We start from the raw sequence: 144,179 nt of genomic DNA on the forward strand, positions 1-144,179 counted from the left end.
CAGATGACATCTGCTATTGAAACCCATGTTAAATTTCCCAAATTCAAATGATGATTGCCAATAGAACATGTTTTCATTGCGAACATACATTATAAGAGCATTTATTTTCAATCCAAAATTGAGAACACTTCCGTCTCAGTTTTTTGCTATATGACCGCATTTGGCTGTAGTACCGGTCTGAAGAGGTGGTTCATTAACCGATTCACTCCGGCTGTCTCTTGTGCTATACGCCCATGTCCCAAAAGGTCAATGCACAATATTACAAAATAACATGGGCAAAATACAGTCAGGAGGCTTACCATTAAACATACATGTTGTTTTAATTCTTCACCATTTCCTAGAAGTGAATATGTGAACCATAACTGTCAAAATTAGGAACTATAGTGGACCGTGATGACTGAACTCTATAACCATGACAAGCCATAGAAGAAATACACTGATGCCCGGTCGGTGGGACCATTGGCCTATTTCTCGTTCCAGCCAGTGCACCACGACTGGTATACCAAAAGGCAGTGCTATGTGCTATCCTGTCTATGGGATGGTGCATATAAAAGATCCCATGCTATTAATAGAAAAATGTAGCGGGTTTTCTCGCTAAGACTATATGTCAAAATTACCAAATGTTCGACATCCGATGATTAATAAATATATGTGCTCTTGTGATGTCGTTAAACAAAACGAACTTTAAATGTTATGACAACTTCTGAAAGACCGGTGTAGTGGTTAAATAATGGGACATAAGGCTGGTAGGTATATGGTTCGCACCCCGTTACCGGCTCCCACGCAGGAGGAGGTTGACGACTCGATGGGTAATAGGACCATTACACCTACTTCTCTTTAAGTAGCAACTGTACAGCTGAAACAGCCCAGATAGCGGAGGTGTGTAACAGCCGTTAGTTAACCCGGCTCATATAGGAAAGGTCGTGCTATATGCTGCCCTGTCTGGAATGGCGCATATAAAAAAAATATCTTGCTACTAATAGGAAAATGTATCGGGTTTTCTCGCTAAGACTATATGTAAAATGTAAAACATTACCAGATGTTTGACATCCAACAGCCGATGATTAACAAATCAATGTGCTCTAGTGGTGTCGTTAAACGAAATAAACTTTTAACTATTGGTGAACACATTCTCTGATTAGTTTTCCCAGTCCGCATCATTGATATATCAAAGGTCGTGGTATGTGTTGTCCTGTCTGTGGGGAAATACCTTTATAAGATCCATTGTTGATGTTTAAAAGACTAGCGGTCTTCCTTATGTAAAAATGACCAAATGTTTGACATCTAATAGTCAATGTGCTCTAGTGGTGACGTTAAACACAACAAACATTACATTTATTCAGCCGATATTTTTGTTTGTGTGTTCGTATACGAAAGAACAAGAGTAAAATAAGACTAAAACATGAAGTGTATTTTTTACAATTTAATGTACACGTGCATTTAACAAGATCTGCAACAATTGTCTTTTAACTTGATACTGTCGAGCAATTTTCAGTTTACCATATTTATTATATTATATGAATACACACGCCACATGAACATCGGCGACCTATAAGGGCAAGTTGTATTATTTCCCAATACTATATATGAAGAACAAAACAAGGACTGAGGTCTGTTTCCGCTATGTCCATTCAGTGACATTTGAACATTTGTTTTAAAACGTTAACTTTACCTGACCTGAAGCTATGATATTATTACGTCAGTTTTTGTATGCCAGTTTGATCACATAAACACGAACACATATTACATAGTCAAAACCACTATAAACCTCGCCAATACGACAAATTCTATAAAGAACATTCCATAAGTCAAACCTACTATAACCTCGCCAATAAGACCAACTCTCTATAAAGAACATTCCATATGACCGCCCCGCTTATAACGACATAGAAGAGAACCCTGATATAAAAGCGACTGTTACAATCACCTGTGGTTAACGGACACTTGTAAAATATGCTTCAATATACACGTGTTTATTCTACTTGTACACAAGTCCATACGCCCTACACGTCCCCACCGAGTCCACACTTTGTGCCGGTGCCGGAATGCCTTAGGGCACAGAGGCGAGCAGGTTTCATTTCTTTAATGGATTCTGTTGGTGTATGTCAACAGCAAACAACTGTCTAAAGCGCTACCCACGGAACGGATAAACGACGTATAATACGAACAGTGGTTTTTATCGTAATAATTTACATCAAATCAAACAAATAAATACATAAATAAATAAATTAATAAAACATACAAATTAATAAAAGATAAATATAAAACAAATTGATACATAAAACAAAATTGATCTTACGACTACGTTCATAAATTTAAGATCAAGGTATATCCTTAATGATCAGAAGATAGCTGTAAATTGATCTATTTACTGTTATGTTATTACAGGGCAATTCATATATTTCAAAATCAGTGTCCCTCTTCACCCGATATAATACTATGATGAATAAGGGATATTTAAATAGGAAACTAAAATATCCTTTGTTGAAAATGGGGTACATTATTTTACACGATCGTAAATCCGTGGACTGTAAACAAGTCAGATTATGACAGGATCATAAACTGATGATCGTTGTAAAGAATTGCGTGATTAGATCAAACCAACTGATACATTATTGTGAGGAATCTGAAACTACTAGTCTTCCACTATCTTTAGACAATACACTTGCACGCCATTTTTAAAGGAACTATATCCTGGTTTGTAACCATTTTAAGATGTTTTCAGCAATTAAAATAATGTTACATTATTAAACTGACATTGTTTTTGCTTAGAATGTGAATATCTCTATACCAATGCATTTCTGGATATCGTAATATTTCGTTATGTCTCAGTATCAATATTTGTCAAAAATGCTTTCATACTTTAGAATTTATTACGTTTTTCCAGCGACCAAATGGAGTTTGAAATAATTCGTCCAAAGGTAATTCCAATTGTATTTATCTATATATTGCTTTATATTTAATAGCTTTAATGACACACACGTGAAGCCATCTTCCAGAAACCAGTATGCCGGAAAGCAGTATGCCAGAAACCAATATGCCGGAAATCAGTATGCCAGAAACCAATATGCCGGAAATCAGTATGCCAGAAACCAGTATGTCGGAAACCAGTATGTCAGAAACCAGTGTGTCAGAAACCAGTATGCCGGAAACCAGTATGTTGGAAATTAATTGCGACAATAGCACGTTACTTTAGATTCCAGATCTTGTGACACGATTTCAACTCACTGTCTTTTTCCTAAATGAAGCTAAAGTTGCGAAGATCATGTAAAACAAATGAAACTTACAGAACACAAACAAACAAAACAATAACCGAGTATATAATAGTATACGTAACATTACTGCCTCAATAATTCCACTTCTAAAAGCAAACTTTCATTGTGTGTGTGTGTGTGTGTGTGTGTGTGTAATTACGCACCTCACTGACTCCGTGTCTGTGGAGCCGCCCTGTCACTCACATGTTCAGCGTTCACTGATCGATTGCACTCCACGACTTCAGCATTGTCTCCAACTCTGTCACCATCCAAGCCAGATACCGTGCACGACTTTAACACACATTTACTTGTCTCCAACTCTGTCACCAACCAAGCCAGATACCGTGCACGACTTTCAAATACATTTACTTGTCTCCAAGCCAGATACCGTGCACGACTTTAACATACATTTACTTGTCTCCAACTCTGTCACCAACCAAGCCAGATACCGTGCACGACTTTAACATACATTTACTTGTCTCCAACTCTGTCACCAACCAAGCCAGATACCGTGCACGACTTTAACATACATTTACTTGTGTCCAACTCTGTCACCAACCAAGCCAGATACCGTGCAGAACTCTGTCACCAACCAAGCCAGATACCGTGCCCGACTTTAACATACATTTACTTTGTGTCCATCTCTGTCACCAACCAAGCCAGATACCGTGCACGACTTTAACATGAATCTCACTTTCAAAGGCAAACAACAAAACATCATGTGGCTATGTTAGTTACAATGTTAGAGGTAAAAGCGGACGTGAAATCTATTTTCTGTCACTGAACGTACACATTATTTGACACTTCATCCAACCCACCCCAAACACGAAAACGAAAAGAAACCACCGCCAGTTACTTGTAATTGCTATATCCTGTTTACAGACCGTAACAATAATGGATGTTTTCTTGTTAGCAATTCCAAACACACGAGGATGGGGTGGGGGAATGGTGGTGGGTGATGAGGTTGGAGTGTGGGAGTGGTGATGGGTGATGAGGTTGGGATGGGGGAGTGGTGATGGATGGTGAGGTTGGGGTGAGGGAGTGGTCATGTGTAACGAGGTTGGGGTGTGGGTGTGGTGGTGGGTGATGAGGTTGGGGTGAGGGAGTGGTGATGTGTAACGAGGTTGGGGTGTGGGTGTGGTGATGTGTAACGAGGTTGGGGTGGGGGAGTGGTGATAGGTGGCGAGGTTGGAGTGAGGGAGTGGTGATGTGTAACGAGGTTGGGGTGTGGGTGTGGTGGTGGATGACGAGGTTGGAGTGAGGGAATGGTGATGTGTAGCGAGGTTGGGGTGTGGGGGTGGGTGACGAGGTTGGGGTGGGGGAGTGGTGATGGGTGGTGAACGTGTAACATTAAAACATGTATACATTATCACTGCTGGTGAATTATACATATACAGATCAACACGTCGTCATCTGAAGTTTGTCTTCACAATACTGCTATGATATTTACACCAATATCAACCCACCCCACCCCATTTACACCCTTCCCTACAACGATGTATTGTTTCTTTTTATGCATTTACATCCTCGATACGAATATTTTATTTAAATCATAAATACTAATACAGCATTTTTATCACAAAATGCCGTTATAAACAACAACAATAGAAACCAAAGTATTGTATCTATAACTATAACATTACTGAAATACATCGTATTGTATGTATAACTACAAAACTATTGAAATATTTCATCAAAATGTCCTTTCTTTTAAATGTCTGGCTATTTATCTGTGTCTGCCTGTCCGTGTGTCTGTCTGATTGTGTTTACTATTCCCAGTGAATCTCGTCTGCGTTTTGTTGTAGATCTTGATGTAACACTTCAACTGACGGACATAAATAGTCCGTATTCATGCGCGGCGCCGCGCACATCTAGTGATCTTTCAAATAGGCCCAACCAAAATGGCGCCGCAAGATTTTGATTGCGTTCCTTTTCCTCCTTCGTTTACCTGCAAGTATAAAAGTTATATAATGAGCACGAAGAAAAATATATAATGCAGGGTTGAAAATTAGCAGTCGCCCGGTTACCCGTGGCGACCTTTATTGGTTAATAAATTAATATGTTTTTTTATGAATTTTATCTTTACATGATAATTAACTGACTTTTGGAATAATCCCTGTAGTAATGGAACATTTCAATGTTAGTGTGAGGTAAAACTACAAGATAAATTTTAATTTTGTCCCAGAATAATATAAGCTAATTAAATAAGATTAATTTGTACCATAACATTAAATAATGTCAAAAAGTAGTTCTACTAGATAATTATGGCGTATCCAGTCCATTCCAATAAGACGAACTTTAAAATTAAAAAAACAACAACACATGAAGTGTCTGCAATACGAGAGATATTTTTTTGACAGCCCCGAACGAAAATCGCAGACACTGAGGCTAAGTCTGGTCAGTCCGGCGCTGTCAAAATATAGAACATGTTCTATAATATCGTCTGATGCCAGATCTGTAGTTCACACCAGCACAGACGCGGTGTGTTTTGTCATATTCGATAACATGTTCTATAATATCGTCTGATGCCAGATCTGTAGTTCACACCAGGACAGACGCGGTGTGTTTTGTCATATTCGATAACATGTTCTATAATATCGTCTGATGCCAGATCTGTAGTTCACACCAGGACAGACGCGGTGTGTTTTGTCATATTCGATAACATGTTCTATAATATCGTCTGATGCCAGATCTGTAGTTCACACCAGGACAGACGTGGTGTGTTTTGTCATATTCGATTCAGGTTCAGTGCGTTTCATTTTCAAATGGTATCATATTCGCCAGACTCTAAAATCGACGGACTATCTTTGTAAAATTCATAGTCGCCCATAACCAATAAAGGTCGCTATTTTCAACCCTGTTAACGACATCACTAGAGCACATTGATTTATTAATCATCGGCTATTAGATGTTCAACATTTGGTAATTTTTTGACATATGGTCTTAGACAGGAAACCCGCTACATGTTTCCAATAGTAGTGTAACAGATAAACCAACCTCCACTGAGGGGATTCGAACCACGGACTCTCAATACGAGAGTCCAACACTCTACCAACTGAGCTAATAGGGAAATTCCCCAAAGAAACTCTTGCCTATCAAAGTATTGCGGTGGTGTGTTAGTGTATGTGAATGTTGCACAGACGTTACATGAACATCACGTGATTCAATAAGACACTATAATTGGCTATCGTCCCACTAAAAAGCTAAGGCGTTGTCTCCACGAAATACGATATCCCAAACATAATATCGTTTTTAGAAAACTTAAATAAAATACCAAAATCCATACAGTATTATTAAAATGCACTAATTACTGCTGCAGGGGATAATTTTTATTCACCATCCCACCGACAGGATAACACATATCACCGCCTTTGATATACCAGTCGTTGTGCATTGGCTACAACAAGAAATAGCCCAATGGTCCCACCGACGGGGATAGAACTTATATCGACCGCACATCAAGCGAGCGCTATACCACTGGGCTACGTCCCGCTCACATTTACATACAGTTTATATACTAAAATAATACATTTATTATATTGCTTTTATATTCTCTTCAAATTTACATACAGTTGATATACTAAAATAATACATTTATTATATTGCTTTTATATTCTCTTCAAATTTACATACAGTTGATATACTAAAATAATACATTTATTATATTGCTTTTATATTCTCTTCAAATTTACATACAGTTGATATACTAAAATAATACATTTATTATATTGCTTTTATATTCTCTTCAAATTTACATACAGTTTATATACTAAAATAATACATTTATTATATTGCTTTTATATTCTGTTCAAATTCGTAACGAGATGGTATATAAAACTATAAAGAAAATATAACCTAGATACAACGATATAAGATATTTTATATTAGTTGTTACTGAAATTGAAAAACACGAAAGCAGTGAAATGAAAACTACGACTTTTAAATCAAGAATGATCGTACAGTGAACGGAGGCAGTTTCCTTATTTGGTCAACTGAGCTTTCACATGGAAGCATTTCAAATAAACATGGCACCACAGTTATTGAGAGTAAGATTTGTTTGTGAAGGGAGTAGAAACATGGGCTACATTACTTGTGATTGTGTGCCGACTAAGAACTATACGATGCATTACTTAGTGTGCACCAGTGATTCTGCAGAACAATGAATCACCATTGATTAACAGAAAGAACCGCCATTGACTAACACAGGCTCAATCTGCACCAACACGTTTCCGCTTCCCAAGACGACAATAACAGATGCAGTGTGAGCAAATATGACCTCGATGAAAAAAACCCACTGTTAGACTAGGAAGAACATTTAACGATGTTCTTCACGAAAAAAATCCGTTTATTAAGTGCTCCACTTATGGTAAAACTGATTAAACCGGCTTCAAATCAATGGCAATAAATAAATGAATTATGATTTTCCATTGCGACGCTTCTTAGATGTAGTACTAAAATTGTGTAAACAGGTATGGCGACGGACGAGGTTAGAACGAGAGAAGAAACCGATAACAAACAGAGAATAGATGATAAAGACTCCGTTTTCTACAAACAGGATAATGTACATCTCGACTTTGATTTGCCTTTCGTGAGGTACTGAGAGAGAGAGAGTGAGAGAGAGAGAGAGAGAGAGAGAGAGAGAGAGAGAGAGAGAGAAGAGAGAGAGAGAGAGAGAGAGAGAGGAGAGGAGAGAGAGGAGGGAGAGAGAGGGAGAGAGGGACGAAAGAGAGGGGGGGGGAGATGGAGAGTGATAAAGAGAGATACACACATACACAGAGATAAAGATACACAACAAGAGAAATACGATAGAGCTAGGAAAGAGAGAGAAAGATACACCAAGAGAGAGAGATAGAGAGACTAGAGAAATGAGATAAAGAGAGAGGAGGAAGAGAGAGAGGGAATACGAGAGAGAGAGAAAATGAGATAAAGAGTGACCAAAGAGAGAAATACAGAGACACAGAGAGATGAGAAAATTGAAATACACACAGAGAAATACGAGAGAGACTAGGAGAGAGATAAAGATACAGAGAGAGAGAGATAGAGAGACTAGGAGAGAGATAGAGATACAGCATGGAGAGCGATAAAGAGAGAGATACACACATACACAGAGAGGAAAAAATAGATACACTAGAGAAATGAGATAAAGATAGACACACAAGAGAAATAGAGAGAATAGGAAATGAGATAAAGATACAGAGAGAGAGAGATAGAGAGACTAGAGAGATGAGATAGAGATACAGACAAGAGATGATACGAGGGACTATGGAGAATGATAAAGATAGAGATACAACACACACACGAGAGACTAGGAAAAATAGAAATACACCAACAAGAGAGAGCGAGAGAGAGAGAGAGAGAGAGACACAGAGAGAGAGAGAGAGAGAGAGAGAGAGAGAGAGAGAGAGAGAGAGAGAGAGAGAGAGAGAGAGAGAGAGAGAGAGAGAGAGCATGCGCTACTCCTGTTATCATAGACATCACATTGCATACCACGTCATTTGATATACCAGCCGTGAAGCACTGATTAGAACGAGTAAAAACGAGTCCATAGATAGCGATCGCTCTGACATAAAGTACACCATGCCCCAGCTTGTTAAATAATAACCGGAACTTTCTCAGTCACTGACGTTACCTTTTTAGATAGAACTGTTCGGTGACAATAGTCCTGACATGAAAATACACCTACAGGAAGCTAACGTCAAGAACTGTTCGGTCACAATAGTCCTGACATGAAAATACACCTACAGGAAGCTAACGTTAAGGACTGTTCGGTCACAATAGTCCTGACATCAAAATACACCCACAGGAAGCTAACTTCAAGAACTGTTCGGTCACAATAGTCCTGACATCAAAATACACCTACAGGAAGCTAACGTCAAGAAATGTTCGGTGACAATAGTCCTGACATCAAAATACACCCACAGGAAGCTAACATCAAGAACTGTTCGGTCACAATAGTCCTGACATGAAAATAGACCTATTTGAAATTTAATCTTGAGTGTAAATATACTGATAGTCGCCGCAGAATTACCCAATGACAAAACAATTATAATAGTCAGTGAGAACGGAATGTGACGCAGTGGAATCATAACACAGACAAATGTGCGTGATAGGCGCCATAGAATAATAGACAAAATGTAATATAGTGTCATCCGACGTGTGTGCGTGCATGTGCGTGTGTGTATGTGTGCGTGTTTAATTACAGTTTTATTATTATTACCTGGTTATTAAACACTGACCTTTGGTTTAACAATATATATTTGTCAAAACATACTGGGATTGGTCAACAGGATTAGCCTCTATTTAGACCTCTTCCTACATTTTATAAGCGGATATACACTGGTGGCACCTAAGTCTGCGCACCTAAGCATTTGTGTTATATTTTAAAGTTAAAATATTTCTTTAAAAATATTTGTTTCACCGCCACAGTACAATGGAACAATAAACGTGTTACAACTAAAGTTATTTTAATTTTAATGTTTTTTAAACTCAAGTAATGAGCACATTTTTAGTGGGAAACCCCCCTGCATTTACTGGCCTGCATGACGGCACATATGTCTGCACAGCAAACAGTAAAACAACCACTTCTGTCGCTAATGTTTACATAAAACAGCAACAAACAATGTATCCGACTTTTATAAGTTCTAAATAACAAACACTTCCTGTTATAGTCTATTTCAGAAACATTTAGATTGTGCAAATAAGATAAATATAAATGGTGTTCCATGCTCCTTAGTTTGGACAACACAAAATGACAATATAAAAAAAGCCAATGTAAAAATATTTGATCATTATTCAACAAAAATTCTGTTATTAACTGTGTAAATGAGCACAAATAGTGTTCGTTAGACATATAGGACAATCAAATGATAATTTTGAAACAGACTATAGCTAAAATAGGCCATGCTGTAAGTGCAATCTTCAAAGTCTGTGTGCAGCCATTTTGCATTGTGTCACTCGGAGGGAAATTCAAAGTATGCTTGGATGTTTACGTCAACAGATAAAATAAGACATTCATTTCATTTATGGATTCATAAATTACAATATTAGGTATGTATTGAAGCTTCTATGTAAATTTATGTAAGTTGATATGCAAGGTTGATCATTACAACGTTGACAGACACGTGTTGACAGGTGATAGAAAAACACGATGATCGAGGCTGGCAAAAGTATACTTTTAGTGCATTAATTCAGAGGTTTTTTTTCAATAAAAGTGTTATCGATCAGTTTTATACATATATTCACAATCAAGATGTGTTGTTTTAACAACGGTTTGTGAATTAAATTAACGTTGTTTGTTTGTTTACAAACATACCCCGACACTTGTTTCAAGACGTAATGTAACGTCATTAACGTGCGCAGACTTTGTGCCGCGCAGACTAAGGTGACATGAGTGTATATTAAATTACAACAGACCTACATAGAACAAAACGGGTGGAGAGAGAGGGGGGGGGGGGGGGGTGTCAGTAGAAAAATGCCGAACGTTTACATTGGATTGGGTGATGTGTACCATAAAATTTACATGTTAATTTTAGCAAAAACGTTTAGTAGCAGTAATGAATTTTAAAGTAGTTTGAATCATGTTTTTAATTTTCTTGTTCACTAAATTCTGGATTTCCCAATAAGATTATTTTATAATTTAGAACATAGTTTGACATGGAATAGTTTCTTTGTTCATTGTACAAGTGGCAGCAGACAATCAAATGATCTCTGTCTTCTATAGGATGCCCACAAGAACAAGATGAATCATCCGAGATACATCGAAGGAATTTCCGACCATTAAGATCACTGATGTCTAGGCGAAGTTTACAGTGGAGTATGTGTTCAAATCCAGAATCCAGCCGTGGTGATGCCGTCAGATCAGGTACACGTTCACTAGAGTGGTTTCTACCATTCATGTTAGCGCGACTGATCAAATAGCGAATAAATCAAATCGTTCGTGATTCGATGAGTACAGCCTCCCAGACAGTGGAAAAATAACCATATAGCATGCGTTACTAATTCTTCAGTTCTCCTGTAATGACATCAATAAAAGTTAATCAGCGGTAAATACCGCGGCATGTTCGGTAGTAAATCCAACATCCGGGGTATTATACAACTCGACATCAGCTCGCTCACTGTGGCGCTTTCATCAACAGCAGTATAGAAATGAGACTTCCGGTGAACGTGTTGCACGTTCGTTCCGTGCCGACAGACCGGCGGCCCCACCAGTTCTACGCACTGACAGTAGTTTGATAAGATTGTCAGTAACTAAACTCGCTGGCGTTGCTGTAGAGATACGGACTATTACCGTTTCATTTGGACTATATTTGAGTCTCTGCAAGTACTCACACAAGAACAACCAGAAACACGCTGAGTTGGCCACATTGATAATTTACAAAACGATTTAAGTGATGTATCAGTAATACACGTTTCCAGACACTGGATAAGTACCGGTGTAAAAGGAATGCAGGTCCGTAGGACCTTGGTTCCTAGGAACAATAGTTCTATCGTACCTCCATAGCTTAGGAACCATAGTCCTACCCGGACTTTTATTCCTGGTTTATTTTAAGTTGTTTTTATCTTAGGACTTGTATTCCTACCGGACTTAAATTCCTTCTACAGCAGTGACAGAAATACTAGTCCGGCAAATTAGATGTCCCTTTGTTATACTCTGCAATTTGCAGGAGCTGCCAGAAAGATACGACAAAAAAGAGAGCTTTTGGCAGCCTTTCCTCCTAGTGTAAGGGATAAGTGTACGAGTCTCTTAAGATTAACATGTCACTTCATCACCCATCGTGTAACATGTTACTTCATCACCCATCGTGTAACATGTTACTTCATCACATTTTACTTTACTATCCCACCGTGTAACATGTTACTTCATCACCCACCGTGTAACATGTTACTTCACCACCCATCGTGTAACATGTTACTTCATCACCCACTGTGTAACATGTTACTTCACCACCCACCGTGTAACATGTTACTTCATCACCCATCGTGTAACATGTTACTTCACCACCCACCGTGTAACATGTTACTTCATCACCCACCGTGTAACATGTTACTTCACCACCCACCGTGTAACATGTTACTTCATCACCCACCGTGTAACATGTTACTTCACCACCCATCGTGTAACATGTTACTTCACCACATTTTACTTTACTATCCCACCGTGTAACATGTTGACGTTAACTATAGAGAAACGAAGCTAGTTTTTTAACAGTTGACGTTAACTATAGGGGAACGAAGCTAGTGTTTTAAACAGTTGACGTTAACTATAGGGAACGAAGCTAATGTTTCAAACAGTTGACGTTAACTATAGGGGAACGAAGCTAGTGTTTTAAACAGTTGACGTTAACTATAGGGAACGAAGCTAATGTTTCAAACAGTTGACGTTACCTATAGGGAACGAAGCTAGTGTTTTAAACAGTTGGCGTTAACTATAGGGGAACGCAGCTAGTGTTTTAAACAGTTGGCGTTAACTATAGGGAACGAAGCTAGTGTTTTAAACAGTTGGCGTTAACTATAGGGGAACGAAGCTAGTGTTTTAAACAGTTGGCGTTAACTATAGGGGAACGAAGCTAGTGTTTTAAACAGTTGGCGTTAACTATAGGGAACGAAGCTAGTGTTTTAAACAGTTGGCGTTAACTATAGGGGGACGAAGCCAGTTTTTTAAACAGTTGACGTTAACTATAGGGGAACGAAGCAAACTTTTAAACAGTTGACGTTAACTATGGGGAACGAAGCTAGTTTTTTAAGCAGTTGGCGTTAACTATAGGGAACGAAGCTAGTGTTTCAAACAGTTGGCGTTAACTATAGGGGAACGAAGCTAGTGTTTTAAACAGTTGACGTTAACTATGGGGAACGAAGCTAGTTTTTTAAACAGTTGACGTTAACTATGGGGAACGAAGCTAGTGTTTTAAACAGTTGACGTTACCTATAGGGGAACGAAGCTAGTGTTTTAAACAGTTGGGGTTAACTATAGGGAACGAAGCTAGTGTTTTAAACAGTTGGCGTTAACTATAGGGGAACGAAGCTAGTTTTTTAAACAGCTGACGTTAACTATAGGGGGACGAAGCCAGTTTTTTAAACAGTTGACGTTAACTATAGGGGAACGAAGCTAGTGTTTTAAACAGTTGGCGTTAACTATAGCGGAACGAAGCTAGTGTTTTAAACAGTTGACGTTAACTATGGGGAACGAAGCTAGTTTTTTAAACAGTTGGCGTTAACTATAGGGAACGAAGCTAGTGTTTTAAACAGTTGGCGTTAACTATAGGGGAACGAAGCTAGTGTTTTAAACAGTTGACGTTAACTATGGGGAACGAAGCTAGTTTTTTAAACAGTTGACGTTAACTATGGGGAACGAAGCTAGTGTTTTAAACAGTTGACGTTAACTATAGGGGAACGAAGCTAGTGTTTTAAACAGTTGACGTTAACTATAGGGGAACGAAGCTAGTACCATGTGACATCACAACCCATCGTGTAGCATGTTACTTCATCACCCACCGTGTGTCATGTTACTTCATCACCCACCGTGTAACATGTCACTTCATCACCCATAGTGTAACATTTTACTTCATCACCCACTGTGTAACATGTTACATTACCATCCACCATGTAACATGATACTACATCACCATCGTGTAACATGTTACTTCACCATCCACCGTGTAAAATATTACTTCATCACCCATCGTGTAACATGTTACTTCATCACCCATCGTGTAACATGTTACTTCATCACCCACTGTGTATCATGTTACTTCACCACATGTTACTTTACTATCCCACCGTGTAACCTGTTACATCACAACCCACCGTGTAACATGTTACCTCACCACCCATCGTGTAAAATGTTACTTCACCACCCATCGTGTAACATGATACTTCACCACCCACCCTAGTAACATGTTACTTTACTATCCCACCGTGTTTAATGTACCTTCATCACCCATCGTGTAAAATGTTACTTCATCACCCACCGTGTAACATGTTACTTCACCACCCACCGTGTAACATGTTACTTCATCACCCATCGTGTCACATGTTACTTCACCACATTTTACTTTACTATCCCACCGTGTAACATGTTACTTCTCCACCCACCGTGTAACATGTTACTTCACCATCCACCGTGTAAAATATTACTTCATCACCCATCGTGTAACATGTTACTTCATCACCCATCGTGTAACATGTTACTTCATCACCCACTGTGTATCATGTTACTTCACCACATGTTACTTTACTATCCCACCGTGTAACCTGTTACTTCACAACCCACCGTGTAACATGTTACCTCACCACCCATCGTGTAACATGTTACTTCACCACCCATCGTGTAACATGATACTTCACCACCCACCCTAGTAACATGTTACTTTACTATCCCACCGTGTTTAATGTACCTTCATCACCCATCGTGTAAAATGTTACTTCATCACCCACCGTGTAACATGTTACTTCACCACCCACCGTGTAACATGTTACTTCATCACCCATCGTGTCACATGTTACTTCACCACATTTTACTTTACTATCCCACCGTGTAACATGTTACTTCTCCACCCACCGTGTAACATGTTACTTCACCACCCATCGTGTAACACGTTACTTCTTCACCCACCGTGTAACATGTTACTTCACCACCCATCGTGTAACATGTTACTTCACCACCCACCGTGTAACATGTTACTTCATCACCCATCGTGTAACATGTTACTTCATCACCCACCGTGTAACATGTTACTTCATCACCCATCGTGTAACATGTTACTTCACCACATTTTACTTTACTATCCCACCGTGTAACATGTTGACGTTAACTATAGGGAAACGAAGCTAGTTTTTTAACAGTTGACGTTAACTATAGGGGAACGAAGCTAGTGTTTTAAACAGTTGAAGTTAACTATAGGGGAACGAAGCTAATGTTTCAAACAGTAGACGTTAACTATAGGGGAACGAAGCTAGTGTTATAAACAGTTGATGGTAACTATAGGGGAACGAAGCTAGTGTTTTAAACAGTTGATGTTAACTATAGGGAACGAAGCTAGTGTTTTAAACAGTTGACGATAACTATAGAGGAACGAAGCTAGTGTTTTAAACAGTTGGCGTTAACTATAGGGGAACGAAGCTAGTGTTTTAAGCATCTGACGTTAACTATAGGGAACGAAGCTAGTGTTTTAAACAGTTGACGTTAACTATAGGGAACGAAGCTAGTGTTTTAAACAGTTGACGTTAACTATAGGGGAACGAAGCTAGTGTTTTAAACATTTGACGTTAACTATAGGGGAACGAAGCTAGTGTTTTAAACAGTTGACGATAACTATAGAGGAACGAAGCTAGTGTTTTAAACAGTTGACGTTAACTATGGGGAACGAAGCTAGTGTTTTAAACAGTTGACGTTAACTATAGGGGAACGAAGCTAGTTTTTTAAACAGATGACGTTAACTATAGGGGAACGAAGCTAGTGTTTTAAACAGTTGACGTTAACTATAGGGGAACGAAGGTAGTTTTTTAAACAGTTGACGTTAACTATAGGGGAACGAAGCTAGTGTTTTAAACAGTTGATGTTAACTATAGGGAACGAAGCTAGTGTTTTAAACAGTTGACGTTGACTATAAGGAACGAAGCTAGTGTTTTAAACAGTTGACGTTAACTATAGGGGAACGAAGCTAGTGTTTTAAACATTTGACGTTAAGTATAGGGAACGAAGCTAGTGTTTTAAACAGTTGGCGTTAACTATAGGGGAACGAAGCTAGTGTTTTAACCAGTTGACGTTAACTATAGGGTAACGAAGCTAGTGTTTTAAACAGTTGACGTTAACTATAGGGGAACGAAGCTAGTGTGTTAAACAGTTGACATTAACTATGGGGAACGAAGCTAGTGTTTTAAACAGTTGACGTTAACTATAGGGGAACGAAGCTAGTTTTTTAAACAGATGACGTCAACTATAGAGGAACGAAGCTAGTGTTTTAAACAGTTGACGTTAACTATAGGGGAACGAAGCTAGTTTTTTAAACAGTTGACGTTAACTATAGGGGAACGAAGCTAGTACCATGTGACATCACCACCCATCATGTAACATGTGACATCACCACCCATCGTGTAACATGTGACATCACCACCCACCGTGTAGCATGTTACTTCACCACCCATCGTGTAACATGTCACTTCATCACCCACTGTGTAACATGTTACTTCATCACCCATCGTGTAACATGTTACTTCACCACATTTTACTTTACTATCTCTCCGTGTAGCATGTTACTTCATCACCCACTGTGTAACATGTTACTTCATCACCCACCGTGTAACATGTCACTTCACCACCCACCGTATAACATGTTACTTCACCACCCACCGTGTAACATGATACTTCACCACCCACCGTGTAGCATGTTACTTCATCACCCATCGTGTAACATGTTACTTCACCACATTTTACTTTACTATCTCTCCGTGTAGCATGTTACTTCATCACCCACTGTGTAACATGTTACTTCATCACCCACCGTGTAACATGTTACTTCATCACCCATCGTATAACATGTTACTTCACCACCCACCGTGTAACATGTGACATGATACTTCATCACCCATCGTGTAACATGTTACTTCACCACCCACCGTGTAACATGTGACATGATACTTCATCACCCATCGTATAACATGTTACTTCACCACATTTTACTTACTATCCCACCGTGTACATGTTACTTCATCACCCACCATGTAATATGTTACTTCACCACACACCGTGTAACATGTTACTTCATCATCCACGGTGTAACATGTTACTTCATCACCCATCGTGTAACATGTTAATTCATCACCCACCGTGTAACATGTTACTTCACCACCCACCGTGTAACATGTTACTTCATCACCCATCGTGTAACATGTTACTTCATCACCCACCGTGTAACATGTTACTTCATCACCCATCGTGTATCATGTTACTTCACCACATTTTACTTTACTATCCCACCGTGTAACATGTTGACGTTAACTATAGGGAAACGAAGCTAGTTTTTTAACAGTTGACGTTAACTATATGGAACGAAGCTAGTGTTTTAAACAGTTGGCGTTAACTATAGGGTAACGAAGCTAATGTTTCAAACAGTTGACGTTAACTATAGGGGAACGAAGCTAGTGTTATAAACAGTTGATGGTAACTATAGGGGAACGAAGCTAGTGTTTTAAACAGTTGATGTTAACTATAGGGAACGAAGCTAGTGTTTTAAACAGTTGACGATAACTATAGAGGAACGAAGCTAGTGTTTTAAACAGTTGACGTTAACTATAGGGGAACGAAGCTAGTGTTTTAAACAGTTGACGTTAACTATCGGGGAACGAAGCTAGTTTTTTAAACAGTTGACGTTAACTATAGGGGAACGAAGCTAGTGTTTTAAACAGTTGACGTTAACTATAGGGGAACGAAGCTAGTTTTTTAAACAGTTGACGTTAACTATAGGGGAACGAAGCTAGTGTTTTAAACAGTTGATGGTAACTATAGGGGAACGAAGCTAGTGTTTTAAACAGTTGATGTTAACTATAGGGAACGAAGCTAGTGTTTTAAACAGTTGACGTTAACTATAAGGAACGAAGCTAGTGTTTTAAACAGTTGACGTTAACTATAGGGGAACGAAGCTAGTTTTTTAAACAGTTGACGTTAACTATAGGGGAACGAAGCTAGTTTTTTAAACAGTTGACGTTAACTATAGGGGAACGAAGCTAGTACCATGTGACATCACCACCCATCGTGTAACATGTGACATCACCACCCATCGTGTAACATGTGACATCACCACCCATCGTGTAACATGTTACTTCATCACCTACCGTGTAGCATGTTACTTCATCACCCATCGTGTAACATGTCACTTCATCACCCACCGTGTAACATGATACTTCACCACCCACCGTGTAACATGATACTTCATCACCCATGATGTAACATTTTGCTTTACTATCCCACCGTGTAACATGTTACTGCATCACTCATCGTGTAACATATTACTGCATCACCGATTCTATAACATGTTACTTCACCACCCATCGTGTAACATGTTACTTCATCACCCACCGTGTAACATGTTACTTCATCACCCATCATGTAACATTTTGCTTTACTATCCCACCGTGTAACATGTTACTAATAGAAATCTCAAACACAAGTACAGTTTTAATGATACTGTAACCCACTTATAACACCCAAAGCAAGCCCTCACCCACCAGTCCCGGAAGAAAACAAGAAGAAAGAAAATCATAAAAAAGATAACAAAATGACATCTTCATATATTTGAAACCAGTTGGTCATTAACACGGCGGCTGTAAAAAGTCATGATCGAGATCGTCTTAATAAGGTTTTGTAGTGAGACTGCTATTAAATGACACGTTTATACCTACACTCATCAAGTAAACAGTGTTATTAGTCGGCTTCGTGACATACAATCACGGAGTTAGTGTTAAATTTCTAATGACCGGTTTTAGAAGTGAAAACTATTAATATCACATTTGTAATGATCCGTTGTATCAGAGAAAACTATTAATGTCACATTTGTAATGACCCGTTGTAGCAGTGAAAACTATTAATGTCACATTTGTAATGATCCGTTGTATCAGAGAAAACTATTAATGTCACATTTGTAATGACCCGTTGCAGCAGTGAAACTATTAATGTCACATTTGTAATGACCCGTTGTATCAGAGAAAACTATTAATGTCACATTTGTAATGACCCATTGTATCAGAGAAAACTATTAATGTCACATTTGTAATGACCCGTTGTATCAGAGAAAACTATTAATGTCACATTTGTAATGACCCGTTGTAGCAGTGAAAACTATTAATGTCACATTTGTAATGACCCGTTGTAGCAGTGAAAACTATTAATGTCACATTTGTAATGACCCGTTGTAGCAGTGAAAACTATTAATGTCACATTTGTAATGACCCGTTGTAGCAGTGAAAACTATTAATGTCACATTTGTAATGACCCGTTGTAGCAGTGAAAACTATTAATGTCACATTTGTAATGACCCGTTGTAGCAGTGAAAACTATTAATGTCACATTTGTAATGACCCGTTGTAGCAGTGAAAACTATTAATGTCACATTTGTAATGACCCGTTGTAGCAGTGAAAACTATTAATGTCACATTTGTAATGACCCGTTGTAGCAGAGAAAACTATTAATGTCACATTTGTAATGACCCGTTGTATCAGAGAAAACTATTAATGTCACATTTGTAATGACCCGTTGTAGCAGTGAAAACTATTAATGTCACATTTGTAATGACCCGTTGTAGCAGTGAAAACTATTAATGTCACATTTGTAATGACCCGTTGTAGCAGTGAAAACTATTAATGTCACATTTGTAATGACCCGTTGTATCAGAGAAAACTATTAATGTCACATTTGTAATGACCCGTTGTAGCAGTGAAAACTATTAATGTCACATTTGTAATGACCCGTTGTAGCAGTGAAAACTATTAATGTCACATTTGTAATGACCCGTTGTAGCAGTGAAACTATTAATGTCACATTTGTAATGACCCGTTGTATCAGAGAAAACTATTAATGTCACATTTGTAATGACCCGTTGTATCAGAGAAAACTATTAATGTCACATTTGTAATGACCCGTTGTAGCAGTGAAAACTATTAATGTCACATTTGTAATGACCCGTTGTAGTAGTGAAACTATTAATGTCACATTTGTAATGACCCGTTGTAGCAGTGAAAACTATTAATGTCACATTTGTAATGACCCGTTGTAGGAGTAAAAACTATTAATGTCACATTTGTAATGACCCGTTGTAGCAGTGAAAACTATTACTGTCATATTTGTAATGACCCGTTGTAGCAGTGAAACTATTAATGTCACATTTGTAATGACCCGTTGTAGCAGTGAAACTATTAATGTCACATTTGTAATGACCCGTTGTAGCAGTGAAAACTATTAATGTCACATTTGTAATGACCCGTTGTAGGAGTAAAAACTATTAATGTCACATTTGTAATGATCCGTTGTAGCAGTGAAAACTATTACTGTCATATTTGTAATGACCCGTTGTAGCAGTGAAACTATTAATGTCACATTTGTAATGACCCGTTGTAGCAGTGAAAACTATTAGTGTCACATTTGTAATGACCGGTTGTAGCAGTGAAACTATTAATGTCACATTTGTAATGACCCGTTGTAGCAGTGAAAACTATTAATGTCACATTTGTAATGACCGGTTGTAGCAGTGAAACTATTAATGTCACATTTGTAATGACCCGTTGTAGTAGTGAAAACTATCAGTGTCACATTTGTAATGACCCGTTGTAGCAGTGAAAACTATTAATGTCACATTTGTAATGACCCGTTGTATCAGTGAAACTATTAATGTCACATTTGTAATGACCCGTTGTAGCAGTGAAACTATTAATGTCACATTTGTAATGACCCGTTGTAGCAGTGAAACTATTAATGTCACATTTGTAATGACCCGTTGTATCAGAGAAAACTATTAATGTCACATTTGTAATGAACCATTGTAGCAGTGAAAACTATTAATGTCACATTTGTAATGACCCGTTGTAGCAGTGAAAACTATTAATGTCACATTTGTAATGACCCGTTGTAGCAGTGAAAACTATTAATGTCACATTTGTAATGACCCGTTGTAGCAGTGAAAACTATTAATGTCACATTTGTAATGACCCGTTGTAGCAGAGAAAACTATTAATGTCACATTTGTAATGACCCGTTGTATCAGAGAAAACTATTAATGTCACATTTGTAATGACCCGTTGTAGCAGTGAAAACTATTAATGTCACATTTGTAATGACCCGTTGTAGCAGTGAAAACTATTAATGTCACATTTGTAATGACCCGTTGTAGCAGTGAAAACTATTAATGTCACATTTGTAATGACCCGTTGTATCAGAGAAAACTATTAATGTCACATTTGTAATGACCCGTTGTAGCAGTGAAAACTATTAATGTCACATTTGTAATGACCCGTTGTAGCAGTGAAAACTATTAATGTCACATTTGTAATGACCCGTTGTAGCAGTGAAACTATTAATGTCACATTTGTAATGACCCGTTGTATCAGAGAAAACTATTAATGTCACATTTGTAATGACCCGTTGTATCAGAGAAAACTATTAATGTCACATTTGTAATGACCCGTTGTAGCAGTGAAAACTATTAATGTCACATTTGTAATGACCCGTTGTAGTAGTGAAACTATTAATGTCACATTTGTAATGACCCGTTGTAGCAGTGAAAACTATTAATGTCACATTTGTAATGACCCGTTGTAGGAGTAAAAACTATTAATGTCACATTTGTAATGACCCGTTGTAGCAGTGAAAACTATTACTGTCGTATTTGTAATGACCCGTTGTAGCAGTGAAACTATTAATGTCACATTTGTAATGACCCGTTGTAGCAGTGAAACTATTAATGTCACATTTGTAATGACCCGTTGTAGCAGTGAAAACTATTAATGTCACATTTGTAATGACCCGTTGTAGGAGAAAACTATTAATGTCACATTTGTAATGACCCGTTGTAGCAGTGAAAACTATTACTGTCATATTTGTAATGACCCGTTGTAGCAGTGAAACTATTAATGTCACATTTGTAATGACCCGTTGTAGCAGTGAAAACTATTAGTGTCACATTTGTAATGACCCGTTGTAGCAGTGAAACTATTAATGTCACATTTGTAATGACCCGTTGTAGCAGTGAAAACTCACATTTGTAATGACCGGTTGTAGCAGTGAAACTATTAATGTCACATTTGTAATGACCCGTTGTAGCAGTGAAAACTATTAGTGTCACATTTGTAATGACCCGTTGTAGCAGTGAAAACTATTATTGTCACATTTGTAATGACCCGTTGTATCAGTGAAACTATTAATGTCACATTTGTAATGACCCGTTGTAGCAGTGAAACTATTAATGTCACATTTGTAATGACCCGTTGTAGCAGTGAAACTATTAATGTCACATTTGTAATGACCCGTTGTATCAGAGAAAACTATTAATGTCACATTTGTAATGAACCATTGTAGCAGTGAAAACTATTAATGTCACATTTGTAATGACCCGTTGTAGCAGTGAAAACTATTAATGTCAGGTTTGTAATGACCGGTTGTAGCAGTGAAACTATTAATGTCACATTTGTAATGACCCGTTGTAGCAGTGAAAACTATTAATGTCACATTTGTAATGACCCGTTGTAGCAGTGAAACTATTAATGTCACATTTGTAATGACCCGTTGTAGCAGTGAAAACTATTAATGTCACATTTGTAATGACCCGTTGTAGCAGTGAAACTATTAATGTCACATTTGTAATGACCCGTTGTAGCAGTGAAACTATTAATGTCACATTTGTAATGACCCGTTGTAGCAGTGAAAACTATTAATGTCACATTTGTAATGACCCGTTGTAGCAGTGAAAACTATTAATGTCAGGTTTGTAATGACCCGTTGTAGCAGTGAACACTATAGTTATGTACGTAGGTCTTGGTGTTTTCATTTGTCACCTAATGTCGTAAAGATCGCCATGATGGTCACCTTGCTATTCACTCGGTGCTTATGCAATGAGTTAAGTCGTGTGTAGTGTGAGTTAAGTTTGTTTTGTTTAACGACAGCACTAGAGAATATTCATTAATTAATCATCGGCTATTGGATGTCAAACATTTCGTAATTTTGACACATATTCTTTGAGATGAAACACCGCTACATTTTTTCTATTAGTAGCAAGGGATCTTTCACACGCACCATCCCATAGACAATATAGCACATACCACAACATTTAACCAGTTGTGGTGCACTGGTTGGAATGAGAAAAAACCAATTAGTTAAATAGATCCACCGAGGTGGTTCGATCCCGCGGCGCAAGCATCTCAGGCAAGCTAAATGGAGCTCCTTGTGTGAGTGACGTTGACGACTCAATCGAGCTTCTCAAAATGACAGCTTCTCTAAGCGGTAATATTCAGAGGCAGGGCGGCGATATTCAGAGGCAGGGCAGTAATATTCAGAGGCAGGGCGGGGATATTCAGTGACAGGGCGGCGATAGTCAGAGGCAGGCCGGCGATATTCAGAGGTAGGGCGGCGATATTCAATGGCAGGGCGGCGATATTCAGAGGCAGGGCGGCGATATTCAGTTGCAGGGCGGCGATACTCAGAGGCAGGGCGGCGATATTCAGCGGCAGGGCGGCGATATTCAATGGCAGGGCGGCGATATTCAGAGGCAGGGCGGCGATATTCAGTTGCAGGGCGGCGATATTCAGAGGCAGGGCGGCGATATTCAGAGGCAGGGCGGCGATATTCAGCGGCAGGGCAGCGATATTCAGAGGCAGGGCGGCGATATTCAATGGCAGGGCGGCGATATTCAGAGGCAGGGCGGCGATATTCAGTTGCAGGGCGGCGATATTCAGAGGCAGGGCGGCGATATTCAGCGGCAGGGCGGCGATATTCAGAGGCAGGGCGGCGATATTCAAAGGCAGGGCTGCGATATTCAATGACAGGGCGGTATTATTCAGTGGCAGGGCGGCGATATTCAGAGGCGGGGGGGGGGGCATATTCAGAGGCAGGACGGCGATATTCAGAGGCAGGGTGGCGATATGAGGCAGGACGGCGATATTCAGAGGCAGGACGGCGATATTCAGAGGCAGGACGTCAAGAAACGGGACAGGGTGGCACCAAACGGGACAGGGCGGCACTAAACGGAACAAGGCGCCTCTAAACGGGACTACACGGGTAGTCCTTTAGGTTAGCGTGAATCGCATTGACCAGTCTACCGAACGTTTTTCTGTTCTGACTGGATGAACTCTGCCTGGTTACTACAAGTGGAACTATTTCTTCAAAGACAGTAGGAAATAACCTCATGTTTGGAACTACGTAAATGTCAGCCATCTTAAAACATGGCAGCCCTCAGCAGTTCTTAAAGAAGGGGACTAGTGGCTTACATGGGAGTATTTTACTCAGCTGCCAGTGGTGAAGTGAAGTTGTTTATACAGACCTACAGACTGGCGCAGTTATTGGTCGGGAGAACGAAACAGATCGTCAGGCCTCGGGCTCGTCACAACACTTGATGACAGCCGGCTCGGAATTAGCGGCCACTTTACCGCGTAACGCGGGGAGGGAAGGAATAACCGGGGATAAAGTTGGTAATGAATCTGCCGCTCAGTACGTCATCGCTGAAATCCGGAAACATTGTTTTCATGATTCTGTGCTCACCAGCATCCTCCGGGCTTACACTTTACGTCAGTCAAGTAGTTTTATCACTTAAGCCAATTGGTGACCTCTTTAAATGACACGCTGCTGTAGAAAACCTTGCAAACATGCCTTTCTTTTCCTGCGTTTTCCTATATAGTTTGTAATTATATTATTATTTTTTTGTTGGAAAACATAATTCGTTATAATTGTGAAATGTCTGTGCGGCGATTCTAAATAATAGTGCCTCTCATATACATACAAAACGCAGGCACACACGCACGCACACACGCACACACGCACACATTAGAAATGTTGAACAAAGAACAATAATATTTAAAAACACAAAATATCAATTGGTGCACGTCGCACATCTTTCTATTGGTAATTCGGACAATAATACCTATATATCACCGAAATGAACGGAATACCAGTTTTTGTAACATACCAGTTCGAGAGGACACTGCTATTTCTGTGGTACCATACGGCGATATACCACGTGTGTGGGATAACGATTTAAACACACCTCGTTAGCTGCTGCACCCGGAGAGAGAGAGAGAGATTGTTTTACCATTTCGGATGAGTAAAGGCCCAGTTTTGGCGAGGGCAATTGCTGTACAACCGGGCTGTATATTCCATAAGAGGACTCTTTATTTGATATAAAATTACAAAATTACATTTGTTAATAATAAATTAAAACTAAATTATATGTCTATTTTGCAGCTACAAAGCTCATCTAAAGTTTACACTGTCCGAGTGTCACCCTTCCTCACTGGGTGCCGCATTTCAGTTACAAACACTCGCTCAGGTAATTTCTTAATAGGGTTCTCTGTAGGTGGCGTGTATGAGCGTAGTGTATGTGTACTTACGTGTGTGCGTGCACTCTTGCGGAATACACCAGTGACATGTTGAGAAGGGTCAGAGACTGGTTTGGATTTTGCGCAGTGATATGACTGACGGTGAAAATACAAGTCAAATTGTCGACGAACGCTCGTCTTCCTGAACACGTCCCAGGTGTGTCCTCTCGTTAACTCTGTACGATTGAGTCGTTCTTCCGAAGATAGCCGAGGGTTACAATAACTGCGTCGATAAAATCAATTTCACCGCTAGTTAAACATCATATTTTACATCAAAATGGCGCTCCAGGGAAAAAGTTCGGAACACATATATTGAGTGGAATGGATTTAATCAAAACATTGCTAAACAAATCACGTTTCCAGCACTGAATTGTAAAGCAAAACAAACAAGCAACTGCGGTCAGGAAGGCAGTGACGTCATAACTGACGGCCGCGAAACGGAGGCGATGTCTTCTAACCAAATACAATTAGGGTTGTGCTCCTTTAATTTAAAAGATGGAGATATTGGAACATGCCACGTGGAAGTAGTTCATTAGAAACTATGACGGAAAACGGTTGTCGTTAAATATGTTGGACAAATTGCTTGAATAATGAAACAAATATTGAGATAGGCCGAGTGATTTCCACACACAAACAGACCACGGTCACGGTCTCGGAGTGAATGTATGAATGATTAAAGTAATAAACATTTGAAAACAATTTCAGAAGAGGGTCAACAGAATAAAAATGAATGAATGAATGAATGTTTAACGACACCCCAACACGACAAATACATCGGCTATTGGGTGTCAAACTATGGTAAGTCAAAACAACAGAATAAATGAAAGGAGTATTTGTTTGATTTTACCTCAGCACATTTTGAAATTACAGGAAATTGGGCCAACCAGTCCACTGTCACAACATAGGCTATTAGTACCCAAAAGCAGCAAATGATCTTTTATGTATATATATATATATATATATATATCGACACACACACACACACACACACACACGCACGCACACACACACACACACATGCACATATACACATACACATGCACGCACACACACACATACGCACGCACACACACACACACACACACACACACCCCATAGCACAGGTAAAATAAATAACCAAACGCATACACATTTAAATTCTTTGTTTTAAACATGATATAATATATTGTAAAAATATGATTGGTATGTACATGCACAGAAAATTGCTAAGTGATTCAAATTTTGGATTGGGGTACCTTGGTAAACCACTTGCTTGTGGAATCGTACAGCCAAGGTATATATGCATTCGATCTATTAAAAGGCCTGTTGGTTAAACAGAGGAACTAGGCAAATCGTAAATCTATATATTCAGCCGGAAATTAAAGCTGCAATATCGCCTTCCAAATCTATAACATTGTTTCCTAATGTAAAACACTACCACAGCTTCTGTTTTAATCAACTCACTCTGTGTTTACTATCGACGTAATAGTCCAGGGCCAGTTGTAATTCCGTGGAAATTTAATGAAAAAATTTGGCAACATATATAATTCTAAAGTTTATTACAGTAGCATTCGGAAAAGCTTTGGTGTAATTTTCCCCCAATTATTTTCAAGGTCATATGTCAAGGTCACGATCATAGTCCCAAATCTGCAGTATTTTGCATATATTTCCATATATTTACACTGCTTTTTCGTATTTTGTGGAATGGTGGCTACGACTGGTGTGTATATTGTATTTTGAATAATAAGACTAACCATACTATTATAAAACAAACAGGTGATATTTAATTTTATTCAGTTTCAAGGTCATATATATATATGTTCACATCTATTCTTTGATAGTTAATAATCACAGGAGCAACATATTCAAATATTAGTAGTTTCATTAGATTATACATGTATAGCATTATATTTGTGATGACTTTACAATCCTGAATTCGAACGCTGTAAAATTGATATTAGGAATATCACGTCACAATACTGCTTATTGGAATTACATTGTATATGTGTAAACACGATAACGTTTTTGAGCAGAAACAAGATATAGCCTGTACTGTAAACTTATAAAATAGTAAAGGTGTGATAACCATATGTTAGATTCCTTTTCTACTACTACCATTTTCCCACGTGGCGGTAATAATACTAATTCAAGATGAGTTATATTAAAGACAGAGCTAGTTATCATGAGTAACAGTACGCGGTAATACAAAGCTGTATGCAGTCAAAACGTATCAAAGTGGAAGAAAAGTAATGCACGTAAGCGCCAAAATGCAAGTTTGTTGGAGAGTAAACATTATACATCCTTTCCATACAAGCCATGAACACATTGCATGTACCTAAACTAGGTATAAAGTGTATTATATTTTAAAGACACTTGGGTGTTGCTTTTGTCAAAATAATAATTTTAATAGTCTTCATGCTATTTCAAGTTAAATGAATGAATAAAGGAAGAAATGTTTTATTTATCTATGCACTCAACACATTTTATTGACGGTCGTGTGACGTTGCACATATGATTACGGACCACACAGATATCGAGAACGGAAAATCGTCTACCGCCACACAGTGGCTAGGGATCTTTTATATGCACCATCCTACGGAGAAGATAGCACATACCACGGCCTTTGTTATACTAATTGTGGAGCACTGATTGGCATTTAATGCATTTTTTTGGACAAGGGTTATGCTATTGTTAAGAGTCTCCATCACAATCTACACTAAAATTAACACTTTAGATACATATGCAAACAAAGGACTTGTGGGGGGATTCCAACACATTACATTTATTTTACAAAACTGTGACAACAACCTAATCTGTCTTTTCACAAAATCACCAGATAGGATGTTATAAAGAAACAACGAAAACAAGACTCTCTGTAAAAGACATGAAGTCTGTATTTAAAAGATGGTGCTTGATCAGGATACATTTTGTAAAATATAGGGAACTTTACAGAAATTTATAATCCAACTCATCCAGATCTGTATTAAACAAGATAGCTCTTTGGGAGAGGAAATACATGGTTTAATTCATTTTGGTTCATCAATATAAAAACAACAGTAAGCACCCTTCAACTAATCCGATTGCCGCAAAGAGTACAGATGAAAATGTTTTCAATTATATAAATTTCACGAGATATATGTCAAAAACTCCATTTCATCAGTACCGAAATAATGAGTGTGAGCTTTTAGTATAGCTTAATTATACTGAATAGCACAAACCACTTTTGCTAATCTATAGTGAATATATATGTGCTATATATGTGGGTGTAACCACCAAATCAAATCTAACAGCTGCTATCTACCACAGGCAACTTTTCAATCAACAGTAACAACCGAAATAGAAATAATACAACCCATCAATCTCAAATAAATCACAAAAGGGGTGGGTGTGAAAATGCTAATTTTGAATATAACAGGACGTGTCGTTGCCTATCCCAGTCCATAAGTCATGAGAAATGTTATCACCAATATCAGTCATGTCAGTATTTAACTTTGAAACGGTCAGATGTTATTTGAAATATATTGCCACAAACTACTTGTATCAGTGTAAATATTTTAGGATAGAAGTAAATATATTAGGAATTATTAAGTTCACTCAATATGTACAAGTGTTTCTTGGATTGATTCTGTTATCAAACCTCTAAAGCTGTACTTAACTATTCTTAACCTTTGACCTCGACATGTGACCTTTAACTTGTCAGAAAAAAAATAGATATATGTAAATATGTTCTGATAGACTTAAATACATTATGTATTTTTAAGTTCACTTAGTATGTCTTGGGTAGATTCCGTTATGAAACCTCTGAAGATGTATTTAACAATTATTGACCTTTGACATTGACAGGTGACCTTGAAATTGGTAGAATAAAATGGCACCAATTTTTTTTTTAAATCTCCAAGGTCTAAGCTTCAAAATGGTATATATTGCCTACTTTCTTCATTACATTTGCACGGGAGATTATATGTGGACAACTGGCCCCGGATTATAAACAACACGGGGTATTATATGTGGACACCTGGCCCCGGACTATAAACGGCACGGGATATTATATGTGGACAACTGGCCCCGGACTATAAACGGCACGGGATATTATATGTGGACAACTGGCCCCGGACTATAAACGGCACGGGATATTATATGTGGACAACTGGCCCCGGACTATAAACGGCACGGGATATTATATGTGGACAACTGGCCCTGGACTATAAACGGCACGAGATATTATATGTGGACAACTGGCCCTGGACTATAAACGGCACGGGATATTATATGTGGACACCTGGCCCCGGACTATAAACAACACGGGGTATTATATGTGGACACCTGGCCCCGGACTATAAACGGCACGGGAGATTATATGTGGAAAACTGGCCCCGGACTATAAACAACACGGGGTATTATATGTGGACACCTGGCCCCGGACTATAAACAACACGGGGTATTATATGTGGACACCTGGCCCCGGACTATAAACGGCACGAGATATTATATGTGGACAACTGGCCCTGGACTATAAACGGCACGGGATATTATATGTGGACAACTGGCCCCGGACTATAAACAGTACGGGGTATTATATGTGGACAACTGGCCCTGGACTATAAACGGCACGGGAGATTATATGTGGACAACTGGCCCTGGACTATAAACAGTACGGGGTATTATATGTGGACAACTGGCCCTGGACTATAAACGGCACGAGATATTATATGTGGATAACTGGCCCTGGACTATAAACGGCACGGGAGATTATATGTGACAACTGGCCCCGGACTATAAACAGCACGGGAGATTATATGTGGACAACTGGCCCTGGACTATAAACGGCACGGGAGATTATATGTGGACAACTGGCCCTGGACTATAAACGGCACGGGATATTATATGTGGACAACAGGCCCTGGACTATAAACGGTACGGGATATTATATGTGGACTATAAACGGTCAGCTCCATTGGTATGATAAACAGGCCTTGGTGTGATAAACAAGCCTGGGTGTGATAAACAGGCCTGGGTGTGATAAACAGGCCTTAGTATGATCATCAGGCCTTGGTATGATCAACAGGCCTCGGCATGATCAACAGGCCTCGGTATGCTAAACTGGTCTTGGTATGCTAAACGGGTCTTGGTATGATAAACAAGGCCTTGGTATGATAAACAAGGCCTTGGTATGATAAACAGGTCTTGGTATGATAAACAGGTCTTGGTATGCTAAACAGGTCTTGGTATGCGAAACAGCTCTTGGTATGCTAAACGGGCCTTGGTATGATAAACAAGGCCTTGGTATGATAAACAAGGCCTTGGTATGATAAACAGGTCTTGGTATGATAAACAGGCCTTGCTATGATAAACAGGCCTTGCTATGATAAACAGGTCTTGGTATGCTAACCCTGTCTTCTTCCATTGCCCTTTTTGTTTTTATGTCTTTATTATTTTATTTTTTTTGTTTCTTTTGGTTGTGTTTTGTACATTGTGATAGAACTTAGAAGAATAAAGAACGTGTCCAGCCAGCTGTGTATTGATGGCGGGTTTCTGCCCGTTACGTGAATAGATTAACGACTCGGTGGAAAGAACACGGAACATTGACATGCCGCAGGAAGAAGCATAAAGTGGGTGAGCTGTTGTAAATGGATAATTAAACCATACACATTATTATTCCATGGACTTCAGACTTAATGAGCCAGTTCTGCATTTCGTTTAAATAAAAATAGCTGTCCACTTCTTTAAAAGCTTTGTGGCTTTTTACTAATGCTACATTTAATTCCTAGTCAAAACTGGTTTTCACAGACGCATGAAAACAAACCCAGTGGTTTTCATATATAATTCATCTAAAAGGCACAACATTTAGTTATTTCAATTTATTTTAAACAAATCACTATAAGTTTTTATGGTACGTTCTTTCTCCTGTCAATACCTAATGCTATGTGCAGGACAACATATTGGCTCCGAGGCTGTGTGAAGGTCGTGGTAGCTTGTTACATTAAATTAAGGTCATCTATATTGTGGGTCATGTATTCCAGCTTTGTGTAAAACATGTAGGCAAATTACACATTAGAGCGCATTAGATCTACATTAGTATAAGGAATTGAGTTTAATTTAATTGTAAACATCATTTACGTCAATGTTTGTAGATAGGAAGATCAAAGCGAACATTATCTTAATACACAATATAGGGTTATGCTTTTGAAATAGTTTTAGGTTTGGACAACAGAAAGAAATTGTGTTAAAAACATAATATATTTGTTTAAGACTGAAAAAAACTCTATGATATGTAAAACCCCCAAGTACGGAACACTAATCGAATGAAACATTAGGAAATAATGCATGTGTATGAGTGTGTGTGTGTGTGTGTCTGTGTGTGCGTGTGTGTCTGTGTCTCTCCTCTGTCTCTCTCTCTCTCTCTCTCTCTCTCTCCCTCTGCGCGCGCGTGTGTGTGTGTGTGCGCGCGCGCGCGTGAGTGAGTGTGTGTCTGTGTACCTCTGTGTGTGTGTGTGTGTGTGTGTATGCGTGTCTGTATGTGTGTATGTGTGTTAGTCTCTCTCTCTCTCTCTCTCTCTCTCTCTCTCTCTCTCTCTCTCTCTCTCTCTCTCTCTCTCTCTCTCTCTGTGTGTGTGTATGTGTGTGTGTGGTTTTAGCAGTTTGTGATATGCTTTCATCAGAGAAATGTTGAGGCACACCTGTCGTGGGCTTCGCCTCTGACTTCGCCAGAGAGTTCTGTGGAACATCTTCCTTTAGCACACCTCCCCTTTGAGTTGTTAATCTCACTCCGGATGGGTGATAAAGCGCGGTCGATCTGGGATCAATCCCCGTCGGTGAGCCCATTGGGCTATTTCTCGTTTCAGCCAGTGCACCACGACTTGTATATCAAAGGCCGTGACATTATCTATGCTGTCAGTGGGATGATGCATATAAAATATCCCTTGCTAATAATGGATAAAATGTAGCGGGTTTTCTCTCTAAGACTATATATGTCATATTTATCAAATGTTTGACATCCAATAGCCGATGATTAATATATCAGTGTGCTGTAGTGGTGTCGTTAAACAAAACAAACTCTAACTTTTAGCACTCTGGGTGGGAGCAGATGCTGGACCGCGAACCCAGCACCCACCGGTCTTAAAGCCGGTGTATTATGTCCTCATCACGGTGTGCTGGACCGCGAACCCGGCACCCACCGGTCTTAAAGCCGGAGTATTATGTCCTCATCACGGTGTGCTGGACCGCGAACCCGGCACCCACCGGTCTTAAAGCCGGTGTATTATGTCCTCATCACGGTGTGCTGGACCGCGAACCCGGCACCCACCGGTCTTAAAGCTGGAGTATTATGTCCTCATCACGGTGTGGTGGACCGCGAACCCGGCACCCACCGGTCTTAAAGCCGGTGTATTATGTCATCATCACGGTGTGGTGGACCGCGAACCCGGCACCCACCGGTCTTAAAGCCGGTGTATTATGTCCTCATCACGGTGTGGTGGACCGCGAACCCGGCACCCACCGGTCTTAAAGCTGGAGTATTATGTCCTCATCACGGTGTGGTGGACCGCGAACCCGGCACCCACCGGTCTTAAAGCCGGTGTACTCATCACGGTGTCCCTGAAGGCGTACACAGATCAAGAAACGCTTCGCCTCGTCTAACACGCACGACATGTTCCGAGGATTGTTTTTCATTACACGCTGATTGGCCCGCCAGCAGGTAATATGTAACGAGCGCAATACCCGAGTCAATCGGATGGACGAGGCCATCACCAGCAGATGATTGCCGTGTCAAATCGAAACACGGCGACCAACCGCTACACATCTCAAGGTTATAATCAGGGGTTGATACCAGTGGAGGTTGGAGGGACGATCACACTGCAGTCGCACACAACAACGATTGGAGGTTGTTGGGACGATCGCACTGCAGTCGTACACAGCAACGATTGGAGGTTGTAGGGACGATCGCACCGAGGATGGGGTGGAAAGTTGATTGTTTTAGTATCCATCAGTAACATAATATAAATGAAATAGTTTGGTTTATTCCACAAAAACCATTGTTCTGATTGTACATCGAAGTAGACGTTGATTAATAACGCGCTGGGTGTCGCTAAAACACATTCCTGTCCTTGTCACCTGAAACAGATATTCTATTAAATACAGCTCGACCGGTTGACAGTCCGCTACACCAGGGCTTATTCTCTTCTTATAGTGTTCTTTAGTCAAAGTGTCAATTTTGAATCTCAAGGTCACTCCAGGTTACTATGACGGTGACTGTAAAGGTCAATTCATACTTTGCCGACTTCATGCGAAACTGAAAATTATTTTTTATTAGGTAAACCTAGAGCGTAGCCAGAGAGGAAAAAACGCCGAGTGAAAAACCCAGACCTGTAAAATAAATATCAGTATTATGGGAAAAATAAAATAAATCTGGGGAAATTCCAGACGAGGCAAGTGCCTCGTCTGCCTCATGCTGGCTATGCCATTGTAAACTAAAAAAGCGTTGAACGAACGCTCACCATAATTTAATATGAACTGTGTTAAAACCACACTGACGTGGCTGAAAAATGAGAATTAGGTTTGAACAGAAGCAGAACTGGGCGAGTCAACCACTCACCGACAAGAGTCGGCAATGAAGTATAAATCTAGCTTAATAAGAGTACTAACCAGTACAGTCTGTTGATGACGTCATTAGTTGTTTTTATTGTAATTGTCAGACACATCAATATTAGATTAACCTGCACAGTGTCGTGTCTCAGTCTGTTTGGCAGTTAAATATAAACCATCAAATTAAATTAATCTGATAAAGAAAATAAAATGAGTATTTTCCCTACATTTTGATAACCATTTCTGTGATAGATTGACTGTGGAATTTAATGAACTCGTTGTTTAGCGCCTCCCCATGACGAGGCACGTGCGCTCCACTATCGCCAGTTATACGGCAATCACATTAGAATACACGTGAAGTGTATGGCCCTGGGACCGTACGCTCGACTATCGCCAGTTTTACGGTAATCACATTGGAATAAACGTGAAACGTATGATCCTGGGCCCGTGCGCTCCACTATCGCCAGTTTTACGGTAATCACATTGGAATAAACGTGAAACTTATGGTCCTGGACCCGTGCGCTCCACTATCGCCAGTTTTACGGTAATCGCATTGGAATAAACGTGAAACTTGTGGTCCTGGGCCCGTGCGCTCCACTATCGCCAGTTTTATGGTAATCACATTGGAATAAACGTGAAACGTATGGTCCTGGGCCTGCACGTATAAAACTGCACGTGTCTACTTAGCGAAGTGTCCAGACGTGAATTACATGCTGTTTGACGAGCCATTCTTTACTAGAGCTAGTCTAAGTACGGAATTCTGAGTTTTTATTTATGAGACAAAGTCAAAGTTTGCTTTGTTTAACGACACTATTAGATAACATTAATTAATTAATCATCAGCTATTGGATGTCAAAATATATAGTCTTAAAGACATATAGTCTTAAAGAGAAAACCCACTACATTTATCCATTATTAGCATGGGATTTTGTTGCATATGCACCATCCCACAGACAGGATAACACATTCCACGGACTTTGATATACCAGTTGAGGTGCACTGACTGCAATGACAAATAGCACAATGGAGCCACCGACGGGGTTCGATCCTAAATCGACCTCGCGTCAGGCTAGCGCTTACCACTGGGCTACGTCCCGCTCTTTTGCTAGACAAAGAAAGAAAGAAAGACAGAAAGAAAGAAAGACAAAGAAAGAAAGACAGAACAAAGAGTGTATTTCTCGGTGTCCTTCACGCCGGTGTTCTACAATGGTGGTCGCTTACAGCAGGTCTTGCAGTATATTACTGTTATCTATCGTCCGATCTCTCCCGCAGTCCTCCACTGTGACGCAGTTTACGAAACATTCCCACAGCGGGTGATATTTGCCCACTACGAAAGAGCAATTGACAGAATGGCTTTTAAAAAAATATCATATTGTTAATGACTTCCTGTCTTGTAGGCTTGGCCCCAATGATCGGGTGAGCAGCGCAATTAAAATCCAATCTCCGATCAGCCAGCCTGAAAAGTGACCCCCTGGGACATCACGCGCCCCAAGGTAATTGAAAACACGTCGAGAGCATTTGGCGGAAAACCAAACAAAAACAAATTATGATGTTTGACAACACCACTGGCAAGTGTAGTTTCATATTATTCGGCAGGAGTTCGTTTGTACTGTATGTGTGTGTTAGTGTGTACTTTGTGTGTGTGTGTGTGTGTACGTGTGTGTGTGTGTATGTACGTGTGTGTATGTACGTACGTACGTGTGTGTGTGTATGTGTGTGTGTGTCTGTCCGTGTGTGTATGTGTCTGTGTGTGCCTCTGTGTATGTGTCTTTCTCTGTGTGTGTATGTATGTTTGTATGTTTGTATGTGTATTTGTGTGTATGTGTGTATGTGTGTGTATGTGTGTATGTGTATGTGTGTATGTGTATGTCTATGCATTTGACCAGAAATAAGCGGATTTACCAAATGAGATAACTTACTCAAAATGATGACCAATGTATGCAACAGTCTTACACTGTTTTACACTGAATAACGACTATATAGTCTTACACTGTTTTACACTGCATAACGGCTATATAGTCTTACACTGTTTTACACTGCATAACGACTATATAGTCTTACACTGTTTTACACTGAATAACGACTATATAGTCTTACACTGTTTTACACTGCATAACGACTATATAGTATTACACTGTTTTACACTGCATAACGACTATATAGTCTTACACTGTTTTACACTGAATAACGACTATATAGTCTTACACTGTTTTACACTGCATAACGGCTATATAGTCTTACACTGTTTTACACTGCATAACGGCTATATAGTCTTACACTGTTTAACACTGCATAACGGCTATATAGTCTTACACTGTTTTACACTGCATAACGACTATATAGTCTTACACTGTTTTACACTGCATAACGGCTATATAGTCTTACACTGTTTTACACTGCATAACGGCTATATAGTCTTACACTGTTTTACACTGCATAACGACTATATAGTCTTACACTGTTTTACACTGCATAACGGCTATATAGTCTTACACTGTTTTACACTGTATAACGACTATATAGTGTATTTTGCTTTATTCCAATCACTTCTGTGTTGTGCTAATTTTCGTTGTTTAATAAATAGTGGCAGTCCTCTTTATTACAGACAAAATGACGTATTGCCCAATAAAGGGTCTCCTCTGGAGTGGCTGTCCTCCTACAGACGAGGCACTAGGCAGAGATTCATGGAATCAGCCACCTTTTCGATACGCAGCCTGTGCCAAGATGTCAGCCTTTACAGGTGAAAATGGATTGGTCAGTCTTTAACGTGGACATTCGCTGAAGAAAGGTAACGACCTGTAAGAAAGGTCACGGCATGTAAGAAAGGTCATGACCTGTAAGAAAGGTAACGACATGTAAGAAAGGTCACGACCTGTAAGAAAGGTCACGACATGTAAGAAAGGTCACGACCTGTAATCTGGATTTCTTCACACCTTTGTGAGCGGGACGTAGCCCAATGGTAAAGCGCTCACTTGATGCGTGGTCGGTCTGCGATCGATCCCCGTCGGCGGGCCCATCGGGCTATTTCTCGTTCCAGCCAGAACACCACGACTGGTACATCAAAGGCCGTGGTATGTGCTATCCTCTCTGTGGGATGGTGCATATAAAAGATCCCTTACTACTAATCGAAAAAGAGTAGCCCATGAAGTGGCGACAGTGGGTTTCCTCTCTCAATATCTGTCTGGTCCTTAACCATATGTCTGACGCCATATATAAAATGTGTTGAGTGCGTCTTTAAATAAAACATTTTCTTTCTTCTTGAGACCTTTAGTAAAGGTGGTGAATTCTGACCTGCCATTTGAATCCCACTGCCATACCAACTCATGTAACCCTGTCGCTGAGTTGCTACTGGACGCAGAGTCGGGCTGTGATGAATACACTGATGAATACTAGTACATGCACATTGATCGCTATTCTCACACAAACAGTGTCACATGCTGATCGAATGATTCTTTTCAACAACTCCAACGTGAAATGAAATATTTCTTACACAAGTATATGCTAGCGTGTTTTCGATCGTGTGTGTGTGTGTGTGTGTGTGTGTGTGTGTGTGTGTGTGTGACAGACATAACTAGAACGGAGCGTGATCCGAGTTGTACTCACGTGACCTCTTTCATAGGCAGGAACCACTTGTGTTTTAGTTAGTATAAACATTTCAAATGATGGGCAGTATAGAAGACGATCAACTCTAGTTATAAAACAACTTTTAACAGCTGTTTGCTTGAAAAGACATCTTTTCTATTGAATCTAGCTTGAAAGGAAATGCTTTTTTTGTGCATTACGGTAGTAAATTTAATGTAATTTTTCAGCAATGGTTTTATATATATATATATATATATATATATATATATATATATATATATATATATATATATATATATATATATATATATATACATATATACATACATATATATATATATATATATAAAATTAATAATTATAAAAGAAAATAAGTGTACAGTATATGTATTTAACCAATGTTTTAGAAATAATTTCCTTTTACATGTTTCAGTTCATCATGAGAAAGGAACCACTGTTAGATAACCAGAGCTGCTCCTTTCTGATGATGAACCGAAACATGTAACAGGAAATTATTTCTGAAAATTGTGTATATTTATATTGTCATTATGACCATCATTTCTCCTACAAACATGTCAAGTTTTGCTAGTCTGCGTCAATAATGGGTAAGTGTTTAAAACCCAGTGACAGTGATGTCATGTTGCTGTGTAGCGTTGACCTATCATAAAGGGTAAGTGTTTAAAACCCAGTGACAGTGTTGTCATGTTGTTGTGTCGCTTTGACCTATCATAATGGGTAAGTGTTTAAAACCCAGTGACAGTGATGTCATGTTGCTGTGTAGCGTTGACCTATCATAAAGGGTAAGTGTTTAAAACCCAGTGACAGTGATGTCATGTTGCTGTGTAGCGTTGACCTATCATAATGGGTAAGTGTTTAAAACCCAGTGACAGTGATGTCATGTTGCTGTGTAGCGTTGACCTATCATAATGGGTAAGTGTTTAAAACCCAGTGACAGTGATGTCATGTTGCTGTGTAGCGTTGACCTATCATAAAGGGTAAGTGTTTAAAACCCAGTGACAGTGTTGTCATGTTGTTGTGTCGCTTTGACCTATCATAATGGGTAAGTGTTTAAAACCCAGTGACAGTGATGTCATGTTGCTGTGTCGCTTTGACCTATCATAATGGGTAAGTGTTTAAAACCCAGTGACAGTGATGTCATGTTGCTGTGTAGCGTTGACCTATCATAAAGGGTAAGTGTTTAAAACCCAGTGACAGTGATGTCATGTTGCTGTGTAGCGTTGACCTATCATAATGGGTAAGTGTTTAAAACCCAGTGACAGTGATGTCATGTTGCTGTGTAGCGTTGACCTATCATAATGGGTAAGTGTTTAAAACCCAGTGACAGTGATGTCATGTTGCTGTGTAGCGTTGACCTATCATAATGGGTAAGTGTTTAAAACCCAGTGACAGTGATGTCATGTTGCTGTGTAGCGTTGACCTATCATAAAGGGTAAGTGTTTAAAACCCAGTGACAGTGATGTCATGTTGCTGTGTAGCTTTGACCTATCATAATGGGTAAGTGTTTAAAACCCAGTGACAGTGATGTCATGTTGCTGTATAGCGTTGACCTATCATAATGGGTAAGTGTTTAAAACCCAGTGTATGTGTGTGTGTGCGTGTGTGTGTGTGTCTCTTTGTGTGTATGTGTGCGTTTGTGTATGTGTATGTATACATATGTGCGTGTGTGTGTGTGTGTATGTGTGTGTGTGTATGTGTGGGTGTGAGAGAGAGAGAGAGAGAGAGAGAGAGAGAGAGAGAGAGAGAGAGAGAGAGAGAGAGAGAGAGAGAGAGAGGGGGGGGGGGGGGGTAGACATGCCCCGCCATGAAATTGTTAGGGTTGGATGGTTTGAAATTCAGTTTGCGGTGGCCTTTATATGACAAACTACCCCCACCCACACAAAGACTTCCCGGAAAACGTGCCATCTACAGTTATTGACAATCATGATGTGGTGTATGGAAAACGTAATCTTGACTTTCCAACTAGTTATTATTAAGTTTGAACATGGTAGCTAGGCGAGGCAGAGTTGACGGGTTCAGTTCGCCGACACCGTCACCTACTGTGAAATTAAACACCACATTAATCCCGGTAATAAGCTCCGGGGAATTCCCTTCCATTGCATGCTGCACAGCTTGTCATTTCAGATGTTGAGCAGAAAACACGCTATAACCGTCCACAAATCAATGTTCATTGATGGCAAAGCTGAAATCTAAGATATGACATTTCTGTAGACGCGACTTTTTACTAGCTGTGTAGAAACACGTTGATGAACAATGTTTTAACGACAGCCCGACACGAAGACAACTATCTGCCATTGGCTACTTTAGCCTTGTTATCAGTGAAAATATTATGTGTGTCATGCAACCTATAGCATAAACAAGCGAGGAAATTAATGTTTATCAGACACCTCAGCACTTTTTAAACTACGGCTATTTGGTGTCTAACAGACTTACTTCAACACTTGGTCTAAATAGTGAGATAGTGGGGGAGCTTAACCCGATATTTGACCCGAATCGTTCACTTTATTGCAAATCTATGTGACTTTGACCAGAGATGGATATGACCTAGACATTTCATAATCTGCCGGCAGACAAGCTCAATAATGCCCCTGGCGGCCATTTTGGGCAAATCCAAGATGGCCGCCACTCGTAAGGCGGAATTCCATAACTGTTAAACTAAACATCATAGAATAATGTTTAAAACATCCACTTTGGGGTTTTCAAGGTCGAGGAACTCGATTATGACATTATTTTTACGATTCAAGGTTAATGTCAAGGTCAAATCACCATTTCAAGGTCAAACTTGGTAAAAACACGACATATTCTACACACTGTGGTAAAATTAATCACAGTGGTTTCATTATTAGCCCATATCATATTTAAATGAAAATGATGAAATCTGATAGGTTACTATGCTTGAATCTAAATTCTAGATTCACGAGATTTAACATATCAGTATTCAAAGCAGTCACTATGCAGTCTGTAACAGGCTGTCTAGTGACTGCTTGTATATAATAATGAATTTTGACAAATCTACCGACCCTGGTATAATTAAACATGTCATGCTCATTGTCAAGAAATCCATAGCATCCTCAACCCTGGCCAGACTCCTGTCCTTGGTACGGATCAGCCCCTGTATGCAATAGTCAAGCAGCTACAGTGGCAGTTCCCCACGATCCTTGGCGAAAACAAGTATGTCTTAGTGATGGGTGCACTGCACGTCGAAGACAAAGCACAACTTATGCTTGGGAAGTTCATCCGTGGGTCAGGATGGGAGTGGGCGATAACTACAGCAGAGGTGTTCACAGCGGGTAGAGCTGCATCAACTCTAGATGAACATCACATCAAACGTACCCGCTACGCTCACCAGATTTCGCTTGTAGGGTGTATACTACCAAATCAAATCCCATAGACGACAATAGTAACATATACGGCTAAAACTCCTACCTGCAACGTATCAACCGACATAAACGCCACGGATATAAATACTACCACCCCTTACACTTAAAGTGAATAAAAAAAAAATGGGGGTCAAGCTGCTCGTTTCTGAGATAACGGGTAGCGTCTATGACTACCCTAGTTTCGCACAAAATTTGAGTACTTTTTTTTACAGGTACCCCATACATGTTTCAAGCACAAGGCTACTTGACACATTGGTACTAGATGAAATAAAATTGCACATTTATTTTACCCAGATGAAACTATTATTTTTTACAACCAACACACTCACATTTATAACCAATCACAGGACTTGTGGTGTTCACTTCTCTATCAAAAGTTCGGTGCACCTCGAACTTTGACCCAGCCGGAAGTTATTTGGTATAGTACTACCTATACTGATAACATACATTTTTCAAAAAGTGTCCAGCTATGTGTCTTTATGACAACCAGGATCTGGTGTATTCTGACATAAACTGACAACCTCACTGAAACTGTTGTTTCTACAGTGCAACCTAATATAATGTACACCTCAAAAAGCATATATATTGCATATAGTTTTGTACAAATGCAATATGTCATATTAAACAACAAAATGTTTTAAAATAAAACTCCTGAAGATATTTACTTTCAGTTGGGTGTGTGTACTCAGGTATATATGTAGAGACAACAAAGATAGTCAGAGTACCTCTACCCCTTTAAAGAATTCCATTAAAACACATGCACTTGATTGACCCCTAGATTATGAAGACCTTAACAGGCACATCAAAGAAATATCAGTATTAAAAAAATACACTGTCTGAGGAAGGAAACACAAACATGACTGTACCTGTATGAAGTAATGACTTAATGTCCTGAACATTAGTGTTGGGAGGAAATCCTGTATGCTGGGTGTGGGTGTCTTCAAGTTACCAGGTGTGGGAATTTCAAATCCATCGGCCATGCTGATTTTCATAATGAACCATCAAAACCATTGGCAGCCACCAATATTCCTGACTATATTTTATTTATAGCCTACTGTAGTTGGAGGTTTTAATAGTTGTGATATCTGGAATAATCATGCAGCTTTAACACATTTATTTTTGATTAATTACTGAAAAATAACTATTTTTAAATGACAAAATTACCCGAACATCTATTTTCTTGCATTATTTTCTAATCCGGATGAATACAATATGTACATTAGATGTATTCCTACAATCTGTAATCCAGCATTTTATTTAGCTAGTAACATTAGGTAATACAGCTTTAACAATAAAACAAATTATCAACTTAATCCAAGGCAGATAATCAAATCTGAAAAAATTGGTTCTGAATCTAGTATAAACTTAAAGGAAACATGACACGAGACCATATTATAGCTCATTTTAAAAGAAAAATGATATAAAAATAATATACAAATAACTTTATAACAATAAAATACGTGTAGTTAACTTAAAATGAAGAAATTACGCTAATCAGTATCAAAGTACGATTTATGCATATTTCTTCGTGAGCGTTCGGAAAAAAAAGGAAGTGACGTCAGAGCCGCTGTACTCTTCCATTGTTGTTAACTGTTTATATATGGAGTAAGGGGCTTACGATCTTTTCAGTCCAACAGTGCCGTACTGCGCGGCCTTTGGGTGTAAAAATAAACAGTTTAAACGATCGGGATTGTCTTTTTATGGTTTTCCAAAGGATTGTATCCGAAGAAAGACGCGTGTATTTTATCGCAAAAGAAAAGATTGGACACCAACACCGCATAGTACTTTGGTGTCAGCCTATTTACAGCCCGGAGCCCGAACGTTACCCGGAGACAAAAACAGTACTCGGTTGCGAATGCCGAGGTGTACATTGTACATATTTGGCACAAAGATACACCTCAGCATGATGTATTTATATATGTTAAAACAAAAATGTAGAATGTTTTATTTATTTATTTTTTTGGAGAAAAAAAGAAGATTTTTCATGTTAGGGCTGTAGGCCTACATAACAAAATCTGTATTCACCGTCCGAAGAAGGAAACGTCAACAAGTAATTAAATATGGCATACACAAACATGGGATTTGGCATGAGGATACATCTCAGTACGATGTATTTAAATATGTTTTTAAAAAACGTGTAGAAAACAATAATAATTTTAAATAATGTTTTTAATCTTCGGGCGGAATACGTCACAAAAACGTTCCTCATCGCCCGAAGCCCCAAAGCAACACGAAGTTCAATACAAAATAAACCACTACTGTCGGTGTCGAAATAACTATTATGTTTCATCCACGGGCTGACTTGAGAATCGGAGTGTTGTTTTAGTTAATTGGTCCTTTCTTTCCGTGGCCTGCACATGTGATTCCTGATTGGCAGGTGTATATTGCAGGGTATCGACCAGGTAAGTGATTACCACGGTCTAGACATACGTACAAAATACGTGCCAGTTTTTTAAAGATCACAGGGTATTGTGGCGTAACCTGTCGCGACTATAGTACAAAATTTAATGGACATTATCAGCCGCCCTGCTTCATTACTGTAAATAATGCTGTAAAACCCTTGATTAAGTAGACTTTCCCATCTAAAATTACAAAACTGACCAATTACGTAGTACCAAAGAAAAGAAAATTATCACTTGGGTATCGTGAGTGGTCGTTTTTACTCTAACGCACCCTACCAATAGGCCTAATAATATGCTACTTTTTTATGAGAGAAAAATACTATAACCCCATTTCGTTCTATTGATGCAAATAGAAATATATTTAGTTTAAAAGTTGATTATACTCTCAAGTCATTTATGTTGTTTTACAAGCCAGGTTAATGAAAGTGAAGCGCCTTGTCGTAAATTAGAGCGTTTGTTTACACTGTGCATACAGATTTCATTATGTACAGCCCGAACATAAAAAATGCGATATTTTCTAAAAAAAAAACCCACCAAATTTTTTTTGTCCTACATTTATATTTTTTACATATTTAAATACATCATATCGAGGTGTATCTTTATGCTAAATATGAACAGTATACACCTCGGCATTAGCATCCGAGTTTTGGTTTTGTCTCCGGGTTACTTTCGGGCTCCGGGCTGTAAATTGGTCGACCGGTCTGGTCTGGCACCATCAGTTTCTCCACCCTCCGACTCGCTATCCGTTTTTTCATCAGTATCACTGTTGTAAGTAAATGTGTGTCTTTCTTCATTTACTAACAGCTCATATTGATACGGCAAAACGTTTTGCGAACGAACACTCATTGTTTTGGTAAGCTGTGCAAGTCTTAGATTCTTTATGAGTGGTACGGACTAATGCTTTTAAGTGTAAGGCTTCAGATCAAGCGACGCGTCTCTGACGTCACGGACCTCGTGATTGCCCTGCTCATTAAAGATCGGCAATTTCCGCTAAGAGCTCGTATCTGGGGTTCTTTTATGGAGATATTTTAAGTAATTAATTTTTTATATATTTTTTTTTTAGGTGATTCAATTTATAATTAATTGTACATGGTTGGTGCCAAATATGGTTTACGTGACATGTTTCCTTTAAAATGCTTTTCATGAGAGCTAACTAAGTGATTATTAAGGAAAAAAAATGATCTGGAGATCTAAGTATATGTTTAACAACCTTATTGTTATGTACAAATAAGAACAGAAGGCACAATAGTGACAACAAATTTAATTATGTTTTTGGTAAAGTTTTTCTTCACATTTACTTTAAATTTTGCATAAAACTACAAATTTGTCTAAAATATAACTTAGCACCCTATAAATATGTCAAAATTACAATAAAAATCAACTTCTTTACAAATTTGAGTTTTCAGAATTTCATACATACAAAATTAACAATGTTAATGGAAACTAAAGACATTAACCCACTATTGGCACATGCTATTTTTAATATAAAAATAAATTGCTATTAAAATCTTAGTTCAGGTTGCCTATATATAATACCATATTTAAGAGCAGTTGTATATGGCAAGTCAAATACCATGTAAAAAGAAATTATTGAAATCTTTACAGTATGAATTATAGGCCAAAACCAACTTTTCTTCAGTGCTAACTTTGATTCAAACTCCATTCAGAGCCATGTACAGAGATTATTGTCAAGGTCAAGGTCATTGTGAACTTGCATGATCGAGTGATGGCTAATTAATCAACCAGTATAGTTTAATTAAATAAAATGACAAAATCATAATATTTTTTATTATGCACTGAATATGTGCTATAGGGTGTATACTACCAAATCAAATCCCATAGACGACAACAGTAACATACACGGCTAAAACTCCTACCTGCAACGTATCAACCGACATAAACGCCACGGATATAAATACTACCACCCCTTACACTTAAAGTGAATCAGAAAAAAATGGGGGTCAAGCTGCTCGTTTCTGAGATAACGGGTAGCGTCTATGACTACCCTAGTTTCGCACAAAATTTGAGTACTTTTTTTTACAGGTACCCCATACATGTTTCAAGCACAAGGCTACTTGACACATTGGTACTAGATGAAATAAAATTGCACATTTATTTTACCCAGATGAAACTATTATTTTTTACAACCAACACACTCACATTTATAACCAATCACAGGACTTGTGGTGTTCACTTCTCTACCAAAAGTTCGGTGCACCTCGAACTTTGACCCAGCCGGAAGTTATTTGGTATAGTACTACCTGTAGACATGTTCAAGTACTGGTCTCAGATCATCGAACTGGAGCTCTTCGTGTGTCGATTTGTGCACTCGTTGCCGGAAGGAGATTTTGATCTATATGTCCAAGTTCTGGATGAACTCTGCCCCTGGTTCTTTGCTTTAGATCATACAAATAATGCTCGGTGGGTCCCCATCCACGTGAAAGATTTGGTCAAACTGCCTGTCAAGCATCCTGCCGTGTACAAAGAGTTCAAGAAGGGACATTTCGTCGTCCAGCGTTCCCGTCACAAATTCTCGCTAATAGCCAACGACCAGTCTCATGAACAAAGCAATAAAAAGCTGTAAGTAGGTGGTGGTGGCTTGTCAGATATGTATGATGATGCAGATGCCATTACGCTCTACATGTTGGCAGGTCCTGACTCTGTGCGGCTCATTGACCAGTTTGAGAGTGTACTTACCGTGTGTGATTCATCCATCGCTCATCATGAGAAGTCGCCCGCTCTCCAACGACGCTTCATCACCGACATGAAGAATTTCATGGGTGTGCTTAGAGAACGTGGCAACCCATTCCTGGAAACTGGTCATGAACTTGTTGCAATCGACACGCATGATGTCATGGAACCGGATGTAGCAAAATCACTGAGTAAGATAGATGAGGTTGGCAAAGCTCTACATGAAACATATGTGGAAAACAGAGTAAGAAAGGCATCAGTCGCCATCTCAGACAACATAAAACGCAATGGTTTGTATGCCTTTGTCAATCGCCCAGATACTCGCTCAAAGCATGCTGGGAAAATAGGTGTTCTAAAAAAGGATGCAGCCCTTGTTACTCAGTTATTCCTTTCTCTCCAATCTCGACCTGACGCAAACATGTCAGATTTCTTCAGATTTGAGAATCAATGGGAGCCACCCTCTCTTGCTGATTGTGGGAGGCTCAGGTCAGGGACTAAATCAGACATCCTAAAATATCTAGGTGTCCCAACGACAGCGTGCCCTGCTGTTCATGATGTCACAGTCCTGGTCCTGGACATGCCCGCTGTGATTCACATGGTGCGCCCAATTCATGCAGTTACGTTCAATGATTATGTTCCAATGCATCTGGTCCCGTTCCTGAAGAGCAATCTGACTCCTTCTGTTGAGCGTGTTGATGCGGTATGGGATGTATACCCAGAGAAAAACCTGAAGATGCAAACCCAATTGCGACGTGGAGCTGGACCACGAACCCGGATTGGTCAAAATGGCAGCACACCCATCCCAAAAAGAGACTGGCAGATATATCTCACCAACACCGAGAACAAGAAAGAGCTCTTCTCGTTCTGCAGTCAGAAACTCCCAGAAACCAACTTAGACGACGTTCTCCTTCTTACAACAAAGTTGGAAACTGTTTTGTCCAACAAACCATCGACTGAAGCCGACTCGCGCATCATTCTCCATCTGGCACATGCCTCGAGCCAGGGACATGAGCGAGCATATGTCCGCACTGTGGACAGTGATGTGGTAGTTCTTGCCATTGCTTTTTTCGATCAGCTACATCTCTCCAAACTCTGGATTTGATTTGGAACTACCGAGATATACCAGTTCATGACATACACGCAAGGCTGGATCATCCAAGTCTCGAGCTCTTCCACTATGTCATGCCCTTGGTGGATATGACACCTTGTCTCAGCTCCTCGGGTGTGGAAAAAAGACAGCTTGGTCTGCATGGGAGAGCATGCCTGAGATGACGCAGACGTTCCTGGAACTTACTGACGACCCGAACTCGTTCACAAATGGACTCCATCCATATGCAGCGGCTTGAGCGATTCCACGTAGTCATGTACAGCAAGAGTTGCAGTGCCACAACAGTGAACCAAGCAAGACAACAACTATAATCTACGCTCCCTTGAAGCTATACCTCCATCCCAGGCTGCGTTGTTTGAACATTTGAAGAGGTCAATTCTACAGGCATGTTTCATTTGGAGACAGGCTGCAAAGTGTCACCAGGAGATCCCTAACTTCAGCACGTGGGGATGGGAGCTCGACGAGAAATCAAAGCAGTGGGTGCCGTTCTGGACAGCATTACCTGATGCCAGTAAAGCGTGTGCTCTTCTTCTCCATTGTGGTTGTCAGAAGGCATGCCGTGGACACTGCAAGTGCAGCAAAGCCGGCGTGCGATGCACGTCTCTGTGCAAGTGTGAAGGAGGCTGTGTCAATAATGACAATGAAGATTAATGATTAATTGCAAGTGACTGTTCTGAGTTCTAAGTTGACCAGTTTGTTAAACATGTCATAGATTGAATTTTATTTTTGTTCTCGTAATATCTACCAGTTTGCTAAACATGGCATAGATTTTTTCCCTGTTGCTATATGTACTACTTTGTTATACATGGCAAAGATTGCATTTTATTTTTGTTTTTCTTGTTATATCTGCCAGTTTGTTATACATTCCATAGATTGCATTTTAGTTTTGTTCAAATAAATGTTTTCCACTTTAAAGCAATGTATATTAGGCAACATTTTGTTTTCTTTTTTGACAGATCCTCCGACCTGTTTTTCGAGTTTTGGAAAAAAATTAAAAGTATAAATTTGACTGTTTTATTTTTTTTATATTTATATTGCCACTCTGACTTCAGTAATTCATAAACAATTTTAACAAATTCAATAAAACTACATTTTTACGATGTTTTGTGGACAATATTGCTGATTAAGCAAAAACTTGATGCTATTGGTGATTTGACCTTGACATTAACCTTGAATCGTAAAAATAATTGCATAATCGAGTTCCTCGTCCTTGAGAACCCCAAAGTGGATGTATTACTCATTAATCTATGACGTTTAGTTTAACAGTTAAGGAATTCAGTCTTCCGGGTGGCGGCCATCTTGGATTTCCCCAAAATGGCCGCCAGGGGCATTATTGAACTTGTCTACCGGCAGATTATGAAATGTCTAGGTCATATCCAGCTATGATCAAAAGCTCAAAGATTTGCAATAAAGTGAACGATTTTTCAGCTAAGCCCCCCTACTAAGAGAAAGCAAACGGATTTTGTTTAACGACACCTCGCTACATTTTGAACTACGGCTATTTGTGTGTCTAATGCTAGGTTCAGACTACCAATTACGTGCACACACACATAGCGAAACATACACATATACACAGATATATAAACAAACACACACACACACACACACACACGCACACATACACACACACACGTGCACACACACATAGCGAAACATACACACACACACACACACACGTGCACACTCATAGCAAAACATACACAGATATATAAACAAACACAGCGGCACAGTTAAAGTTTGATTTGTTTAACGACAACACTAGAGCACATTAATTAATTATCGGCTATTGGATGTCAAACATTTGGTAATTCTGATACATCACCCGTCACATTGTTTTCCATTAGCAGCAAGGGATATTTTATATGCACTTTCTCACAGACAGGAAAGCACATACCACTCTTGGGACGAGAAAAAACCCAATCAGTTGAATCGATCCACCGAGATGGTTCGATCCTGCGATGAAAGCACCTCGAGCGAGCACTCAACCGACTGAGCTAAATCCCGCCGAGACACATAGACTCAGACACACAGTGATCAACAATACTTTCAGGGAAAATGTCGAGACAGATCTTCTTTTGACTGCGAAAGACAATTAAATGAGTAAAATTTACCAACTTAATCCAAGCAATAACTTCGCTGCACTTATAGAAAATGTTAGGGACTTATATAGGTAATTCTTAAATCACTTGGAAACGGTGAGCGAGACTTATATAGGTAATTCTTAAATCACGTGGAAACGGTGAGCGAGACTCAGACAGGATCTTTTTCACACTACGCCGAAGACGATCAATCGTTTACGGTGCAACCTTTTTGCCGGTCTACTTTTAGTAAGCTCTGTAGTGGTAAATAAATCAACTGTATGAGGACGAAAATGAAATGTGATACATAATACATAACAACAATAGACTAGAATAGATGTTTAACAACACCCCACATAACAACAATAGACTAGAATAGATGTTTAACGACACCCCACATAACAACAATAGACTAGAATAGATGTTTAACGACACCCCACATAACAACAATACAATAGAATAGATGTTTAACGAAATCCCACATAACAATAATAGAATAGAATAGATGTTTAACCAAACCCCACATAACAACAATAGACTAGAATAGATGTTTAACCAAACACCCCACAAAATAACAGTAGAATAGAATAGATGTTTAACGACACCCCACAAAATAACAATAGACTAGAATAGATGTTTAACAAAACCCCACATAACAACAATAGACTAGAATAGATGTTTAACGACGTCCCCATAAAAACAATAAAATAGAACAGATATTTAACGACACCCCACATAACAACAGCAGAATAGAATATGTGTTTAACGACACCCCACAAAACAACTATAGAATAGAATAGAATAGATGTTTAACGACACCCCACAATACAACAATAGAATATAATATAATAGATGTTTAACGACACCCCACACAATAACAATAGAATAGAATAGATGTTTAACGACACCCCACATAATAACAATAGAATAGAATAGATGTTTAAAGACACCCCACATAACAATAGAATAGAATAGATGTTTAACGACACCCCACATAATAACAATAGAATAGAATATATGTTTAACGACACCCCACAAAACAACAATAGAATAGAATAGAATATATGTTTAAAGACACCCCACATAACAACAATAGAATAGAATAGATGTTTAACGACACACCACATAACAATAGAATAGAAGAATAGAATAGATGTTTAACGACACACAACATAATAACATTAGAATAGAATAGAATAGATATTTAACGACACCCCACATAACATTAGAATAGAATAGAATAGATGTTTAACGACACACCACATAACAACAGAATAGAAGAATAGAATAGATATTTAACGACACCCCACATAACAACAATAGAATAGAATAGATGTTTAACGACACACCACATAATAACATTAGAATAGAATAGAATAGATGTTTAACGACACCCCACATAACAACAATAGACTAGAATAGGTGTTTAACGACACCCCACATAACAACAATAGAATAGAATAGATATTTAACGACACCCCACATAATAACATTAGAATAGAATAGAATAGATATTTAACGACACCCCACATAACAACAATAGACTAGGATAGATGTTTAACGACACCCCACCTAATAACAGTAAAACAGAATAGATGTTTAACGACACACCACATAACAACAACAGACTAGAATAGGTGTTTAACGACACCGCACATAACAGCACTAGAATATAATAGAATAGATGTTTAAAGACACCCCACAAAGTAACAATAGAATAGAATCGATGGTTAACGACACCCCACACAATAACAATAGACTAGAATAGATGTTTAAAGACACCCCACATAACAACAATAGACTAGAATAGATGTTTAACGACACCCCACATAATAACAGTAGAATAGAATAGATGTTTAACGACACCCCACATAATAGCAATATACTAGAATATGTGTTTAACGACACCCCACATAACAACACTAAAATATAATAGAATAAATGTTTAAAGACACCTCACAAAGTAACAATAGAATAGAATAGATGTTTAACGACACCCCACAAAATAACAGTAGAATAGAATAGATGTTTAACGACACCCACAAAATAACAATAGAATAGAATAGAATAGATGTTTAACGACACACCACATAATAACAGTAGAATAGAATAGATGTTTAACGACACACCACATAACAAGAATAGACTAGAATGGGTGTTTAACGACAGCCCACAAAACAACACTAGAATATAATAGAACAGATGTTTAAAGACACCCCACAAAATAACAATAGAATAGAATAGATGTTTAACGACACCCCACAAAATAACAATATAATAGGATAGATGTTTAACGACACCCACAAAATAACAATAGAATAGAATAGATGTTTAACGACACACCACATAATAACAGCAGAATAGAATAGATGTTTAACGACACACCACATAACAACAATAGACTAGAATAGGTGTTTAACGACACACCATATAACAACAATAGAATAGAATAGAATAAATGTTTAACGACACCCCACATAACAATAATAGACTAGAATATGTGTTTAACGACACACCACATAACAACAATAGAATAGAATAGAATAGAATAGAATAGACTAGAATAGGTGTTTAACGACACACCACATAACAACAATAGACTAGAATAGGTGTTTAACGACACACCACATAACAACAATAGAATAGAATAGAATAGAATAGAATAGACTAGAATAGGTGTTTAACGACACACCACATAACAACAATAGACTAGAATATGTGTTTAACGACACCCTACAGAATAATATTAGAATAGATGTTTAATGACACCCCACAGAATAATATTAGAATATAATAGAATAGAGTAGAATAGAATAGATGTTTAACGACACCCTACAGAATAATATTAGAATAGATGTTTAATGACACCCCACAAAACAACAATAGAATAGAATAGAATAGAATAGAATAGATGTTTAACGACACCCCACATAACAACAATAGAATAGAATATATGTTTAACGACATCCTCATAACAACAATAAAATAGAATAGATATTTAACGGCACCCCACTAAACAACAATAGACTAGAATAGATGTTTAACAAGACACCACGCAATGACATTAGAATAGAATAGATGTTTAACGTCACCCCACATAACAATAGAAAAGACATATAATAACAATACAGTAGAATAGATGTTTAACGACACCCCACAGAATAACAATAGAATAGAATGGAATAGATGTTTAACGACACCCCACAGAATAACAATAGAATAGAATGGAATAGATGTTTAACGACACCCCACATAACAACAATAGAATAGAATATATGTTTAACGACATCCCCATAAAAACAATAAAATGGAATAGATATTTAACGGCACCCCACTAAACAACAATAGACTAGAATAGATGTTTAACGAGACACCACACAATGACATTAGAATAGAATAGAATAGATGTTTAACGTCACCCCACATAACAACAATAGAAAAGACATATAATAACAATAGAGTAGAATAGATGTTTAACGACACCCACGGAATAACAATAGAATAGAATGGAATAGATGTTTAACGACACCCGACTAAACAACAATAGACTAGAATGGAATAGATGTTTAACGACACCCCACAGAATAACAATAGAATATAATGGAATAGATGTTTAACGACACCCCACATAACAATACTAGAATAGAATGGAATAGATGTTTAACGACACCCCACAGAATAACAATAGAATATAATGGAATAGATGTTTAACGACACCCCACATAACAATACTAGAATAGAATGGAATAGATGTTTAACGACACCCCACATAATAACAATAGAATAGAATGGAATAGATGTTTAACGACACCCCACAGAATAACAATAGAATAGAATGGAATAGATGTTTAACGACACCCCAACATGAAACATACACCGGCTATTGGGTGTCAAACTATGGTAAATGCAAAAATAAAGTGATGATCAACATCAATATAAAAACTGTCAAAACAAAATAACAATGTTATGTATTAACATTACGGTTATTTAATATTGCCACATCCTGCACATTCAACAATTAAATAACGTATACCAATAATAAACATTATGCTGGCGGAGTGAGTTAGTAACAACGTGTAATATTATTGCACACAAATTAACAAATCAATAATTAACAAATCAATAATTAACTATTTGTACAAAATTGGTTCCATAATATGTTGAATTTTTCGAACGTAATCATTTAAGTTTTACCGACTTGAATTATGACTAAAATTCTAAAACTTTGATCACTATTTTTTTTATCGGATCGGTTATACAGGCTAGTACTACAAAATACACACCAACACTTTCTTTCCAATTCACACATTAATAGTGGTGAATTTATCTTTTACATTAGGGCTAATATGGTAGACGAATGAAAATCGGCATCTGTCGAAAATGGACAAATAAAAAACATGCTTCTGCGAACAAGTGCCGGTAAAAGTGACGCCATTCATTAATCCGGCGTCTGCGATGTTAGTGAAATCGGTCCACAGACATTTACTCATTGGAGAAGACATAACAGTAATCCCTGTCTCGTTTCGCTCCCCGTCTCGTGTAGGTATTATAATTTCACTGGTTTTAGTCCTCCGCCCAACCTAAATGACCTCCAACTAATGATAAACACACAACCAAAAAAAACCTAAATGAGCCAATCAAACAAACTGCTTTTCATAAATTAGACCAGCTGAAGCTAAAACTAGCCTGAACTGGACAAAACTCTCTGACGAAGTCGTAAAAACTTCACATCTGACAGAATAAAACGTACAACCAGTCACAAATGAGCTTCAATGTAACACATACCCAGCATAAATAGGGTATACCTGAAAGGCATTGCCTCATTACCCACCCCACTTCCAAGTTGAATGTATTTGGATCCGCTCGCAATTCTTTAAAACGTTATTACTTAGTTGCCTTTCAGTCTCTAGCCCCCCACTCCCCCGAGATTCTAGTAACATTTGCAATGAATCTAGGTTGGTACATCAAAGGTACACGCTGTCCTATTTACGAGAAAATACATACAAACGGTCCCTTGCTGCTAAAGGAAACATGTAGCAGGTTTCCTCAGAATGACCAAATGTGTTCAACGTCCAATAGCCGATGGTCTAGTGGTTCCGGTAACCAAACACATTTTAACTAACGTTTTCATCTGGGTTGAGCTGGGATATCAGACTTCGGTGAGACAGAGGTTCAGAAATAGGTCTTAAGACCGACCGGTTGTTGCTGGGTTCGTATCTCGGTACCGGCTTTCACCCAGAGCGAGTTTGAACGGCTCAACGTATATATGTAAGAACACTATACTGACTGTCCTAGACAGCCGAGGTTGCTTGAACACCCAGTGGATATAGCCACGAACATCAGGTTAAAATAAAAGAATGACTGAATGAGGAGTCCGGGACATATGACTGAAATAGGAGTCCGGGACATATGACTGAACGAGGAGTCCGGGACATATGACTGAATTAGGAGTCCGGGACATATGACTGAACGAGGAGTCCGGGACATATGACTGAATGAGGAGTCCGAGAGATATGACTGAAAGAGGGTCCGGGACATATGACTGAATGAGGAGTCCGGGACATATGACTGAATGAGGAGTCCGGGACATATGACTGAACGAGGAGTCCGGGACATATGACTGAATGAGAAGTCCGAGACATATGACTGAATGAGGGTCCGGGACATATGACAGAATGAGGAGTCCGGGACATATGTCTGAATGAGGAGTCCGGGACATATGTCTGAATGAGGGTCCAGGACATATGACTGAATGAGGAATCCGGGACGTATGACTGAATGAGGAGTCCGGGACTTATGTCTGAATGAGGGTCCGGGACATATGTCTGAATGCGAGTCCGGGACATATGACTGAATGAGAGTCCGGGACATATGTCTGAATGAGAGTCCGGGACATATGTCTGAATGACGGTCCGGGACATATGACTGAATGAGGAGTCCGGGACATATGACTGAATGAGGAGTCCTGGACATATGACTGAGTGAGGGTCCGGGACATATGACTGAATGAGGAGTCCGTGTCGATCCTCGGGTGATCCACAGTTTACGGTTATTTCTTTAAATGAATACACGTTTAGAATTATCGTTAAATTGTTACTGACACTAAAAATATCACGCCAGATGAGAGGAAATTTATATAAATTAACAGGTAACACAGGTAGAGTGATTGTGTATTCTCCTACGCCATCTGTTGTATTATCGCTGTTGAAAGGAACTATACTTCGTTCAAATCGAATTTCTTGCCATGCTCTAGTGGCGGTGTTAAAATCTGGTTAATTCATTTGGTTAATTAGAGAAAACACCCAGCGATCAGATAATAAAATATTAAGCCGCATTCCCACAGTTTAACTCAACAGATTCCATTATCCAACTCGAGTTAATTAGGATCGTACGCACCAGACGTTCTAGTATTTCCTTGTGAGTAGTGATTGCGAAACACTAAAATCTGACCTCATCACACACCTGACGTCAGCCCGTAAACACCTTCCGCCAGAACTTCAAAAGAAAGTGCGTGAGAAGGACCAATAGAATTGCTGTGACCATGTGCAATAAAACTAATTTTTTTACAATCTGTTATTTATATCAGAGTATTGCCAGCAAGATACGGCTTTATTGAAACTATATCACCATGCAACTCGTGCACGAGGGAAAACGTACACACAAACATCGACCGATCTCCTGAGTTACGATGTAGTAATAAACATGTTAACTCGACACCATGTGAAGAAACAAATAACTATAGACATTGCCCGCTGACTAACATCCTAACGTTGCTAAACATCATAAACTAGTTTTAATAAAACGCCACCCACGAAATCACAGCTAGCTAGTACAGCTTAATTGAACCACCATCACCACCACGGGACGAAAACTAACTAAACTAAAGACGCCTCGCTTTGACCAGAATCCCAACGCAGCTAAACGCTATGCCCAGTTTAATCCCCCCAAGAGACACCTCAATCTTCATGTGAAGAAAACTGCAAAAACTACAGCTTAACTTATGAAGGAACCCCCCCTCCCAAAAAAAAAAAAAAAAAAAAAAAAAAATATATATATACAAAACAAAACAAAATAAAACAAACAACAACAACCCCCCCACCCCAAACAAACCCCAAACAACCCCCCAAACCCCCCCCAAACAACAACCCCCTCCCCCGTTACTGAAGACATTGCGTGTTGACCAGTTCTCAGCGTTGTTAGACATCATAGATTGAAACGCCGCCACCCACGCGTGATTAAAATTCTATTCAACGTATTGTTTGTTAACTAGTCCCCAACTCCGCTAAAGAACAATAAATATGATTTCTTACATACATAACACATACTTGTTAACACTAACGTGTGTTAACATTTTAAAGACATACGACTGGCTGCACCTAGGTGATGACCAGGTCACAAATACCATACCATTCAATGAAAAAAAAACCCCCAAAACTGGTGGAATCGATCACTCCGTGACGTACAAGATAACCTGAAATTTACAAGTTAATTATAAACGCAAGGGCCGTGAATAAGTTTTCTTTGGAAAAGGCATTTAAATTTATTTTAAAACTGTATTTTTTAGGATATGTAAGAAATAGAATACAACATTCGTTGCCGTTAGATGTCATTTATCTTACAACTCGTTGTTTAAAAACGTATCCAACTCGCTTTCGCTCGTTAGATACATTTTAAAATAACTTGTGAGATAAATGGTATCCAACTGATGTATTATTCTCTATTTAACGCAACCTCAAATTAATCAACAACCAGCTTCGCTTTAACGGTCACGTGGTAATGTGGGAGGGGTATCCCCCCCACGGGCGATTAATTAATGGTAGCTATTTTAATCTCCTTAACGTGCGAAGCCCGGCAAGTGGTGGTGTGGTTATCTGACATAAGGCTGGAAGATACTGTCAATACCGGCTCCCACCCAGAGCGATGTCTAACGACTCAGTGGGTAGGTGTAAGCCCACCACGCCCACTTCTCTCTCACTAACAACTAACAACTAATCATTAACCTGTGACGCATCTACACAGGATGAGACAAACTGAAATGTGTGGGCACATGAAATCAGCTAGTCTAGAACGATCTGCGGCGTGTTTCAGAGTTTATGGAACCAACTTAAAAGTGATCAACACTTAAAAGTGACCAACACTTAAAAATTACCAACCGATGGCACTCTCAGACATGCCCTAACCCTCTCAGCCCCTCCACCCCACCTGTGACGACCCTAACCCTCTTAAGACTTCTCCCCCACCTATGACGACCTTAACCCTCTCAGTCCCTCCCCCCCACCTGTGACGATCCTAACCCTCTTATGACTTCTCCCCCACCTGTGACGATCCTAACCCTCTTAAGACTTCTCCCCCACCTGTGACGACCTTAACCCTCTTAAGACTTCTCCCCCACCTGTGACGATCCTAACCCTCTTAAGACTTCTCCCCCACATGTGACGACCTTAACCCTCTTAAGACTTCTCTCCCACCTGTGACGACCCTAACCCTCTTAAGACTTCTCTCCCACCTGTGACGATCCTAACCCTCTTAAGACTTCTCCCCCACCTGTGACGACCTTAACCCTCCTAAGACTTCTCCCCCACCTGTGACGATCCTAACCCTCTTAAGACTTCTCCCCCACATGTGACGACCTTAACCCTCTTAAGACTTCTCCCCCACCTGTGACGATCCTAACCCTCTTAAGACTTCTCCCCCACCTGTGACGATCCTAACTCTCTTAAGTCTTCTCCCCCACATGTGACGACCTTAACTCTCTTAAGACTTCTCCCCCATCTGTGACGATCCTAACCCTCTTAAGACTTCTCCCTCACATGTGACGATCCTAACTCTCTTAAGACTTCTCCCCACCTGTGACGATCCTAACCCTCTTAAGACTTCTCCCCCACCTGTGACGACCTTAACTCTCTTAAGACTTCTCCCCCACCTGTGACGATCCTAACTCTCTTAAGACTTCTCCCCTACCTGTGACGACCTTAACCCTCTTAAGACGTCTCCCCCACCTGTGACGACCTTAACCCTCTTAAGACTTCTCCCCCACCTGTGTCGATCCTAACTCTCTTAAGACTTCTCCCCCACCTGTAACGATCCTAACCCTCTCATACCTACCCCACGTGTGACGATCCTAACCCTCTCAAACCTACCCAATATGTGACGATCCTAACCCTCTCAGTCCCCCCACCTGTGCCGCCCCTCAAGTCTTACCTGGCGAACACATGACGTCATGCGCACAGTCGTCTATTATCGTCATTAAAGTCCTCATCATCGCCTTCCGCCCCGCCTTGGCGCCCAGGTGAGAATACATACACGGAAATCCGTCACAGCCTCGCTTCCGGTGAAATACTTTATTTTCGGCTAACAAACTGAAAAAGAGAAAAACGATAAGTTTTTATTGCCTAGTGTCTTAAACTGACAGAGCCGTATTAGTGCACAGGCCGACGAGGCCCAGGCCTAGGGCGCTAACGTTTAGGGGGCGACAAAATCTTGTAAACAAATTTATATATATTTTTGTTGTTGGTGTTGTTGTTTTGGGGCGCCAAACTATTATTATTACTTAAACACGTCTCTGCTGAAAAAGAAACCTAATGAAAGAATAGTGGTCATGTTCTGGGGCGTAGCCTGGACGGAAAACACGCCGAGGCAACCCAGACATGTAAAATAAATATCAGTGTCATGGGAAACATAAAATAAACCTGGGTAAATCCCAAACGAGGCAAGCGGCTCCTCTGCCTCATGCTTGCTACGCCATTGATGTTACATTTTTAAGGACGAACGAACGAATGGACTGAGAGACAGACGGACGAACGAACGAACGGACGAGTAAACGAACGAACGAATCAATGAAAATTTAGAACATTTAATCTGATTTCAACAGGGGTAAAACGTCCGCTTAATGTGCGGTCGGTCTAGGATCGATCACAATCAGTGGGCCCACTGGGCTATTTCTCGTTCCAGTCAGTGCACCACGACTGGTATATTAAATGCTGTGGTATGTGCTACCCTGTCTGTGGGATGATACATATAAAAGATTCCTTGCTACTAATGGAACAAATGTAGCGGGTTTGCTCTCTAAGGATATATGTCCAAATTAACAAATGTTTGACATCCAATAGCCAATGATTAATAAATCAACGTGCTCTAGTGGTGTTGTTAAACAAAACAAACTTTAAACTTTAAGTATCATTAGAAACAAAGGTAAGAAGTAGCCATTATAAGGTGTCAGTGTCTTTAAGTCAGATGACGTCATTTCCGATTGCTGTGCACCTGCTGAAGTACATGGTTTGCGCTTAATATACTGACCAACAATGAAACGCGAAAATTATTTTACTTTAATGTAAAATTATCTCATTACTTTTTTTTGGTCTAATAAAATAATCTGAAGCATATCTGAACATTTTATTTTACAGAAATAATTTTATCACGAAAATCTATGTTAAAATACTCGCGTATCAGCTATTATTCAGTATATATCACACACAACTATGACTTCTAAGCGGACCGCTAAACGATTATTTCAATGAAAGTTCGAAACCAAATATCACAGAACAGACATGGACGGACCACCGGTCTAACTCAGTTATGTGGACAGCCCGCCCGGTTACGAGAGGTCAAGGGTCCCACTCCACGATCCCAATCTTTTATATTGTCTGTTTGATTTCCCAATCCAACCAGTACTCCATGCCCAGTGTATGAGGCCAGGGCATGTGGTGGTCGGCATGCTGAAAACTTCCTATAAGTCTTGTAGTTGCTAAACCGCTTTGCCGATATGACGGCGGCGTAACTATATTACGTTTGTAACGAAGTTTGATATAACGAATATGCTTTGTTTAATGATAGGCAGTTGTGTGTTAAACATGTCACGCACGACACTCGTGGTGGTAATAAGTAGAACACAAAGACGTGAAACGGCGATAGACTACTGTACTTCGGCAGGTTCAGTGCAGTTCGTAATATACGAAGTTCACTGTAACGGGCAACTTGATTGGCTATTGACTCAATTACAAGACGCAAAATTGGAAGGGTTTAGAACCATTTGTCATTTGCAGATAGGTAATTAATGACCCACAAGCCAATTTACGCGTAATTTCGGGCCGAGACCCTGCTTAATAACGCTTCTACATACACGTCGATCCAGGGGCAGGGGGGGGGGGGGGGGGGGGGAGCGCTCGCGGTCTTAAGCTAGACTGGATTTTACACCTATCGGTAAATTAATGTAATGTGATAGAACACGATGGTACCAGTCAAAATGTTCGGGACTACTCGCCCTCCTGAATACGCACTGCACCTCAGAGACAATGTTCAACGTGGTATCGATCTCAGCGTATTGAAGTTTGAATACACGTTTTAAGTTTATATACACACATGTACGTACGCATGTCCGTCTGTGTGTGTTTTAGCTGTGTGTGTGCACGCCACTGCTTTCATGCATGTATGTGTATCAACCAACTGAGCTAAATCCCCCCTAGATCATTAGAGAAATTAGAGAAATTATATACACATGTATATATTTAACTGTTCAGCATAATGAAGCTTAATGTAATAACTGTATTAGTTTAGGCTTGTTGATATGAGATACTAGTATTCAACTTGTGAATGTCACATGGATGTGAATGAGTTAATCGAGCTCAAATGCATGTAGTTACCATTCACGATTTCAGGTCTTGTTTTTAGAAAATTTCTCAACAAACTGTTCCTTGAAATCATCAAAGACGGTGTGTGTATATGTGCGTGTGTGTGTATATGTGTATGTGTGTGTGGGGGGGGGGGGAGGGGAGGGGGATCTGAGGCGCATACCAACAAGTGATGTAATGTAAGTTATCGAATTATTTTCGCCTGGGGCATTTTAACTGGAAGTTGTCATTTAGAAATTGCTTTCTCAATCCAGACGATAAAAAAGCCCACTAAATAAATCCACTCCATTTTCCTCGCAATTGATGCGAGTCCTTGAAAGGCCACGCAATCTACTGAAACTGCTAAGGATTCGATTCTACAATACCGCGGTTTGCCCATTGTTCGCTTAATATCGCCAGAATTCTAATATGGATTACAAAACAAATAATTATTTGAGAAAAACCATCACTCTTAGACCAGTTGCACTAACGTGACAAACACAGGTTCCCTTCAGCCAGTAATAATATCGCAATGTGGCTTGTGTTCAGACAATAGCAATTTGATCGCTCCATTATGTACGTATTTCGCGGGTAGTGTTCTGGATGGGGGTGGGTGGGTGGGTGGGGGGGTATGCCTGTCCAAGGAAATACATCAAAAACAAGTTCACTGCATATCAGTTATCCTGGAAACAATATAGACATACATGTAAAGGACACACATATGTAGTTCAAAATTCCTAAAATATAATTATCAAAAATAGTTTTAACAGCCCAGTATGATTGCTGAATATCTCATGAATACATTTCCACAGAAAAAGTTAAAGAATAACAGATTTCAAAATAAAAATCCCAACTTATCTAACATACCCCTTGCAAAGAACATGCAATTTTGGCATAATTTCTTAAATAAAATACTCATTTTATATCAATTAATATCTATAATTTTCTTTAAATGTGTCTATTTTTATGTCTATATGCCAGAATTATTATATTATAATTTATTTTACTACCCCACATTTTCATCTCTTTATGAATACATAGTGGATAGTGTGCTGGTGAAAACATATAGACAATAATTGTGTTTAAATAAAATGTTTAAACTTATTAAAATGTATCATTTGTTACTGACGTAAGTGCTCATACGTACATACATACATACATACATACATACATACATACATACACACGTGTGTGTATATATATGAATGAAAAAAAGAATGAATGAATGAATGAATGAATTAATTAATGTTTAACGACACGCCAGAGAAAAACCCCACACCCTGTATTGGGTGTAAAACAAAGGTAAGTGTATGGATAAGATTAAATTAAAAATTAAATGTATATAATGAGGTAAACAATACAGTGTAGAGACCGTAGGGTAAACAATACAGTGTAGAGACCTAAGGGTAAACAATACAGTGTAGAGACCTGAGGGTAAACAATACAGTGTAGAGACCGTAGGGTAAACAATACAGTGTAGAGTCCTGAGGGTAAACAATACAGTGTAGAGTCCTGAGGGTAAACAATACAGTGTAGAGACCTGAGAGTAAACAATACAGTATAGAGACCTGAGAGTAAACAATACAGTGTAGAGACCTGAGGGTAAACAATACAGTGTAGAGTCCTGAGGGTAAACAATACAGTGTAGAGTCCTGAGAGTAAACAATACAGTGTAGAGACCTGAGAGTAAACAATACAGTGTAGAGACCTGAGAGTAAACAATACAGTGTAGAGACCTAAGGGTAAACAATACAGTGTAGAGACCTGAGGGTAAACAATACAGTGTAGAGACCCGAGGGTAAACAATACAGTGTAGAGTCCTGAGGGTAAACAATACAGTGTAGAGACCTCAGGGTAAACAATACAGTGTAGAGACCTGAGAGTAAACAATACAGTGTAGAGACCTGAGAGTAAACAATACAGTGTAGAGACCTGAGAGTAAACAATACAGAGTAGATACCTCAGGGTAAACAATACAGTGTAGAGACCTGAGAGTAAACAATACAGTGTAGAGACCTGAGAGTAAACAATACAGAGTAGAGACCTGAGAGTAAACAATACAGAGTAGAGACCTGAGAGTAAACAATACACTGTAGAGACCTCAGGGTAAAACACACAATAGAATATGAATATCAAAGTACGTATATTTTAAAACTTTGGTTAAAAAAATAAAATTTTTAAAGACCTTTAAAAGATTTTATTATATTTTGGTCACCAAATATATCTTTTCTCGTCAGCTTTAGATGCTTACACTCCACCAAAATGTCAGAGTACATTGATATTGTTCACACTGAAGAGGCTGGTCTGTCTTTAAAATAAATGAATGTGTTGAATGTGTAAAGCTGATGCGAGCACGACACCAAAATACATCATCCTTCCTGTACCGCCTGTAGGAGGACTGCCACTCTCCCCGGACTGGTTTCACACCATGGACAGCGTTTGCAAGCGCACAGGTCCAATCATCTTGCCAAGTGGAGAAAGATATATTGGTTAATATGATAGTTAAGATCACTGTAGGGAACATGCACTGGCACGGGGCAAATTCAAAGAAGATTTAGCAACAATATCTGTCTTGTCGTTTCCCTTAATACCAATATGGCTGGGTACCTAACAATAAATAACATCTTTATTGACAACTGATAAAAAGACACACCTTCGTATCACCATCCTAACCATGGGATGCCTGGACACTCGAAAGTGAGTCTGTGAAAATAATATATTTGGAGCATATGAATCCTTAATTTTTTCCAGGGATTTTATGATTGTCTAAATTACTGCAATAAATATGGATGCCGAATCGGACAACCGTGGAAATGATTATGTCTGATGGAAAAAAACAGAACAGTAGCAGAAGTCAGAGTTCCCACCCCGTAAGTCACTGCGTGACCTGTCCGTATAATCAGGAATGTAATCACGGTACCTGTCTTGGATTTCCATCAAGTGTTAAATAACTGCATCTGTGTGATCTTTCTTCAGATGTACAAGATCGAATTCACACAGTTGTGGGTGGTTTGATATACCAATTTAGCAAAACAAAATATGATACTATTATTATTGTTTGGGGGGAGGGGAGATGGGGGGGGATCAAGTATTCGGTGGTTGTAGGATAAACCCACTGGATGGACCACTCGGGCTACATACAGGTCTAGAGTTGAACGCCCCCCCCCCCCCCAAATCATGATACACAAGACGCATTGTCCTCAATCACAAAAAGCTGTCGCACTGCCTCCGAAAGACAAGTGAAAGGAATGTTTGTCTAATGACACCCCAGCACATTTAAAACTACAGCTAACAGACGATTAACTTGAAATATATATACGTGTAGAGAGAAGAAACCCGTGCAGTATATGAGCTAAGTCTACCGAACAGAGGGACGTTCCCAAGGCAGTACATACCATGGTATTGATATACCAGTCACGAGGCAGTGGTTGGGACGAAGTTATAAAAACCTCAGCGAGTTCACCAACAGCGATCGATCCGCGACCCGCCACAGCCAGGTGAGCGGTCTACCACTGACCTACGTTCCACTCCACTTAGCGAGAGGATGTCACTGAATGCAGCACTGTACGTGTTTGTCGAGGTCTCCGTCGTGCTAAGTGTTGACGAATGATGCATCACCCTTCGGATGACAGAGGCCAACAAAAAGGTCTAAAGTTAATTATCTCAGGCGCTGGAAGATTGGCGATTGTTTTTACAAGTTTACCAAGAGCTCACTGACGGTGTTTCTGTCAGTGTGGCGAGGTGCGGGTAGGTGTGAATGACACAGTGTACAGAGATAACCTATTGTGCGACGCCGCGTCTTAATACAGCCCCATTCCATCTCCCACCAATTAATGTCAGATCGCCATGCTAGCTCAACAATAAATCTACGTAAATCTCGTAAGCTTATTGGTGCAATAGCGTCATGATCTTCCATAACATCGGTGCAATCGAAAATAAAATCAGTAACTAAGGTACTTAGTCGTGAGGTTTTTTGTTTTAATTTCAATTTAGTTAGGATTACTGAAGGCATGATAGTGATAGAGAAAGTGTTGAGGGTGGGGTGGAGGTTGGGGTGGCGTAGTATATTCTAAATACTTTGTGCATATTTGCTAAAAGAATGTATAATACATTAGTATGTATCTGTCGACTGATTTTAGCTATTTATAGTGAAGGAGACGAATGCATTATAATCTATCGATTTCCGTCGGTGGGCCGGCCCAATGGGCTACTTCTCGTTCCAGTCAGTGCACCACGACTGGTATATCATAGGTCGTGGTATGTGCTACCCTACCTGTGAGATAATGCAAATAAAAGATCCTTTACTACTAATGGAACATGTAGCGGGTTTCGTCTCTAAGACTACATGCCAAAATTACCAAATGTTTGAAATTCATTTAAGAATTGACCGCAATTATTATTTGGTTCATGCAAGTATGAACCGAAAAAACGATTTGCACACTGTATGTTCCCACGTAGCGGGTCATACGAAAGTGTGCACATCCTTTTTCGGTTCATACTTGCATGAACCAAACAATAATTGCGGTCAAATCTTATAATTAAATTTATATGCATACTTTAACGATACATAAGTGAATTTATTTTGTTTAGCTTTAAATATGCCTGTAGTATTGTTCGTGTAAAGGAGGAGAGGGGAGGTAGTAGGCGTGGCTTAATAGTTTGGGGTTCATCGAGATATGAACGAGAAAAAAAGCACCTCTGGACCAATCAGATTGCCGTAAAGTGTATAGACGCAAAGAAAATTTAATTATTAGCCAATGATAAATAATCAGTGTGCTTTAGTGGTGTCATTAAACAAAACAAAATTTACTTTCATTATAATCTGTACAGGTCGCTGTGGTGGAACGCTCGCTCGGGAGCCGATAGTCTTCAGGATCGACTGCCGCCACTACCACACAGGGATCGTTTATGTGCTACTCAGTGAAAAACGTGCACATAAAAGACAGCTTGCTTATGATTGCTAAAAGAAACATCTCTCTCTCTCTCTCTCTCTCTCTCTCTCTCTCTCTCTCTCTCTCTCTCTCTCTCTCTCTCTTCCTTCTCCATTCCTCCCCATTCCCCCCTCTCTCTCTCCCCTCTCTCTCTCTCTCCCCCCCCCCCCCCCCTCTCTCTCTCTCTCTCTCTCTCTCAATTTTGACCTCGACCCAGTCTCATAATCAGTATACATGTAAGATAAATAGTTTAAACTGTTGGTCGCTTCCATCCTTCTTCTCTCTCTCTCTCTCTCTCTCTCTCTCTCTCTCTCTCTCTCTCTCTCTCTCTCTCTCTCTCTCTCTCTCTCTCTCTCTCTCTCTCTCTCTCTCTCTCTCAGTTTTGACCTCGACCCAGTCTCATAATCAGTATACATGTAAGATAAATAGTTTAAACTGTGTTGGTCACTTCCATCCTTCACACGATGATTTTAGAACATCCACTGAAGAACACCAGCGATGGTGACATTATTTTCATTTCACAAATATCTAAAGATTTTTACGGCTGGAATGCTAATTCTATACAGAATAAATAAGATTTTTTCCACATCAACTAAATATTGATGTCTAGTAAGAATTTGTAAGTTGGAAACACGATACTTATAGTATTGCAAACTACACCAACATGCATTATGCTGACGAAACAAGCCAAAGCACAGATGACAATAACAAGTTATTCTTATACAGGCCTACATTGGTTTAACTCTGGATGTTCCCACAGCTCGCAATGTAGTCCCCAGGTTCGCATTACGATTTGGCACCACAGACAGACCCCCCCCCCCCCCCCCCAAGTATTTGCCTTAGATCCGCCTTGACACATGCACATGCTGCCACTTTGATTAACATGCAGACGAAGATTTCATACACGATCAGTTCGGAGTTCACAGATCTTCCAGTTCGTTATACCAGGGGCCAGTTCAGGAACGTGAACGCCCACACACGCTCAATGTTAAATCACGAACAGTATTCCGAATCGACCGCAAGCGCCCGCCAAATCATGCACTCTTGAACATGATTAAAGCTTCGATTTCGTTATTATTAATATTATTATTATTAATCTATGTCATATTAGATGTACTTACCAGTCTGGACGTGTTCTCTACTGTTCTGTAACAATTCATTACAAAACATGTCATTTGAAGATATAGGTTGCCAAATGGCGTCTCACCAGGTCAAAGTTCAGTATATAAATAGCATCTCACCGGGTCAAAGTTCGTAATCTGTAATATAACAGTTAACACTACCAGACTTGCTGACAGTGTTTGTTGTCAGAACATGTTTCATCTAACCAGTAACTGTGTGTAGTTTAATTCCAACTAGTATCAGTGTATATGCTCATGTAGTGCTTGACACGTGCGAGGCACTACCAACACTAGGATTATAATTGCGTGTGGAATTTGTACCTGATCCATTTGGTTTTCAAAAGCAGTAACATATGTTTCAATCTAGCGATTAAACCCAAACGATCTAAAAATGGCGCGCGACTGTAAGAGATAAAGAAGCAAGTTTTAATCCATATGCATAGCGAATAAACGAGTTTTATAGTTCGAAAATTGTCTCAATTTCCAGGAACATAACAGAAATATCTTGTTGATGTTTCGTCTGCAGGACTGTATATCGATATTTTTAAAAATCATCCAGATAGCGCAGTTTAATAACTGAAAACAACTATTTCATTTAATCTCATTATGATAATGAATACAGTCATATTGTGGTCATATTATAATAATACTAATGACATCGCCAGTGATTGTTCTGTGGCCGTGTGTCTTGTCTTACTCACGGAGGGATGTACGTGACATCATTGATTTTGTAATCACCACAGAACGCTAACATTGTTAAAGCGACAATCTCACAAGCACATGGCACTGGAGCGCTTTCGAATGTAAAACACAAACACCACTACAGCTACAAAGCTCAAAGTGACATGATGGCGCTTTCCCGCCAAAAGTATTGATTAACTTTTGGTTTTAAAACGTAAAGATTATAGTTTCAACTTAACAATCAAATAATTTCATTAACAAAGAAGAAAGCAGAAAGTGACGGACAAGATAATCGCGAGGCGTTGTAGTTTTACTCGTGCATGTTTTGCATACAATTTCCACCCATAATTGAACAATGGCAGCTAGACTGGCCAGAAAAAGGAGGCTGAAAGCCATTACGAAGTGAGCCTGGGAAGGGGCGTAGATCTCAAGTGGTCCTCTCTGTGTGCAGCCAGGGATTCCTGATCAAACCACTGAGTACACCTGACGTTAGTAATCCAACTTGTGAGGCGCGAACACCGCACTTCTGATGCAAACAAATCGCACTCTCCCTCTGACTGGTTCCTCAAGAAGGCGAGTTTACACTCCTCCACATTTCGAAGTACGATTTTTCACTCTCCTGTTGTTTAACATAAAGTTAAACATCTCTTTCAACTAAAACATATTTGCAGCCATTGCGCTTGCGTTTAACTTATACATCACAGTGCAATTAGTTTTGATCATAGTTTTCTTTCATTGCATGGTACAGCTGTCGCGACCGAGTCCCACCATGGAGCAGCCAATCAAAAGTCTTTAAATCGTTACCACGCATATGTGCGTTATATGTGTGTGTTATCTTAAATAACGAATGGTGTTTCAGAGCCAGAATTTGTCTTACGTGCCAGGGTAGTAGGATAGAAAAATCTGGGTGGACCCATTCGCGTTTGCCCATCCTAACCAGTGGTCCATACATGGTATATGAAAAGCAGTGGTATATTATGTCCTGTCTGTATGAAAGAGCATATAAAAGATATCTTGCTGCTATCACAATAATCAAATGGTTGATACCCAATAGTCCACGATTGCTTTAGTGGTCGTTATACAAAACAAACTAAATTAGGTTGTCATCGTTAATGAGTGCGCCAAGGCTGTTATATAACAACTACGGTATTCGTTATGTAGTCTGTGGAAAAACGAACATGAACTATCCCTTCCTGCCGTCCGGTACAAGTAACCAATGAGGCAGGCAACACGTGTCCTCGCTCATTCCCTGAGACAGCAGATGGACGAGACTATAATATTAGACAGGACACAGTTTAAAACGTGCTACGTCACTTAGACCTTTTTTCTGTGGTGAACAGAAAGAATACTGTAAATATGTTGGGTATTCAGTTTACGAACCGGAGTAATATTACAATTGTCAGCATCTTAACAGCTACGAACCCGAATAATATTACAATTGTCAGCATCTTAACAGCTACGAACCGGAGTAGTATTACAATTGTCAGCATCTTAACAGCTACGAACCGGAGTAATATTACAATTGTCAGCATCTTAACAGCTACGTAATTTGTCCGTCCACCGCGGCAAGCAGTGGCGGTGATAAAAAACTTAATAGAGGATAATTTATTGGCAAAAATACCATGGCAGACGATGTATGAAGTGTGTGATAAAGCCAATATTTGAGGAAACTGTGTATTGCTATCATAACATCGGAGTGTGCTTTGTCAGCCACGATCTGTTTGAACAAACAGCTTTACGTATTGCAAATGACTTTCACCAGGCGTGTAGAGTGACCTGCCAAACCGATCCATCCACTAGGTTTGATACAGACGGTGTGTGTGCATGCATGTGTATGGCAATATTATTCGTCTTTCTTTCTCTCTCTCCCTATGTATGTGTATATATGCATGCATCCATGAAAATGTGTATGTGTGTGTGTCTCTCTCTCTGTGTGTGCATGGGTGCGTGTACATGGGTGCGTGTGCGTGTGTGTATATATGTGTGTGTATGTGTGTGTATATCTATGTGTATGCATGTTAGTATGTATATGTGTGTATATTTATATATGTAAATTAGTAACTATTTTGTATACAAGATCTACGGAAGAGAATGATCTATAAGTATTTAATGTAATGAACCACCAACACCTAACAGTATCGACTTGGAGAACTCTACCTGCTTTCATCAACAATGTCTGACAGTATCGACTTGGAGAACACTACCCGCTTCCATCAACAATGTCTGACAGTATCGACTTGGAGAACACTACCCGCTTCCATCAACAATGTCTGACAAAATCGACTTGGAGAACACTACCCTCTTTCATCAACCATGTCTGACAGTATCGACTTAGAGAACACTACCCGCTTTCATCAACAATGTCTGACAATATCGACTTAGAGAACAATACCCGCTTTCATCAACAATGACAGTATCGACTTGAAGAACACTACCCGATCTCAACACTGTTTAGACAGATTTAAATGACACTTTTGTCTTAAAGATTCCTTCAGCTGGATTGTAATTGTATGTTACTTTATCTCCTATTAGGATGTCATACTTAGCGTTATTCCTGGAAATTATGTGGAGTTTTCTTTCCACACCGAAATTCACGTCCATACGACTATGCATCTGCTACTGACACTTTAACCTGAAATCAATTATATATACATAACTGATGACGACAACGATTCCCGTCCAACTGCCAACAGCCATTCTAGTTGAGACCACGCACCTTCAGGAAATCACTGGGTAAACTTGTTCAGATCTGCACGTGTGGACGGGCGACGGCTTTCCATTTGTATGCCCACTAGTAGCCACTACCCACCAAATAAAGGTTTAGATGAAGTAAGTCTGTTATATCAATAAAAGTTCGAAAGATCCATCAGACATAAAATCACAACTCGCATATTGCTTGATTTGGCAAGGCGCCGAAAGTTAAAACTTAAATTTCGTTTTGTTTAACGACACCACTAGTCATTGGGTGTCAAACATTTAATAATTCTGACTGTAGTCAAACACGCTACACTTTTTTTTCATTAGCAGCAAACGATTGTTTGTACTCAAACGATATAAAATAATGGCGTATGGCAAAATAATAAACAGATGGTTGTCTACAGTGAGTAGTTAAATATCAAAACCAAACTACGGTTTTAAAAGAAGCATTGAAAACTTTATACACACTTCTTTCATTCGTTATGTTTACATTAAAAACATACTTCTTTCATTCGTTATGTTTACATTAAAAACATACTTCTTTCATTCGTTATGTTTACATTAAAAACATACTTCTTTCATTCGTTATGTTTACATTAAAAACATACTTCTTTCATTCGTTGTGTTTACGTTAAAAACTTTATACATACTTCCTTCATTCGTTGTGTTTACATTAAAAACTTTATACATACTTCTTTCATTCGTTGTGTTTACATTAAAAACTTTATACATACTTCTTTCATTCGTTGTGTTTACATTAAAAACTTTATACATACTTCCTTCATTCGTTGTGTTTACATTAAAAACTTTATACATACTTCTTTCATTCGTTGTGTTTACATTAAAAACTTTATACATACTTCCTTCATTCGTTGTGTTTACATTAAAAACTTTATACACACTTCCTTCATTCGTTGTGTTTACATTAAAAACTTTATACACACTTCCTTCATTCGTTGTGTTTACATTAAAAACTTTATACATACTTCCTTCATTCGTTGTGTTTACATTAAAAACTTTATACACACTTCTTTCATTCGTTGTGTTTACATTAAAAACTTTATACACACTTCCTTCATTCGTTGTGTTTACATTAAAAACTTTATACACACTTCTTTCATTCGTTGTGTTTACATTAAAAACTTTATACACACTTTCTTCATTCGTTGTGTTTACATTAAAAACTTACTTCTTTCATTCGTTGTGTTTACATTAAAAACTTTATACATACTTCCTTCATTCGTTGTGTTTACATTAAAAACTTTATACACACTTCTTTCATTCGTTGTGTTTACATTAAAAACTTTATACACACTTCTTTCATTCGTTGTGTTTACATTAAAAACTTTATACATACTTCCTTCATTCGTTGTGTTTACATTAAAAACGTTATACACACTTCTTTCATTCGTTGTGTTTACATTAAAAACTTTATACACACTTCGTTCATTCGTTATGTTTACATTAAAAACTTCATACATACTTCCTTCATTCGTTATGTTTACATTAAACGGAAAACGTTCAATGGCGTGGGACTTACAAGTTATCGATGTCATCCCATTATCGTTCCTTATTAATTTAGCTACTAGACGCAGAGCGTGTGAATAAATTAAATTAGGAAATAAATAGGAACAAACATGTCTGCCTTCGGAATAGAAACTCGACTGACTACTTTACCATTACTACGCCTCGTGCTATTTCGATTTGTTAACCACGAAATGGACGCGTTTATGTCAATAGCCCCTACGTACTTTATTCACTGATTGTCACAAACAGTCATAGTGATACAAATTGAATTATTAATAATAAAGACAGAATAATGCGAGGCTGGATTACATGAAAATGAAAATACGTCTACAAATAATTAAGTTGTGAGCAGAGATGATGGAAACGTGTATAAGTATTAAGTGGAACCATTTCGATTAAATCGTAGAAAAGAGTTAAATAATGAAAATGACAAAGGATCGGAACAATGGCTGGGATCGTCTTTTTTTTTTACCCCGCTCGTGTTGGTTGTGTTTAATATGCAAAACTGTTGTCAAGTCAAGCTCTGATGGCGTCTTCTTATTGTGCGAGATGGAAATCTTCATTGCTAATTAAAACTGAGAGACGGCTAGCGGTGGTTATTGAGGAGAAACACCCGACGGCACTAAGCGAGCGATGTATTATTAACTTCAGTTGGGACCCAAGTCCCAGTTCCATCCCACAAGGTAATCAAGATGCAGGCGTAGCCGGGGATAGACGTGTGGGGTGGGTGGGGGCCATGCCCTCTAGTCACACCCTCCCCCCACACCACCTTCTACGCCTGTCTGTCGGCCTACAACATATGTAGAAGCGGGAATTAACAGACCTATAGAAGTGTAGGTGCCCCCCACCCCCCACCCCCCAATATAAAATCCTCACTATGCCAATGAGTGATGCTCGTTCACCTGATGTTCGTGTTTATATCCTGTCATGGCTAAAGTACGCTTTCCTGAGCACAAACCTTGTGTAACCGAGCAGTCTGTTTCCGCAAATGGGAAAACACAGAAGGGTTATCAGTGTACTATCCTGTCTGTAGGATGGTGCAAATAAAAAACCCTTGCTTTTTATGAAAAGATGTTTTTCTGAGACAATACGTCTGAATTATCAAATATTTGACATCTAATAGCCGCCCCTGCGCGTGCTGTAACCTCACCGTGGTGCAGGGGTGTAACATTCTCTTTGAGAATGGCCAATACAGCACAAAATTGAAGTTTTGAGTAAAATTCAGTATCCGTAAAATTCTGTGATATTTGTGTTTTTGCACAGTTCTTTACACTGTTCTTTACACTGTTTTTGTTTAAACCTTCAATTTTTATATTGATGTTGATCATCACTTTATTTATTTGCATTACCATAGTTTGACACCCAATAGCCGATGTATTTTTCGTGCTGGGGTGTCGTTAAACATTCATTCATTCATTCATTCATTCTAATAGCCGATGATGGCAGTCCTCCGTGTGATGGTTAAATTTGTTTTTGTTTAATGACATCATTAGAGCACATTGATTATTTTAATCATCAACATCCAACTTTATTGTTCACTAGTAGCAAGATCCATCCGATAGACCTTTAATATGCAAGTTATGGTACACTGGCTGGAACGAGAAATAGCCCAATGGGCCCACGGACAGGGATCGATCCCAGACTGACCGCGGATCGAGCGAACGCTTTACGACTGCGCTACTTCTCCGGTAGTTTTAGATGAACGTGACCGAGGATTGACTGGATTTGCGAGACGTCGGTCACTGACCGGGACGGGGAGAAACAACGAGTCCGTGGAGGAGAGTGGGGTGTGTCATCTACCCGTCACACCTCTGCCTGTCGTCTTACTACTGACTGACACCCCCTCCACTTCCACAACAAGCAATAATTTAATCTCAGTTCCAGTATCCAACATGACGTCATGTACGCATCAGTACAAAACAATTAGTAGTTAGATCAATGAAGCCTTCTGCTGAAGTCTGATTAAAACGGGTGTTATTAACACCTGAGTGAACATGAAACAATTTCATCCGGCCAATAGGTTCGGCAAATATTGATATACTGGATTGCAGCTCAGTCGTATTTAGGTATTGAGTACAGTGTATGTTTGCTAAGTCTAGACATTTCATCATGGTTTAGAATTCCTGTGTGTGTGTGTGAGAGAGAGAGAGAGAGAGAGAGAGAGAGAGAGAGAGAGAGAGAGAGAGAGAGAGAGAGAGAGAGAGAGAGAGAGAGAGAGAGAGAAACCCCCCAAGAGATATGGAGAGAGAAGATGAGAGAGAGAGACAGAGAGAGACAGAGAGACGGAGAGACAGAGGAAGACAGAGGAAGACAGAGATATATTGAGATAGAGAAAATGAGATAGGTATTGAGAGAGAGAGAGAGAGAGAGAGAGAGAGAGACACACACACACACACACACACACACACACACACACACAGACAGAGGGATATATATATATATATATATATATATATATATATATATATATATATATATATAAATGTCAGCCCAAAACCCGAACTAGAAGATAATTAAGCCGTGTTTCTGTGGACTCAAAGCTTCTAACAAGTACATTAAGTGATTTAATTATTTCTCGCTATCGCTCGACGCGAACCATACGTTATCATATAGTCTTTGTCGGTGCTCGACGGCGGAAAGGTTTATTTTCGATTAATTCCAATTTCTGCCAACATGATTAGTTTTTTCTTAATCCCAGGGGTGGGGCACTCAATAAACGCGTCGTTATCTGCTTTTTTGTCACGTAACGAGCCCGTAATCGTGTCGTGTGTGGCCGCCATAATAAACCGATGTTACAAACCCGACTGCCGATTTCCGTCTCAAACTGCCAGTGATTGCCTATGACAGGGGCTTGTCGTGTTAACGCAACACAACATCGCGCGCTCCAACCTTCGAACACAATTGTCATGTGGTTTTGCCAATCTATAATGATTTTTCGGTTGCGTAATAACAAAGGAATTCCAGTAGTGAAAATATTAAGTTTTTGCAATATTAAACCAAAATTAACAGTGCTGTAATTATTAGCTTATTAATAAATAACTCAACTGATAAACTGAAAGACATACAAACAAACCTGCAGACAGACATGAAGCCAGACATACTAGCCAGTGCCGGGTCTGCCCACTGTGTCATGCACGTAAGCGGGATCGACCGCATGGACTGTAGGCCCCATGCATGTGGTTGAGTTAAACAGCATCCTTTTTAAGGTGTATACTACCAAATCAAATCCCATAGACGACAATAGTAACATATGTGGCTAAAACTCCTACCTGCAGCGTATCAATCAACATAAACGCCACGGTCACACTTAAAGTGAATCAGAAAAAATTGGAGGTCAAGCTGCTTGTTTCTGAGATAACGGGTAGCGTCTATGACTACCCTAGTTCCGCACAAAATTCGAGTACTTTTTTTTACAGGTACACCATACATGTTTCAAGCACAAGGCTACTTGACACATTGGTACTAGATGAAATAAAATTGCATTTTTTGTTTTACCCAGATGAAACTATTATTTTTTACAACCAACACACTCACATTTATAACCAATCACAGGACTTGTGGTGTTTACTTCTCTATCAAAAGTTATTTGGTTTAGTACTACCTTTATGGATGTCTGGATAGCTCAGAACGCATCGTGGTTAGTCTGCAATTTGCGGACGATTCGGTGCCATAGGTTCGAGTTCCAACAACGGCATGGGACAATTTGTGAGACCAGGAAGGATTTAATTATCCCCTGCGCCAGTGCGTTAATATCTATGTATGTAACAGTCAACTTCGACATACATACAATATATATAGATAGACAGAAGGGCAGACAGATATACTTGCAAACGCACAGACCTTCAAAGAGAAGGTCAGACAGAAACGCAGACACGCGTATAACTATATGTATTTACAATGTTTAAACATTTGCGTTTAAGAAAAACAGGCGACGATAATTCGGCCCTTACTTTTTAGTGCTACAGAATTGTACAGCTACACCATTCTCAGGTAAAGTGGTAACAGACGTGGGCTTATCATGCGTGTACTTGACCATGGGATTCGCTATTTAAATGTGTACACGTTTCGTGAGGTTACCGCCTGTCAGACTGTCAGACAAACCCACAGACAGACATACAGATAGTATACACATTATAAACATTCACTAGTATTAGGTCATTATTATAGTACATTTGAACGTGTGGTTTTTACATTTCGAACTATTTTAATTTTTATGTACTGAAACATGTTTTGAACGAAAAAAACACATAGAGCAAAAGATAGAGTTTCACGCACTCCAAAAGTGTTCTAGGAAATATGTAGATTTCAAAGACTGACTCAAATAAAATGGCAGATAACGTACATAATTACCTGATCAAAACGAGAAATGCAAGAAGAATTTCCGAGGAGGTTTATGTAACGCATTTCTATATACTTTTGCAATATCTACTTTCATAGCACATTTGTTAATCTAGGAGTTATTGATTAAATAAGTGCATCATTTTAAAATGAACGTCATACTTACTTGATATACGTCTGACATTTGAAGCTGTAATACACTATACTCTTATCTATATACTAGTGTCATTGTTTACATTTATACTAGTGTCATTGTTTACATTTATACTAGTGTCATTGTTTACATTCATACTGGTGTCATTGTTTACCTATATACTGGTGTAATTGTTTACCTATATACTGGTGTCATTGTTTACATTCATACTGGTGTCATTGTTTACCTATACACTATAGTCCATGGGCCAGATACCGAAACCCTCCCCCCCCCGGGATTTTTGGAGACAAGTATTTTTAAATACCTCATTATATATGAATTTAATATCTGCTTGTCTGCAGCAAAAATGTTGGTGGATTAAAAAAATATCGCCATTTGAATGGGGGTACCGTTGCACATTTTGTGTCCCAAAAACACTATAATGAAAAAGTTGTCATCCATATACATTTCTAACAGATATAAGGCCAAAATGAATGATATTCATCCTATGCTAGATAGTTAATAGTAACAAACCAAATAACAATGCAATATGTGGTATGAATAATCATATACTCATCGACAAAAGTTAAGCAATGCCTGAAATGCATTATTTTTTATATTTACACATATTTTGGGCTGCTTGAACCTTTTACTATTAAAAATTGCACTGTATTTAATATATTGAGGCAGCATTATTCAAATATAGTTCAGTATATCTGCCTATACTATACTCAACAAAATTAATTAAGGTCCAATAGATATTTTAGCATTTTCCTTTAAATATGGGGGAAAATACAACTTGTTCCGTTGAAAGTTGTCAGCATTGTGGCATGTTCTTAAACTTAATGACTTAAATAACAATTTTGAGGGAACACAATGACAAAAAACATTCTAAACAAATGTGTAACAAATACTTGCCTAATGCTCATTTCAATATTTTTCATAAGTATGTGAAATACCCAGTGTTTTTTGCGTGTATAACCAGTAAAGTTAGTTTATAAGACTTGTGTGCAATATAAAAATGGTTTAGACAGCATGTACTGCAGCATATTTAAGTAATGCTGCCTTCAGATATTAAATACAATACAATAATAAAAGGATCAGAATGTTTTAGGTACGGTATGTATATATATATACACATGTACATAGAGAATTACGTATATCGGAAACTTTGTAACTTTTGCTGGTGAGTATACCCCCGGTACTATATCCATACCACATATATTGCATTGCTTTGTAGTTTGTTGTTATGAACATGTAATTTAGCATGAACAGCATTCATAATTTGGTCTTAAACCTGTTCAAAATATGTATGCATGTTAACTTCAACATTGCCATGCAGTTTTTTCATATACTATGTTTGTAATACTCAGGACATTTCAAATTAATTGACTCACCATGCTTAGTCAGATGCCAAAAATGTATTATTTTTTTGTGGAATACATTCACCAGTAACCCAGCTTTAAAGTAAAAGCAGTGATATATATTCCAGAATTATTTTCAAATATTTTTGAAAATTATGTGAAACATTCACCTTGATCAGAAATGTGCCCTGTTAAAAATAAATAGGGTGCCTACACTCAAATGTGCCCTACAGGCACACCCACCAACAGATTGCCTACAGACAAGCTGATTTGAATATGTCTATGGATAAGCTTCAAGATATACTCATCTTGAAAAATCCCTGGGGGGGGGGGGGGTGGCAGGGGGTGGGGGTGGGGGTGGGGGGGGGGGGGTTATAGTGGGCCCACGGTCTACTAGTGTCATTGTTTACCTATACACTAGTGTCATTGTTTACCTATATAGTAGTGTCATTTTGTACCTATATAATAGTGTCATTTTTTACCTATATACTAGTGTCATTGTTTAAATATATACTGGTGTCTTTGTTTACATATATACTGGTGTTATTGTTTACCTATATACTGGTGCCATTGTTTACCTATATACTGTGTCATTGTTTACCTATATACTGTCATTGTTTACCTATATACTGGTGTCATTTTTTACCTATATACTAGTGTCATTATTTACATATATACTGGTGTCATTGTTTACCTATATACTGGTGTCATTGTTTACATTTATACTGGTGTAATTGTTTTCACCTATATACTGGTGTCATTGCTTACATTTATATTGTTGTTATTGTCTACACATATACTTGTGTCATTATTTACCTATATACTGGTGTCATTGTTTATATACTGCTTTCACCATTTATCTATATATTGCTTTTATTATTTACGTATATACTGCTTTCATCATTTACCTTTATACTGCTTTTATTATTTACCTATATGCTGCTTTCATCATTTACCTATATACTGTTTTTATTATTTACCTATATACTGCTTTCATCATTTACCTTTATACTGCTTTCATTATTTACCTATATAATGCTTTCAATATTTAGTTATATACTGCTTTTACTATTTACCTATATACTGCTTTCACTATTTACGTATATACTGCTTTTACTATTTACCTATATACTGCTTTCACTATTTACCTATATACTGCTTTCAGTATTTACCTATATACTGCTTTTACTATTTACCTATATACTGCTTTCACTATTTACCTATATACTGCTTTCACTATTTACCTATATACTGCTTTAACTATTTACCTATATACTGCTTTCATCATTTACCTATATACTGCTTTCACTATTTACCTATATACTGCTTTCTTTATTTACATATATACTGCTTTGACTATTTAGTTATATACTTCTTTTACCGTTAGCTATATACTGCTTTCACTATTTACCTATATACTGCTTTCAGTATTTACGTATATACTGCTTTCACTATTTACCTATATACTGCTTTCAGTATTTACGTATATACTGCTTTCACTATTTACCTATATACTGCTTTCAGTATTTACGTATATACTGCTTTCTCTGTTTCACTGTTTACCTGTATGCTGCTTTCACTGTTTAGCTATATACTGCTTTCGTTTTTTACCTTAAAAATACTGTTGGATGTTTCACCTATTGAAGGAATCACTGTTGTGTATTTTACCTATATAAGGAATAACTGTTGGGTGTTTCACCTATAGAAGGAATCACTGTTGAGTGTTTCACCTATTGAAGGAATCACTGTTGAGTATTTCACCTATAGAAGGAATAACTGTTGGGTGTTTCACCTATAGAAGGAATCACTGGTAGGTATGCCACCTATAGAAGGAATCACTGGTAGGTGTTTCACCTATAGAAGGGCTAATTAGATAATTAAACATGTATGGAAGTTAAAAGTTTGTTTTGTTTAACGACACCACTAGAGCACATTGATTAGTTAGTAATCAGCTATGGGATGTCAAACATTTGGTAATTTTGACACGTAGTACATTTTTGGAAATGCAGCACGGGAAAGCACATACCACGGCCTTTGACCAGTTATGATGCATTGGTTGAAACGAGAAAAAACCCATTCAGTTGAATGGATCCACGAAGGTGGTTCGATCCTACGACAAGCGCTTCAAGCAAGCACTCAACCGACTGAACTAAATCCCGCCCCTAAACAGTTGTGACAGGCAGAGTCATGAACCACTGATTAAAACTGTGTTGCTCGTTAATTGGTTCAGTCATGAACCACTGATTAAAGCTGTGTTGCCCGTTAATTGGTTCAGTCATGAACCACTGATTAAAGCTGTGTTGCCCGTTAATTGGTTCAGTCATGAACCACTGATTAAAACTGTGTTGTCCGTTAATTGGTTCAGTCATGAACCACTGATTAAAACTGTGTTGCCCGTTAATTGGTTCAGTCATGAACCACTGATTAAAACTGTGTTGCCCGTTAATTGGTTCAGTCATGAACCACTGATTAAAGCTGTGTTGCCCGTTAATTGGTTCAGTCATGAACCACTGATTAAAACTGTGGTGCTCGTTAATTGGTTCAGTCATGAACCACTGATTAAAACTGTGTTGCCCGTTAATTGGTTCATTCATGAACCACTGATTAAAACTGTGTTGCTCGTTAATTTGTTCAATCATGAACCACTGATTAAAACTGTGTTGCTCGTTAATTGGTTAGACCATAGTTGAAAATGTGATTCAGCAGCCATCCATTAGCCAAGCTTGGCTTGAAGACTTGAACTCACTGTCAGTGTTAACCACTGGTTAGGCAGGTTACTAACAGCCGGCCCCAGGTGGTCGTGAAAGGTGAGCGTGTCCTGTCCCACCCCGGCTATACCCGCCATCAGCACGGCCAATAGTTGTCATGTGCTTTGTTTTACCAAGACGAGCGCACAATGTGAACATGTTCAGTATACACCAGATGTGCGTCATATTAGGAACTGTATGGTATGAAGAACGATGAAAAGTATGCAATCTAATTAAAATTAGCTCCACTATTACATGTGGATATAACAGCAGCCCGTTGGAGCTCATGTCCAGTTGACCTTTCATTCGACCAATCAAAACCTTACTTGCAAAATCATGCCAGTGATTTGAAAAGAATTTGAAAACATTCGGGATTATGCCGAGTGTATACGAAATGATTCGGGTGAATTACGAAGTATGCCGGAAACTAATTTCAATATAAAATTTCATAGAAAATTCGTTTCAAGACGAAACACCCAACAAGTTCGCTTATTGCATAAATAGTCTCGCCCGATATTTTTAGAGTTTGTATGCTCCCGAATAACGCTATAAAAGGCGAAGTGTAATTGGTCGATATTTAAATTGTTATTTATAGATGAAATGTCACCTGGACACGGGAGTCCACGCAATGCTGTTAGATCTACTGGTAGACCAGTAGAGCTAATTTTAATCAGATTGAAAAGTATGTAAAAAAAATCGTTCAGGTAAAAAAAAAGTAACAAAAAAAAGTAACAAAAAAACCCAACAAAAAAAACAAACAAACAATAAAACCCAACAAAAAACAACAAACATACAACAAAAACAAAACATTTCCCAATCAACAATTGGTTTGATATTTATTCCTTTCTTGACATAATTAAAAACAGCTTGAAAATATAGGTTTTTAGTGCGTTTTTTTATGAACTGATGACATTTTTTCCTCAACATGCTTAATTTAAAACTCCTTGTTACCTTGTTTTTAATGATAGTGCAATATTCTTAATATAGAACACATTTTATTTCTTTTAGTCTTGTGGTTGATCAATAATGAGTTTTAGAAATGCAGGTTTTATTGAAGCGATTGTCCCGAGTTGGTGCGAGTCAGTCTTTCCGTCCCTTCCTGTCTGTCTCTGTCTCTTTGTTTACCTGCCTGTTTCTGTCTCTTTGTCTATCTGTCTGTCTCTGTCTCTTTGTCGTTCTGTCTATCTTTGTCTCTTTGTCTATCTGTCTGTCTCTGTCTCTTTATCTATCTGTCTGTCTCTGTCTGTTTATCTATCTGTCTGTCTCTGTCTCTTTATATATCTGTATGTCTCTGTCTCCTTGTCTATCTGTCTGTCTCTGTCTCTTTATCGTTCTGTCTATCTCTGTCTCTTTGTCTATCTGTCTGTCTCTGTCTCTTTATCTATCTGTCTGTCTCTGTCTCTTTATATATCTGTATGTCTCTGTCTCCTTGTCTATCTGTCTGTCTCTGTCTCTTTATCTATCTGTCTGTTTCTGTCTCTTTATATATATATGTCTGTCTCTGTATCCTTGTCTATCTGTCTGTCTCTGTCTCTTTGTCGTTCTATCTATCTCTGTCTCTTTGTCTATCTGTCTGTCTCTGTCTCTTTGTCTATCTGTCTGTCTCTTTATCTATCTGTCTGTTTCTTTCTCTTTATAATTCTGTTTGTCTCTGTCTCCTTGTCTATCTGTCTGTCTCTGTCTCTTTGTCGTTCTGTCTATCTCTGTCTCTTTGTCTATATGTCTGTCTCTGTCTCTTTGTCTATCTGTCCGTCTCGGTCTCCTTGTCTACCTGTCTGTCTCTGTCTCTTTGTCTATCTGTCTGTCTCTTTGTAGATATGTGTGTCTTTATCTCTTTGTCTATCTGTCTGTTTCTGTCTCTTTGTCTACCTGTCTGTCTCTGCCTCTTTGTCGATCTCTCTGTCTCTCTTTCAAGTTTAAATGTCGCAGTAATTAGGGCTACGCCTTCCATTGGTGAAATATGTCATAAAATGTTTTTTTCACCTGGCCAGTAAATACCTGGAATTTGAATTTAATCTGCACTAGCATCAATGTACTAGCCACTATTGTGCTTGAAACGTGCGGGGTTCTTGTAAAATGAGGATGACAGTTTTATGTCCGGAACTAAGATTGTTAAAGTATATATTAGTATGTATCTGAAAGTAACAGCTTAACCAAACAATTTATTCTGATTTACTGTTTGGGTAAGATGTTTTAGTATTTATGTCCATGGTGTATATGTTGACTGTGACGTGGCATATAAAATGTGTAGTCACATATCTCATTAATGTCGTCTCTGGTATTTGATGTGTTGGTATGCACCGTGGAAACCATAAAATGGCGAATATATTGAACTTAACATCCACCCCCCGGGACATTTATGAAAAAGAATATTTAATGAACTGATGCTTTATGCAGTCCTCTAAAGTCTAAACAATTAAATAATAGATTAGTTTCTATGTTTAGCACATTCAAAGAGCGGTATCCAGCTGTCCGATGACCGCTCGCCTGGGGAGCCTGGGTCGAACGATCGATCCCATCGATGGAACGATTCTCTCTGTTTTCCCATCCCACCCAGTGCTTAACAATTGGTACATCAAAGGCCGTGGTGTGTGCTGCCCTCTCTGTGGGAGAGTTCACATAAAATATCCCTTGCTACTAAAGAAACAAACGAAGCGGGTTTCCTGTCATGTCATATGTCAGATTTATGAAATGTTTGACATCCAACAGCAGTTTATTAGTAAATCAAAGCGCTCTAGTGGTATCGTTAAACAAAACAAACTATAGCTTTATCATATTCAGTATCCAACATGTTCAATGCCTATATCTAGTCAGGCTTCAAACAATGTGTTCCAGGGGCTGAGTTCGCGCCCCAGTACCGGAATGTGTCTACAGATCACTGGGATCTCTGCGGTAGCCACACCCACTTTAAACACGCCAAGTGGTTCCAGCGACTGAAACTGACCCTACGACTCATCGGGCGTGAAGCGGGTGCTCTATCACGGAGCGACTCATCTGGCGTGAAGCAGGCGCTCTATCACGGAGCGACACGTCGGGTGCTCTATCACGGAGTGACACGTCGGGTGCTCTGTCACGGAGCGACTCGTCGGGCGTGAAGCGGGTGCTCTATCACGGAGCGACTCGTCGGGTGCTCTATCACGGAGCGACTCGTCGGGTGCTCTATCACGGGGCGACTCGTCGGGTGCTCTATCACGGGGCGACTCGTCGGGCGTGAAGCGGGTGCTCTATCACGGAGCGACTCGTCGGGTGCTCTATCACGAACCGACTCGTCGGGCGTGAAGCGGGTGCTCTATCACGGAGCGACCCGTCGGGCGTGAAGCGGGTGCTCTATCACGGAACGCCTCACCGTGGTGCAGTGGTGTAACATTCTCTTTGAGAATGGCCAATACAGCACAAATTGAAATTTTGAGTAAAAGTCAGTATCTCTCTGTGATATTTGTATTTTTTGCAGTTCTTTACCCTGTGTTTTTTATTTGACTCTTTAATTTTTATATTCATGTTGATCAACAAATTTGTTTTACATTTACCATAGTTTGACACCCAATAGCCGATGTATTGTTCGTGCTGGGGTGTCGTTAAACATTCATTCATTCATGCATTCTATCACGGAGCGATTCGTCGGGCGTGAAGCGGGTGCTCTATCACGGAGCGACACCAGGCAAGGTAACAAATCTACCGAGCCGAACGTGCCCCCTGTGGGACTTCCATTAGAACGCATGCGTAATGATGCGATACTTTTAATGTGTGTCCTGTTTAATGTGCAGACAAAGACGCAACGTGATATACACGTCGTGTATGTGTACGCTTCATAAAGCAGCCACATCACTTACAACCACCCACCGGGTATCAGCACAATGGAAGAAACACACAAACACAAAACAAAGAAACAAACAAACAAATGTGTTCACGGTGCACTTAACAATTTAATAACGGTTGTATGACGTCGGACATATGGTTAGGGAACACAGATATATATATATATATATATATATATATATATATATATATATATATATATATATATACATATATAGAGGAAACCCGCTGTCGCCACACACAGGATAAAACATACCATGACTTTTGCAATCTAATTAGAATTAGTTCCACTATTACATGTGGATCTAAAGACAGCCAGTTGGAGCTCATGTCCACCAATCAAAACCTTACTTGCAGAATCCTGCCAGTGATTTAAAAATAATTTGAAAACATTCCGAATTATCCTGAGGGTATACGACATGTTTCGTGTGAATTACGAATGCCTTAAAACATGTTTTATTTTATAAAATAAATAATTTGTAATGTAAAACTAAAGACTGATTTAGTTTTTTTTTATTTTATAAATAAATAAATAATTTGTAATGTAAAATTGAAGACTGATAACCCATCCCGTACGTATTGGTTCGCTGTACTGTGGTCACTAAAATAGACTCGCCCGATATTTTTAGAATTTGTATGCTCCTAAATAACGTTATAAAAGGCGAAGTGTGATTGGTCAATATTTAAATTATTATTTACAGACGAAATGTTACCTGGACATTGGGGACTACGCAGTGTCGTTAGTTTTAAATCACTGGCAGGATTCTGCAAGTAAGGTTTTGATTGGTGGACATGAGCTCCAACTGGCTGTCTTTAGATCCACATGTAATAGTGGAGCTAATTTTAATTAGATTGTGACTTTTGTTACACCAGTTGCGGAGCAGTTGCTGGATCGAAAAATAGCCCAAAGGTATATATGTACAGGTATGGATGGATGGATGTGTGTGTGTGTGTGTGTGTGTGTGTGTGTGTGTGTGTGTGTGTATGTGTCTGTATGACGTGTACGTACGTGAGCGTGGTGTGTGTATGTGTGTGTATGTATATATGTGTATGTGTCTGTGTATGCGTGCGTGTGTGTGTGTGTGTGTGTGTGTGTGTGTGATAATACACAGGTCTCAACATAACACGTCCACTTGAACAATACGTGTTATTCTGACAAAGGACAACCATTTTTGAACGCCTAACGTTTGGTATTGTCTTGGCGTTGATGGACTAGCGATACCGGATGTGTGATCGTCAATAATAGATGGGACGTGTCAGTGTCACAGATTACGCCAGTGATTAGTTCGACACTTACAATACTACAAGACGTGTGGTTGTTAATAATATATTAATCAATATATTAAAGGGACAGACCCTAAAGTTACAACTGAGTGAAACATGAGTCTGTGACTTTGAAATGGTGAAATATCCTCTACAAATAGCCTAAAACTCGACTCCATAACTGTTACTTCTCAAACGCACGTGCGTTTTTAAAAATATGAGAAAGAGAAATTCTTTTTGTAATATTAAAAACATCAGGATGACCCAAAACACTTCGAATGTACGGAAATGGATAATCTAAACAATAAAATTTAAGTAAAGTATGATTTCAGTTATCAAAAACTGCTCTAATAGTAAAATATATGCCTTAGTGTTTAAAAACTAGGGTATGTCCCTTTAATTCTATATTAATTCTATATAATTCTATAGTTCATGTATTCTTATTTGTCATCGCGGCTTTCTGTTAACTTATGTAGCATTGAGATTTTTTTACGGGTAATGTTGAAGTTGGGGATTTAGGGTTTTGGGTTTGTTGTTAATTTGTATTGATTTGTAAATGTAAAACTTTTTTTGTATGCAAAACATCAGGCAGTTCATTATATTGCCGAACAGCACTCACATGTTATAGTGTTACGTGGTGTTTAGCAGTGTTTTTCACGTTCGAACTAAAGCATTTCGTGTCTGCACATCGCATATAGCGGAACCCCACGTCACTGGTCAGGGGAAATTGAAACACGTCACGCAATTTACAACTAAACAACACACGCTCATTTTGAAAATATAACGAAAAAAATACATAAAGTACCAGAATTCATTACCTAATGACAGGTTTGCTACTGTTTTTATTGTCGTTTTTCTCTCCAATTTACAATAACGGAAATAAACTTTTGCACATACGTAATCTCTATCGCTTCGCGAAACAGTTTAGAAGAAAGTCCTTTCTGATGTTATAACTGATGATGACAGTTCTCAAAGAAACATGAAATACCATGTCATTACATTTCCGATTATTATTATTATTCCGATTCAATTTCACAACACATCGTAAGTTTACGTTTGCGACTAACTGTGTACTGGACATAGTTTACATGTGTTTGACATCTATTTCACGCAGACAATGACGTCATTACTGAAGATGGAGCGTTGTACAGACAAAAAAAAAAAATGAAATATATTATTTTAATTAAGTGTTCCTTTACAATAATGGAGTCAGTCAAGGAGAACATTTGTCGCCAGTCCTATTCTCTCTCTATTTAAATGCTCTAGAAAACATTTTACAATTTCATAATTGTAATGGAGTATCTTTCGAAACAGATGATATGGAAACTTTTTGTGATCTGACCCTGCACTTCCTATGCCTATTATATGCTGACGATACCGCGCTTCTCGCAACTAATGCCTCTGACTTACAGCAATCACTAAATATATTTTCCCAGTATTGTAACAAATGGAAACTAAAAGTCAATACAAATAAAACTAAAATAATAATTTTTAATGGTAATGGAAACGATTACAAGAAAGTATTTACACTTGGAAACCATGAAGTTGAAAACGTAAAAGAACATAAATACTTAGGCTTAACTTTTACAAAACTAAACAAATTTAATATAAACCCACCAAAATTACAAAAAAAAAGAGGCAATAAAAACACTGTACTTTGTTCTATCAAAAACTAAAGATAAAAACTTTTCAGTAGAATGTAAACTAAAACTATTTGACTCAATTGTACTTCCGATTCTTTTATATGGATGCGAAATATGGGGTTATGAAAATACTGACATTGTCGAACATTTTCATATTACATTCTTGAGGCATATCCTACCCATGAAAAAAGGTACTCCACTGTTCATGCTATATGGAGAATTAGGACGAAAATCTCTTAAACTGGTTATTCACCAAAGAATTATAAGTTTCTGGGCCCGAATTGTATCAGGTAAACGAACGAAATCAGCATTTCTGCTGCACGAATTAATGTCACACGACTCGATTCTAAATGGATATAACTATAAATGTATGGAATATGTGGAAGATATATTCATTAACTTAGGTATGACCGATATTTGGTTGACACAGAACCTTTCTTCTATAAAGCTGCTTCTTGAGCATGTAAAAGCTAAGACAAAATGATCAATATCTACAACAATGAAATAGTGATATCTCTACATTCATTTCATTTCAACATATTTTCGTGCTTATATCCAATTAAGGTTCAAGCACGCTGTCCTGGACACACACCTCAGCTATCTGGGATGTCTGTCCAGGACAATGGGTTAGTTGTTAGTTGGTTAGTGGTTAGTGAAAAACAAGAGGGTGTAGTGGCCTTACACCTACCCACTGAGCCCTTAAGAACTCGCTCTGGGTTGGAGCCGGTACCGGGATGCGAACCCTGTACCTACCAGCCTGTAATCCGATGGCTTAACCACGACGCCACCGAGGCTGGTTTATCTCTACATCATCAAGAGGTAAAACGTACGCTATATTTAAAGAAAATCTTAGTTTAGAGAAATAGCTTATCCTATTACCACAAACGTTCTGAACTACTTTACTAAAATTTAGAACCTCCAACCATTATATGCCTATTGAAACAGGGCGCTGGAACAACACCCCAGTGGAATACAGAACATGCACCTTATGTAATACAAATGACATATGTATGAGTCTTTGCGTATATTTTTGTACATGTGCAGTATGATGATTGTTTCATATCATACATAGTTGTGTTAATACCATTGCATATTACATTGTGAATTTATTACACATATGTTTTCTACAGTATACAAATATATATATATCTCCTGTAAAACCCATCTTGTCACTGTCAAATATTGTTATTGCATATTCCCCATATGCTGTTGTGTAACGGCCTGGGAGAAATAAAGTTCTGTTCTGTTGGCATCATATAACCATAACGTTAATGCTATACCATGTACTTGGTTATCCTTTATAAAACGTATATTAGATGAATGTGGTTTATGTAACATATATTCATGCACACAGGTGGATGTTTTGTGGTTAAAACATGCAGTTAAACGAATACTATGTGACCAGTACTTACAAAAATATTAACTATAAAATATTCAAGCATGAATTTAAATTAGAAAATTATTTGTTGAAACTCTCAACAAAAAATGCTAGAATTCTTTGTAAATTTAGAACTGGTAATGTCAGACTTCCTATTGAAACCGGTAGATGGTTTAATATTGAGAGAGAAAATAGAATATGTCACTTGTGCAACACTGATGTTGGTGATAAGTTTAACTATATTTTTAAATGTACGTTTTTATCTACTTAGCGAAATGTGTATATACCTAATTACGATACCAGCAGAGCATGTGCAATTACCTTTTACCAGTTCTACAACTAAAAAGTCATTTTTGTGTAAACTATGTAAATATTTGCAAATTGTCATTGAGAGGGTCAGTCTTCCGGGTTAATATTACTTAAATAGTATGTCCATTACCACTACAGAAAACACTGTGTAACTTATTTTGTTTATATTTTCTCCATACTGTACTCGGTGTAGTTTATGAGAATAAAAGTCTAGTCTTGTCTTGTTCTATTCTGTTCTGTACCACCATGGATGACAGATTGTTACAAGCTGTTACAAGTAGCCATTTAATGAACCTATACACCAAATATATAATTACTTAATGACTCACGCTTAAAATACAATTGGGAGTATACTTCCCGTATTGAAAACGTCTTTAACTACCAAGCACACACAAAATACCACTCCTCACGTTTTAGGTATTAGACAACCCAGTACATAGAAACTAGTTGAAATCAAATTACATAATGTACTAGCCAGAGAAAACAACAGGTAGATTTAAATGACAACAAGCATTCTAAAAACACTACTAAAACAATATGTTCCCTAGCGGGTCCAACAACTGTTCGTATATCCTACATTCCAGGCCCATACATCGCCATGAACGTCAAACCTGGTCTGTGACAGTACGTGATAAAGCTATACACAAAACGTCAACTCAGTATCTCAAGGCATTGTGAAAACAAAAACATCCAGAAAACTATATGTGAGACGGACGAACGGACGGACGACTGGACAGACGGACGGATACGAAACCTATAGTCCCCTCCGGTTGGACAGGTCGGGGGATTACGACAAGTCTTACAATGACGGGCGTGATAAATTGCGTGAGTATTTGATGACGAACGTGGTGCTATTTTATCCGGTTTTGTTATAGGCATTGTTTATATACCCCCCGAAGGTTCTCCGTATTTTAGTAATGATTTTTTGGAATCTATACAAAATGAAATGAACGACATTATACCTAATGAAAATGATGTATTACTTATTGGAGATTTTAATTCCAGGACAAATGTGCTTCTTGATTATATAACTGTTGAACAGGAAATAGCAAACACCACCGTCTTGCCAGACAATTTAGTCCATTTTATAAATGAACCTAATCGTTTGTTGCAAGCTGGTCTATCTTTAAAACGAGTAAGTGAAGATACAGGTAGACCCAATAACCACGGATACAAACTTATACAATTTTGTAAAAATAATAATTTATATATTATAAATGGTAGAATGGGGAAGGACAGAGACATAGGTAGAATTACGTGTAAAGGAACAAGCGTCATAGATTATGCAATTGCTTCTATTGGTGTTTTAGAAATTACTAGCGATTTTGAAGTACACAATTTCGAACCACTGTTCTCCGATATACATAGCTCACTATTTCTCTGAAAATGAACACAGAAGCCAGCGTTCAACGAGACTGCAGGAACAACAAATAGCACGAGCCTAAACCGCGTCGATGGAACAAAAGCCAAGCGACCGATTACAGCGATGCACTGAACAGACAGACAATAACGGCCATTGTTTCTGAACTTGACTCACTCAGTGAAACATTCTCCACAGAACTTCTTAACAACACTGTGAATAACATAAGCAAGCTACTGCTTGAAACTGCTACGGAAACGTTTGGCTACACAACTCAACACAGCAGTAATGAAAATAATGGCGGAAAACATAAGCCCTGTTTGGTAGTCAGTGTAAACCATTCAGAAGAAAATATACTGAAGCAAGAAAAACATATAGAAAAAGAAAAACACCAGAAAATAAAGAGAGACTTATAAATGCAAGCAAATGTTATAAAAACACTATTTTAAAATATTCGAATTTATATAAATGGAGAAAGGAAAAAAGTTTACAGAATTACATAAACATGATTCTCGATCGTTCTGGAAACTTCTGCGGAAAAACTCGACTGACGGAGAAACACCCTCACTAGATTATTTACTTGTTGGTGAATCTTTTTTCAGACACATCAAAAATTTCCAATCCGGAATATTTAATTGTTTCTCAGATCATTCTCCTGTTAGTTTTAAAATAGCTCATTTAGTTAAAAATTCGATCACCGAGATTAACAAAATTCAAACACACACCAGTATAAAATGGAATGATGAAAACAATTTTATAATCAGTGGCGAAATCGCTGAAAACATTGATATGTTACTAAATACTTGTACTATAAATGATAAAAGACAGAAAAAACGTAAATGAATGTGTAGACACATTTGTACAAAAACTTAATGAAATAATTTTACCTTATTGTTCTGTAACAGAGTACAAGTCAAATTCAAAGAAAAAATGCGAAAGCCATCGTTATACCCGATGACAAACCCTGGTTTAACGAGACGTGCAAGAAATGCTATCTTGATTATAAGAAGGCTATACAAACGTTTAATGCAAATAGAACTTCTATTAATCGAATTGAACTTGTTCGTGCGCGAAGAAACTATACAAGACATTGCAATATAAACTTAAACGAAAATATAAATGTCAACAAGGTAATATGCTTAATTATCTACGAAAGCATAACCCTAAAACATTCTACAAACATTTTCAAAAACGTAAGCAAAAGGTTAAAACTGATTTAGGTAATACTGATTTTTTAACGCACTTTGGTAACCTTGCTTCGTATGAACCAACTATTAACAATGAGGTGGATTATTTTTTATCTAATTTTGATAAAACTACCTACGACCTAAATTGCAATGTGCTGGATAGCGAAATAACAGAGAAAGAAATAACTATTGCAATACACAAGCTGAAGAAAAATAAAGCATGCGGTTATGACAATGTTTTAAATGAATACTTTATTAATTGTATAGACGTTTTAATGCCATGCCTGCTTCTACTGTTCAATGGTATTTTTAACTCGGGTTATTTTCCCCCAAAACTGGGCTGTGGGATCTATCGTTCCTGTTTTTAAGAAAGGTGATAAGAACGACCCGGACAATTATAGAGGGATCACGTTAGTGAGCTGCTTAGGAAAAATTATTTACCTCTATATTAAATGAAAGGCTCCTAAATTTTGATGAACAAAAACAATGTCATTACCGATGCTCAGTTTGGTTTTAGAAAGCAGATGTCGACCATTGACGCTATTTTTGTATTACAATCTTTAATAAACAGAACTCTGAAAAATAGGAAGCGATTATATTGCTGTTTTGTAGACTACAAAAAGGCTTTTGATTTTGTAAACAGACAAAATTTGTGGTATAAATTAATTCAACAGGGCATAGGAGGAAAATTGTTATCTCTTATAAGATCTTTATATGATAATGTTAAGTGCTGTGTAAAATATAATGACGTAGTTTCTGATTATTTCGTATGTAGAAACGGTCTATTACAGGGAGAAGTACTATCACCAATATTATTTTCCATGTACGTTAATGATTGTGAAATGCAATTTTTATCAGACAGTTGTCCATATGTTGAAATACAAACGTTAAATATATTCTTAATAATGTACGCTGATGATATGGTACTTTTCTCCGAAACTCCAGGCGGATTACAATCAATGTTAAATTCACTTGCAAATTACACCCAAAAATGGGATCTTACCGTCAATACAAATAAAACAAAAATAGTTGTCTTTAGAAATGGGGAAGAAAAGTAAGAAAGAACGAGAAATGGTCATATAATGGCCACCAATTAGAAGTTGTAGACGAATTTAATTACCTTGGATTATTACTTCGTTTCAATGGCAAATTTAATAGTACACAAAAAAGACTTGCTGAACAAGGACTCAAAGCCCAATATTGGATAACAAATATCTGTAGTAAGAATTTCTTTAATATTGAAACAATGTTAGCCGTGTTTGATACTTATGTCAATAGCGTTCTTAGTTACGGATCTGAAGTCTGGGGTTTTCACTCAGCTCACGATATTGAGAAAGTACATATACAATTTTGTAAAAAAGTATTGGGTGTGCATAAAAGAACATGCAATTATTTTGTTTATAACGAATTAGGGCGATATCCTTTAGGAATTATCAGAAAACTTAGAATTTTTAAATATTGGATAAAGCTTAGTAGTACCAGTAACTGTATCTTAAAAGCTATATATGAGGTAATGTATCAGTACGGAGATACCTGGTTAACGAACATTAAACAAGAACTAGATACGCTTGGGCTAAGTTATATGTGGGACTCGACCAATATCAATTCTAGTTTTTATGTCATAATAAAAGAACGAGTATATGATGTTTTTAAGCAAAATGCCTATAGTACAATAAGGACATCGCCAAAGGGATTGCTATATCAGCACTTATTATTAAATGGATTTACTTTACAAACCTACCTTACAAAACCAATAGAATCTCGCAATTTAAGACAAATAACAAAAATGAGAATTTGTGCACATAAATTAAATATTGAGTCTGGTAGGTATAAAAATATCGAAAGGGCACAAAGAATATGTACTTTATGTAACTGTAATGAGATTGAGGACGAATTTCATTTTATCCTTCAATGTCCAAGATACGAAACTTTAAGAAAGAAATTCATTTAAAAATACTACTTGAAGCATCCCAGTACTTTGAAATTAATACAACTCTTATCAACCGGAAACAATAAAGAGATAAAAACAACCTAGGAAAATATTTATTACAAGCAAATAGAACTAGGGATCAACTATTACTGGAAATAAACTAATATGTTCTCATTTTATCATTACCCTAGCCGCTGAGGATAACCTGTAAAATAACTTATCTTTATTCTGTTTTGTTTTTTCTATTATATATGTGTGTTTGTGTGTTTGGGTGTGTATTTGTGTCTGCGTGTGTGTGTGTGTGTGTGGGTATGTGTGTGTATATATGTATATATGTAAGTCACTCTCCACCATTGTTCCGCACTATTGTATATATTAATGTTTGTTCATTGTTATAATGCTGATAAGTTGAACAACTTAAAGCAATAAAAGAACTTGAACTTGAACTTGAGATAAACGTTTTGAATATTATAAAGATATCAACAGCACAAATAACGACACGGAGGAACACGATGGACCATAGAATAATGATAATGAAGGAACTGATCCATAGTTAAATACACCGGTAACAACAGAAGAAATACTGACCATAGTTGTTTATCTTAAAAACAATAAAGCACCTGGAATAGATGGAATAATAAATGAATATATTAAAGAAACAATTAATATTATGATTGATATATATGTTAAACGTTTTGATATCGTTTTTGATAAGGGTATTTTTCCAGAGTCCTGGTTAGTTGGTATTATTAGACCTATCTATAAAAATGGAGATAGAGATAACCCAGAAAATTACAGACCTATAACCCTACTTAGTTGCCTTGGAAAGTTGTTTCCTGCTGTTATAAATAAACGTATTACTTTATTTCTAGAAACAAATTAGCTATTATCTGAAGCTCAAGCTGGGTTTAGAAAATACTATTCTACAGTTGACACATTTTTACATTATATGGCCTTATTGAACTGCTAAAAACTAGAAAGATAAAATTATACTCTACTTTTATCGACTTTAAAAAAGCTTTTGATTGTGTGTGGAGAGTTGGACAATGGGATAAAGTAGTGACAAATGGTATAACAGGTAAATGTGTTAATGTTATCCACAGTATGTATCAACATATTAAATCATGTGTGACTGTTCAAGGTGTTTATACAGATTATTTTCCATGTGTATAGGCGTGAGACAAGGTGAAAACGTATAACCTCTTCTGTTTTCATTATTTCTTAATGACACTGAAGATACTTTCAAAACGCATGGCTGCAATGGACTTCGTCTTGAAAAACCCATATCTGACGATGTGCTACATTTGTGTACTGTTTTATTTGTTTTATTATATGCCGATGACATGGTACTGCTCGCAGACAATTATGATCATATGCAACATTTATTAGATGTCTTTCATGTGTATTGTAGTACATGGAAATTAACTGTCAATTGCACGAAGATAAGGTTTTAATTTTTGGTGGTAGCAAGAAGGACTATAAAAAACTATTTAATTTAGGAAACATAATTTTAGAGAATATAGAGATCTACAAGTACCTTGGAATAATTTTTCATAAGTCTAACAATTTTACTAATACTAGAAAAGCTTTGTTTTCACAAGCCGAGAAAGCTATGTATTTTATCTTAAAACAAGGAAGGCAGTATGACCTTTCTGTACAAGTCCTTTTGAAATTGTTTGAGTGGATGGTACAACCTATTTTGTTATATGGTTGCGAGATTTTGGGTTTTGAAAACTTGTCTTATTTAGAAACGTTACAAAATAAATTCATGAAGTTTCTGTTGTCAGTTAAGAAGTCAACGCCTGTGAATATGTTATATGGAGAACTGGGGCGTTACCCAGTCTCTCTTGATGTCAAATTAAGAATGATCACTTTTTGGTTTAAACTAATAACTGGAAAACACACAAAGTTATCATTCTTGATATATGAATTATTGCTAAATGATTATAAAAATGGAATATGTGATTATAAATGGTTAAAGTTTATCAAATCTGTTTTGGATGACGTTGGATATAGTAATGTATGGACTGCACAGTGTAACCAGCTATCAGATGTAAATCTATTAAAACAAAGAATTGTTTTAAGATTACAGGATCAGTTGTTACAAACATGGAACAATGAAATTGTTAACTCATCTAAAGCATCTTGTTACAGACTGTTTAAATCAAATCTTGTGTTAGAGACATATTTAACCAGTTTAGAGAAAAAATATTGGTTACCACTATTACATTTTCGACTCTCAAATCATTATCTTCTCATTGAAAAAGGCAGATGGAAAAAATAACTTTAACAAATAGAACATGTTTTCTGTGTACAAATAACGAAATTGGTGATGAATTTCATTATATAATGTGTTGTCCTGTTTTTTAAAGATGAAAGAACAAGACATCTGCCTAGACCAAATGTTTATAAATTTAGAATGCTATTTGACAGTAAAAGAACTGGTGTTCTCAGATAGTTAGCAGTTTTCTGTAAACTAATTATGCATATTCTTAAGTCCCATGGCTGAAATGTGCTTTTACAATTTCATTTTATTTGTATATGCAATGTATGTCTTCAAATGAAAGTATGCATCCATAGATATACACTTGTTTTATCTGATGTACATTATTATGACGAATGTGCCATCTTGTCATTTATTTATTTAATTATATTTTTACAATGTACCTCATATGCCGTTGAAATACGGCCAGAGTGTAAATAAAGTTCAGTTCAGTTCAGTAATTAAATAGTGTAAGTATTTGCTACCACGCATAGAACAGACAACATTGATACATGACATATGTTATTATATTGTATATTATAGAATTTTATCGATTGTAACCCGATGCTACATACCATTCTCCGCAATGTGCACATTATATTATTTTATATATAAATTTTATATATAAATATGTATGCCTACAAAATGTATATTTTTTGGCAAAAATAAAATGTGTAAATATAGTATCCAATGCTCATTTAAAATTAGGGACACCTCGAAATATAACCTGACCAAATGCTATTTTATAACTGACATACTTATAATAAACACAGACACTTTGAATTAAATGCCCATACAAATGACAGCGAAATGATTTCGTCAGTGAAGGAGATGTTTTATTTAACGCCAAACTCAACACATTTTATTTACGGTTATATAGCATCAGACATATGGTTAAGGACCACACAGATATTGAGAGAGGAAACCCACTGTCGCCACTTCATGGGCTACTCTGTTCGATTAGCATCAAGGGATCTTTTTTATGCACCATCCCACAGACATTACATGTAGCACATTTACGAGTGTTCAGTGAACATTGAATTGATCTTCAATTACAATACATGTAGTACATTTACGAGTGTTCAGTGAACATTGAATTGATCTTCAATTACAATACATTTAGTACATTTACGAGTGTTCAGTGAACATTGAATTGATCTTCAATGACAATACATGTAATACATTTACGAGTGTTCAGTGAACATTGAATTGATCTTCAATTACATTACATTTAGTACATTTACGAGTGTTCAGTGAACATTGAATTGATCTTCAATTACAATACATGTAGTACATTTACGAGTGTTCAGTGAACATTGAACTGATCTTCAATTACAATACATGTAGTACATTTACGAGTGTTCAGTGAACATTGAATTAATCTTCAATTACAATACATGTAGTACATTTACGAGTATTCAGTGCAAATGGGTTAGATTAACCCATCTTCCCGAGTCAATTAATAATCTGTGAGCAGCGATGCACAGTCTTGTTAAAGCAGTTATATATTTTCCCACATAAATACTGTCTAAGTGTGATTTATAACCGAAAATATTTGATAGATGTCAGCCTAGTGATGCCCTTGAAGAGAGGTCTGGTCGTCAGCATCAACCGTGAATAAACATATCTTGTAATCGTTGCCTTAATAATGATAAGAACGCCTTTAATTTCCTTTTGCCAGACTATTGAAAAATCAATATTATTTAATACATTTCTAGCAAGTAAACCTCAGTTATTGGGGAACAAAACCACATCATTTAACACCATGTTATAACATATCTTTGTAAATAAACCTCAATTATTGGGAAACAAAACCACATCATTTAACACCATGTTATAACATATCTTTGTAAATCTTATGTTCTCACCTTTTAAAGAAACGCATTTTACTGTTTTATAAAGTACAAAAGAAGTTTATTGTATCTAGCTCACTGATTTTGACATATAGTCTTAGTGAGGAAATCCGCTACATTTTTCCTTTAGTAGCACAGGATAGCACATATTACGATATACCAGTCGTGGTGCACTGGCTGAAACGAGAAATAACCCAATGGGCCCATCAATGGGAATGAACCGCGCATCATGCGAGCACTTTACCGCTGGGTTACGTCCCGCCCCACACAGCAGACTAGGTACATACGTATTACTAGCCTTGTCGCCTGGGATACGTCCCGTCCCACACAGCAGACTAGGTACAGACGTATTACTAGCCTTGTCGCCTGGGATACGTCCCGTCCCACACAGCAGACTAGGTACAGACGTATTACTAGCCTTGTCGCCTGGGTTACGTCCCGTCCCACACAGCAGACTAGGTACAGACGTATTACTAGCCTTGTCGCCTGGGTTACGTCCCGCCCCACACAGCAGACTAGGTACAGACGTATTACTAGCCTTGTCGCCTGGGATACGTCCCGCCCCACACAGCAGACTAGGTACAGACGTATTACTAGCCTTGTCACCTGGGATACGTCCCGCCCCACACAGCAGACTAGGTACCGACGTATTACTAGCCTTGTCGCCTGGGATACGTCCCGCCCCACACAGCAGACTAGGTACAGACGTATTACTAGCCTTGTCGCCTGGGGTACGTCCCGCCCCACACAGCAGACTAGGTACAGACGTATTACTAGCCTTGTCGCCTGGGATACGTCCCGCCCCACACAGCAGACTAGGTACCGACGTATTACTAGCCTTGTCACCTGGGTTACATCCCGCCCCACACAGCAGACTAGGTACAGACGTATTACTAGCCTTGTCGCCTGGGTTACGTCCCGCCCCACACAGCAGACTAGGTACAGACGTATTACTAGCCTTGTCGCCTGGGTTACGTCCCGCCCCACACAGCAGACTAGGTACAGACGTATTACTAGCCTTGTCGCCTGGGATACGTCCCGCCCCACACAGCAGACTAGGTACCGACGTATTACTAGCCTTGTCGCCTGGGTTACGTCCCGCCCCACACAGCAGACTAGGTACAGACGTATTACTAGCCTTGTCACCTGAGATACTCCAAAACAATCTAGTTCTTATTCAAATAATACATTGTATAATTTTACATATATCGTCATTATTAAAGTTATTTATTATATGTTAACATTCTAAGTTTACGTTATAGGAACAGAGTTCAACATTCCATAGCTGAACATAACTAGGGTAAAAGCAGTTTCCTCTTGAAAAGCTATATTTTTGGTTAGTGACTGAAGATTGAGGAATTTATCGTCAACATGCTTATAAATGGGTTGTCCGGGGAGCATGCTGGGAAACAACCTTGGTGCTGTCGTGGTTAAGCCATCGGACATGAGGCTGGTAGGTACAGGGTTCGCAACCCGGTATCAGCTTCCACCCAGAGCAAGTTTTAACGACTCAATGGGTAGGTGTGAAACCACTACAACCTCTTCTCTCTCACTAAGTAACTAACAACTCACAACTAACCCACTATCCTGGACATACAGCCCAGACAGCTGATATGTGTGCCAACGACGGCGTGCTTGAACCTGCATTGGATATAAGCATGAACATAAGTTGAAATGAAATGACGCACGCTGGTGGAAATGATAATGTGTGCTCCAGGCAAAGTCAGTGTTTTAAAGTACATCCTGGTGGGTATATTCTTCACCAATAATACAACGAGTGAATCACATGCCGGTAGAACATCTCCGGTGTACAAGCCCCCACCTCCAGTACTATGACATCATATATACACGTTATATTACATTTGTAAAACTTCTGGCGTATCCATTAATCAGTGAGGGAGAGTTTCACAATATCATTATAACATAATTAAATGGCACTAATCAGAAAGTAACCTCCCCCCCCCCCCCCGGAATTTGCCAATCTGAAACTAAATTATTCCCCTTCGTCGAATCGTAAAGACTGATAGAGAACAAAATGAAAAATAAAAATAATACCATTCACCTAACGACATTAAAAGGTGATAAGCACCATGATAACTATATTAATGTCTGAAAAACTCAATATATTATTTATTTTAGACAAAGAAAAACCTTCCGTCTTTCTAACAGATGTTTGTCGTTTGAATGTCATTGGAATATATTACAGAGATACCAGTTTCGGTGAGTATAAGCATTCGGTTCTAAAGCATATCAATATTTATAAACAGACAGTTGTTATTCAAATAGCTACTTTTTATTAGTATTTCTACACTTCTAATGAACACTAAACTGACCGCTAAGTAGCTAAGTTTACCGCACGTGCGTCACAAACTGCAGCATGCATCAGCAGTAAATATTGTTAACTACGTAACCAGTTTCGGTGAGTGAAACAATTAGTGGTATAGTTTACAGCCATAATTTTCCAACACAAAACCTTTCAGTGTTTTATCAAAACATGTAATGTATTCAACAAAACACACTTATAATAATTTATAAAACATATTTTAAATATTTTAAAGCAAATTAGAAAATGGAGTCCTCAAGAACCGACATTTTAGAAAAAGAAATATAACAATTGTGACGTCTTGCAATTGTGTTATAAGTTGAGCAAATGAATGGTTATAATGGTAAAATTGTTTGGTTAAAAAAATATGATGTATTTTGAGTTTTGATAAATATATAAACATATATCCAGAAAGAATTTATGTTAAAACATATGAGGACCAATTATCTAGAGTTTTGCCAGTAGACGCCGTGACAATCATGTGACTTCAATAACTAGATAGCACTACAGTTGAGAACAAACAAAAATAGTTTTTAAAATCAAGTTTTCTTTCAAATGACAGTCTTTGAAAATCATAGAAAAAAAGTATTAAGAAATGTGCCGTTTTTATAAGTGGGTTAAGTTCAATCTTGCTTTCTTTGCTCGTTTTAACCTTATTTTTACGAAAATTTCTGTGAATGTGACAGACATTTCTTTACTTTCCCCATGCAAAAGTCAACGACGTCAGAAATTTTCAAATGTACGTACTGTTGAGCACAAACGACGCACCCACAGAAACAGGTCCCTCACCGAAACAGGTCAACGGACGATAATATATAGTTCACGTTTAAAGGCAGTAAATGTTGTAAAAGACAATCAAATAAATACAAGGTAAATAAAGTGGAAAAGAAAGACAATAAACAACCCCACAACATGACAGCGTACCTGAAATCTCGCGGAAAAAAGTTTCCATTTTCGTCTGCGTCTAAAGGGTAACACGTGCAGAGAAGAAACACGCACGAGAAGAAAGAGAAGATGCAAATGATGACGTTGAGATTGGTCATGTTCCCGGGGCCTGGTTTCCGCGCCTGAAACCAACTACGAACGTGTGGACGGAATCTCCCACTAGTGACTGGTGGTCCGCCCAGGATGATATATACACGGAGATATCGAGTCTGTGAGAAGATATCGACCCAGCGTGCCCATTCATTGGCGACGTCTGAACGGAACTGCACTGCGCACGTGGGTTTGTTTACACGGTGTTTACCGACACGCGCACACTGGCGGCAGACAGGAGGTGGCGGGTTCCGTCAGCATATGATGAACTTTGGTCATTAGTCGAGCATTTCGCGCCAAGTATCTGATTTGCGATGTTTGGAGATATCGAAGGGAAGTCACCGAACTACGGCTTTAAAAACGTTTTTAATTTTCTGTTGTTTGAACGTCTAACGTATTCCTGAGGTGTGATGATGGGCGGGATTGTACGATCGATTCCCTCTAGTGGACACCATAGATTATTTCCTCTTTCACCCAAAGCTCCGGAATTGAAAACTTGTAAAGCAGGGTAACGCGGAACCATATTTGCGACTGGTCCGTAATGAATTGCGATCATCAGCGATGTTCTGGCGTATGCTACATACTAATAATGTTTTAACAAGCAGCAGAGCGTCGCAGATGATCGCAGATATCATGTTTCAATAAAGTGCAGCCAATGTAACTTCAGTATGAATACACATCTGTGAGAAAATAAAATCTTATTTAATTAAAATAATAATATTTGCCTAATACTGGCAATACAAATCATTGCAACTGGATCTGTGCTGATCCATCACCAGAGTTTGATGTCATACCTTGCAGGATTAGATGTCAGGTGCTGTTGAAAGCTCTATCTACATCTTAGTGACACAAGCTGTTCATCGACACACATTTGTACCAGGAATATGGACATTTGAAATCAATTGATCAGCTGCTTGTTTTTCAGGTTCAGCTGCTTGTTTTTCAGGTTCAGCTGCTTGATCATCAAGTTTCAGACTGTGAATCTATTTATAGATACGGTGTCGGTGAAATTCGGTTTCCCTCGTGGTTGAAGTTATACAAACCTGCATACAGACAACGTCCAATCAAAATGCCTAGTTCAGTTAAGTCAACAATTACATTACGTCATTGCCCAACTCCGTTCCTGGCTTCACGGTTAGTTTCTAGATGAACAATATCAACTATAGCCGAAGTAATGAGAAGTTCTAAACTAAGGAACACGCGGCCGCCTGTTATGCTGGAGGTGCTCTGATGATGTCGACATCGATCAATCTTTGGTGGATTCTGACATATCTTGGTCTCCTACGGCATTCACTTCCGATACAGATGCATTATGTGGTGGTTGCTTACGACTACGTCATATAATCTGACTGCGACCATGTCCTCTGACCTGATTGTGACCACGTCCTCTGACCTGACTGAGACCACGTCATGTGATCTGATTGCGACCACGTCATATGATCTGATTGCGACCACGCTATTTGATCTGATTACAACTACATCATGTGATCTGTTGGCGAATACGCCATGTGACCCAATATGATCTGATAGCGACCACGTAATATAATCTGATTGCGAATACGTCATGTAGCCTAATTGTGACCACGTCCTCTGATCTGATTGCGACCACATCGTGTGATCTGATTGCGAATACGTCATGTGATCTGATTGCGACCATGTCGTGTGATCTGATTGCGACCAGGCCATGTGATCTGATTGCGAATACGTCATATGATCTGATTGCGACCATGTCATGTGATCTGATTGCGAATACGTCATATAATCTGATTGCGACCACGTCATGTGATCTCATTGCGAATACGTCATATGATCTCATTGCGACTACAGCATGTGATCTGATTGCGATCACGTCCTCTGATCTGATTGCGAATACGTCATATGATCTGATTGCGAATACGTCATATGATCTGATTGCAACCACGTCATATGATCTGATTGTGATCACGTCATATGATCTAATTGGGATGACGTCATATAATCTGATTGCGACTCAGACGATGTTGCCGATGATCATGTGTCGGGATTGTAACTCCGTGATATGAAGATCTTCCTGATGCACTGGTTGGTGCACCATAAGTCGAGGATAGGCCAGATGATTATTCTCTGCATTTGGGGCATGCACATGTTCGGTGCACCATAAGTCGAGGATAGGACAAATGATCATTCTCTGCATTGGGGCATACACGGGTTCGGTGCACCATAAGTCGAGGATAGGACAAATGATCATTCTCTGCATTGGGGCATGCACTGGTCGGTGCACCATAAGTCGAGGATAGGACAAATGATCATTCTCTGCATTGGAACTGTCAGAAGCTTCCAAATGAGAGACGTGACGTCTTTTGGGTGTAGTTGAGTGCGTCGTTAAACAACATTGCTTTGTTTCTCTATTTCTTTCTTTGTATCCTTCTGTGTACCTAACATTTCACCTCCGCTTGGAACCGTTGACTGCATTAAAAGTAAGAACGATAGTTTGTCAAATAGTTCAGCTCAAACGAACAAAGACGGTTATGAACAGTTATCGCTGGAGTCTGACGGGGTCCCCCAGTCGGACATCGCATGGTTCTCTTACTAACTAACTAGAATTTAAAAGTAAAATTTAGATTACAGGAGGCTTGTTTAAGGAAACAGATTCATAAAATTATGAAAGTGGAGTGAAATCATTGGAGAAATGGTGTATAAATGTTAGTGTCTGGATTCCAGTCACACCAACCTCTATCTCCAGTTGATCGTCCAAGGAATGTCGATCTTGAAGTTCGGGAGGTAACCGTTCGAATTAGATTAGATCAAACTGAAGAAAAAAACTGGTGTTTATTATGATACCTAAATGCAACTTTTCTCATTGGTCGACTGTCTGAATGCAAGATCTTGTGTCTTTTGGTGAATGAGTGAATGTTTAACGACACCCCAGCACAAGGAATACACATCGCCTATCGGTGTTGAATGAATGTTTAACGACACCCCAGCACAAAGAATACACATCGCGTATCGGTGTTGAGTGAATGTTTAACGACACCCCAGCACAAGGAATACACATCGCCTATCGATGTTGAGTGAATGTTTAACGACACCCCAGCACAAGGAATACACATCGCCTATCGATGTTGAGTGAATGTTTAACGACACCCCAGTACAAGGAATACACATCGCCTATCGGTGTTGAGTGAATGTTTAACGACACCCCAGCACAAACAATACACATCGCCTATCGGTGTTGAGTAAATGTGTAACGACACCCCAGCACAAGGAATACACATCGCCTATCGGTGTTGAGTGAATGTTTAACGACACCCCAGCACACAGAATACACATCGCCTATCGGTGTTGAGTGAATGTTTAACGACACCCCAGCACAAAACATTGGGTTGGGTGGGTGGGTGGGGTGGGGGTGGTGGTGGGTGTTTGGAAGCCTTTCTGTGTAACTGAAGAAGAACCTACATTAATGCGCCCCGATTCCTCTTTGGTGTCCCCCACGCCAGTCCCCTAGTTAATATAGAATAGGCAGGACTTTTCAAATCCACTGCCTCCCTAATTTGAGGAACAGCCTTTCAAATAGAACTGGAGTACGAAGTGGTGCATTTCAAACTAACATTAATCAGCTTTGTTGCACAATGTGAATATCAACTTAAACTTGTTCCGTTTCATAACGACACCGACAAAAAAAGAAACATTCAGTTTTCAAACAAACAAAAAAACCCCAAAAAAACCCATCCTTGAAACGTAGCCTTTCATTTGAGATAATAAGCCATGTTTCTAAGAAACCAAGATATCGTTTAGAGTTACCAATTGTATTTGGTGGAGTTGTACTGTCAGATCGTTACTTTAGTGCACAGCTTATGCTGTTCTGTTTAATGTAAGCTTTGATTACAATAAGCCGATAATGCGGCATGCTATTTAAGGTATACCCACCGAGACAGCGCTTCCAATCCTTTATTAATATTCTATTTCCTCACAAAATATTTGGACCACAGCTATCACGAGGCTGCACAATCGATCTCTTTGGTGAAACCATCGTGCTTTCCCCATCACAATCAGTGCACCACGGCTGTTTTTTAAAAGGCCGTGGTATGTTATGTCCTGTCCATGGGAAGGTGCATACAACTAATCACGAATTGCTGTTCGCTAGGAGTAGCATATGTAACTGCGCAGCGTGTTTTCTTTCATCGTTTAGACCCAGTCTTTAAAAATCAAACGGCAGAATTCAAATAGTCGTAGTTTACACATAACCATACGGCAGAAATCAAATAGCCGTAGTTTACACATAACCATACGGCAGAAATCAAATGGCCGTAGTTTACACATAACTATACGGCAGAAATCAAATAGCTGTTATTTATAAATAACCATACGGCAGAAATCATATAGCCGTAGTTTACACATAACTATACTGCAGAAATGAAATAGCCGATTTGGTTTCTATCCGGGGTGTACAAATAACCAGAAGAATTCAGCTTAAGCTTGGCTATGTCTGGTTCCAGTTTCTCCGATGGATGTTCGTATCTGTTTTGGGTGTTCATCAAGTGTTCGTGATTTACCTATTCTATACGTATGATCTCGGGGCGAAGTAAAGGCGATTTATAACGGAACAGTGTTTATATTAATATAAAATTTAAGCAATATTTCTGTACAGTATTGACAGTTCCTGTCTTGAAATAATGTTCTACACATCCGCGTAGAAACCTTTTGGCACGTGTACTGGCCCGCGCTGTAAAGCGGCAGTCCTCCTACAGACGACGTTAAAACGGAGTTGTGGTCAAAATCCAGTCTTGTGTAAATGGCAGTCCTCCTACAGACGATGTTAAAATGAGTTGTGGTGAAAATCCAGTCTCGTGTAAATGGCAGTCCTCCTACAGACGACGTTAAAACCGAGTTGTGGTCAAATTCCAGTCTCGTGTAAATGGCGGTCCTCCTACAGACGACGTTAAAACTGAATTGTGGTCAAAATCCAGTGTCGTGTAAATGGCGATCCTCCTACAGACGACGTTAAAACTGAGTTGTGGTCAAAATCCAGTGTCGTGTAAATGGCAGTCCTCCTACAGACGACGTTAAAACTGAGGTGTGGTCAAAATCCAGTGTCGTGTAAATGGCAGTCCTCCTACAGACGACGTTAAAACTGAGGTGTGGTCAAAATCCAGTGTCGTGTAAATGGCGATCCTTCTACAGACGACGTTAAAACTGAGTTGTGGTCAAAATCACCTCTCATCTGTACACAAACACCTGTCTGTGAGCCAAGGCTGCTCACATCTCTATTACAACATCGTTTGGAATCAGTATTGTACACATGTATGTGTTAATGAATATGCTAGAGCTTCGCCTGAGGTGTTTGGGTAGAAGGATCGAATCCCCCCCACCACCAGTTTACTCATTCTCTGATTGTTTCTTTCTCCCGTTCCTATCGGTTCCACACAATTGGTATTTTAAAGGCCGTTATATTTGTTGTCCTGTCAGAATTACCAACTGTTTGACATCCAGTGGCCGATTTTGAAACTAATCAATGTGCTCTAGTGGTGTCGTTAAACAAAGGAGCAAAATACCTTACTGTGATGGACGACTGGGAATGAAGCACGAGTGTCGTTCGACTCTTATAGGTTTTCTATTGTTTATCTTTCTTTAATGAGTCGGTAAAAGTTTATTCCAAATATAAAAGTCATCCCAGAAAATATGACCCGTGTATTGATTACAGAGGTTCGATCCAAGTTCACTAGATCACATGGGTTATAACTAATCATCGCTTAATAGAACTGGATGTCGAACGTTTAATAACTCTGACACTTAGTCCAAGAGGAAACGTGATACACATTTCCCGATTAGCAGCAATATATCTGTGTTATTCACTTTCCCTCAGGCAGGTCGGAACGGGAAAAACTCGTGCTAAATGAGTACTCCCCGTATTGGTTACGCGGAAAGCGTCTCATGTACCAGGCGATATGAGACAGCGAGTTTGACCTTTAGATAATGTGTCACGCGATACCACGCCGTCAAGACACCGCCGAGATACCGCCACTCATCCTCCCCGAGCGGTGGGTATACTCCGATCATCTTTCAAACCCAATAACAGCGTCTTCTTTCAACTCCGCTTGGTCAACACACCTTAGTGATGAAGCCATGTATTTAATTTCCAATCTAAAAGATGGGATTGAATATTAATAATGTTCTTTTTCGAATGGTTGTCAACAGTATGATAACTGTCGCTCGGTTTAGAACTTTAGAGAAATTTAATAAAAAAAATCCCCTAAAAACAGAAAACTACAAAAGAAACTTTCGGCGCATGTACTCGATTCAGCAAAGATGAATATTTTATGTGATTGACATCCAGGAGAGCATATTGTACCAAAGAGTTTGATAAAAATAACCTACCTGTCCGTTTGTGGGTACCAATATGTTACTGTCACTCGACCTTCGCAACCTACCGTTTCCGTTTGTGGGTACCAATATGTTACTGTCATTCGACCTTCGCAACCTACCGTGTCCGTTTCTGGGTACCAATATGTTACTATTACTCGACCTTCGCAACCTACCGTGTCCGTTTGTGGGTACCAATATGTTACTGTCACTCGACCTTCGCAACCTACCGTGTCCGTTTGTGGGTATCAATATTTTACTGTCACTCGACCTTCGTAACCAACCGTGTCCGTTTGTGGGTATCAGTATGTTACTATCACTCGACCTTCGTAACCTACCGTGTCCGTTTGTGGGTATCAGTATGTTACTATCACTCGACCTTCGTAACCTACCGTGTCCGTTTGTGGATATCAATATGTTACTATCACTCGACCTTCGTAACCTACCGTGTCCATTTGTGGGTATCAATATGTTACTATCACTCGACCTTCGTAACCTACCGTGTCCGTTTATGGGTATCAATATGTTACTATCACTCGACCTTCATAACCTACCGTGTCCGTTTGTGGGTATCAATATGTTACTATCACTCGACCTTCGTAACCTACCGTGTCCGTTTGTGGATATCAATATGTTACTATCACTCGACCTTCATAACCTACCGTGTCCATTTGTGGGTATCAATTGTTTATATTTTATTATTACTCGACATTCATAACATATCGTGGCCTTTGGTGCTGTATTGTTTGGGGCGGAAAAACGAGTGCGTCGTGGGCGATCGCTTTAGGCGAACCCTCTAACACTGAGCTAAATGATTTTTTATCAACTGTAATAAAGTTGGTATCAATATTTGGTAGAACATTAAAATATTAAAAGATAAAAAAACCTATTTTCTACATAAAGTATAACGATTTTTTTTAAAGATTATACGTCTTTAATTAAAGCAGTAAAATGTTTTATTTTCCCTAATTATAAACCAGTTTATCGTCAAAAGTTAAAGCAGATTTTAAAAGAGAAACGAGGTTGCAAGGAACAATATAAACTGCTATGCAATACATCAAAAATTCCAAAATCACAATTAAAATATCAGGAAAAATGGTTTAACAATTCATTAAGGGAATGGAAAATATATTTTTGCATAGCCTTTAAATGTTCCAGAGTTACAACTTTGCGGTGGTTTAGTACAGAATATTGCATCGAATACTCTCAACTAACCATTTTTTACATACTATTCACTATATAGATACCAATCAATGTACGTTCTGTAATCTGCTGCCAGAGACAATGGAACACTTATTTTATGATTATCATTTTGTTAAAGAACTATGGAAATCTATTGCAAATTGGATAACAAATACTTTGGGTGAACATATTACTTTTGATAAACATATCGTTATCTTAGGTTTACATAATGAAGCAAATAGCAGTGTAGTAAATCGGATGATTATTAATATATATACTACTCAAAAGAATTTAAGGGTCAGACGATATTTTCGACATTATTTTCTGAATGTCAATTATATTAGCTAGACCATAATGTCACGCATGGTATTGTTCCATTTTGACGAAAGTGGGTCTAAGCAACCCATAAATGAATTAAAATCCACTGTCATTGACACTGTCGACTAGTTCTAATGGCGAAAACATGTTTACATTTGCACGTAAATTAGGGCGAAAGCGAAAGGTCTGCTAAGTGCCCATAACTTGCTTTTTTACAAAGCGCTTCATTTGCACGCTTTGCATGTGTATTCCATGTTCCCAATGCTGAATTTCCGTATAATTGGAGCTTGCGTTCGTGTTCGGTGCACACTCCAAATTCGACAATGGTACGACGTCAACTGACTATCGAAGATCGAGGAAGGGCTATTGCTTGGCTTCAGGATGGCAATACGCAAAGAAATGTTGCTCTGAAACTTGGTGTCAGTCAGAGTGTCGTTGGCCGACTGTGGCAACGGTACCAAGCAACGAATTCTGTTCGAAATCGTCCACATTCGGGAAGACCCCGAAGCACTACAAATAGAGAGGACCGCTACATCACCAATATGGCTCTACGTCAACGCACAACCACTGCACGCCGATTACGTGACAATCTGCGGACTGCGACTGGAACTCGAATGTCTGATCAAACCATACGCAATCGTCTGAGAGCCAATAATCTACGCTGCCGTCGCCAGGCTGTTCGACCACCACTCCTACCACGTCACAGAACGGCCAGACGTCACTGGTGCACACTTCATCTGCGGTGGCAACGTGTTCAGTGGGTCGAGTGATGTTCACTGATGAGTCCAGGTTTAGTCTCCAGTTCAACGACGGTCGGGTTCGTGTCTACAGACGTCCTGGGGAGCGCTTCGCTGACGTTAACGTTAGACAACGTCATCGGTTCGGTGGAGGCAGCGTCATGGTGAGGGGCGGCATCTCTATCCACCACAGGACCCCCCTCTATGTGGTGGATGGCAATCTGAATGGAATCCGCTATCTGAATGAGATTATCCGGCCGTTGGTTCTCCCAGGCCTTCAGCAGATTGGCGGCGGGGCAATTCTGCAGGATGACAATGCCAGACCCCACCGCGCCAGGGTGGTAACGGACTTTCTCAGACAACAAGGTATCGCCAGGATGGTTTGGCCAGCATATTCGCCTGACTTGGCCCCAATAGGGAACGCCTGGGACGAATTAGGCAGGAGAGTTCGGGATAACCATGCCCCTCCGGCCAACCTTCATGATCTGAGTCAACTTCTTATGACAGAGTGGCAGGTCATTCCCCAAGAGTTCTTCAGACGTCTGATCAACAGCATGAGGCAACGATGTGTCGAGTGTATTCGCGCCAGGGGTGGATTCACACACTATTAAACGAATGTTCTAATGTGTAAAATCCATGTTTGACAACCTTCAACTTTGACAGCATGTCATGTGACTTTCTTGTATACAGTGACGTTTATTTGTGTTTTTTTGTAAATATGGAACAATAAATTAAATTTTTGGTGTAGTTTACATCATCAATCTAATACACTCTGAAACTTATTTGGTTATACATTTTTGACCCTTAAATTCTTTTGAGTAGTAAATATTATATTTTTTCTATAAAAATCCGAAAAGAAAAGTTGAATAAATTAGAAATTCAAAGGTGTATTCTGCTTAAAAACTGTGAATACGAATATTTTGAAAAATATTGGAAGAAATGGTATAATTTATTTATTAACAATTTTCCATGAACTTTTTCAACTGTAGTTCGTGTGGTGCAACAGTTCTTCGCAGCAAACAACGTCAATGTTTTGCCATGGCCAGCCCGTTCACCTGACCTGTCACCGATAGAACATTTGTGGGATCATCTTGGCCAGCGAATTCGACGTCGTCCTAACCCTCCACTGAACAGGGATCAGTTGGTACAGGCACTGAGGCAGGAGTGGAGGGCAATACCTGATGTCATCATTGGGCGCTTAACAAACTGTGTCCGACGTCGGGTCCATGCTTGCATACTTGCACATGGTGGACATACACGCTATGTCCACCATGCAGACACCCACACATACATTCCCCTGTTATTGTTCTTAGGGAGTTTGTTACAGTTACTCCAACTTGAAGGGGACGACGGAATTTCAAAATTCATACAGCACACCTCAAAATTAAAACTGGATTTCATTTGATATTGTAAGAAACGTGCGCTGCACTGCCCCCTCTCAAACTGACCTCAACTACTGCTGCTGACATCTTTCGACGCATACGGTAAATTCCTTTTGGAAGTACAATGTCTATTAGACATCTTTGTTTGGGACCAAACACTTACTTTGAGAGATCTAAGTATTCGAGTTTTCGAAGTTTGAGTTTTCGAAGTTTCTTATTACTAGTTTTATTACGATTACAAGAAAATTACGATTGCTATTACATTGTCCAGTAATCATGATTACAATCATGCTTACATTTCAACAAATATGCACTCGTAGTGAAATGAAGTTGCCAACATGAAAATGTGGGTTTTTTTTCACAATCATACCAACTTCACTAATTGAAAAACAAAATGAATTATTTTGAATTATTTGTTAAATCATTTTTGAAATTTATGAGCGTGTGTACGCAGGATAAATTATTATTATTCATGATTCTTTTTAATTTACTAACCATTTTTGAAAACAAAATTCGGGTTGTGGGGGATCAGTTTACAAAACCAGATTGATTATTCTCATATTTGGAGCATTGACAAAAACGTACACCCATAACCATAGGTATAATTTTATAAATATATTAAATATATATTTAAAATTATTGCTCTAAGTCCGAACTAATAATCATTTGTCTGATCACTGTTATTTTTTTTTGTATTGTTTGTAATATTTATACCATTTGATACCATTCACAAATAAAAATTAAAATGAATGAACTAATTTTAAAAACCCAACTATTATTGAAGAAATAATGTAAGAAAGAATGAAAGTAACAGACAAATAAATAAAAAAAATAAAAATAAATAAACATATAGAACCTGGAACATATTGAACATGCAACATATTGAAAAAAGCCATCGATCGGGGGGTGGGGGGGGGGGGGGGGGGGTGGGGTGGGGGGGGGTCTACCGATCCCCCTCCCCAATCCCCCATTGGCTACGGGCCTGTTTCACACGAGTGTTTAGTTACGTCATTTGTGTCTGTGGCTATGACAGTGTGGGATAACTGTCTATGGAGTCCAATTTGTTACGACTAGCTGCCTGCTCGTCTGCAGTCGTAACGACTAAGAAAAGAAAAGAAATCATGTCACGGTACCGTTGGTAGACTTTCACACCTGTGACCGAATATGTATTGTCAAGCGTTTGTTAATTGGGAATTCAGACCAGTGATAACACTATACACTTTGAGGGGAAAGCAAGATTTTTTCCCCATTTTATTACTCTTTTTTTTGTGCGGCAAAGAATTATGGCAGGGCGACGATAATCAGGGTAATACATTACTAATGATGGCAGCAAACAGCAGGGCGGCACAGAACTGTGGCAGGGCGCAGATAACGCCCTTCTATGTATTGACAAATAAAACACTGCATTCATTCAGTAGTCTACTGCCTTGTGGGCTCCCGCGGGAATTTTTTTTTTAATCAGTTTATTATACCTCACAGATGAAGAAAATTGTTGGTGCCAATCTTCAATTTTTGGCAGGACGTGATAATGACGTCATTAAATATGGCGGTCATTATGAATTCCTCATTAATCTAAAATGAATAATAAAACTCTTATTTCTGGGTTAATCTTCACAAACAAGATGTTAAAATGATCAGACTAAAGAGCTTAAATAATCTATATAACATCTGACGATACACGTGTGGCCAGTTTAGGGTTGTGGGGAGTTTGTAAATGAAGTTTTCGTTTGTTTTTGTGTGTTTTAATACAATCCAATGGTAACAAACATCAACATTTGCACAATTTTGCTTTATTCAATGAATACAAAATTGTTCATCTGTTTCTGGTATAATAGTACTGTATTTTGTCCCAACGGCAATTGTAATTCACATATTTAGCACCATAACGACATGCAGTCAAAGGAGATAAAAAGTAGCTACTGTATGGTCATACGCATGGTAACGGTAGTCGCGTGATCAAGACAATAGCCACTTTGTGTCTTGGCTAGAAACCAGGGAATCGAGGAATTGGCATTACAAGAATATTTACCCTTCCTTGAATATACAATGAAATTTTGTGTATCCATTTCTGGCTATTACAGTGTCTGTTTTGACAGTGATTCATAAGTGCACATCATCACAGCTATATGTATTCCAACAAGATCTGTCCTGTACTTGTTTTGATTTAGGAAACTAGTTTTAAGTGGTACTCCTATCCTGATTGTAGCAATGCAGGAAGGATATATGGTCCAGGACACCGTTCTATGATGGTAGTTATGTATGTACTTCAACTGATCTTAGCGCTAACATGGTTTCGTGGAAAAGGGCCCAGTAAACGATCTCCTCGGGAGTGGCTGTCCTGCTATAGACGAGGCACTAAATAGAGATTCGTGGAATAAATTACCATTTAGTCAAATGCCCATAAGACTCTGTATTGTGCAGAGCTACTGTCATTATCGTGGATAATGGTTTAGTCATTCAGATTGTTGTTGCACTTCTCCTCCTCTTCAATCTCCTCCAAATGCTGAGATTGAGACCCCCAGTAGCTCGGACACATGGCTTTTTATCACAGGTTCTCCCTGAGACGATTAGTTGCTCCATCAGGGGTTTATCTGACCCTGGTAGGTGGGTCAATATTGCAGAAAATGATACACATGTATACATGTGGCAGTTGGATCTACAGTGGGCAGTTCATCGCCTGGTCTTCACTGGAACATTTGTAGTAGCTGTCCTTGTTATAGTCTGGTGTTGTAGCCATCACCTCTTGCATGGGAAACCTTGACATTGCCAGTGATCTGGGGACAATAAATCATTTCAAAAACAACAAAAAAACCAACAAAATAAAACCCTCTTTCATGGGCGCTTTCCTGAACCCTTCATCTCCTCATATGTGATTTGTGGCTCATCTTGGGGCATTTGAAATCCCCCTCCTCTGCTAGCGTATCTGTTCGAATTGGATCCCTCCTACCAATTTTGATTGCGTCATCAACTTGGTGTGGTATTATTTTTTAGACATCATCGACATACAAATCACTTCATAGTCGTTGAAATTGAAGATTGTGAAAATTATAGCACGTCATTACATTGCCATACGCTTAAATGCAGCTCGTGTGAGTGTTGGGTTTTCGGATCAAGTATGTTTCCACCACCTTATTATACCCTGGTGATTGTTCCTTGAAATAAACAGTGAATATATATCATTTTGAATCATCGTTATTTTATCCAGAACTAGTTGTTTGCCTAAATTAGCAACTGCCTGTTTGATAATCTCATTAGAAATCATTGAAAATGTTTCTGAAAAATAAATAGTTAACCTGTCCCACAGATGTTCCTGTCGTCTAAGGACCAGAAAGTGTATGACATGTGTACGTACGTGTGTGTGTGTGTGTGTGTGTGTGTGTGTGTGTGCGCACGCGCGCGTGTATATGTGTGATTGTCTCTGCCAGCACATATGTATGTTTTGGCTTAAAGAATATGACCATAAACATTTTAGTCATCTCTAGAAATGATGTGTCATTTGTGAATTGCTGGAAATGTTTTAGACAGAGTACTTAAAAATTGGTATCAAATGAACTGTTGTGAGCGTGTAGCTAGCTAATGTAGTTTTACTGTAGCTTGAAAGCAAAGAACGTGGGACTGCGAGACAAAACGTTCTCGAGGGCCATCCTTAAAACTAATACATGATGTCTTAAGGCAAGTTATCTCACCAATACACCCTTCAAGTGCTTCCAGGATTCCATGCATTTATGGTACCGATGCCACATAAACGTTTATGAAAGAAGAAAACCTATCCTTTTAAAAGGGTTTCAATTATTCAAACGTTGTGAACAAGCAAACCGTTTGTGTAATAAGTAAAGTAATGGGTCAAGACATATTTAATGGAATCATATATATCTATGTGCAGCAGCCTATTACAGGTTCAAACACAAATCAGAATTAATTAGCAAATGTTTAGGTGAAAATTAAACATGATCCGATAAATTACCGCTAACACGAACGGCACAAGTAAATATTCACACTTTACAAAGTTACCGAGGTACATATTGTTTTCTTCTGTTTTTGCACTTGATGCTATTACAAACACTTTAATGTTAAGAAATGTAATCGACAGACACATTTTACAATGCCTAACAACTAGCGTTACCTTGTTAGTGCCTTTAATTTGATAAATTAAAGAAAATTGTTTCATGTCTAGGCCTACAACCTTTGAATTATACTCTGTCAAAAAAGAAACGCATAGGTGACAGGGAATGAAAAAAAGTGTTTGATTTTACAAAATAGCATGTTTTTTTTGTACAGTGTTGCTGAATGACCATGTTTGTTAATGTTCCTGGAATGGGACAGCATGCCCAAATGCACCCTAAAACAAATTTAACGCACATTGTGGCACGTTGTACAACAATTGCAGGAAATCGGCGTGAAATGGTCAGATTTTGGCGAATGCACGTGCAACTCGGGGGAAAAGATTGGGGTAGTGATGGGTATTTAAAGCTGCAATGCTCGCAATGATGCCTCATTTCCATTTCGACGTAGACGAGTTACAAGATGCCAAGACTAAGCCTGCCGAATCGAAACATTGCAATAGGCCGCCTCCAGTTAAGTGAATCGCAGTCAGCAGTCGCACGCCACATGAACGTCCATCAGAGCACCATTTCACGTCTCTGGGACAGGTACCAGCAGTTTTATTCGGCTGAAAACCGGCCCAGACGTGAAAGTCCTCGCATAACAACTGCAGCACAAGATCGCTACATCCGAGTTCTGCACTTGCGTCACCGAACTGCCACAGCAACGAAAACTGCTGGACGCATACCTGGTTTGAGAAGGGTGTCTGCACAAACCATTTGGAACCGACTTCGAGAAGCTGGTTTACGGGCTAGGAGACCGTATATTGGCCCCGTCCTGCGACGTCACCATTAACATTTACGTGTTCGCTGGTGCACGAATGTACAGGGGTGGAACTTGGGAAACTGGTGGCGAGTATGGTTCAGCGACGAGTCACGTTTTCTTCTACAGCAACGTGATGGACGACAACGTGTTTACAGACGCCGCAATGAACGTTTTGCCAACAACTGCGTCGCCCAAGTTGACAGATTCGGTGGAGGGAGTGTCATGATGTGGGGAGCCATCTCATACACCGGCAGAAGTGAACTTGTATTCGTACAAGGCAACCTGACAGCTGTACACTACCGGGATGAAATTCTTCGCCGTCACATGCTTCCCATTTTGGATCGACAGAGAGAATTCTTTCAGCAGGACAATGCCAGGCCGCATACGACACGTGTAACAATGGATTTCCTACAGAATGAGAACATTAATGTGTTGCCATGACCATCAAGATCGCCAGATCTCAACCCCATTGAACGTCTATGGGACGAATTGGACAGACTTGTACGCCAGCGTGACCCGGAGTCTCAGACGCTTCCGCATCTGTCACATGCACTGCCGGAAGAATGGGCTAGGATTCCACGTGCCCGGATTCAGAGACTCATTCAGTCTATGCCAAGGAGATGTCGCGCAATGATTGCTGCTACTGGCTGTTTGGTGACGAAAACGCCTCCACTGCCGTCAGTCCATAGCAAGAGCATTGTCACATACTCATGTGAAATTTTACTGTGATACTATCATCAATAACGAAATTATGCCACTTTGTATTAAAGAGATAATTCCATGAATATTTCGCCTATGCGTTTCTGTATTATGCCACAGTATCTGGACTATAAATACATTATACAAAATCAAAAGCTATTTGGATAGGCAGTAAAAAAACCTCAAAAGTTGTTTATCACCATTCAAGATGGAAATTGGAATGGAATACAACAGAATTTAAGATGCTCGGAATAACGTTTACAGTAAATTTACAATTAATTGTTAAAGCGAATTACCCCACAAAAATTAATGAAATTAAACTATTGATAAAACTATGGTCAATAAGGACGTTAACTGTCTAAGGAAGAATAACCGTATTAAAAACACTAATAAAACCTAAAATTACATATTTACTAACTTCACTACCAAACCCATCCAAAAAAGAAGTTGACAATTTGAATAGATTATTTCATAAATTCATTTGGCAAAATAAACCCGATAAAATAAAACGAGTCTTATTTGCTCAAGAATTCAAAAATGGTGGATTACAAATGTTAAATATATATAATTTCATGATGGCTTTAAAAGCTTCATGGCTTAGGAGACTATTTTTAGGTAACCCAAAATGGATTAAGCTGTTTGAATCTACTACTAACTTATCCAATAGAGACCTTGTAATAAATGGAGATTATTATTTGAATATAAAAAGAAAGAAATTAAAAAATATATTTTGGAAAGATGTCTTATACAGTTGGGGGTTAATTCAACAACAAATTTTTTTTGGTAAAAATAGAAGACATTTTAAGCTCAAATATTTGGTACAACAGCAATATAACAATAAATACAAAACCATTCTGTTATAAAAAAAATATTTAGAAAAGGGAATAATATTTATAAACGATCTTCTTGATGAAGATGGAAATTTCTTTACATTTGAGAGATTAAAAAAAATATATAACGTAAATTCACACTTTTTAGAATATTCATCGCTTATAAACAGCATTAAGGCATTTATAAATAAAGCAGACAACGTTAGAAATGGTCACTTTACATTGCTAACTAATCCTGTATTTCCGGTAAAATTTAATACTATTCTTAAAAGTCAAACAGGTATTAAAGACATGTATAAATTATTAAAGCACGAAATTATTACACCAAAATCACAAATAAGATGTAGAAACCAAGGTATTGCTTTTGACTCAAAAGAATGGGGAAACTATTATAAAGTGCCTTTTATAAGTCTCAAAAATACAACTTTGATATGATTTCAATACAGAATTATACACCAGATACTAACAACTAATACTTTTTTTTACATAAAATTAAATACATAAATACTAATAAATGTACGTTGTGTGGCAGTTCACTAGAAACATTAACATATTTGTTTTACTATTGTAATAAAGTGACTGATCTGTGGCATGCTGTTGTAAATTGGATTTTAAACACAAAAGGAATTCGAATAAAATTAAATAAAACAATTATTTTATTTGGACAAATAGGCGATATAAAAGACATATTTATAAACTGACTGTTAATAAACATTAAATATTATATATACAAGACAAAAATGGATAAAAATGAAATAAATATAATAGCTGCTCAAAACATTTTACAAAATAAATACGAAATAGAAAAATATATTCTTTTTAAAAACTGTAAATATGAAGAGTATAATACAATCTGGGCACCATGGAAACGACTCTTCAGTCAAGAAAGTAATTTGATGGAAGATAATAGAAACAATTATCAAGCGAGCGTTTGACGTGAATGTTGACATTATTACTTATCACTATAATTACCTACTATAACTTTTCTTTTTAACATTCTTTCTTTCTAAACTTATATATTTATTTTATGTCCCCATTACATCAACCAGCATATTTAAATATATTTCTATTAACTAGCCATTTATAATACTACTATCTACATGTACATATGCATTAATATTAAATATATCACCATGTACATTATTTGTATAAGTATTACTATAATCAGCATACTACCACAAAGTGTATGTACTCCCAGTATTTAGCGTGTATAATCTAATTCATATTCTGTGAGGCGATGAATCAGGGCACCCCAACCCTGGCATCGTCAAAATGAGCTGGTGACAAAAAAAAAAAAAAAAAAAATTACCCCCCCCCCCCCCAAAAAAAAAAAAAAAAAAGAGAGAAAAAGACGCACTCTCTAGAATTCATTGCAAAAATTTCAGCCAATAGATTTACAACTAGTTTTAAATGGTAAATATTCTCGAAGTGAAGAAGACAATAAAGAAATATTTTTTCATGTACATAAGTATATAAATAAAACAAAACGTTTCCCTTAATTAGTAAATAAAGTATTTATCTTTAAAATTATTACTATTTATTTTATTGCTATTATTACTATTTGTGTAGCCATTACATAATCATTGCGATATATTGTCTGTGTTTTGTGTTTTCTTTTATCAAACCTGCTGTCTAATTATCGAACACATAGAAAACTTTATTGCGTCTCTTTTTTTTTCTGTTTCATTTATTCTTTCTTTTTTCAATAATATTTATTTCTGTTCATATTTAAATTGCAAAAATATGTAACTGTCGTATTAAGTATGTATTTTGGAGAAGGCCTAGTAAGTTGTGTAACTTGTGCCTAATCCATTTGTTCTTTAAAAAGCAATAAAATAAAATATTATGTTTCAATCAATCAATCAATATATATATATATATATATATATATATATATATATATATATATACACACACAGACACACACACAGACACACACACACACATACACACACACACACACAGACACACACACACACATATATGTATGTATGTATGTTTGTGTGTTTGTATGTATGTATGTATGTATGCATGTATGTATGTATGAATGTATGTATGTGTATATAAGAAATGTAAGTATTTTTAAAGAAATGTTGCTCAAATTATTTCGTGGGCGAAATACGTTAAAGAAAACCTTCGTTTCGTGTGCTGTTTGATACGAATGCATGGTTGTTCTCACGCCACACACCGTATAACCCACATTCAGTAGTCAACCAGATCGTGCACAAAACGTTTTCTTTGTCAAAAAATAACAATCAATAGATTAGCAATTATTGTGAGTATTAACCAGCAAAACGTGTTTGATTAGGCCAATCCTAATTGTGAATAGATATTACAAGGACAATTAGTTTTAAAATTAAATTGTTTGCGACTGATACGAATGATTTCGATCGACCTTTGAGTCAACTGCGTAGAAACTCGTTCGTGGAGTCACAACTTTGATTATGTGGCAAAGATTGCCGATCTTAACGTCGCGTCGTACTTTTCGGAACACTCGCACACAATGGAGCCGTATCGCGTTCGGTTTACGTCTCGCGAGACATTCACGCGGAATGAGGAAAGTCAGGAAAATGTCACGGCGTCATATCATACGGCCTCAGACCACAATTAATTTCGCTATATGTTTCTATATAGCATTAGTGGCTATAACATTTTTATTAATATCAGCAGGCCCGTGAAGTTTTGTATGTACCTTTGCCTGCATGGGGGACACATACCCTGAAAAGGACAACCCCTGTTGTCCAGCTCTTTCTCCCAGCATATTGGTTTAAACAGACACACCCTCTAAACCAGGCCGGAGTACACCCATTTTACACAAAAAGCACTACTTTTGCATGGGCCGGAATTAGCACAAACAAGTCTTCAATGTCAACAAGTTACACATGTTTACAAACTGCATGCTATCCCCTGTCACTTCAGTCAAACAGTTGCCACTTCATAGCTGTCTGCCATGAAATAATCACAGTCAAATAGCAGACTACTTGCGCGGTCAACTTTCCGGTTTGGGACAACCAAATGGGAAGATAACTGTAATCTGAGGCCATACGTATTGTCTTAAAGGTGCATGGTCGACTTGAAACACAATAGGTTATTATCACACCCACTATACTGGATACCTAACAATAGGTTATTACCACACCCACTATACTGGACACCTAACTATAGGTTATTATCACACCCACTATACTGGACACCTAACTATAGGTTATTATCACACCCACTATACTGGATACCTAACTATAGGTTATTATCACACCCACACTAACTATAGGTTATTATCACACACATTATACTGGATACCTAACTATAGGTTATTATCACACCCACTATACTGGATACCTAACTATAGGTTATTATCACACACATTATACTGGATACCTAACTATAGCTTATTATCACATCCACTATACTGGACACCTAACTATAGGTTATTATCACACCCACTATACCGGACACCTAACTATAGGTTATTATCACACCCACTATACTGGACACCTAACTATAGGTTATTATCACACCCACCCTAACTATAGGTTATTATCACACCCACTATACTGGATACCTAACTATAGGTTATAATCACACACATTATACTGGATACCTAACTATAGCTTATTATCACACCCACTATACTGGACACCTAACTATAGGTTATTATCACACCCACTATACCGGACACCTAACTATAGGTTATTATCACACCCACTACACTGGACCCCTAACTATAGGTTATTATCACACCCACTATACTGGACACCTAACTATAGGTTATTATCACACCCACTATACTGGATACCTAACTATAGGTTATTATCACACACATTATACTGGATACCTAACTATAGCTTATTATCACATCCACTATACTGGACACCTAACTATAGGTTATTATCACACCCACTATACCGGACACCTAACTATAGGTTATTATCACACCCACTATACTGGACACCTAACTATAGGTTATTAACTATAGGTTATTATCACACCCACTATACTGGATACCTAACTATAGCTTATTATCACAACTATACTGGGTTATTATCACACCCACTATACTGGACACCTAACTATAGGTTATTATCACACACATCACACCCACTATACTGGACCCCTAACTATAGGTTATTATCACACCCACTATACTGGACACCTAACTATAGTTATTATTATCACACTGGACACCTAACTATAGGTTATTATACCCACTATACGGACCCTAACTATAGGTTATTATCACACCCACTATACTGGACACCTAACTATAGGTTATTATCACACCCACTATACTGGACCCCTAACTATAGGTTATTATCACACCCACTATACTGGACACCTAACTATAGGTTATTATCACACCCACTATACTGGACACCTAACTATAGGTTATTATCACACCCACTATACTGGACACCTAACTATAGGTTATTATCACACCCACTATACTGGACACCTAACTATAGGTTATTATCACACCCACTATACTGGACACCTAACTATAGGTTATTATCACACCCACTATACTGGACACCTAACTATAGGTTATTATCACACCCACTATACTGGACCCCTAACTATAGGTTATTATCACACCCACTATACTGGACACCTAACTATAGGTTATTATCACACCCACTATACTGGACACCTAACTATAGGTTATTATCACACCCACTATAGGTTATTATCACACCCACTATACTGGACACCTAACTATAGGTTATTATCACACCCACTATACTGGACACCTAACTATAGGTTATTATCACACCCACTATACTGGACACCTAACTATAGGTTATTATCACACCCACTATACTGGACACCTAACTATAGGTTATTATCACACCCACTATACTGGACACCTAACTATAGGTTATTATCACACCCACCCTAACTATAAGTTATTATCACACACATTATACTGGATACCTAACTATAGGTTATTATCACACCCACTATACTGGACACCTAACTATAGGTTATTATCACACCCACTATACTGGACACCTAACTATAGGTTATTATCACACCCACTATACTGGACACCTAACTATAGGTTATTATCACACCCACCCTAACTATAAGTTATTATCACACCCACTATACTGGATACCTAACTATAGGTTATTATCACACCCACTATACTGGACACCTAACTATAGGTTATTATCACACCCACTATACTATACTGGACTGGACACCTAACTATAGGTTATTATCACACCCACTGGATACCTAACTGGTTATTATCACACCCACTATACTGGACACCTAACTATAGGTTATTATCACACCCACTATACTGGACCCTAACTATAGGTTATTATCACACCCACTATACTGGATACCTAACTATAGGTTATTATCACACCCACTATACCACCCCTAACTATAGGTTATTATCACACCCACCTATACTGGACCCCTAACTATAGGTTATTATCACACCCACTATACTGGACCCCTAACTAACTATAGGTTATTATCACACCCACTATACTGGACCCCTAACTATAGGTTATTATCACACCCACTATACTGGACACCTAACTATAGGTTATTATCACACCCACTATACTGGACACCTAACTATAGGTTATTATCACACCCACTATACTGGACCCCTAACTATAGGTTATTATCACACCCACTATACTGGACCCCTAACTATAGGTTATTATCACACCCACTATACTGGACCCCTAACTATAGGTTATTATCACACCCACTATACAGGACCCCTAACTATAGGTTATTATCACACCCACTATACTGGACACCTAACTATAGGTTATTATCACACCCACTATACTGGACACCTAACTATAGGTTATTATCACACCCACTATACTGGACACCTAACTATAGGTTATTATCACACCCACTATACTGGACACCTAACTATAGGTTATTATCACACCCACTATACTGGACACCTAACTATAGGTTATTATCACACCCACTATACACTACCTAACTATAGGTTATTATCACACCCACCCTAACTATAGGTTATTATCACACCCACTATACTGGATACCTAACTATAGGTTATTATCACACCCACTATACTATAGGTTATTATCACACCCACTATACACCTAACTATAGGTTATTATCACACCCACACACCCACTATAGGTTATTATCACACCCACTATACTGGACACCTAACTATAGGTTATTATCACACCCACTATACTATGGTTATTGATATCACCTAACTATAGGTTATTATCACACCCACCCTAACTACTGGTTATTATCACACACCTAACTATAGGTTATTATCACACCCACTATAGGTTATTATATACTATACTGGACCCCTAACTATAGGTTATTATCACACCCACTATACTGGACACCTAACTATAGGTTATTATCACACCCACTATACTATGGACTGGACACCTAACTATAGGTTATTATCACACCCACTATACTGGACACCTAACTATAGGTTATTATCACACCCACTATACCCACTATACTGGACCCCTAACTATAGGTTATTATCACACCCACTATACTGGACACCTAACTATAGGTTATTATCACACCCACTATACTGGACCCCTAACTATAGGTTATTATCACACCCACTATACTACCTAACTATAGGACTGGATACCTAACTATAGGTTATTATCACACCCACACTGGACCCCTAACTGGTTATTATCACACCCCTATACTGGACACCTAACTATAGGTTATTATCACACCCACTATACTGGACACCTAACTATAGGTTATTATCACACCCACCCTAACTATAAGTTATTATCACACCCACTATACTGGATACCTAACTATAGGTTATTATCACACCCACCCTAACTATAGGTTATTATCACACCCACTATACTGGACCCCTAACTATAGGTTATTATCACACCCACTATACTGGACACCTAACTATAGGTTATTATCACACCCACTATACTGGACACCTAACTATAGGTTATTATCACACCCACTATACTGGATACCTAACTATAGGTTATTATCACACCCACTATACTGGATACCTAACTATAGGTTATTATCACACCCACTATACTGGACCCCTAACTATAGGTTATTATCACACCCACTATACTGGACACCTAACTATAGGTTATTATCACACCCACTACACTGGACCCCTAACTATAGGTTATTATCACACCCACTACACTGGACACCTAGCTATAGGTTATTATCACACCCACTATACTGGACCCCTAACTATAGGTTATTACCACACCCACTATACTGGACACCTAACTATAGGTTATTATCACACCCACTATACTGGACACCTAGCTATAGGTTATTATCACACCCACTATACTGGATACCTAACTATAGGTTATTATCACACCCACAATACTGGACCCCTAACTATAGGTTATTATCACACCCACTATACTGGACACCTATCTATAGGTTATTATCACACCCACTACACTGGACCCCTAACTATAGGTTATTATCACACCCACTACACTGGACACCTAGCTATAGGTTATTATCACACCCACTATACTGGACCCCTAACTATAGGTTATTACCACACCCACTATACTGGACACCTAACTATAGGTTATAATCACACCCACTATACTGGACACCTAGCTATAGGTTATTATCACACCCACTATACTGGACCCCTAACTATAGGTTATTACCACACCCACTATACTGGACACCTAACTATAGGTTATTATCACACCCACTATACTGGAAACCTAACTGTAGGTTATTATCACACCCACTATACTGGACACCTAACCATAGGTTATTACCACACCCACTATACTGGACACCTAGCTATAGGTTATTGCCACACCTACTATACTGGACACCTAGGGTTCTCAAACTCGTATTTCGCCAGTTTTACATGTTTCTTTTCTTGTTTTTGTGATAAGTACCTACACATCAGTCGATCACACACATACTCTTTACTGATTTAACTGAAGAATGTCAACATGTACTGAGATTCCACTTTACAGTTTGTCACTGTGCAAGTTTGAGATTTCCCGCTTAACTCGGGTCCTAAACAGATGGCCTAGATAGAAGATGTATGTGCCCAGGACAGCGTGCTTCAACCTTACTTGGCTATAAGTGAAGTGAAATGGTTGAGTGTTATCCATACAGTCGCCACTGATTAACCTACACATAGGACGTCGTCATCAATCATCACGTCTCTCATAGAACTATCCATACAGTCGCCACTGATTAACCTACACATAGGACGGAGTCATCTATCATGACGTCTCTCATAGAACTATCCACACAGTCGCCACTGATTAACCTACACATAGGACGGAGTCATCTATCATGACGTCTCTCATAGAACTATCCACACAGTCGCCACTGATTAACCTACACATAGGACGGAGTCATCTATCATCACGTCTCTCATAGAACTATCCACACAGTCGCCACTGATTAACCTACACATAGGACGTCGTCATCAATCATCACGTCTCTCATAGAACTATCCACACAGTCGCCACTGATTAGCCTACACATAGGACGTCGTCATCAATCATCACGTCTCTCATAGAACTATCCACACAGTCGCCACTACACATAGGACGTCGTCATCAATCATCACGTCTCTCATAGAACTATCCACACACTCGCCACTACACATAGGACGTCGTCGTCTCATAGAACACGTTCGTTATATTCGTTATTCAGCTCGTGTTGTAAGAGGTGAGTAAACACTCGGATGAGCGAACAATGACTCGACCTAATCACCAGGGCTGTAGCTAACTAGAAGGTAGAGGTTATTCCTTCCATCTCCGACTTTTCTCAATCCATAATTCTTTTTAATTAAAAAAGGAGATAATGATAATAATAATAAATTGTTTGTTTTCTATTCAAATATCGGTAATCAGCATTAGTCCAAGTTTTATAAAATCTTGTTCAGATTTTCTTTTTATATATTCAAAGAATGAAAGTTATTGCATTTTTATCCCATACTGACTTCGCCGAGAATAATGCATGCCCCCCTGGGGAGAAACGTTAGATACGGCCCTGATGGCTGACGAATTAATGAAAACATTGCCGACGTAGTGGGTGTCGAAGGCATTGGCACGTTTCCCCGCAGAAACCGTCCACAACACCGTGGTGCCACGATGTAGCCAGTGTTTCGGTGCGCCGCGTTTATACTGATTAATGAATAACGCTTCATACCACACTGAAGTGAAGCTTAGATAATACTAACACAGTAATTTTCCCTTTCCTTATTTTCTGACGAATGTAAGTAAAGGAACAGAAGTCACAAGTTGGTGATATAGTTTGTATTTTCCTTTCCAACATGAAACATGATTAACAAGTTAACAACATGGTGATACCAATAATATATATATCTCAGCTCTTGAGAGAATGACACATAGGTCTCCCGATAGAGTTGACATTGCAACTGTGAACCTCAAGGGAACGAACAGCAGAGCTGTACTCCTTGAGTCTCCCCTTCGATTCTGGGTTTATATTTTAAGAGTAAAACACTAATATTTATAAGATACACAAGTTTGTTGATACGTAATTGCTGATAAGCTGGCGGCAACAATTAAATTCCATAGCATTCTTGATTGCTGTAATTAAGTTTCGCGCTACTTGGTCTGATTGGCCCATAACTACCTGAAGTCTAAGACTAGTGACCCAATAACAATTAATTGAATCGTATGTACACAACACAATATATAAACTCCATTTGAATATAGTTGTAACTGTTACACTGTGACCCTAACCCTGATCTGTAGGTTCCATTGGTGGAAGTATATTTGAAAAGCAATTCGTATTGCATCACTGGCTTGAATGCGTTTTTAGCATTTAATTACTATTTGTTTAAAAACAGTGTTGTTCAGCCTTTAGTTGCTACCTTCTTGCCATCTTTATTAGGTTCATGCAGTATTCAGTTTAACACACAGATCTAAGATTGGTGTTTCTCTAGTCAGTGTTCGTTATTCTTTACTGTTCAACATAAGGTTCATGTAGTTCAGATTAACACACAGATCTAAGATTGGTGTTTCTCTAGTCAGTGTTCGTTATTCTTTACTGTTCAACATAAGGTTCATGTAGTTCAGATTAACACACAGATCTAAGATTGGTGTTTCTCTAGTCAGTGTTCGTTATTCTTTACTGTTCAACATAAGGTTTATGTAGTTCAGATTAAAACACAGATCTAAGATTGGTGATTTTTAGTCAGTGTTCGTTATTCTTTACTGTTCAACATAAGGTTTATGTAGTTCAGATTAAAACACAGATCTAAGATTGGTGATTTTTAGTCAGTGTTCGTTATTCTTTACTGTTCAACATAAGGTTTATGTAGTTCAGATTAAAGCACAGATCTAAGATTGGTGATTTTTAGTCAGTGTTCGTTATTCTTTACTATTCAACATAAGGTTTATGTAGTTCAGATTAACACACAGATCTAAGATTGGTGTTTCTCTAGTCAGTGTTCGTTATTCTTTACTGTTCAACATAAGGTTTATGTAGTTCAGATTAAAACACAGATCTAAGATTGGTGATTTTTAGTCAGTGTTCGTTATTCTTTACTATTCAACATAAGGTTTATGTAGTTCAGATTAACACACAGATCTAAGATTGGTGTTTCTCTAGTCAGTGTTCGTTATTCTTTACTGTTCAACATAAGGTTTATGTAGTTCAGATTAAAACACAGATCTAAGATTGGTGATTTTTAGTCAGTGTTCGTTATTCTTTACTATTCAACATAAGGTTCATGTAGCTCAGATTAACACACAGATCTAAGATTGGTGGGTTTTTTAGTCAGTGTTCGTTATTCTTTACTGTTCAACATAAGGTTTATGTAGTTCAGATTAAAACACAGATCTAAGATTGGTGATTTTTAGTCAGTGTTCGTTATTCTTTACTATTCAACATAAGGTTCATGTAGTTCAGATTAACACACAGATCTAAGATTGGTGTTTCTCTAGTCAGTGTTCGTTATTCTTTACTGTTCAACATAAGGTTCATGTAGTTCAAATTAACACACAGATCTAAGATTGGTGTTTTTTAGTCAGTGTTCGTTATTCTTTGCTGTTCCTACACAAACAGACTGCAGACGAGATCGGCACTTCACCTTAGGGATCATAGTTCTGTTCCAGTCAATGAACAAATATTCTCATTGCCAAGAGTGCCTATTTTCTTGATTTTATTTTGATGGATTCAGAATTGATTTGACTGCTAAATTACGCAATGTTGAAATGGAAAGAAAGAAATATCTGATTAATCGACAAATTAAACACATTCTGTTTATCGTCGGACATATGGTTAATAACCTCCATCTTATCAACTACTCGTTTCAGTTAGCAGCAAGGACTATTTCAAATGTACATCATATTACTTACTACGGCGTTTGTTACACCAGTTGTGGAACACTGACCGGAACGAAACATAGCCCATGGGCTCACTGACGGGAATCAACTGTTAAAGGATGTCCATGTCCCACAAGTAGGCCTATGGTGTTAAACACAGGGTCGACACCTGCATCTGAATGCCATATCATGCAGCATGCTGTTTGTCTACTGAGGTCTAATGAGGGTTGCTTCCCTTTTGGAACCGCTCGAAGTAAGAAAGGTAATATTTGAAACTCCAGGAGGCGAACGTCTTATTGTTTAGTGGAATGATGTCATAGGGGCTAATCTCGTCTTCTGAGGTTGAAAGGTGTTGCTGTCACTAAGTGCATTAAAAAGTGTTGACGTATATAGTATCCCACAACGGTTGTTTTCACTGGCATAACAAAGCCAATAGCTGGGGAAAAAAATAACGTTAACTTTCATAAATATTTACCATGCGTTTTGTCTTTTTTATTTAAATAATAAATGTATTTTATTGAAAAACGTATACATTATGGATTATCAACACGACATGGTCTCCTTCCCTTTGGATATACGGCTGGAAGTCGCCCTGTGAATTAGTAATGATGAATATCACTACATCTCGCTAGGTATATGACAATCGATAACGCCGAAAGAACCAGACGGAGAGCAGACACATATCTCATTGGTAACACTAAACCAAGTAACATCCGGCTGGGACAAAGTTCGGGGTGCATTCAACATTTATCTCACAGTTGAGGCTACCAGTCCTGCTATTGGTGATAAATGTGAGAGTGTTTGTTGTGATAAAATATTGTTTCATCGGACTTGTAAATTCCTGTAATGTAAATTGAAATAGTGCTTGAAACATGAATGGGGTTCTACTAAAAATAACATGACAATTTTTGTGCGGAACTAGGTTAGTTATAGACGTTACCCATTGTATCTGAAATGAGCAGCTTAACCCTCAAATGTTTTCCGATTTACTTTAAGGGTGAGGGGTGGAAGTATTTATATGCATGGCGTATATGTCGATTGATAGGCTGCAGGTAGGAGTTTTAGCCACATATGTTACTATTGTCGTCTTTGGGATTTGATTTGGTGGTATTATTTTCTCTTCTAGATGATAGTTAGATAATCTAAAATGTTATTGTATGCCTTTTAATGATGAAAACCACAGCCTGACAACACAGAATTCTGTGGTGACCACTGAGCCACGGAATATCCGGACATAGCCTATCTGTACTTGTAGTTGATGATTTAAATGAATCCAAAATGCTATTATAGATCTTATAATCACGATAAACCCATTAAACAAACAGTAGTTCTAATTTGACAGACTTTCTATTTGCATTAATGCAATATGACCGCCACTCAACCGTCGAAGATCCTATTTTCACAAAATCACCACTTATTAAAATGTAAATAAACCCACAAAGCTAATTATGGTTCATCCTATAAATGTAACATTATTACAATTTATACCGGTAGCTTCATCATTATGTACTATTTTGCAATATTTAACCTGGCTACTAAGTGAACTGGTTCTGTATGTTTGTATAGACAAACGGACAGGCAACAGGCATCTGAGAGATAGAATTCACAAAACAGACCCTAGGTTTAAACTCTTCGGCGTATGTTTCAGTATATAATAATTACTTAGATTGTATTGTTATCAATTTCCGTAAATCAGTAGTGTTTACAATATAATGGAATGCATTTTTTTTAATACTAAAACCCCCGCACGTGAAGTAACATAGTAGTGTATGGTCTATGTTTAAGGGTATTCCCCCGTTTGAAAGTCACAGACTTTGCTGCACTCTGTTGTAACTTTATCCAGATGTGTTAAGAGTTTATAGATTAACCAGTTTTAATGTCCATTCCACGGCTTGAAACGAGGGAAACTTTACAAACGGCCTAAAATTAGGAAGAAATGAATGTTGAAGATTCCACGGCCGCCATCTTGAATTTATACAAACGAATGGTGTGTGGAAATATAATTATTGTTGTCTTGATGTGTTTCTGGTACTTGAAACCCAAACTAGCATCTAAATCTCCATCTATGCAGTGTGGTTTAGTAATTCACGAAGACGTATGTCTAACGATTCGTAAAGTTATATTTCTAACAAGACTCTGAATCATTCACATTGTGGCACGCTTCACGCGAAACCACTGTCTTGACCTTAACACACATTAGAATACCCAACAACGCACCAGGTAAGCCTAACCCTCAGAGATGAAATGTTACGGATCTACTAGGGACGGGCACCTGATAGTGGATCATGGAAGCAATTATGGCGCTGCGTAAAACTTCCTTGCGAATCTACCTTGTGCAGAGATACGATTTTGATCACGCAATACGGTTTTGTCATTCAAATATACTAACATTAATACTGCACTCAAGAAGCTGCAAGTTTGACCAGAGGTTTACTACCGTGTTTTACAGGTTATGTACTTCCGTGTTTTACAGGTTATGTATACCGTGTTTTACAGGTTATATACTACCGTGTTTTCCAGGTTATGTACTACCGTGTTTTACAGGTTATGTACTACCGTGTTTTCCAGGCTATGTACTACCGTGTTTTCCAAGTTATGTACTACCGTGTTTTCCAGGTTATGTACTACCATGTTTTCCAAGTTATGTACTACCTTGTTTTCCAGGTTATGTACTACCGTGTTTTCCAGGCTATGTACTACCGTGTTTTCCAGGTTATGTACTACCGTGTTTTCCATGTATGTACTACCGTGTTTTACAGGTATGTACTACCGTATTTTACAGGTTATGTACTACCGTGTTTTTACAGGTTATGTACTACCGTGTTTTCCATGTATGTACTACCGTGTTTTACAGGGTATGTACTGCCGTGTTTTTCATGTATGTACTACCGTGTTTTCCAGGTTATGTACTACCGTATATTCCAGGTTATGTACTACCGTGTGTTCCAGTTTATGTACTACCGTGTTTTCCAGGTTATGTACTACAGTGTTTCCAGGTTATGTACTACCGTGTTTTCCAGGTTATGTACTACAGTGTTTCCAGGTTATGTACTACCGTGTTTTCCAGGTATGTACTACCGTGTTTTCCAGGTATGTACTACCATGTTTTCCAGGTTATGTACTACAGTGTTTCCAGGTTATGTACTACAGTGTTTCCAGGTTATGTACTACCGTGTGTTCCAGGTATGTACTACCGTGTTTTCCAGGTTATGTACTACAGTGTTTTCCAGGTTATGTACTACCGTGTTTTTACAGGTTATGTACTACCGTGTTTTCCATGTATGTACTACCGTGTTTTACAGGGTATGTACTGCCGTGTTTTCCATGTATGTACTACCGTGTTTTCCAGGTTATGTACTACCGTATGTTCCAGGTTATGTACTACCGTGTGTTCCAGTTTATGTACTACCGTGTTTAAACAGTGTTTCCAGGTTATGTACTACAGTGTTTCCAGGTTATGTACTACAGTGTTTTCCAGGTTATGTACTACCGTGTTTTTACAGGTTATGTACTACCGTGTTTTCCATGTATGTACTACCGTGTTTTACAGGGTATGTACTGCCGTGTTTTCCATGTATGTACTACCGTGTTTTCCAGGTTATGTACTACCGTATGTTCCAGGTTATGTACTACCGTGTGTTCCAGTTTATGTACTACCGTGTTTAAACAGTGTTTCCAGGTTATGTACTACAGTGTTTCCAGGTTATGTACTACCGTGTTTTTACAGGTTATGTACTACCGTGTTTTCCAGGTATGTACTACCGTGTTTTCCAGGTATGTACTACCGTGTTTTCCAGGTTATGTACTACAGTGTTTTACAGGTTATGTACTACAGCGTTTTACAAGTCGTGTACTTCGATATTTTACAGGTTATGTACTACAGTGTTTTACAGGTCGTGTATTTCAGTGTTTTAGAGGACTATGTATTTTAGTGTTTTACAGGACTATGTAGTACAGTGTTTTTAACATGACTATGTATCTTTAATTGATTGAGCAAAGACATTGCTATTGTAATCATGCACCTGTATGCGGCTTCCCAGACGTGTTACAATGAATACTTGGATTATACAGTAACCAGAGCAATGACAACTTTCTGTTGAAAGTAATCCTCGGCACGTAGGCAAGCAATTCTAGCTGAAGCCAACCAGTCGCCAAATCTGTTACAGAACTGTAATTAAATAGTTGAGAAGAGTAATCACAAGTCTTACCACGGGCAGTATATTTAATATGCACCGGCATGTTTGTACCTTACGGGTACACCGAGACAGAATATTGGTTGAATTACCTCACAGATACCCATAGTGTAATGTTAGCTCAAATAGTTCAAGACGAAACCACGCTTCTTATCCCATAATATATTTCACTAATTCAAAATACATGTACAAAGAAAACTGAAAAAAAACAACCCCAAAAACCCTCGTGTTGATAAATATCGTCGTTTGCCTGTATAAGTGGAACGTCTGGCCGGATTTGAACCCACTGCGCCAACTCGCACGACGTCACACAGTCCACATCCTCGACAGCAGGGTCAGCGGGACGTCCACAGAGACAGACGCCCAATTAACCGTAGTTGATAATGTGACTGTCAAACACTCGCTTCCAACTAGTGTTGCTGTTTTCTATTTAATATTCAACAAGTTTTAAATTACAACAGTACCAATGGTGTACTCGGGCACTAAGAAACATTGACCTAGTAAATAGTTTAAAACACACACACAGTTGGCACGATTCGAACCTATTGCACCGACCAGCGGGACATTAGACAAGACAGGTAAAAATTATTTAAATTTTAATAGCTGTAGACTTAAAGGTACTTCGCTCTCAAATAAAGATATTTCTTTTAGCAATAACATGCTTTAATCTGCACACCAGTGGTACATACAACCAAGGTATTTTGTTACTTTACAGAATATAGAAAAGATAAAAGCACATCGCTTGTTAAAGAATAGTTCTTGTTTTGAGTGATATATGTCACGAATAATGCCAGGCCGATATAGGAGCTCCTATACGGTTAAAGACGGGCCGATATGAAAATCTGCCGACGGATCAACGACTCTGTCTTATATCTCATAACCAATCTGTCCAGGATGGAATTCATCGTTTTATAAACTGACCGTTATATAAGGATGTTCGTTTTAATTCGTGTGGCAATATGGAGTTTTATCTGTATATAATGGTATTTTATGTTTGTAATATGTTTCCTGTAACTAATTAAAATCATTGTTATTTACAAGTAATCATTGTATGTTATATTTGTAATGTTTACTATACCTAATTAATCCAATGTCTCGTGTTACCAACGTACTCAGTTATCCTGTAAGTTGTTTATGTTGTCACCTGATTTAGACACGCTGTTATGTGTTTTAATGTCAGAGCCTAACGCTACGTTTGTAACAGCCAAAACCGGTTTGTTAATGTCAGAGCCTAACACTATGTTTGTAACAGCCAAAACCGGTTTTTAAATATCTTACAACGACGTAGAGACTTTTGTATATACACAATGTGTTATGATTATGTTAATTGTACATACTTGTATTATTTAACTGAACTGTCTCTCCTAATTCCATAAGGAATGGCTTATATACTTCTATGTTTGTTTTATTTTGTATGTGTGATGTAGACGAAGCGAGACGTAAATAATTTGTTTGCCTGTTTTTGTATACATTCGTGTAGCGTGGCTAATCGAATTCATACTACATTTGTGACAGATATACAACGATAAATTCACAAAAAATGACAAACAGTTTCTATAATTACAAACAACAGAACCTATTTAATTAAAAATACAAATAAATAGAGAATAACTAGTTAATGACGTAGGATATTGGCTTTATCCTGTGAAGGTAAGAATGGAACATTCCGCGAGGCTGGCATTGGTATGGACATATATCGCTCAACACAATAACCTCTATTTATAGTTAGCAATATAAAAAATGGTTGTTTTGATCTTTTAACTTGTCGAGTGAACGGTATTCCTATTTGGCTGTGGTCATATTGTTTTGTTAATATCGTCAGTGGACGTTTTTGTAGAGAGATACATTTTAAAACAATAGTACCTTTGTAGTCATTATTAACGCAAACGCACACGCACACACACACACGCACACACAAATACATGATTAAAGTGATATTCTAATGATAGCTCATTGTAATGGCGTCACAAATATATAATTTGAAAATCACTTTAAATGTTCGACCTAAATAGTATTTGGCAACATAGTGAACATTTGTGCAATAAAAAGCCTGCAAGAGAACATTTGAGGCTGTAAACCTAAAGTTTGAATGACATTACTGTTGTGACATGGTGGAAATTGAATTAAGCAACGTCCAAAAAGTGTTATGTGAGACCATAACCCTCAAGGGATGACACATTTGCTTCTTTTCTGAAATATTATTATATTCCAACAACTTGTTTGTCTCAAAATGTTGCCTTGTCCATCTTAATAAATATTACACAATGTTTTTATTTAGTCACTATTAATAATTCCATTGAAATATTGTTGTTTGGGAAATGGGTGAGGGTTATAAAAAGAGCAATTACACAGAAAAACTTATAACTAAATTGTATTTTCATAGTATGTAAATAATAATTAGATGTCCAAATGAGCGTCTGAAAATATTTGAAGTTTTAAACCTAAACTTTATGAGAAATGTCTGGAGAAATCTTATAGAAAAAGAAAAAGTATCATTTGAGACACTAACCCCAAACGGATTTTAATTTATGAACAAATCTGAATTGTCTCATACCATTAACTTCCCATCATCCACGTTTTGTCATCCTAATTGTCAGGTTCCAGCCAGTGCTCCACAACTGGTGTGAAAAAGGCCGTGGTATGTATTATCCTGTCTGTGGAATGGTGCATATAAAAGATCCCTTGCTGCTAATCGAAAAGAGTAGCCCATGAAGTGGCGACAGCGGGTTTCCTCTCTATGTCTGTGTGGTCCTTAACCATATGCCTGACGCCATATAACCGTAAATAAAATGTGTTGAGTGCGTCATTAAATAAAACATTTCCTTCCTTCCTACCTAATTGTCATGATGAATATTTTACTATGCTTTTTGTGTAGTCACGCCTTTAGCAATTCTATATAAAAAATCTCAATGGAAATGAACCTGGAGGTAATGTAATACAAGTGGTTGTTCACACATACAGCTGTGAGTTCTGCTCTGTTATGCTATTTTGTCCTTCTCTTGGGATCTAGACCTTGACACAAATCATTATGAGCAACCGCCGTCCCCCCCCCCCCCCCCCCCCCCAAGGTGATACCAACCGACCCGCTAGCTCATAAAGCGGTCTGGCACATGTGTATATGGATATAGTTGATACAATTCACAAATTGTTACCTAACAAAATGTATCAAACAGACCTGTAGCAGAATCCACTACCTTGCTCTAACACGCGTCTCCGAGCTGCAACAGAATCCACTACCTTGCTCTAACACGCGTCTCTGAGCTGTAGCAGAATCCACTACCTTGCTCTAACACGCGTCTCTGAGCTGTAGCAGAATCCACTACCTTGCTCTAACACGCGTCTCCGAGCTGTAACAGAATCCACTACCTTGCTCTAACACGCGTCTCCGAGCTGTAACAGAATCCACTACCTTGCTCTAACACGCGTCTCCGAGCTGTAACAGAATCCACTACCTTGCTCTAACACGCGTCTCCGAGCTGTAACAGAATCCACTACCTTGCTCTAACACGCGTCTCCGAGCTGTAACAGAATCCACTACCTTGCTCTAACACGCGTCTCCGAGCTGTAACAGAATCCACTACCTTGCTCTAACACGCGTCTCCGAGCTGTAACAGAATCCACTACCTTGCTCTAACACGCGTCTCCGAGCTGTAACAGAATCCACTACCTTGCTCTAACACGCGTCTCCGAGCTGTAGCAGAATCCACTACCTTGCTCTAACACGCGTCTCCGAGCTGTAGCAGAATCCACTACCTTGCTCTAACACGCGTCTCCGAGCTGTAACAGAATCCACTACCTTGCTCTAACACGCGTCTCCGAGCTGTAACAGAATCCACTACCTTGCTCTAACACGCGTCTCCGAGCTGTAACAGAATCCACTACCTTGCTCTAACACGCGTCTCCGAGCTGTAACAGAATCCACTACCTTGCTCTAACACGCGTCTCCGAGCTGTAACAGAATCCACTACCTTGCTCTAACACGCGTCTCCGAGCTGTAACAGAATCCACTACCTTGCTCTAACACGCGTCTCCGAGCTGTAACAGAATCCACTACCTTGCTCTAACACGCGTCTCCGAGCTGTAACAGAATCCACTACCTTGCTCTAACACGCGTCTCCGAGCTGTAACAGAATCCACTACCTTGCTCTAACACGCGTCTCCGAGCTGTAACAGAATCCACTACCTTGCTCTAACACGCGTCTCCGAGCTGTAACAGAATCCACTACCTTGCTCTAACACGCGTCTCCGAGCTGTAACAGAATCCACTACCTTGCTCTAACACGCGTCTCCGAGCTGTAACAGAATCCACTACCTTGCTCTAACACGCGTCTCCGAGCTGTAACAGAATCCACTACCTTGCTCTAACACGCGTCTCTGAGCTGTAACAGAATCCACTACCTTGCTCTAACACGCGTCTCCGAGCTGTAACAGAATCCACTACCTTGCTCTAACACGCGTCTCCGAGCTGTAACAGAATCCACTACCTTGCTCTAACACGCGTCTCCGAGCTGTAACAGAATCCACTACCTTGCTCTAACACGCGTCTCCGAGCTGTAACAGAATCCACTACCTTGCTCTAACACGCGTCTCCGAGCTGTAACAGAATCCACTACCTTGCTCTAACACGCGTCTCCGAGCTGTAACAGAATCCACTACCTTGCTCTAACACGCGTCTCCGAGCTGTAGCAGAATCCACTACCTTGCTCTAACACGCGTCTCCGAGCTGTAGCAGAATCCACTACCTTGCTCTAACACGCGTCTCCGAGCTGTAGCAGAATCCACTACCTTGCTCTAACACGCGTCTCCGAGCTGTAGCAGAATCCACTACCTTGCTCTAACACGCGTCTCCGAGCTGTAGCAGAATCCACTACCTTGCTCTAACACGCGTCTCCGAGCTGTAGCAGAATCCACTACCTTGCTCTAACACGCGTCTCCGAGCTGTAGCAGAATCCACTACCTTGCTCTAACACGCGTCTCCGAGCTGTAGCAGAATCCACTACCTTGCTCTAACACGCGTCTCCGAGCTGTAACAGAATCCACTACCTTGCTCTAACACGCGTCTCCGAGCTGTAGCAGAATCCACTACCTTGCTCTAACACGCGTCTCCGAGCTGTAGCAGAATCCACTACCTTGCTCTAACACGCGTCTCCGAGCTGTAGCAGAATCCACTACCTTGCTCTAACACGCGTCTCCGAGCTGTAGCAGAATCCACTACCTTGCTCTAACACGCGTCTCCGAGCTGTAGCAGAATCCACTACCTTGCTCTAACACGCGTCTCCGAGCTGTAGCAGAATCCACTACCTTGCTCTAACACGCGTCTCCGAGCTGTAGCAGAATCCACTACCTTGCTCTAACACGCGTCTCCGAGCTGTAGCAGAATCCACTACCTTGCTCTAACACGCGTCTCCGAGCTGTAGCAGAATCCACTACCTTGCTCTAACACGCGTCTCCGAGCTGTAGCAGAATCCACTACCTTGCTCTAACGCGTCTCCGAGCTGTAGCAGAATCCACTACCTTGCTCTAACACGCGTCTCCGAGCTGTAGCAGAATCCACTACCTTGCTCTAACACGCGTCTCCGAGCTGTAGCAGAATCCACTACCTTGCTCTAACACGCGTCTCCGAGCTGTAGCAGAATCCACTACCTTGCTCTAACACGCGTCTCCGAGCTGTAGCAGAATCCACTACCTTGCTCTAACACGCGTCTCCGAGCTGTAGCAGAATCCACTACCTTGCTCTAACACGCGTCTCCGAGCTGTAGCAGAATCCACTACCTTGCTCTAACACGCGTCTCCGAGCTGTAGCAGAATCCACTACCTTGCTCTAACACGCGTCTCCGAGCTGTAACAGAATCCACTACCTTGCTCTAACACGCGTCTCCGAGCTGTAACAGAATCCACTACCTTGCTCTAACACGCGTCTCTGAGCTGTAACAGAATCCACTACCTTGCTCTAACACGCGTCTCTGAGCTGTAGCAGAATCCACTACCTTGCTCTAACACGCGTCTCTGAGCTGTAGCAGAATCCACTACCTTGCTCTAACACGCGTCTCCGAGCTGTAACAGAATCCACTACCTTGCTCTAACACGCGTCTCCGAGCTGTAGCAGAATCCACTACCTTGCTCTAACACGCGTCTCTGAGCTGTAACAGAATCCACTACCTTGCTCTAACACGCGTCTCCGAGCTGTAACAGAATCCACTACCTTGCTCTAACACGCGTCTCCGAGCTGTAACAGAATCCACTACCTTGCTCTAACACGCGTCTCCGAGCTGTAGCAGAATCCACTACCTTGCTCTAACACGCGTCTCCGAGCTGTAACAGAATCCACTACCTTGCTCTAACACGCGTCTCCGAGCTGTAACAGAATCCACTACCTTGCTCTAACACGCGTCTCCGAGCTGTAACAGAATCCACTACCTTGCTCTAACACGCGTCTCCGAGCTGTAACAGAATCCACTACCTTGCTCTAACACGCGTCTCCGAGCGAGCTGTAACAGAATCCACTACCTTGCTCTAACACGCGTCTCCGAGCTGTAACAGAATCCACTACCTTGCTCTAACACGCGTCTCCGAGCTGTAACAGAATCCACTACCTTGCTCTAACACGCGTCTCCGAGCTGTAGCAGAATCCACTACCTTGCTCTAACACGCGTCTCCGAGCTGTAGCAGAATCCACTACCTTGCTCTGTAGCAGAATCCACTACCTTGCTCTAACACGCGTCTCCGAGCTGTAACAGAATCCACTACCTTGCTCTAACACGCGTCTCCGAGCTGTAACAGAATCGACTACCTTGCTCTAACACGCGTCTCCGAGCTGTAGCAGAATCGACTACCTTGCTCTAACACGCGTCTCCGAGCTGTAGCAGAATCGACTACCTTGCTCTAACACGCGTCTCCGAGCTGTAGCAGAATCCACTACCTTGCTCTAACACGCGTCTCCGAGCTGTAGCAGAATCCACTACCTTGCTCTAACACGCGTCTCCGAGCTGTAACAGAATCCACTACCTTGCTCTAACACGCGTCTCCGAGCTGTAACAGAATCCACTACCTTGCTCTAACACGCGTCTCCGAGCTGTAGCAGAATCCACTACCTTGCTCTAACACGCGTCTCCGAGCTGTAACAGAATCCACTACCTTGCTCTAACACGCGTCTCTGAGCTGTAGCAGAATCCACTACCTTGCTCTAACACGCGTCTCCGAGCTGTAACAGAATCCACTACCTTGCTCTAACACGCGTCTCTGAGCTGTAGCAGAATCCACTACCTTGCTCTAACACGCGTCTCTGAGCATCTTTATTACCACGTTTCCCAAGGCAGCAGGCCCCGGACTGCGCCCTCTCCCCTCTGTACACATTCATCATATCAGCTCATTTGCCTTTGTCAAAATCTTCGATCCGCGTCTGTTCCTCTAACATGCTTCTGGTACCGGGATGCGAACCCATTATCTACCTAAGCTGTGCCTCACCGTCACGCACACATCGCTTGGGTTTCTCGCCCATCACGATAAACGGTACGGACAGTAATCAGCCATTGTGCTCTGACCGCCCAAGCGAGTGATCTAATGTCAGTGCCGCCTTCCCACAACTCGCCGGACTCTCTCCACTAATAGTTTTATAGCATTTACACTCGGCACAATCGCCGTATTTAGGCTGCTAATGAACTCGTGACAAGCGATCAATGAAAAACACTTCACGTGAAGTTTAAAAGTCTTTATTTTCAGATATATTCCGATTACCATGACGATGGCACAGGGCCAACACACCCACACAACAACTGATTACATACTAGTAGTAGTATTAAGGTAATAACAAAATGTGTAAATGTTTTAAACGTAAAACAGGAAGTTGTATTTTTCTACACATTTTAAAAGTTTTTTCTTTTAATTATGAATTTTCTCGCTGGTTACACATGTATGTGATTTTCTCGCTGGTTACACATGTATGTGATTTTCTCGCTGGTTACACATGTATGTAGGCGAAAAGAAATTAAGAGCATGTCCCGTCACAGGCATACTAACAATAATTATATCGTTCTAACTGATCCATGAAAACATTATGCACTGGGTCTATTAAAGTAACACACTCTAGGTTTTAAACACTACGACCATTGGATCTATTAAAGTAAGAAACCCTAGGTTTTAAACACTACGACATGTTTTTCACTATTAGAGCTGTTTTTGGTAACTGAAATTAAACATTACTTATATTTAATTGTTTAGATTATCCATTTCAGTACATTCGAAGTGTTTCTTGTCATCTTGGTTTTTCTAATTCCACAGAATGCATTTTTCATATTTAAAAAAAGTAACGATTATGAAGACAACTCGTCTAGTCTATTTTCTGTGGATATTTCCCTGTTTCAACGTCACAGTCTCTTGTTTCACGTGTTACAGGTTTGTAGAGTAACCAACTTAGTGTCCATTTTTACGGTTGAACCTAGAATATGTGATTTTAATTTACAACTATAACAAGTAAATTAAAAGATAGCGAAACATGGCACATGCAGTTATAATAACCGATATTTAAGTAAACTACATAGAATTCGATTTGATGAATAACGGTTATCATTTTTATAACTTAGTATCTATCAGTTATGGCTGTGAAATTCATTTTATATTTTTATTTAACTATTACATACATATCCGACGACAGGAGTTTGACGTAAACAAGCGCCATAGGCGTCAAATGCGGGTTGGGAGGTCATAGTAGGGTCGCCTACGCATCACCCCTTGGCTGGTATCTTCTGACGTCAGATGCGCGGTCGATGTGGGATCGATCCCGTCGGTGGCCCATTGGGCTATTTCTCGTTCCAGCCAGTGCACCACGACTGGCATATCAAAGCCTGTAGTATGTGCTATTCTGTCTGATAGATGGTACATATAAAAGATCCCCTGCAACTATGAAAAAATATAGCGGATTTCTTCTCTAAGACTATATATCTAAATTACCAAATGTTTGACATCCAGTAGCCGATGATTAACATAGCAATGTGCTCTAGTGGTGTCGTTAAACAAAACAAACTTTAATAAGATTCTTACATCTAAGACTACCGTTAAAATACACATGTAACAGCAACATCCGTAGTAGCTGTCTTTGAAGAAGAGTGCACTCTACATTTTTTGTCCCCTTCCTTTAGTAGCACGGATGTGAGGAAATTAGACATCAGTCACAAGTGATCTGTTCACTGACTGCTGTTCAAAAATCAATGAGTGTCCTCAGTTTTCAATGACTACAGCTTTTATTTCCTGTTTCAAACTAAAGTAACATATGTATGGAGGCGTATTAGGTCAAACGATGTTTTCAAGCATCAGACAGAAATCTGATTTATATAATGGAAATATTTACATACTTATTACGTAGCTACAACTATACCACGCTACAATGCCCGTGGTTCCGGATTGATGTTGTCAGCTAGTTCATTATCGTCAACGTCGTCATCGTCGTTACGATCATAATCAACAACACCTGCGCATATCACCATCATCAATACCACCAGCATAACCACCACCACTATAACCACTATATAACCATCATCAATACGACCATCATAACCACCACCACCAATGCATCATAACCACAACCACTATAACCACCATATCACCATCATCAATACGATCATCATAACCACCACCACTATAACCACTATATAACCATCGTCAATACGATCATCATAACCACCACCACCAGTGCATCATAACCACCACCACTATAACCACTATATAACCATCGTCAATACGACCATCATAACCACCACCACTATAACCACTATATAACCATCGTCAATACGATCATCATAACCACCACCACCAATGCATCATAACCACAACCACTATAACCACCATATCACCATCATCAATACGATCATCATAACCACCACCACTATAACCACTATATAACCATCGTCAATACGATCATCATAACCACCACCACCAATGCATCATAACCACCACCACTATAACCACTATATAACCATCGTCAATACGACCATCATAACCACCACCACCAATGCATCATAACCACCACCACTATAACCACTATATAACCATCGTCAATACGACCATCATAACCACCACCACCACCAATGCATCATAACCACCACCACTATAACCACCATATAACCATCATCAATACGACCATCATAACCACCACCACCAATGCATCATAACCACCACCACTATAACCACTATATAACCATCGTCAATACGATCATCATAACCACCACCAACACCAATGCATCATAACCACCACCACTATAACCACCATATAACCATCATCAATACGACCATCATAACCACCACCACTATAACCACCATATAACCATCGTCAATACGATCATCATAACACCACCACTATAACCACCATATAACCATCGTCAATACGATCATCATAACCACCACCACTATAACCACCATATAACCATCATCAATACGACCATCATAACCACCACCACCAATGCATCATAACCACCACCACTATAACCACTATATAACCATCGTCAATACGATCATCATAACCACCACCACCAATGCATCATAACCACCACCACTATAACCACTATATAACCATCGTCAATACGATCATCATAACCACCACCACCAATGCATCATAACCACCACCACTATAACCGCTATATAACCATCGTCAATACGATCATCATAACCACCACCACCAATGCATCATAACCACCACCACTATAACCACTATATAACCATCGTCAATACGATCATCATAACCACCACCACCAATGCATCATAACCACCACCACTATAACCACTATATAACCATCGTCAATACGATCATCATAACCACCACCAACACCAATGCATCATAACCACCACCACTATAACCACCATATAACCATCATCAATACGACCATCATAACCACCACCACTATAACCACCATATAACCATCGTCAATACGATCATCATAACACCACCACTATAACCATCATATAACCATCGTCAATACGATCATCATAACCACCACCACTATAACCACCATATCACCATCGTCAATACGATCATCATAACCACCACCATCAATGCATCATAACCACCACCACTATAACCACCATATCACCATCATCAATACGACCATCATAACCACCACCACTATAACCACCATATAACCATCGTCAATACGATCATCATAACCAGCACCACCAATGCATCATAACCACCACCACTATAACCACTATATAACCATCGTCAATACGATCATCATAACCACCACCACCAATGCATCATAACCACCACCACTATAACCACTATATAACCATCGTCAATACGATCATCATAACCACCACCACCAATGCATCATAACCACCACCACTATAACCACTATATAACCATCGTCAATACGATCATCATAACCACCGCCACCAATGCATCATAACCACCACCACTATAACCACTATATAACCATCGTCAATACGATCATCATAACCACCACCACTATAACCACTATATAACCATCGTCAATACGATCATCATAACCACCACCACCAATGCATCATAACCACCACCACTATAACCACTATATAACCATCGTCAATACGATCATCATAACCACCACCACTATAACCACTATATAACCATCGTCAATACGATCATCATAACCACCACCACCAATGCATCATAACCACCACCA

The 144,179-nt window shown here is 38.8% G+C and overlaps 2 protein-coding genes across 2 annotated transcripts; one reads left to right on the forward strand and one right to left on the reverse strand.

The window, feature by feature from the left end:
* Positions 1–3,847: 3,847 nt before the first annotated feature.
* On the reverse strand, positions 3,848–100,777 carry LOC121381164. The gene is made up of 3 exons (XM_041510338.1): positions 100,536–100,777; positions 58,343–58,500; positions 3,848–5,202 (listed from the first exon to the last, which is right to left on the reverse strand). Exons 1-3 carry the CDS (start codon positions 100,652–100,654, stop codon positions 5,126–5,128), a joined length of 354 nt encoding a protein of 117 aa, XP_041366272.1. The 5' UTR covers positions 100,655–100,777; the 3' UTR covers positions 3,848–5,125.
* A 1,226-nt stretch (positions 100,778–102,003) lies between these two features.
* Positions 102,004–102,688, forward strand: LOC121381815. The gene is made up of 2 exons (XM_041511172.1): positions 102,004–102,137; positions 102,217–102,688. The coding sequence occupies exons 1-2, from the start codon at positions 102,004–102,006 to the stop codon at positions 102,686–102,688; spliced, it is 606 nt and encodes a 201-aa protein (XP_041367106.1).
* Positions 102,689–144,179: the final 41,491 nt, after the last annotated feature.

Source organism: Gigantopelta aegis, chromosome 9 (assembly GCF_016097555.1).
Source record: "Gigantopelta aegis isolate Gae_Host chromosome 9, Gae_host_genome, whole genome shotgun sequence".
In the NCBI taxonomy this organism is placed as follows: Eukaryota; Metazoa; Mollusca; class Gastropoda; order Neomphalida; family Peltospiridae; genus Gigantopelta; species Gigantopelta aegis.

What these genes read in the sequence shown, in the direction of transcription:
- LOC121381815 (XM_041511172.1), top strand. Translation starts at nt 102,004, where the DNA reads ATGTCCTCTGACCTGATTGTGACCACGTCCTCTGACCTGACTGAGACC. An exon ending in ACAACTACATCATGTGATCT is followed by an intron (nt 102,138 to 102,216) that starts GTTGGCGAATAC and finishes TACGTCATGTAG; the next exon opens with CCTAATTGTGACCACGTCCT.
- LOC121381164 (XM_041510338.1), bottom strand. Translation starts at nt 100,654, where the DNA reads ATGACCAATCTCAACGTCATCATTTGCATCTTCTCTTTCTTCTCGTGC. An exon ending in TTTTTTCCGCGAGATTTCAG is followed by an intron (nt 58,501 to 100,535) that starts GTACGCTGTCAT and finishes TCTCTTTTTCAG; the next exon opens with TTTGTTAGCCGAAAATAAAG. An exon ending in TGACGTCATGTGTTCGCCAG is followed by an intron (nt 5,203 to 58,342) that starts GTAAGACTTGAG and finishes TTATACTTGCAG; the next exon opens with GTAAACGAAGGAGGAAAAGG.